This window comes from Solea senegalensis, linkage group LG13 (genome assembly GCF_019176455.1).
Source record: "Solea senegalensis isolate Sse05_10M linkage group LG13, IFAPA_SoseM_1, whole genome shotgun sequence".
Taxonomy (NCBI): Eukaryota; Metazoa; Chordata; class Actinopteri; order Pleuronectiformes; family Soleidae; genus Solea; species Solea senegalensis.
In genome coordinates, this window is record NC_058033.1 from 19400226 (window position 1) to 19523210 (window position 122985).

Below are 122985 nucleotides of genomic sequence, written 5' to 3' on the forward strand. Positions count from 1 at the left end.
GATTGTCAAAAATGAAGCTCAATATTATATAGTAATATATAGTATTATATATTACTCATTATATAGTAATATTTCTGCATCCACACTTTTTCCAGGACATAAAAATAAGATAATAGAACATAGCAAATGTCAATCGAGTACTGAAAACAACCTGTATATGCAATAATCTTGACTGAGAATCCACAAAAATTTTAATTTTTAATAAAATGCTATAGCATAAAGAGAACAACATAAACAGATACAAATAGAATTCATATTGCACGTGTCAGGGTTGCCTCTCCTATACTGTCTGACTGCACATCACGGTCTGTGCCATCACTTAACGTGACCTGGATAGGAGATTAGGGGAATATATAATCCCTGCCATAAATCATTCCCTCCCACTGGGGGTCTTCGGAAGCCAACCCGGCTTCCTTATGGCACAGCCGGTGTTGTGTTAGCGCTTCAGTGAGTATACGTTATTTCTACCAGGACAGCGTGGAAGGTATTCAAACACCGAACATGAGCAAGGATATAAACAGGAAGGAAGTTGTTGTATTGTTGTATTTTCCTTATTTTATCTGTTTTAATGTATGGAAATATTCAAAACTTGATGAGGAGACGTCTAATATCTGGCATTTTATTTTATTCAGTTTTTGCACTGTGGACTTAAAGTCAAGTTAAGTTAAAGATGAGCACCACACTGTACTGTTTAGGGGCAGTCTCTTACCCTGTTGGCTAAATATGCTGTGTTTCAGTGTCTGTAATCTTCTTACAGTCGGTCATGGCATACTTACCTCATGCAGTCATTAGCTATAGGACCTACAGGAGTTGTCATAGCAGGGGGCCCCACAGAGACATGCAGCAGTAAACAAGTACATTCTCTGCTCATCCATCCAGATATACAGTAGTAGGTCATTGTTTGATTGTGACATAGTGGTCGTGCATTGATAATTGAAAACATAATCCTCGTTTCGAACCTCAAAGAACTGACAACATTACTTTATCTGATGAGTTTCACAAGAGGAGTTTAAGGAGATTTACGCTGAGTGGATAATCAATAAAGAATAAAACATGCAACAGCTGTTATTTTTAAATTACTGCAAAAATAAGGTGCGTAATAAACATATGTAATGTCTTTTCTGTTATTTTTACACCAAAACGTCAGTCCTACACCGACATCAGAACATCAGCATCATTGCAGGAGAAGTAGTATCATTAATTTCGATTCATTGTTCAGCCCTAAATGATGTCCTGAATGTCTTAGTCGTTAAAGTTTGCTTATCTCTCTCTATCCACTTTCCCACGACTTGTTGAAACATGTACAGTAGTGTTGAAGACACAGTTGTCATGGTTATCATAGTGCACCTTCTCTGTCACTGTTATCAATCTGTTGGTTCTATGAAAAATAAACAAACACAACAACAACATCTTGCAGAAACAAACGAGCTGAGATGTGGCGAAGTCTTTGGTCGGCATCGTGTTTTCAGTCCGACGTTTATTGACGTAATTGTTGACATGACATCAGCAGTTAAGTGTGTAGAGTCCAACCCAACTGGAGTCATGAGTCAGTGCGGTGGCAGGACATGATGCAGCATCGAAACACTCATCATCATTATAATTATTATTATGTTACTCATTATGTTACTCTTCTGGCTAAAGAGAAGGAGTGCCATCGGTGGGTTTGCACAGTGGGAGGACACTGCCATCTGCTGGGCTTGGGTAGAAATTACACAATAAACCTGTTTGAATGGCTCTTCAACTTTTTTAAGAAAAATGTTAACAAAATATGCATCATACACATCATGTATTTGAATTTAACCTTAATTTTAACTGCAACGGTGAAAATCCAACACACGCGCATACACACTCACAGGCAGTTAGTCATTGTTGTGTATTTTTAAAAGTTCTAAAATGTTCTGAAATCCATGTTGAGGGATAAATTCTGCAAGTCTTTGCAGCAGTGAATAGTGAAAGTCAACGACACAAACTTAAAAGCAGGAGGATTTGTTGTTCCGAGGAATGTTTTTAACATTTTCTGATGCTTTCTGCAGCTGTTGTCTGCTCCTCCTCGCGTGCCCTGAGGAATAAACGTAGCTGGTTGGCGAAACTGTCATTAAGAGAGAAACGCCGGTGTCATGTGACTACTACAGACGCATCATGATAATCAAAGTAATTAACAAGAACAAATTTATGACCACTTATGAAGAAGTCTAATTAAATACAACGTGGGTGAAGACAGCTGGTACTTTTACACCGTTGTAAGTCCATTTTTACCCCAGTATTGTATTTTTGATTTTCAGTGTACACCTGAATCTCACTGTGTCAAAATACCTTTAACTGTGCTGCCAGTTCCAATAAAGAGGAAAAGAAAATGCATAAGGTCAACAGAGGTTTGGTAATTAACTCTGTTGCAATTTAACGCAGCGTTATACTGGTTTAAAAAAAACTGTTCATTCAGTTATGAAGTAAAAACTAGTGATGGATTTGCACAGATCCTTGTTTTTTGGACACAGTGCCAAATGTTCAGATGATGATAAGAAACCCAATTTTAGAACCTTGTGTTAAAACACTAATGTGGAGTTTGGCATAAAGAAATAATCTGCCTTCTTCTTATGTTTTCACTTCTCTCCTTTTATTTCCCTCTGTATACTTTGAATTAGATTAGAGCTTAATCATTCTAACATGAGTGACGCTGGCTGTCTAATGAATAGAAAGGGCCTTGTGTGTTTCCCCCTTCCCTTTTTAATCTTCCTGGACACTTTCCCCATTTTTTTCCTCTTGAAGCTAAAGTAATACACGCCCTGCTCCATGTAGTCCCTGGTTTATCATCCGTCCATCTGTCTGTCTCTCTCATGTTGATGATCTCAGCTGCTCTGATGAAGCAGTCAGTTGTTTTATAAGCAGCTGTGTTCCCCAGAGGGACAAAGTCAAACTAGTCTCCCCGTCAAATGGAAAAAATGTGAAAGCTCTCTCCACACACCCACGACGAAGGCCACATTGGGCTCTGCACTAAAAACATCTGCCACTAGACTGATGTGTTCCAATTAGTCCGTGACAATATATTTTAAGTTAACTGATGTTTGGGTTACTACAACTGCAGACAGAGAAAAAAAAAAGATTCCATTGTTTCCCACCCTAATAAAAGTTTTCTTCCTTGATTTATTTGTTACAGGAAGCCAAGAAAAAGTATGACAAAGAGACAGAGAAGTACTGCGCGGTGCTGGAGAAACATCTTAGCCTTTCAGCCAAGAAGAAAGAGTCCCATCTACATGAAGTAAGATCATTCTGTCTCAGATTAAGTCTGCACTTCTCTTTCTTGCACCCGATTACTTTACTCCATCAGTGTCCTCAAACTCCTCTCTCTCCCCGCTGCAGGCGGACAACCAGGTCGACAACGTACGGCAGCATTTCTACGAGGTTTCGCTGGAGTATGTCTTCAAGGTGCAGGAAGTCCAGGAGAGGAAGATGTTTGACTTTGTGGAGCCTGTGAGATGACACCTTTTTTTTTGATTGCCCCTATTTATTTATTTATTCTTGAATCTCCTTTCCTCAAAGTTGCTGCACACACACACACATGCTGTTTTTTTTTGTTTTTCTTTTTTATTATTCATCATTCACTCACTTTGAGACATGCATCACAGTCCACACCCTGCAGCTGCTCTCTGACATAATTCTTTTGTTGATGGCGAACTAAAACATCAGGGTTTAGTGCAGTGTGTTATGCGAGAGCATCTACAGTGGAATACACTCGTACATACACACACAACATTGTATTTCACACTTCTCTACATGCCTCTTGTCTTTTTTCCATGACCAACCCACCTCTGTTTTCTTCCCTGTGTTCTTATTTTGCACTTTCTCACTCACCTCCTCCAAATCCTCATCCCTTTCCTCGCTCTTCACGCTCTCATTCTCTCCTCCTCCGCTTGTCCTCATCCTTGGCTCACATCACCCAACTTCCCAATCAACCGTCTTGTCCTCCTCTTCCTCCTCCTCCTCCTCCTCACTGTACTTGTCGCCGTCTTCATACCCACCCTTCACGTCCTCTACTGTCCTGCTCTTTCCCCCTCAGCTGCTGGCGTTCCTCCAAGGCCTGTTCACTTACTATCACCATGGCTATGCGCTGGCAAAGGACTTCAATCACTTCAAGACTGATCTAACCATCAGCATACAGAATGTAAGACTAATGACTGCACTGGCTGCAAGGTCACACCATTTTTTACCAATAAAGTCAAAATAGTAAAGATTAGGACTATGTATTGGCAGGAATCTGGCGATACGGTACAGATATTATGAACAAGGCAATGTATTGCACATTTTTTCCCAATTTTAAGACATACTATTGTAATAAAACTAACTATTTTATATGCTTTAACAACACGCTTTGTCTTGTTAGACGAGTGGAAGAAGGGGGAGAAAGTCAACTGGTCACAAACCTCCTGCCAACTAGTGGTCAGAGGTTTAAATACAACACTAAACATCTGATACAGCAGTATAATGAGTCAAAAATCAATAAAGTATCATAAAGAAGCGACAATTTTTATTTATTTTTTTTAAAAAAGGCACTGTTTTTACAAGATTTTTTATTTCGGGGTCTGTTTTACATTTTTTTTGCTCCTCAACGCGTCCAAAGGAAGTCGGTTGCAATCTGAGAAGCTCCAGGAGGAACATGTAAGCCCACTAGCCCTCCTGCCCAGTCAGCCTGCCTGAGTGTGCTCTTTCCATCCGAACAGAAAAAGTCCTGAGGTGCCTGCGCAAAGTCTTATTACTTTGTTTAGTTTATTAGTTTAGTTGAAATGGACCATGTACAGAACCAGGTCTATACCAAACCCAAAGCAAAGTAAAACTGGATTAAACCACACTCAACTGGGACATCTTTGCTTTCAATTCAGCGATCAAGACAGGAAGCTTCTCCGCTCTCATTCACTCAGAAAAACTCATTCCCCTCGTTAAAAATCTCGTTAAAACAGACCCCAAATATCTTTTTAAAGGTAAATACGCTACAATCTGCACAACCAGAAAGGTTGCTTTATTGAAATTAAAGAGACATTTTGATGTAATAATACACGGTTTTGCATATCCTGGTGCATGCCATAAGTCGAATAAAGTCCCTGCTGTTAAGCCTTTGCTGGATCACGCATGTCCCTCCCTGTACTCATGTTTGGACAGACGAGGAACCGCTTCGAGAGCACGCGGTCGGAGGTCGAGATTCTGATGAGGAAGATGAAGGAGAATCCACATGATCACAAGAGCGTCAGCCAGCACACCATGGAGGGATACCTGTTTGTGCAGGAGAAGCGTATGTAGCCCCCTCCTCTCTCTCTATATAATACGTTAACACGTTACATCTTACAAAAGGGACACATTAAAGCATCATTTCATAGTGTTTGAGTACCAGGGTCTGTGCGCATGGTCTGATACAGTACATCCATGTTAGTCTCTCACACATGACAGTATTCACAGAGCAAAAGAACAAACAAAATGACATTTAACAGATTCCAGTGATCTGCTGGAGGTGTGACGGCAGCTCTGACTGGGTACCATGGTAACATATTTAGTACTGAAGCCGCTCTGACTAAGACTCACTCATATTTTTTCTGTCCGTCTCCTCCTACTTCCTCTATTTTAGTGTTTCCTTCATCTCTCTCTCTCTCCGTTATTTTCTCTCTTTCCACGCAGGCTCATTTGTCTCGACCTGGGTGAAGTACTACTGCAGATATCACCGTGAGCCCAAGAGGGTGACCATGGTTCTGTTTGACCCCAAATCAGGAGGCAAAACGGTGAGGTTTAAACGCACACGTTAAGCTTATGTAGTTTCTTGTATCTCACAAACATAGGATGCAACGGACTTGCAGAAGTAGGGATGTCCCGATCCTGATCTTAGTTGATTTGGGCATTTTTTTGGGGTCACAGTGGATGAACGTCCAGTTTACTACAATGACATTAGACATTAATGTTTGTGCAGATACAGTAAATTCAGAGGTGTGACCTGCAACCAGGCTCCTATTGGACAACATGAGGTGTCATTTCCACTGGTTTCCACTCACATTATGTTCTATTTTCCTCTTAAATGGGACCCAAATATGCAAAACTGAAGACCTGAAATTACTGATTGATGCCATACAATCTCACAAATCTTTCAATTCTTTGAACCCTAAAGACAAATTTCATTCACAGACACAAACACTCACACATATGTTGACCATAGCAACTCTTCCCATCCCACTGGGCTGCTTTCCCCTGAGCCCAAAAGGTCTCACCGGGTACTGGGGTGTTTTTGTTATTCCTCATATGTGACATCTGGTCTCACGAGATATTTTCCAGAGACGCTGCATTAGAAGTAAAGTTTCAGTATCAAAACAGAGCACTTATGGCACTTCTTAGCCTTTTTATGGCAGTGCATAATGTCAAACAATAATTTTGAGCAAGCGTCTCTAATCACTACACATTAATTGTGAATAATGCAAAAGTAATCTTATTTGATAGTTGTCACAGAGCTTTTTGAGTTGTTGCTGTAACTGGGGTCAGAGTAGAAGTAGAACAAACACTTCATGTCACAAAAAGCCTGTCCGTCTTAAGTCTTGAATGTCAAAGTAAAGTTCAGCTGTTTCCAAAGCACTTTCTGTCTTGTGCTGCCTGAGGTGGAATATGCACCTTTACGTAATATACTGCGACTACAGAGCCTTAGTTTTTTGTTTGTTTTTTTGCAATAAAACATGCAGTCAATTTAGCTTTAGTACCTGAATCTTAGCTCTTAGTTTTAAATCATTTTACACGCTAATGCTGAATTCGTAAAACATGTCACTGCCCATCTCATGCTTCCATGCACAATATCATCAGGGGAGCATTTTAAATGAGGAAGGGAGATGAATCCCCAGGTTTGTAGCTCTGTCTCTGTGTATGTTCTCCAGGTTTTTTCTGCTTTGATGATCATTTATAAAAATGAAATAGATTTGAGTTTGTTGTCTCTCTGACACTATCTCCTTTTCAGGGAGACGAGGAGAGTTTCACGCTCAAGTCCTGCACCAGGAGGAAGACGGAGTCGATCGAAAAGAGGTTCTGTTTCGATGTCGAGGCTGTGGACAGGTCAGTGAGTGTGAATGAAGGCACGTGACGGTCATTTTATGAACGTATGAAACTGTTAACAACAGTCATTTCAAAGACCTAATTCTCCAACTGTGTCACAAATATTGTTCTCCCAAAAAGAAGAAAATAAACAGCCCAAACATGTTTTTATTTACATTTTTTCACAGTCTGTGCATAGTGAAGCCTGCGATCTATTGGATTATAGGATATAGGACCAGTGTCGAAGCGATACCGATTCCCATCCCTAACTACAATAGGGTCTTGTGTGTGAATCAATTTATTTCACAGCTTATGTAACAATATTGTCATAGGTTTTCAGGAAATTAAAATTAAAAAAATTTTAAATCGCAAACTGAGAAAAGGCACAAGCATGTCAGGACTCTATTACACAAAAAAAAAAAATCACTCTAAATTGGCTATAGGTGTGAGTGAGAGTGGACAGTTGTCTGTGTCTAAGTGTCCCTGTGACCCCCCCCCTCGACCACCGCGACCCTCATGTGGAGGATAAAGCGGTAGAAGATGGATAGATGTGATGAGGTGTTTCTACTTGAGGTGTAATAGCTGGTAGAATACACAAGAGGGTGCCGCTCAGTTGGTACGGATGTGAACGGCAAACATCAGGCTCTGCTTGTGTTTGTTTTCTTCCCTCCTCATCGTCGGCCTCAGCCTTCCTCCTGTAAATCACCTTGTCACCATCTCATACTTTTCTCTCTTCTTACCACATTGCTAATTTAGTTCACATTGATCTGTCATTAACGGCATGCTAAAGACAACAAAAGAACAAAGAGGCTCCATGTATGCTGCGTGATTGTCTGTCCCGACAGACGAGCTGGCATGAATAAGTGTTTTTTTTGCTGTGTTGCTTTGCACATCATCGTCTGTTAATCTACCCCTGTACACACTGTGGCTGCACGCAACATGTGAGCGTGTTTTTAGACGAGTGAGATTTGCTGCTGCTGATATACTTTAATATACTCTGAACACTAAAACTGTGTGTGTGTGTGTGTGTGAGTGAGTGAGCAGATCCTCATTAGCTTATTCAAGCATTTATGAGCAAAGTCCTTCATCCACCTTTCTTCCTTTTATGGAGAAAGAAGTGTTGATGGTGGTGTTTTAGGTGGAAAAGCGATACTGTCGTCATTCCTCAGGCGCCCATACATGAATATACTTTCCTTTTCAGTGTGTGTGTGTGTGATTCTCCTACACAAGAAATAACAGAAAAGTGTTTTTTTTTTAAGTAAAACATTTTCAATTAAGTGTATTTTTTTTGCCCGTTAACATTGAACAGGTTTTCTTAATTAAGCGATACAAATGTTTGCACTGGAGAAGAATGCTCTCTGCTTTTTTGTTTGATATTATAACAGCTGTTGTTAGTTTTTTTTTTCCAAGGTGCCGCAGCACATGTGTGTTTGATAGACTGGGTTTTGCCTCTAATTTCTATGTCAAATAAGCGTCCGTGTGTTTTTGTGTGCGAAGGCCGGGAGTGATCACCATGCAGGCTCTGTCGGAGGAAGACCGCAGGTTGTGGATGGAAGCCATGGACGGGAGAGAACCGGTACGTTACCATGGTGACAGGTTTGTTCTTATGTGATAATAAGAAAGAGAGAGACGAGGACGGACAACGTGTCCGTTAAGTACAGCAAGAGCTCCGACGTGACGTTGTCTTTGATCATTTTCTCGTTTTTACTTCCTTTTTTCTTTTCTTTTTTGCAGAGAATAACTTTTTCAAGGACGGAGCTTTGACTCACTTCTTTTTTTTGTTGATAATATGACAGAGTTTAATTCTCCACAATAAAACAGTGTTTGTTTCTGAGCTCCTTTTCAATTTTTCATTAGAAATTATGTCACGGTCCTAATTTTATGACTTATTTGCTCCATTTTGTGTATTTCTGAGCTCAACTTTCCACTTGAGGTGTTTCTATTGCTATTATTAAAATCCTAAAGAGGTATTTATCAATCTTTTGAGAGAATGGCTGCGTTGTCTTACCAAGCAGTAATTTCTTTTGTGAAATACTGCACGCATTAATGCCGTAGGTGTCCAACAATCAGACACTCTTGGTGGTTAGGTTAGAAGGGAAACTAATTTGAGCTACTTGAGGGGCTTGAGTTAACCTAACCTTACCTATCCATGACCCCATGCGAAGATAAGGTAAATTTTACTTCTATATCACATTTTAAAAACAACTTCGGTTGAAATGGAAAGCTGAAATTGCACAATGAAATTATGAGGTCAAATCCGGGGTTGATCAGAGCTGCTGCGACCGACGCCGCCACAATGGACCAACCTGTCCGCATGTGTCGTTCATACATGTTTTGATAATGGGAGGAAACCGGAGAGCTTGGAGGAAACCCTCGCTGACACAGGAAACATTCAAATCCCACACAGAAAGGTCCCAGACCAGCAATCAAACCCGACACCCTCCTGCTGTGAGGCGTGCCGTGAGCAAAGCGCTGACCACGAAAAATAATAAAACAATTAAAACAGGGTATTAAAGTTACTTAGGGTATATTTTGCTCCCAAGTAAATTTAATATAAACTATGTCTGCCACAAAGGGTCACACGTCAAAAAAAGGTTTGGGACCCACTGGCATTCAACCGTTATCGTCCATAATAATAAGTAATTAGTTTGTAGAAGGACAGTTGAGTGACAGCCAGTCTCCCCAATTTTTAATACATACTGTAGTTCTTTCACTCTGTGTCACTCTGTGTGTGTTTGTGTGCTGCTTTTCCACACCGTCATCTTGTTATGTTCATGTCCTGACACTTATCCCATCACAGTGTCAACATATAAATGCACAAAGGTTATGGGCATCCGTAAATGCAGGCTTGAGCAAGCAGCAGAAGCAGCAGCTCCAATAATCTGTGATGTGATGTTGACGTCCGTTTTTCACGCTCACTGTCTTTGCTTTTGTTTTTTTGCGACGTCTTCTTCTTATATTAAAAATAGTGGGTGCATATGAGCGTAAACACACAGTCGTACATTAGTTCCATCTCTTGTATAATTCTGTTGTCTAACCAGCAGACGTGATGTTTGGTAACGTGTAAATGTCTCATATCCGTATCATACATGTGTTTGATGTAGTTGTAAATAAACAAATTTGTATTGTGTTTCCAGGTGTACAATCTAAACAGAGACAACCAGACTGAAGGCAGTAAGTGGCTTTTAGTAGGATTCATTAACTGTCATTATCGCCTGATTTTCCCCTATTGCCAAGGTTCTGTTTATAATGTGTTATATATGTGTTCATTTATATGGAATAGTTCAGTATTTATGCACATATTATTTCAATTTCTTAAGCATTTCTTATCCTGCAAAGGCAAACAAATACGTAAATTAAGAGAAAGATTTTTTTTCCATCTGAATCTGATGCGTTTCATGGCTCACACTGACTCTGCTCATCTCTCTTTCCATCAGTGGCTCAGCTGGATGTCACCGGGTTTAACGTAATGAAAAAATTCATCTACGCCGTGGAGACTCGAGGTAAAGCATTATCTCGGACTCTGTAGGGTTTTCTGCCCACAGCTACATCATGTACCACACACACAAAGAGTGGTGTGGAAATGACAGGAGTCAAAGTCCACCTGCAGGATTTAAACCCTCCTTCCCGTTGAGCGTGTGATCTCGTGATGCATCGGGAAGTCCCCCTCTCCTCTCCACAACACGTCATTCTTCTAAAATGTCACGGGAAAGGTCCACATGTGCTTGTATCATTACCTTCCCCCCCATTTATCTGCCATGCCGACAGAGCATCCTCTACGAAACACTGTTGGAAAGATACATTTTCATTTATAGAACAATGCAGTTGTGTCTTTTTTCTTTATTAAATATAAAGTTTCTAAGATTTCTATTGATTCCCTCTCTGCTGTAGGTATCAACGAGCAGGGATTGTACAGAATCGTTGGTGTCAACTCCAGAGTACAGAAACTACTGAGCTTGACTATGGGTAAACATGAAAACACACGTGTTTATTTGAAATTTAAAATAAAATGTATTTGTCCTAGTTTTTTTAAATTGCTGCTTGAATAATACGCAACTCCTTATATGGACATCCTGGGGTGTGTGTGTTTATAGGTCACATATTCAGGCTTTAAACACTTCTTAAGTGTTGTAGAGTCAAAGTTATGATTCATTTTATATTGCGTTTTTATTAGTGATGTTAAGTCACAAAATGAGAGCGTTTTTCTTTTGCTTTTTGTTCATAAAAACGAGCCGAGTGAACTTTGAACTGCAACGTATTTTTAACATCTTTATATAGTTGGTGAAAATGAAATAAATGTTTTCTCAGATTGCCTAAAGATTATGCTGAAAAATAAGGATATAAGACACCCTATATTGCACATTCTTATATACTGTACGTTACGTAATTCTCTGTGTTCTAAATGTTAATCTCCATGGTTTTGTTCATTAGATCCGAAGACATATGCTGATGTGGAGCTGGAAAACCCAGAGTGGGAGATCAAGACCATCACAAGTTCTATCAAACATTATCTCAGGTTTGTGTGAAAAGGCTTTTTAAGACTGAACATAAGAGGCAGAACCACCACCATTCCCGCATTACATTAGTATTTCCATATTCATAGATAAAGCTTTACCACTGCACCACAGTGGGTTGAGAAACCCATATGAAGTGAGTGAATAGATTTACACTGTACACAACTGGCACACAATTGTAACCGGACAAACGTGTGTGTGTGTGGACTGTGGACACATCAAAGCATCGGGACCTCAGGTCAGATGTCACCGAGAACCAACAGGAAACATTTTGACTCCTCGGGCTGCAGCAATAAACTGGTGTCCAGCTGTGGGGGGAGGAAGAATTACACGTGTGGAAGAACATCATTCAGATTTATTGATTTTTCTACAAAGCAACCAACATCTGAGCTCCTCTGACATTCTCCACCTGACAGCCGTGTCTTCTTCTGTTTTTTCTTCTTTACAGGATGCTGCCTGCACCTCTCATGACTTACCAGTACCAGAGGAGCTTCATCAAAGCTGCCAGTGAGTGTTCTCCGTGTCTTATTTGCCTCAAACGCTTCACATCACTGTGCAGTAACAACGTAGTAATGGTAGAGTAATGATTTGAGTTGAGAAGATAGTATTATTGTAACACCATCTTATTTCTGATGACATTTCCAGCTCGATAATAATGTAATATAGTGGTTATAAGGTGGTAGAGCTGAAACAATTACTCGATTGATTGATTACTAAATTAATCGACAACTATTTTGATAATCGTCTCATCGGTTTGAAGCTTTTTTTTAAGCACAATTTCATGATTGTTTCAGTTTCTTAAATGTGAATATTGTCTGGTTTCTTTGCTTCATATTACAAAGAAACGTGATGTTTCTTTGTAATATGAAGACGTTTTCTGACATTTTATGGACCAAACAATTACTCCAATAATCGATTACTCCAATAGTCGTTAGCTGCAGCGCTATAAGGTGGTAATATTTCAGTATTAACATGTTATTTCCAAAGTAATATCCAGGTAATAACATGACTATAGGCTAACATGAGAGTAATGCCTTCACATGGAATAGTTTGTCAATCAAAATTCATAATTACTACATTATGAAGTTGAAATGTGTCCTTGTTTATGTCCCGTTGTTATTACCAAGCTATAATTACAAGAGAAAACAATTTAAGGCTGAAACAATTACTCGATTGATCAGTTACTAAATTAATGGGTAACTATTTAGATTCATCGGTTTAAGTATTTAAACCAGTTTTCCTTTGATTTTTCAGCTTTGTTAATAATATTTTCTGGTTTCTTTGCTCCATAAAACAAAGAAATCGTTCAAACTGAGTCATTTTGGTTTGTGGACAAAAACAAGACATTTGAGAAACTGATCAATATTTTTCAGACCAAACGATTACACAAATAATCAAGAAAATATTTCTTAGCTGCAGCCGTACCATACTATTACCATGTGTTACCCTCTACAATGTTCATTCATGACAAACTCTCGGGCAGTTTAACATTTGTTACACGTACATTACAAAATCCTTGCAATCATTGCTACTTTAAAGGGTAAACTGGATTATATTGACTGCACTTAACGTGAGATCACATTGTTTACGTGGCGTGCACATGTGCCGATGACAAACTGGTCTTTGCTGCTAATTAAAGCTGAAATCCTCTCGCCTCATGTCACGCAGTCATTATGACACGAGTATGACTGGATTCAAATGTGGATTCGTTTAAACTGCGGTTTCCTCTCTGAGTGAATGTGTTAGAAGACCCAGTTTGATTCATCATAAGAATAAGGTCATGACTCGCTGTTAAACCAGTTCCGAGTTGCAAGTAGGCCTGCTGAGACACCTGCAAATGCCCACTGTGCCTCTGAGATGCTGCTGTGAGACGGAGTGTGTTACTGACCTCCTGTGTGTGTGTGTGTGTGTGTGTGTGTGTATGTGTGTGTAGTGTTTTTTTGCAATATTCATGAGATTCAAATTACACACAAATAATAGGGGGGAAAAACCCCCGGAGTGTGAATCTGAAAGTCACATAAAAAAAAAAGTGTGAGGTCAGAACAGCTGCAAACATTGGTGTCAACAGTCAACAGTCACCAAACTCGTTTCAGTTCATTAAGTCATTTTCTTGTGGCTCCTAGGCAACATAATACACTTGGAAGCAAGTTATATGTTTTATTTAGTCTTTTTTCCATACGAGACAGAGACTCTTCACTGTGTTTTCAGAGTTATGATGTAAATTTACTTTATTCAATGTCTCCGTAAATGTGAGACGGAAACAACTAAAGATTCCAATCAGAAACAAACTTGGATCAGTTCTACAAATGGATATTAATTAGTTCTCACCACAGAAGTTACCACAGATGTGTTGCACTTTCTAAACCAGTCAAAAAAAGTTAATTTATATCTAAAAGAAAGTTTCAAAACATTGTTTGCATCAACTTTAAGGCTTCATTTGCTTCCATTGCTGCAGGAAATCAGTTGTCAGTGGTCCATTTATTTGACCTGTGGTCATTTCGATTTCCCCTGATATACCTTATTTTTTATTGTATGTTAGAAAATGTTGGTTTATTCTGTTTACTGCAGCCCAGTGTAGTCTGTCAGTGACCTGCTTCCTTTGTTTTGACGGTAGCTAAGCCTCTAAAAAGCTGGACTGACACGGAGAGAGAAAGAAACGGGAAAGAGGAAATGACCGTGTCCCTCTGGCAACGTTAACGAGACATGGTTCCAAAAGTGAGCAAGTGCAGTTAAGAGCGGGGGAGAGTGTGAATGAATACCATCCATGCTGCACTGCATGCATTCATATGTGAGTGATTATCACGAAAGATAGAACTCTCACTTGGCAGATCCACAAATCCATATCTCTGATTGCGACTCCCTTCACTTTCTGTTCTGTGTGCATTTGTATGTCATTAATCAGAATGTGTGTCTTTGTTTTAGAGTGCACTTTTTTTTTTTTCTCAAGGCAGAATTTTGAGCAAGCAGCGAGGTGTTTTGAGGACAGCGTCCTCAGCTGAACCGCCCCCCCCGAGCTCCACCTCTCTGTTCACATATCATTTACAGCTCCTCCCATCGCCCCGCTCACAAACCTTCAAATCCTCCCGCTGCTCCTCCTCCCCCTCCTCTTGTTGTATCCCGTTCACGCTGCCTTTAGATATGTGGTTTAAACAGAGGGCAGCAGCAGAGATCGCAAAAAAGAAGGACATGGATGACGAGAGGGAGAAAAAACGAGAAGGGAAAATGGAGGCAGGAAAAAAACAGCACCTGGATTTCAGATGCCCGCCTTAATGCTTGTGCCAACAAGAAAACACATACAAGTAATTACTCTCGACAGTTGCGGGTATCTCCGTCACATTTATACATCAATATTTTCCCCTCCCGTTTCATCTTCGGGTCTTGTTTCACATTTTAACTCGTGTAATCCCAGTAGCCCCAAGAGCAAATAAACACTTATGTTATTATCACACCGACCACGAGTCAGAAATAAAAGGATGAGAAATATAATCTCCTCACTTAAAAGGTTTCGCGTTTGAGCCTTTTAGCGGCTTAATGAGGACATTCCTTCTGTGGTTATTTTTAGACGCTTCCTCTTTTGTCAGGTTGTGTTTGCGCGCAGGTTAGATGCAGGAGACGTCCTGTCGGATTAAACCCCCAACAACTTTATTTACCCCTTTGTTAAAGTTTTATATTACTATTTCCTGCTGTATTTTCCATTCACAAGCCATTTTACCTCAGCCTGAACCTGGCCTTACCTTTTTTTTTTAGTTTTACCAACTTTCCCAAACTGTCAATCCATCAAGTAATTCACCTTAAGAGACAATTAGCTGCACAAGTCTCTTAAACTTTCCCCTCATCACCTTTTGGTGTGCACAACCGAGTGAAATGCTGTACCTACTGTATGTTTGAGTGTGAATATTTGGAAGAGGCATGAGTGACATTGCTTTTTTTTCCCCCAGCATAGCGTTGACCTTGAGCTAAGAAGAGATGCCCTTCTCACTTAATACAAACTCCCAAAGCAGCATTAGCAGGCCAAAGTGAAGCGTGTTCTGGGTAACTATCTCCGACCGGATGAATGTGCCAAGAATATCTCTTCAGAAAGAACTTCCATGTGGCATCCTAACTGGGGCCCGAGGGGCCTAGAAAAGCTGACCTCTTGTTAATTTAAAGAAGCCTCGGTTTGACTCATCCTGCAGATGAGTGAATCACAAAACCACGTCTTACACAGGAAAGTCTTTTACTCTTTGGGTGCCCGTCCGAAGCTTATTACTCTGTGTTTACCACACTTCTTAAAAAAGAGCCAGAGAGGAGAATGGTCGGACACAAACTGTAAGTGGACATAGTCTTCTTATAGGTTTTAAATGGCGCATGCACTATTGCAATATTTCTACTTTAGGTAAAAATCTGCTGACATCACTCACAACAATGGAAACACTGTGTAGTCAATTATTCAGACTGCTTTGTGCACAAGAATGGATGCAGGCAGTGTTGTGTTGCTGCCAGACAGGTGGTGTCATTTCAGCCCGCATCCAAAACAGCGGTCAAAAAGATTATGCGTTCTCATTTTCCTCATAGTTTTAAGGATCTTTTTTTTTTTACATGCTTCTCAGTTTGACACGAAAGGCGAGTTATAAACGTTTCGTTTTTCAGCAATTTGAATTCTCTTTCAGGATGAAGCAGGATGAAGACAAAACACGTGTTGTTTACTGACCGCGGATTTTTCACACTCCACCCTGTTGACGCCCGTGATTAAGATGAAACACGAGGGGCGACAAAAATCACTCGGCGTGACCGAAAGTGAGCTCAGCGATTTGAAAATGCTCCTCAGAGCAGAGAGCGGCGCTTGTGGAAATTTCTCTGTGGTTTTCTCGTTGCTCATGATCTATTGTTAATGTAAAAATATTGATTAGTGCTACTTTCAAGACACAAGTTTTCTCAGAATAACTCAGAAGGAGTCTCTCAATAGACTGTCACGAAATGAAGATAATTTGGTTAGTTGCTTCAGATTTAAAACACATTTTGACTGCAGCTTGACAAAATGTGTTTTTTTAAAGGTCTTGTGCAGGTTTTTTTGAATTAGCTTCTACTGTCTTGTGTGTGCGTAGGCAGTGTGCTGAAAATAATATATAAATATAGCATATCCTATGCAATACTGCCGGATATGTGAATAATGAATGTTCTGCAGACGTGACAGACTTGCTTCATATACTGCGCTTGCGTCCACTTTGATTGTAAAAGTGTGTTCTTCATACATAATCCAAACCTCCTCGTGCTTAAGAGATGCACTAATTGAATTTTGATGAAATGTGGCCGAGATCGTTTTTAGGCTCTTTTATTCTGAGACAGAGCTTGTTAAGAAAGATGGTGGTTTTTCAACAACTCTGTGCCCATTTCTTTCCTATTTATCGAAACATGATGCATTTTTTAAAAACACCTGGTTGAAACTATTATGAAATTTCATAATATATAAAAAAAAACAAAAAACTGGGTAGTTGATTTCAAAATTGTGAGGATAGGCCTGCTCAGTTATTTGTTTGATCTTGAAAAGTCGATCAGTTCATGACTCCTGTCAATTCTTTGATCATTGGCATTTGGATAGGAAAACTGTATACTGTGTGTGTGTGTGTTTAAATGCTAGTGTAGGGTGTTAGAAAGGCAAGAAAAAAATGTGTGTATTGCCTGGCGCTGACAGTCAGAGCCTGAGGGTTGATCTAGTGAAAGTTTGCTGTTATCTCTCTGAGGATCGGCTCCATGGCCATGACATATTGCAGTCATTTGTCAACAACCGGTCTGTCCGCCTGCCTTTCTGGTATGCCCTGTCTGTCTGTCTGTCTGTCTGCTTCAGAGTTCACCGGTATTGTTGGTTTGTAAACAAATGTTGCACATGTTACTGCAATGTATACCAACTGTTTTAACAAACAATACCATTTACCAACTGTAGGGGGACCTTGAGAGCAAATCATGCTTTGTGTTATATTAAAAACCTCTCCCAGTGTGTTTGCACAGTGTGTAAACTTTATTTCAAACGTGCCGTTTTCATAATGTCAAGTTGCAAAGTTACAAATAAATAGAAGAAATAGAATTCAGAAGAAATACCAAATTTGACATTTGACACGTTGAATAACAACTGTTTTAATAAATGTGTACCGAAATGTCAAGTGTGACCGTTTTATGTGATGATAGTTTGTATGAGTAATAAAAAAACAAAAAATATGCTGACACTCTTTAAAATTGTCCGCTCTTCTCTCCGTCTCTGTCAAGAACTGGACAACCCGGAGGCCAGAGTGACAGAAATCCATGCTCTGGTTCACCGACTACCTGAGAAAAACAGGCAAATGCTGGAGCTGCTGATGCAACATCTCTCCAAGTAGGTTGAGAATTTCACACACAGAAGCTGGACACAGATTTACACTATTGTCTAATTTGCTGTGACTTCATTTAGCATAAGCTATTAGTGTAATATAGTGCGTCTCTTCTCTTCATCAGTGAATGCTCGAAACCTTGTGTAAAAACATAGGACCCACATTTTATGGTATGCTTGCAGATCTTAGTGCTGCAGCTAATGTCGTCTGACCTGCTGCAGTTTCACAGGAACATTTAATTATTAATATAATTAACATATTAGTAGCCACTGCCAGCGGTCTAATGTTTTAAATAGTATTTCGTGTTCCTGCAGGTGCCGATTCGCTCGGCTTCCCCTCCTTGCAGTCACCCATAGGTTTAAAAACAAACAAAGAAAATAACAAAACAGCCCTGAACATGACACTGTTGGCTTATGTGTAATCATTCCTCTAATGCAGCCAAGTGGTTCTTGCGCTTTCACTCTAAAACCACGTCTAAGCCCTGTGGCTTTATCGGGCTTTTCTTGAACGACAGCAGACAATGTTTGAAGAATGGAACCTCAGCCACGTCAGTACAACGTGTAGGTAAATACAAACTTCACCTGTTAATTGGATTACGCCTGCATCATCATCATCATCATCCTATCATGGGTAGTGGTTTCAAAATGTTTTAAAAACAATCTGTTTTTGTTCATGATATAATTACCCTGCCAATTCAGCCACTTTATTAGTATTTTCTGTTTTTCACTCCATGAAAGGGAAGAACAGACTGAATATTTGAAGTCAGTTTAGAGGAAATGTGTTTCGTATTTTCTCATATTGTGGTCATTAAGAAAATTAAATTTTATCTCTAACTTTTTAGTGGCACACTTGAGATTTTATTTTTCTCCCTGGCAGCAATAAAGAAGCTGTAAACACATCACTGACGTGTTATTAATATATTGAATATATGCTCATTAGCAACATACGCGTTCCTTTAGAGGCCTGTCGTGAGCACCGACACTAAAAATCACACTTGAGTTGCAGTAAGGTTTGGATTTAATGTGTCTAACCCCCCCCTCAACAGTGTGGCCAGTCACCACCAGCAGAACCTGATGACCGTCGCCAATCTGGGCGTGGTCTTTGGCCCGACTCTACTGCGCCCCCAGGAGGAGACGGTGGCGGCCATCATGGACATCAAGTTCCAGAATATTGTCGTGGAGATCCTGATCGAGCACCACGAAAGGGTACGAGGCTGCAGACGCACGTGTATACAAAATACTTAACACTAAAACCTCTTTTCCACCTACAGTACCGACTCAGCGTGGGGGCGGAGTCATCACAGCACGGCTGCATGAAACTGCCGTGACTTAGTTATACACAAACGAGTGACTAGTGACTTGTAATGCAGTTGTTTTCAGTGTAACTGAATCATTCCATGACCGGAGCACAGACATTTCCGTGCTAAATGTTGGAGATTAACGCATTGTTAACGGCATTGTTTGATTTGACTGTTGTGTCGGACGTTGTGCTCATGACTCTTCCTGTCGTCACGCATAGAATCGCCTCAGTTCGCTCGGAACCTCGCCAGAGCAGGTACTATAAAAAAGGCACCTGGTACCAGGTACTATGCTAGTGGAAACACAACTTAACCGCGCCGTGGCGAGTACATTCGAGCCGCTGGAAACACGCCATAAGAGCGATACCGTCTTGTGAAATAGTGCAGGCTCAAACTAAAACCCTTGGCTGTGTCAAATGGGATTAAAGGGGATTGTGTAAATGTGCATTAAATAAAGAATTAAGGTATATAATCCTTTACACCTGAACACCTGCTACAGACATGCATACAGGCATGCACTGTACTGTACCGCATAATATACTTCAAAGCCTCTTTCACCTTTAGATCCAAGCAGCTTATGGGCAGGTCAAGCTGCTTATAGGGTGTCACCATGGCAATGTATGCGGTGTTTCAACCAACATTGTGCACTTACAGTATATGCTCAGCCAGCCTTCAATCACAGTGAGAGACTGGGAGAGTGTATGATGAAAACTAGGAACACACATTTTCATTCCTTTCATTATTGTAGTGGAGCTATAGGGAGAGACACAAAGAAAGGAAAAATACCAGCAGAGCTGTGGAAAAACATCTATTTTATGAAATTAAATGACATCACATGAATTATATTTTTCACCACGTTGCCCTAATCGTGCTTCACCGGGAGAAAAATGCACTTTGTGTCATAGATTGTAGACTCTCAAGCCCGCATTCTGCTCGGTCTGTGATGATAGATTTTTTAATGAATAGAAGTGTAAGGCGTCACTTTGCCGCTCTGAGCTGCAGAGGTTGCAGAGTTCAGAAAGTCATATTTAATTTACTCGTACTATGAAAAGTGGTGGTTTAGCATCACGTTGGCACATGTCCGCTTGGATTATTGATGTGTTGTGCATGTGTGAACACAATACTGGGATCACTGGTCAGGGTTGTGATACAAAAACGACTTTACCCTCCAATTACATTGGAGTATTTGTTGTTAAACATTAACAAATACATACCAATTCATAATGTAACTGTTATGTGTAACATTTGGACGTTACGTCCCTGTAAAGTCCAGGGGATGAGGGGAGTAACAATGTAAAACAAGACCTCGGGATGTTTCAAAAGAAGAAAGGCAGAGGGATATCTTGCACGGCACCCGGGCGCGTAATCTTCTATAATTTAGATTTTGTTGTTTTGGTTCTACTCAAACTTAAATGTCTTGTTTTCACGCAGATATTCAGCGACGTGCCAAGTTCTCCGGCAGGTTCGGCCAACATGCAGCTGAACCTGTCGAGAAGAAAAAGCACCGAGAGCAAAGCCCCGTCCTGCAGTGAGAGGCCTCTCACGCTCTTCCACACACCGACACATTCCCAGAAAGGTGATGGCAAACAAGCAGACAAATAATAATGACCTGCTGTTTTCTGTGGGGTCTAAAGTTAAAAGCACCACTTTATTTTTAAAAGCTTTAAACAACAGGGTGTCACTGGTAAACAGACGTTTAGTCTTGTCTGTGTTCATAACGTTCTCTTTATTCTTAGGTGAAAAGAGAAACAGCGTCGTCGGTTCCGCGGTCAGCAATCCGCAGCAGCAGTCGGTTTCGTCGTCTTCTGCCAATTGTAACAGCAGCAGCAGCAGCAGCAGCAGCAGCAGTCAAGGCCGGACACCGAGACACAGCCTGACCAGCAACGACGGAGAACAGGACACCAGGCAGACTCGCCCCAGTTCACTGTGAGTGAAACAGAGCCGTGCAACTCGTGTCGGCCTGTAGTCGTCTCTCTATTTACAGTTCACTGACACTGATTATATAAGAGAAGAATAGGTCGTAAAAAATAAAAGAGCGGACAAAATTAAGTCATTGTCTACCTCAAGGTCGTAGGGCCTGGACATTGTCAACATCCGACAATCACGATTGTGAATAAAAACACGACTTATTCTAGCAGTAGAGTCGACTTCTGAAAGTTGTCATGGGTGCCGCTCGGTGTTTTTCGTCTAACTGCGCGCTGCTGCCTCGCATTATTAGCGCTTGTTTAGCTGTTGTGCTTCCGCCTTGCGTTCTTTCTCACTCCAGTTATCTTTGTTTACTTTAAGAGAAAAAGAAAAATGTTAAAGTAAAAGTTGTGCACAGATGCACAGTTTTATCATCATTTTACTTTCGTGGTCACAGTTATCCTTTTTAAATGGCAATGTTAACAATGTTTACCTTTCTGTCACATCTGGAGTCGGATAACATAATAATGGAGGATGACACCGTGCACAAACCTCATCAAGACAGAACTCACGGAAATGAAAGATGCTGAGAAAAAAACCCAGAAATACTGTAAATGAAGCGAGGGCCTGAAGGCTGAAGGCACATTCTGGCAAAACAACGACACGTGCCAATATTAACCTCTGTTGCACGTACAAACACACGTGGTTTAAAGAATGTACACACAGGCACAGGAATGCGTTACTGCATACACTCACCTATGTGTTTAGGGCACAAGTAGAGAGTTATTCCTGAAAGCATCTGGAAAGGAAGTGAATACTCGCCTGCAGTATCTGTCACCCTAAACCCGAACCCTCTTTCTGAATGAGAACGAAACACTCAAATCCTGTGTATTCACATGTATGCACAGTGCACAGCGGTTATGTAATGTGCCTGACCTGGATTTTGTCTCGCACACTTTCTCAGGCTGTCTCAGCCTTTGATCTTTTACATAACAAGCAAAGACCAGGAGGAATAGTTCCACAGGTCGAAGCATGCCCCCCCCCGCCTGTGAGAGAGGGACTATGTAATTTCATGTAAACACTGTACATGCTCAGCCTCACACACACACACACACACACACACACTGAAGATTGTGTCTTCAGTAATGTTTTTATTGCGCCATGTTGAGGTGACGTTTATTTCATTTTCTGGCCGAGTGACAGACCTATAAGAACAATTTGTCACCACTAATTACATTTACATTCTCCCCCCTCTGTGGTCCACCCAGATGTTTTCTTCCTTTCTTTCTTTCTTTCTTTCTTTCTTTCTTTCTTTCTTTCTTTCTTTCTTTCTTTCTTTCTTTCTTTATTTCTTTCTCCGTTTCCTTTATGATCATTATTTAATATTACACGCACGGCTCGTCTTTGTGGAGTCTTCACACATATTGGATTCTCTCATTTTCTTCTCGTCTGTGGCCCTGAAGAGAACACAGAGTTGGATATGGAAGTATTTAGAGAAGAAAAAGGTTAGAGAATGTTGGATTACATAACAACCTTTCAGTACAATGTAAATTATATAATCTGAGGGAGAGAGAGAGTGAGAGAGTGAGAGAGCTGGACCTCTGTACCTCCTCTAGACTCTGTTTCCAGTCTTGGAGAAATCCGGAGTATTTTGCCTTTTGAGACTTCAGTTCAGGGGGCCACACGGTGGATGTAGCGGTTAGCGAGAAGGCCACGGGTTGAAACAAGGGCCTTGTTGAGTGGAGTTTGCATGTTCTGCCCGTGTGTGGGTTTGCTCCGGGTTCTCCTGCTTCCTCCCACTGTCCAAAAACACGCAGTATGGTAAGTTGGACACTCTATCATCCTATGTCAGCTGACTATTGGCACAGGATAAAGCAGTAGATGGACAACAATGTTCTACTGGGCAACTGCCTTTGCGACAACGTTTTTAGAATATCTGAGCCATCGCTGCAGCTGCTGTGTAGACGCAGCCCCGGCGGAAAGTAGTGGGTGGAATTGTGAGAAGTGTGAATATAGTGGTTACAGTGTTGATGTCCGTGAAGCCAGCGTTTAATTTTAACGTTTCCTTAATCTCTGACACATCATGGTCATTTTATGTCTCCATATAATGCATTTCTTACATATAGCGCCATTGCTTTATACATTAAGGACATATTGTGTCCCACAATGGGGGAAAAAACGCCACGACACAAGCACATAAAGACAGAGCAGTAATGTGTGCAGACAGCGTCGGTGACATCCTAATGAAAGAAGCTGCCTTTAATGGTTATTTTCCGTTATATTGCAGCTACTGCTGTGTCATAAATCTAAAGAAAACCGTTCAAATAAACCTCTTCATTCTTGAGATGTTACAGAAATGCCACCCAGGTTTTAAAAGTTATCGTGCGCATTAAAACCAGGTGCGTGGCTGCAGCTGCTCCCACTTCTGATGGAGAAATAAAAGTAACATCAAAATCAAATCTTTACATAAATTTATTGGACATTTCTTGACTGAAAAGTATCGAAAAATAACAGAAAAAGATGTAATTTAAGAGCAGAGGGAGCAGAAATGAGACTCTGAAGCGTTTTATCCTCACAAGCTTATTTCATTTGTGAAGTAAATGACCTATTGCTCATCTCATTACTTGCTTCTATCCTGAAATGCTCCACTTTGTGAGCTGCAGAGTGTTTTTCACACATGAATGTGAGTATAATTGAGTAATGAATTAACCCATCAGCTGAAATCAAGCAGTTTCTAAAATGGAAAGCGTTTTGCTTCTTGCTCTCTAGAGTTTGGCGGCGACGACCAACCACAATTAAAAAAAAGTTAGAGTAGAGCAGAGGTGCAGATTCAAAGCCTCCTGATCGCAGGAGTAAATGTTGAATCTGAAAAAGAGCCTCTCTGCAGAAAGCTTTTCAAAGCCGTCTTCTTCAAGCTGCGAGGAAGAATTACAAATATTGATATTTTCCACTCCATAATGAATATTCCAAGAATATTCCACTGTTCCAGGTGAGATTTTACACAGTACACATGTAATATGGAGCAATATTATGGTTATACCTTTTTATTTTGAATGCAATTTGCATCTTCATTCATTTAATACCATGTTTTTTTCCAAAGTAATATCCTGGTCTTAGCTTGGTATTTTGATCCTTACTCACTTTGATTTATTCACAAATATTTCCATAATCGATGAATCTGTGGATTATTTTCAGTCATTGTTTGGTCCCTAAAATGTCAGAAAACGTTTAAAAAACGTTGATCAGTGTTTGTCAAATCAGTTTTAATGATTTCTTTGTTATGTGGAGCAAAGAAACAATGAAAATCACCTTTAAGAAGCTGAAACAATCAAATCTTGAGCTCTAATTTCCCATATTATTGAGTTGAAACTCACCCTCATTTACATGTTTTCCATTGTTATTTCCACACAATTAACTCAGCGATTGCTATGGAAACAAGATGGTATTACAAAAATATCATCAAAATGATTACTATATTATGACCTTATTATGGTTACGGCACTGTAATGTAAAATGTAGACCAAAAACAACGCCCACTTCACTCACGAATGCAGTGAAAATCCCATTTTCATGATGATGTTCATGATAAATTGAGCTTGATTCTGACTCGAGACTTGTGTGCATATGAAAAATGATTAAGGTATGAGTCAGGAAGGTTGATCTGCTGTTTTACATCTTTGTGGCTCAAAGTAGAAAGGAAACATAGCTCTGACGTAGTTTCCTGCAGAGAAGAGAGAGACGCACAGAGGTCAGAGGTTCACAACTGAGTCTTTGAAACCTTCACATTTAACTAAGGCTGATGTCATTTTGTGTGTGTGTAGTTTGTTTTCACTTGGAAAAATGCTTAAAGGTCTTGTCATATTCCCATGATTTATCAGTTAAGAATTTAAAAAAAAAAACTGAGAGAAATACACATTTACAGTCTGATCTCTGAGTCTATACAGCTGCCACGAGCATATGTGATTCCGATGTGGCCCCGAGACCTGATGTACTAAGGTGTACACAAGTGTAAATGGCAGAATGTCTCGTTCCATCTTCCTTTTCGTCTGCAGAAAGTATGTGCTTTTTTTATTTGCGCCTGCTGTTGGTTTGGCATTTGGTAGAAGAAGGAAAAAAATAGAAAAATGATATAAAACAGACGTGAAGAGCGATTCTTTGAAAAGAGAGAAATTAGACGAGGGGGAGTGAGGTGTAAAAATGTTATTACTGCCATGAAAAAGAGGGACGTTTACGGAAGAGTGTTAGGGCCACATGTACAAAAAATAAAACGGCATGTATTCTGAGATTATAGTCAGAATTCTCAGAAAGAATTCTGAGATTTTTCTCAGAATTCATGCTGTTTTATTTATTTTTCTTTCTTCCAATTTTATTTTCTACATGTGGCCCTTGTACTCTTCCATAGAAGTGGTAGAAAATGAATTTTTTTGTCACATTTCCTTCCACAGCAGCACAACCTTTGACACACAGCGTCATGACTGAATCCCCATGTGTTCTTTTCTTTATAAGTGGCATAAAAAGAAAGACTAAAGATCTTATCTTACCCTTCTGTGTCTGTGTTAGCCTCTTTAAGAGCAACTCCTTTACATCAACTTCACACGATAACAGAGAGGCAGTAAACATCAGCAAAATAAGAAAATTGCAAAATTGGGGAGGAGGAAAAAAAAGGCAAAAGAGGTCCAGATTCAACGTGGATGATTGTTTTTCAAGTGTTCAAGTGTGTGCACTTCACGATTCGCTCATTTGTTTAGCGAAGTGCACGCCGGGAGGGAGGAACCGGCCCAACCAGTCTCATCTTTGCCCCGCCCCATGTGTCGCTTTAATCAACAGCTGTCATTATCCAAATAACGCAGTTCACAACAGCGTGTGACACATACTGCACTCGTGACCCAAGCGTTGCAGCAGATCTTTGGCACCCTCGTGTTTTTTCTTGTGCCTAAACTTGATATTTGCAGGGTCGCGCAGATTTATTGTCTTTAGGCACTGGATGATACATTCCTCCCGCAGGAAACTTTCCAGGGGTTGTAAAAGTGCGCAATTTGTCACGGTAAAAACAGATGTGATCAAGTGTGCCGGGCAAACTGACCGTCAACAAATACAGTGTCACAAGCTATGACTTTTATTGAAGAATGAACTGTAAAAACTTCATTGTCTGGTGATTTTTAAATAAATCTTGTTGCTTTCCCGTCTAACAGCATGCATGTATGTATGTGCCTTTGAAATAGTGCTCGTGTTGAAGGAGTGTGTGTGGGAGTTTAATGAGGAAAGTTGATAAATGGCCTATGGGGAGGACAGGGCGGAGGCAGTAGATAAATCGAATTAAACCAGCTGTCAAATATGTTGTTCGTATAATGAGGAGGCCATGTTCACCTGAAACCTTCTAATCATTGTTTGTTGTGTGCTGTCAAACGGGGTCAAAATAAACTCTTCTTAAACACAGGAGAAGGTAAATATTGCTTTGTCAGGCGATGGTTTCGTCACTGTCCTCTTCTGCAGCACTACTGTGGAAAAAGGAAGGAGGGAAGTAGAGGAGATGAGCGAGTGAAAGGAGGTGGAGTGTTGAGACCGTTTCTTAAAATGACAGTTCATTCAATCACGCGCATGATGGTAACTTTGTTTTTGTTTAAAAGTGCCAAATTATTGCTCATGATGAAGGGTCTCATTCATTTTATGTCGCATTTTGAGCAGTGATATCTTTTCTTTTTGTTAATAAAAACAAGCCAGGTGAACTTCGAACTGTTCAATTTGACTGTACTTTTTTGCTCAGGTGTGTTTATATAGTGGGTGAAATTTCAGATTGCCTACAGGTCGTGCTGAAGAAAAGGATATAAGACACTCGATACTGCACATTCTTATAACCTCTGTACATACTGTATGTTTTAACATAGTGATGGAAAAGAGCTGCCAAAATGCTCTGTGTTCTAAGGGTTAAGGTTAATTGTTCTCGGCTTATTCTGTTCCCAACCGAAAAATAAATAAAAACAAAGGAGTTACTGCTGGTACAACTCTTTTTAAATTAAATGTATTTCCTCATAAATTCACTTGATTCTACAGTGAACAAATATTTGTCATTTTCTTATTTTCCGTCTGCAGTTGAATGAATACTTGTACTGTGTCTAACAGCAGGGCGTGGTTACTTCAGGTGTATTGTTTTACAACAACAGACAATGTCCACATACACCCGCTGATTATGCAGCTGCTGATTCAATCTTACGTCTGAGGGCCGAACGTTGGCACGAAACGTGAGCTAAATTTAGCTTTAATAGAAGCGTGACCTCAATTTTCCACACCTGCATCCTTTTATTTTTTTGTAGTGCAATTAGAAAAGCTGGAAAAATCAGCTCGTGTTGAGAATTGAAGAGACTTAATTACACTTTTACTGACCACCAGTATTCATTTTATTTATTTTTGGCTGTAGGCTCAACCCAAAGGGTCGTAGCAGCATACCAACCAGGTAAGAACCTTTTGATAATGTTCTGATTGTGTGTTTTTTTTTTTTGTTTAAGTAGAATTTGCATACATTTTTGTCATTCTGTGTGTGCGTGTGCGTCAGTGCGGCGTCTCCGAGCCCCATCTCACCGCGGTCGCCGTCCTGGCCGATGTTCTCAGCGCCGTCGAGTCCGCAGCCGACGTCCTCTGCCTCCAGTGATTCCTCACCCGTCAGGTCGGTCCACATTGTTTGTTTAATTATTGCATCTTTTGCAATAGTAATTTAAATTCCCGTCAGGGATATGACACGCCGAAGGTGAAAAGGTGTGGCACTGTAACTGTGATGTGTGAGAGAGGAGGAAATAAAAATGCTGCACTCTCAGAGGTGCTGGAGTGGCTGCGCACATTTGACTCGAGCACTATTCAGTCAATTATTTGAATACTATCAGCACTGTTTTAAATATGCTTTTGTGAACTGAAGTAGCTCTTTTAAAAAAAAAAAACCCTCTAACCAGATGTTGTCACTCACTGAACCGTGGCCTGGTCTCCCAGAAAACCATGTGGGAACTTATTTAACATATTTATAAAGTGAAAAATAAGGCAAATGCACAACGATATTTCTAAAGTGGTGCAGACATATTTGATGGAAGATTCTTACTCGTGCTGTCAGTTAAACGCCGTTAAATTTTGTTTTACAACATTAACGCTCTTATTGATAAAAGCATTAAAATGAGAAAAAATAATGGGACAAAAAGAAATCCAGGGACATTTTAGAAGAGATAAAAATGTGCGATTAATCGCGATTAAACATTTAAATTGTTTAACGGCACTAATTCTTACACATTTGAGACCAAACATTGTGGTGTTTTAATCCCGTGACATTGTGTTTTCATAGATTTGACAGAGTTATTAAAACACATGATCCTGAAGCTTTTGGTTATCGTTACACTTCAATGTAGCCCAAAGCGCCACAAGTATGATCGTGGCGAGTCGACTGCAAGTGTCTTTCAGAATGAAACCTCCTCCTTAAATCCTTCAAGACGCTCTCGTGTAGTAGCACTGTCAACCTCTCGCCGTCCCCTGCGAAGAGACGCAATTCCAAAGCGAAATCTCCTCCTTGTGCCGCCGGGGGTTGTTACATAAGCTTCACCGTTTAAATTTAAATGCAAAACGAGCTGTATTTGGACGCAGTTTTCTAACCGAGCGTTGGCAAGAGAATCGGTGTCACTGTGGTTTCTTTTTGGTGCGAAAGTTTCAAGCTTTCATGTTCCTCTTAACAGCTGTTCCCGCTCACTGCTGCCACTCTCTTCTCCAACCACAAAACCCACAAACTAGTAGTTGAAATGTAAAATGTGCAGCCATTATGTCACTGACATAATAAAAAGAAGAATAAAATGTGACAGTCCATGTGGTACACATCAGTGAAGTAAGTATAAAGTAATGACCTGTCTGTGGCCGGCGTTAAACTACAACTGTCTTCTAACCGTCTCGTCTCCAGTATCCCAGGCAGGAAGGCCCGAGCGCTGTACGCCTGCAAGGCAGAGCACGACTCTGAGCTGTCGTTCATCGCCGGGACTATCTTTGAGAATGGTGAGTCACTCTCTGGACGAGCCAGGAGAAAGGAAAAAGGAAATAATGTGGGTTGGAGGCTCTATAAAAACAAACAATCACTGTTAAAAACAGAAATCCACCTCTGGGGATTTTGCTTTCGCCTTGATGTCAGATTTCTTTGTCGAGGCTGAAAATATCCTTATCGAGTTACTGAAATGGTCATGAGTGTCGGCCAAAAGGAATACGACTGCAAGGATTTTAACATCGTTTGCTCCTTCTTAGTTGCCGTTTCGGTGCATGCATTTATTGGTTCTTTTCCCCTTTAGTAATGTGAGGAGTTGTGTGAAGATGCTTGGTGGTCTTGTATATTTTCATCAGTCTTGTATAAAGTACCTAAAAGGGGATACTTGAGTAAAAGTACAAGTATCTTATCTCAGAAAATGTCACTTTTTTATAATATTACTATATAATAAAAGTCTTAAAATATGACATTTGCTGTACTTTAAGTAAGTAAGTAAAAGTATTTGGCACATGTCACTAAAGCCACTACAATAATAACAATAGTTCAGGCACTTTACTTGAATTCCTAATTGAATGTTTCTAATCTTTTGTTCATAAACCTTTTTATTTGTGAAAAAATTGTGCCAGAGAATCGTGATCTCAATTCTGAGCCAAAAATAATCTTCATTTGCAGGATTTTCATGCTAAATTTTTAGCAACTATTACTGTTATTTGGCTTTGTTTCTATTCATTACTCCACTCCGTGTTGAGATGCTTAAACAGTTGACTTGTTGTTTTTTTTCCTCCGCTCCTTGCAGTTCATGCTTCCAGGGAGCCGGGTTGGCTCGAAGGGACCCTGGACGGTCGAACAGGCCTGATACCGGAGAACTATGTGGAGTTTCTGCAGTCCACTTAGTTTTTCCTGGTCGACACTAGACCAGCGAGACGACCAAACAGACCAAAAAAGGACTCTATTATATTTGGCTGCACAAGACTGGACCAGATTACGTTAGATCACTTCGGGAACCATTTATCGATGAGGCCACTCCTGGAAACTGGACCAAGCGGAACCATGTTGAATGGATATGATGCAGAAATTAAGCGGAAATGCCCCAAGGAGGGACCAATGAAGTGCACTGAAAAAAAAAAAAATCTCTGTGTGGTTTGGCTGTTATTGATTAGTGTGGATGATTTGCTGAAGCCCAATGATGATGTGTGTGTTTGTGTGTCTGGGCTTGATCTTTCTGAGCTGTGAGGACGTTTTCAGCCCGTGCTTGATTATTTCTTTGCACTGCACTGCTTCCCCCGCTCCCCTTTTTTTAAATCAACGACAAATGGAAAGGTGTGTTCATCTCCTGTGTGTGTGACTGATTATCCAACACTGGGAGTGGAGTTTTTTTTAATTAAAAGTATAAATTAATTGGGATTGGGGAAAGGTCTCCAAATGTGTTGTGTGTGCTATATTATTGCTCAGTTCAAGACGAGATCGGACGAGTTTCAGAGCCCCCACTTCAGCAGCAGGAAACCCCAGAGCAGATCAAGCACAGGATCAAGGAAACAAACAACCCCAAAGTTCAGGTTTGGGTTATCCCCATCTTCTTACTCTCTCAGGTCTCCTCCCCCCTGCAGAGCCCTCACCAGAATAAGAAATGTGAAAAATGTCAAACAAGCTCCTTGAGTTTATCAGCAGTGAAAACAGGCCTCGCCCTGCTCCTCCGACTCAGAGGTGGATATAATATTCACATCTGGGACATCATTTGCACTATTTTCCAAACAGGACGTCGTATTTTACGTTGTCTTTCTCTTTTTTTTTTTTGATATACATGTGATTGAGCATGTATATGTTACTGTATCTATACACGGTATATTTGAAATGTGACACATTTGGCGACTTGTGGTGCGTTTATTTAACGCAGAATCCCGAAAAAGACGACGTAAGAGGAGAGGACGTCGACATTTTAGACGTTCATTTGTCGGAAAATGAAACGCAGATGTGCGATTTTGTGATATTAATATTAATTTGGTAAAGCTGGTCTGCTCTGGGGCTTCACTCAATTCACCTTTTTAATGAATTCACAGTCATTTGCATCGACTGCGTCTTTTAAAAACATTTTCTTATAGGACAGAATATTAAAAAATAATATTACACAGTAGCGTTTAACAGGAAAATCACATGGGAGTAAAAAAAAAAATGTGAAATGAGACTACTTTGTTTATACCTGAACTTATTTATGAAAATATCTTAAACTGAATTGTACTCTTTTTTTTTCCTTTTTGTGACATTGTAAATAAATACACATTTGATAAGGTATAATTTTTATATTTTGTATGTTTAGCATACTAACTTAATTCCCTCTTTGTTGCCGAAAGGTTTGTATCATTTAAATCTATCTACAGCCTTAAATTTTCCTTTTTTTTTGTGAATTGATACGCATGTGCAGAAATAAAGAGAAATCTTCAACACCTGTGGTGTCGAATGTTTTTAAGATGTCACGACACCTTGTCTTGTAGTTTATTATGCGAGTGTATGAAATGATTCTTTTTTTTTCGGGGTATGTTTTTACGAGATTTCTTTGTTTGTCTGTTTTTACGACTTTTTTGGGGAGGATTTTTTGGCAATGGACCAGCCACATCACAGGCTTGGAGTCACTGTCCATCTGGAACTTATAATTGTAATAATCTAACATTTGTCAGATTATATATAGATACTTAGACATTAGACAGCGAGTCCAAGCCTATGCATTTACAAACAATAAAATACAATATTTTTGAATGATTTAATCAATATTTTATTTGCTTCTTAAAAAATGTTTGCTTTGTGAAAAGTGTTGTTACATTAAGATTTATCACAAAGCCAGAGTTGATTTATCTGACAAAATGTAGGACCCTGTACTGAGATACCTGAAGGGGCGGAAATGTTGACTGTTGTGGAACCCATAAGTCTGTATGCACTTATTATATTATCATTATTAGGGCCCAAGCACTCACACAGTGCTAAGTGGACCTATTGGAAATCCTGGAAAACATTGGTGAAAATGGATTAAGTGCCACTACAATCACATAAGTGGTGCAAAATTATAATTGTATGAATAGTATGAATTTTTTGACCAATTTTGACGACATAGTATACTAAGATTTTTTGACCGATTTTGGAGGACATACTATACTATACTATGACTTTTTAGACTGAGTTTGGACGACATACTATACTATGACTTTTTTGACCGATTTTGGACGACATACTATAGTATGACTTTTTTGACCGATTATGGACGACATACTATACTATGACTTTTTTGACTGATTCTGGACGACGTGCTATACTATGAGCTTTTGTCTGTCTGTCTGTTTGCGCTTCACACTGGTGACCAAACTTTAAAAAAAGATAGTGAAGAACCATGAGGAAGTGAGTCTGACACCTTGAGGACTTGAACAACACAACTTCATGGTCTGATGAAGTAGATCAGCTGATTAAAGTGATTCTAATGTTTGAAAGACTCTGAGAATTTTAAAAACTCAAGAACACCAAGAATTTCACCATCTGGTCGACAGCACATATCGCTCACTCCATCAGAAGATGACTTGTGTCTCTGAGGTTGAGAGTTTAACTCTTACTGTCAACTGAACTTCTGCACTGCTTTCAAACTTCAGACCAAAATAAGAAGTTAAAAATACTAGCAACGTATTGGTCTGCAGCTCAGGAAGAATAGCTCCTCCTTGAGGAGCAGGACTTGTAAGTCTGAGGTTGTGAGTTCAAGTCTTATGATAACCCTCAAGTGACTGTTTTCAAAATTCTGACCTGGACGAGAAAGTTAAGTACACCAAGTAAGTCAGAGGGTCACCATCAGAATGAATGGCTCACACCATCAGAACGAGACTTGGGTCGCTGTGGTTGTGTGTTCAACTCTTGCAATCAACTGAACTTCTTCCAACTTTAGAACTTCAGACCAACATAAGAATTTAAAAATACCAACAACGTTTCCTTCTGCAGGTCAGCAAGAGTAACTCGTGCTGTACGAATAAGACTTGCATGTCAAAGGTTATGAGTTCGAGTCTTATGGTCAACTTATTGAGTGCAATGTTCAAAGTAAACAGTCAAAAGCTCTAAGAGATCCTGTAGAAGAGAAGTTGCAGGTAGCTCAGTGTACAAGAATGCTGCTGTGAAATCCTGAGCTTGTAGGTTCAATTCTTGTGAGGACCAGTATATTTTAAAGGTCAACATCCAAAGTGGAGATTGAAATGAGACCGAAAGACCGGATTACAGTAGGAATTGGTGGTGCAGTGGTTTTGTTCACAACCATGGGAATGTGTGAGTTACAAGGTGACCGGTTCAATACCCCAGCCTTGCATGTTCCATTCCTCAACCTTGCAGGGGTGGGGCAGGCCAGGTAGCAAGAGGTGTGGTTGGAGCAAGGGCACCTAGTAAAAGGTGAGGAGAGGAGAGGAGGGGCAGGGCAGGGCAGGGCAGGGAGTGAGTGGAGTGGAGGGGCAGGGAAGGGAGTGAGAGGAGCAGGGCACGGAGTGGGAGGGAGAGGAGAGGAGGAGTGAGGGGAAGGGAGTGAGAGGAGGGGAGAGACTGGGTGGGGCAGGAAGGGGTCAAAGGTCAAATACTTTATATTACACTGTGCAGCAAAAGGTAACCGCATTAAGACACTTAGGTGGCCCGGCCACCACCACCCAACCGTCTTAATGCGGATGTTTAAGACAGTTGGTGGCGGGGCCGCCCCACCACCCTTCCAACTGTTTTAGCTTGCGCCGACTTTTCCAGGTGGCGGCCGGGCGCCGCACTACAGTCCAGTGAGCCTGACTGGGGTACCACTACCAAGCGCCTCCCCGCTGGCCACGACCCACCGCACTTCCGCTGGCCACCGGGGGGTACGACTCACTCGCGCCCTGCTGGCCACCGGGGGGGTACGACGCACTCGGGGTTGGTCACCCGGTGTGTTGTGTCGGTCAGCAAGAGGTTAGGTTTGGTTCTGTTCCAATGAACAACCGCCAGGTCAGGAACTGAACCTGCCACCTCACTGTTGAGACACAACCTTACGGTTTGGAACAATGCCACCACACCACCAAGGCCGCCTTCGTCTAGGATTGCTGTCTGCTTTTAATCTTGAGTTTGAATGTTGACCTTTAAAAGCTCCTGCTCCTCACAAGAACTGAACCTACGATCTGTAGACTACACAGCAGTGTCCTTGTCTACTGAACTATCTGCTCTTCACGGTTCTTCTCGTTCTCGTAGAGCTTTTGACTGTGTACTTTGAACACTGAACTCAAACAGTTGAGTTCATCATAAGACTTGAACTCACCACCTCAGACATACAAGTCTGATTCTCACAGCACGAGCTATTCTTACTGACCTGCAGAACAATACGTTGCTGGTATTTTTAAATTCTTGAGATTGGATGTAGAGCTTTAAAAGCTGCTGTTCCTCACTGGAAATGAACCTTTGATCACAAGACTTCACATAAGAAATTCAGCCACCTATTCAGTTGACAGTAAGAGTTGAACTCACAACCTCAGAGACACAAGTCATGTTCCAATGAGGTGAGCCACTTGTACTGATGATGAAGTGCTGATGATGAAGTGCTGATGATGAAGTGCATCTCTTGGTGTTTCTTAAGTTTCTCATCCATAATTATTTTACATTTTGTAGTTGTTTGAACCTGCAAGATGGCGAGGTAGGTTCTACAACAGCGGGGTTGTCCCAGTCGACATACAGCAGTCGACAGGTTTGGTCCACAACCACAGGACTGCTCAGGAGGTTTTGACTGGTAGTATTGAAAATATACACGTTCTATACTATGACTTCTTTTGACTGATTTCGGAAGACATACTATACGATGACTTTTTTGACTGATTTTGGAAGACATACTATACTATGACTTTTTTGACTGATTTTGGTCGACACTCTATACTAAGATCTTTCAAGACTTTTGACTGATTTTGGGTATATGACTTTTTGACTGATTTTGGCTCTAATTTATACTAAGACTTTTTGATGGATTTTGCATACTATGACTTTTGACCGATTTTGACTACTATACTATGACTTTTTTGATTTTGGACGACATACTATAATATGACTTTTGACCGATTTTGAAAACATACAATTATTTTGACCAATTTGCCTATAGTATGACTTTTTGACCTTTTATGACTATGACTTTTTAGACCCATACACTTTTGACTGGATTTTGGACGACTATGACTATGACTTTTTGACGGATTTTGGATCTACATACTACTATAATATGACTTTTTTGGACTGATTTTGGAATTTACATACTATACTATGACTTTTTGACGGATTTTGACCACATACTATACTAGACTTTTTGACGGATTTTGGACGACACACTATACTATGACTTTTTTTTGACCCCATTTTGACTATTACATGACTTTTTGACCGATTTGGACAACATACTATACCATTACTTTTTGAACGATTTTGACGATTTATTATAGTATCACTTTTGACCGATTTTGACCACAACTATACTATGACTTTTCACGGATTTTGACACATACTATACTATGACATTTTTGACCTATTTTACTATACTATAGTATGAATTTTTTTACTTTTTGACGACATACTATAGTATGATTTTTGACCTTTTGGACATTTTATAGTATCACTTGACCGATTTGACTATACTATGACTTTTTGATTTTGACTTTGGACTTAACTATAGTATCATGATACGTGACTTTTGACCAATTTTTTGGACTACTATGACTTTTTACAATGACTTTTGGAGACATATATACCGTGAATTTTTAACGACATACTATGTATGACTTTTTTGACCGATTTTACTACAAAATGCATTATACTATGACTTTGACCATTTTTTGGATTTACTACATACTTACTCGATTTTGGACATACTTTACTTTTTACTTTTTTGATCTACATACTATCTATACATTTGACCGATTTTGACATACTATATTTTGACCAATTTTTGACCTGACTTTTTTGGATCGATTTTGGGAGGATACTATACTATGATTTTTTCTTGGATTTTGGATCTACTATACTATAGTATCACTTTTGACCCCATTTTGACTTACACTATACTATGACTTTTGACTTGGATACTATACTATGACTTTTTGACCCATTTTGGACATACTATACTATACTGATTTTGACTATGATTTTGACGGATTTTGACCTACATACTATACTGCGATTTTTTGGACCGACGACCATTTTGGACAACATACTATACAATTACTTTTTGAACGATTTTGACTATACTATACATGACTTTTTGACTCATTTTGACCGATATACTATACTATGACTTTTTCACGATTTTGACACATACTATACTATGACATTTTTGACCGATTTTGGACTATTTTTATAGTATGAATTTTTACATTTTGGACGACATACTATAGTATGACTTTTTGACGGATTTTGGACGATATACTACACTATGACTTTTTTTAGACGACATACTATACTATGACTTTTGACCGATTTTGACAACATACTATACAATTACTTTTTGACGATTTTGGCTAATGACTATACTATGACTTTTTGACGATTTTGGACTCATACTATACTATACTATACTTTTTCGACATTACTATACTATGACATTTTGACCGATTTTTGACCTACATACTATAGTATGAATTTTTTACTTTTTGGATCTACATACTATAGTATGACTTTTTGACTGATTTTGAAGACATACTACACAATTACTTTTTGACCGATTTTGGACAACATACTATACTATGACTTTTTGACCTGATTTTGGAAGATATACTATAGTATGACTTTGATAGATTTTGAAGACATACTATAGTATGACTTTTTGACTTATTTTGGAAGACATACTAAACTATGACTTTTTGACTGATTTTTATATTATACTATGACTTTTTGTTTGATTTTGACTCATACTATATATAGTATGACTTTTTTGACCGATTTTGGACGAAATACTATACTACATGACTTTTGATTTTGGGACCTACATACTATAGTATGATTTTGATCTTTTTGGACAACATACTTTAGTATGACTTTTGACTGATTTTGGAAGACATACTATAGTATGACTTTTTTGACCGATTTTGGAAGACATACTAAACTATGACTTTTTTGACTGATTTTGGAAGACATATTATACTATGACTGATTTGGATCAATACTATATATAGTATGAGACTGAGAAATATTATACTATGACTTTTGACTGATTTTGAAGAAGACACACTTTAATATGACTTTTGACTGATTTTGGACTTACATACTATACTATGGCTTTTTTGACAGATTTTGGACGACATACTATACTATTACTTTTTTGACAGATTTTTGACATCATACTGTACTATGACTATTTTAAGTGATTTTGGATGACATACTATACAATGACTTTTTTGAGTGATTTTGGACAACATACTATACTATGATTTTCTGATTGATTTTTGACAACATACTATTATAATAATAATAAAAGTGTTTTTATTAAATGTTCATATTCAAACATCCCATTCAAAACAAAACAGTAAGAATCAAAGCATATCACAAATACAGGTCTAAACTACAAACAAAACAGTAACAAGACAGATCATACTAATACAGAAATCAGACATTCCCACCACCTATGTGGTCCAGACACTGACGCATACTATACTAGTACATTTTTGATATTTTATATTCATACATTTTTTGATAACATACTTTACTAAGAAATATTCGACAGTTTATATTTATACATATTTGACATTTTGGATATTTTATATTTTGACAATTTATATTTGGACAGTTGTTTACATACTATACTTTTACATTTTGCAGACATTTTTTACAGTTTATATTTATACAGTTGTCTACATACCATAATAGGACATTTTCTGACTAATACTAACAGTGAATTGTGACAGTTGCATTGACACACACACGCGACTAGACATTGATCGTTACACGTGTAGCAGTGACGTCACATTAGCTGCAGCAGCAGGTGTATTCTGAACACCTGTGATCGGATCACTCAGGTCGGATGTTAACAGCATGTGTGAATAGAGCGTCCAAAGAAAATATAAGAAATGTGTGGATCATTAAAGCGGCAGTTACCACATGTTTATCCGCTCTGTTCTCCGTCTTCTCTCTGTTTCTGTCACCGGAATCTCCGCCTGCCTTAGAAACAGAAAGTGGAACATTCCAAATAAATCGACACAGAGGGGAGGAGTGGAATGTACCAAGGTACAGAAACGCTACCATGGAAGTAAAATCATAGCTATTTTCTTTATTGTTGTGTTTGATTCCTTTTTTGGATTATGTTCTGTTACAGAATACTTACTTTTCTTTAATTAACTGTTTTAAGTCACTCACATGCAGTATATATTTTTAATAACAATACACATTTTTTTCCCTTTCATTTCCTCAAATGGGCAAATCGCCAATTTGGATGGAAAATTCAAAATGGCTGACAATAAACGTTTTTGTTTATCTTGGGCTGTGACCCAGACCTTCTGCTTTGTCCTAATGGGTTTAACCTTAGGGGGGCGCTCCTGGAGCCATTTTGCACCACTTTTACCTGACACCTTATTTTATAAAATTCCAATTTTTAGCAGTGTTTAGTGCATCACAAAAAAAAATCCAGGAATTCCAAAATAAATATTACACATGCAAATCTCATATTGGGTTTAATAAAAGAGGTTGCAGTTCATATGTCAGGTTTCATCACTCAAGAACATCACAACCTTTGCCAAGACCAGGTGGTGATAATGGTGGCCTCAGATGATTGACATTCTATAAGCAACTAAGTAGCTTTGTGAAAAGGGTAATGATGACTCCTGAAAGTGTATACAATCAGAAAAGCACTAAGCATCCTTCCATCTTGTTTTTATGACACTAACAGTACCAAAGGGATGGACTCATACCTGAAAGCGGTGGAAACCATCTCTGATATGAAACCGGTCAATGTCACCACTGGTCAGTTGCACACACAGTTTACAGTGTTTACAAATTATACTGTGATTTCTGCATGATGTGCTTTGATATCTATTGCTATATATGCTATAAACAGAGGTGGAAAGTAATTCATTACATTTACTCAAGTTACTGTAATTGTTGAGGACAGGTGAATGATGAGGACATGTGAATGATGAGGACAGGTGAGTGATGAGGACAGGTGAATGATAAGGACAGGTGAGTGATGAGGACAAGTGAGTGATGAGGACAGGTGAATGATGAGGACAAGTAGGGGATGAGGACAGGTGAATGACAAGGACAGGTGAATGAATGATGAGGACAGGTAGGTGATGATGACAGATGAATGATGAGGACAGGTGAATTGGCATTCCCTGGGTGAGTAAGAAAGTTAAAGCATTTGTGACCTTTGACCCATTTTGACTGACACATTGTGTTTACAAATTTTATTTTGTCAGCACTTATATGTAAAGGTTTGCCTTTACATAAGCAATTCATGAGATTTGAGTCCCCTCGTCCTTTTTGCACGAGACAAGAAAGAACCTTGTTAAAAAAGTAACTAAGTAACTTTGCTACTTTTTTACTTTAAATTGAGTACAATTTTAGACCAGTACTTTGACTTGTACTTGAGTAAAATCTTATCAAAATAGTGGTACGTTTACTTGAGTAGAATATTTCAGTACTCGTTCCATCTCTGCTGCAGACAATGCACCGGACGTGGTGAAGACAATTGAGTGTTTACTACACAACGAGTCCACCATCGGCTACCAGGCTCTGGTCACAGTTCTCAACAAGCTGGGGGATGTCATTGACGTCAGTGTGGTCACTCCGGACCTGGAGTCTGACGACAACACGATGCCATTAACTAACAGGTAAAACCTGCTCAGCTTTTCCTGTTTGACATCTATTTACTAATCCCTCCTCTGTCCTGTCAATTGCACAACAGTATTCTAAATATCATGGAGACTGTTGGAGACAGGGTGGTCGGATACAATGGTTCCTGCTCTGCGGTTGCACCGGCCATTGCCATCTCACTGGTGGACATTGTTCCGTCACAATTTGACAATTTGACATTTGGGGTGTCGTTTCATAGCGGAGACACAATGCCCGAGGTTTGGAGAATGAACATTGACTGACAAAAATAGTGAGTCTGTATTTAAAAGAGAGTTAAGAAAGGTTTTCTTCTTGTAGATCTTTATCAGCAGGAAACCCTTTAACAACACGGTGGTCTCCATATCCCTGCCGTCCATCATCCGTCACAGTTTCCCACAAGTCGGCCCAAACCAGAGTCCACCAAGAATCCAGTTTCAGTTCTATGGAATCCCGACGCTCTTCCAGGTACGGTGTGAATCGTTTTCTAAAGTATTCTGGTCCCTTTTGGGCTTATTTTTTGCAACAGTAAAGAACTAAATCTCTTAAAACTTACAGAGCAACCAAAAGGATCAGATCCTCAACACCTTTGTAGTGTCGGCCAGTGTGACCAATGCCATCTCACCAATAAAGGACCTTGACGAGGAGATCCAAATCATGTTCCATCATCTCACACCCAATACAGTAAAATCAGTGTCTATAATACTACTGGAGGAAAGTGCTTCTTTGGTATCATGACTGTTTGCCTTAAGGCAAGAAGGAAGTCATGACCAGAAATGGGGGCTCGTTCCCAGAAAGCAGAAGACGTGTGTGAATTAGAGCTGAAACAATTAATTGATTATTAATCGATTGCTAAATTAATCGACAACTATTTTGATAATCGATTCATCGGTTTGAAGCTTTTTTTCATGATTAAAACTTCCGATTGTTTAAGCTTCTTAAATGTGACTATTTTCTTCATTTCTTTGCTCTGGATAACAAATAAATCATTAATAGTTAATTATTTTGATTTGCGGACAAAACAAGACATTTGAGAGGTTTCCAGGTTTGACGAACACTGATCAACATTGTTTAAGGTTTTATGATATTTCATGGACCAACCGATTATTCGATTCATCGCGAAAATAATCGACAGATTAATCGATTATGAAAATAATCGTTAGTTGCAGCTCTAGGGTGAATGTGTCTGTGTGGTGTTTTGAGAAGCTGGTGCTTGTTTAGTGAAGAACGGTATGAAGTTTAGTGTCATCGATGGTAATATTCTACGCAGCCACTGAGGGACATAAATCTGTGGCAGACGCCAACGCTCCTGTAATACTAGTAATGCTTCATTTTAATCTCTGTTAAAGCTCCACAAGGACATACAGTGCGTGTTCTGGAACTTCAATAAAAGCAGTGGGTTTAAATCACCTTTTTCTCGCACTAGATTTATAAACCGCTCGATAGACTGAGCGGCGTGGGCTTAAGATTTTGTGTGTGTGTTGTCGTTCCAGACGGACGAGGAGGCTGGGACAACCACGGCTGCAGAAAAAACTACAGCAACTCCAACTACACCACGTGCCTGTGTGATCATCTCACGCACTTTGGAGTTCTCCTGGTAGGAACCACTGTGTGTTTTTATTATTCCAAACCTCTCGTCAGAGCAGTGATACTGGTAGTTCACCAGCAGATGGCACTCTGAACACAGTAAATAAAGTTCTCTGTGATGTCTCTGAAATGCCTTGAGGCCATTTTTCTTTAAATGTAGCTCCACTGGAACTGATTAGAGTTTTCAAAGATCACTGTGACAGGTTTTTGCCTTTAAATATTCATACTTTTTTTTGTGAGAAAATACATCTTTTATGGGCCAATTGTGTTACTAATATGCAACCTGGTGCTAGAAATACAAAGGGAATATGTATAATTACATCCAGATATAAATACAGAATATTCATAACAAATCAATCGTGTGTGTGTGTGTGTGTGTGTAGGACGTCTCCAGGAATCCGGTGGATCCATATAATGAGCAGATCCTCACCATTATCACCTACATTGGCTGTGGAGTCTCATCACTGTTCCTGGGAATCACTCTCATCACCTACACAGTTTTTAAGTAAGACTCCGCCTACCAGTCTACTCATTGGCGGCCTCTACCTCTGCACAGGTTATAGTTGAAAACACTGCATTTTAGCTGATAAACACCTTTTCTTATTTGCCATGTTATGCCAGGAAGCTCCATCAAGACTACCCCTCTCAGATCCTCATCAACCTCTGCCTGGCCTTGCTTGGCTTAAACCTGGTCTTCCTGGCAAACTCCTGGTTGTCCTCTTGGGAGGTGTATGGCCTTTGTGTCGCTACAGCGTTCACACTGCACTACTTCCTCCTCGCCGCATTCACCTGGATGGGAATAGAGGCCATTAACATGTACTTTGCTCTTGTCAAAGTCTTCAACATCTACGTGCCTTTGTATATCCTAAAGGTCTGTGCGGTGGGATGGGGTGAGTCGTGTGTTGGGGGGTTTGCTTTAGCTTGAAAGAGTGAGATAACTGTGGTGATTCTTATTTCTGAGGTCGTGACACTCTTCCTCCAGGGCTTCCTCTGTTGATCTGCATCACGGTGATCAGCGTGAACATGGACGCTTATGGCAGTCACCTCTACGCAGACGCTCAGCCCGGCTTAAACTTGATAGACAACTCTAGTGACTTGTGAGTTTCAGCTTTATCTCATGTTCACGTGCAAGAAGCTAGAATGACACATTTATGGTGAAATGACAAACTGAATTATGGAAAAAAACTAATTTTTAGGTCACAGGCCACATATAATACAAGGAAATTTGATCTCAAGTGAACCGGACCAGTAAAATAATCGCATAATAACCATAATCGGACAAATATCCTATATATCACGTGCTCCAGCATGCACAGACTGAACAAATGTAAATAAAAATCAGCAAAACCATTTCAGCTGAGTCATGTTTGGGCTGTTTATTTTCTTCTTTCGGGGAGAACAATATTTGTGACACAGACGGAGAAGGATGCCTGTGGATACTCGAGTCGGACAGAAAAAAAAGCAGTATCGGGACAACTCCAAATGTTTCCCTTGTTTGATATTTAATGAAGTATCTTTTTTTGCAAACCATATTACGAACAACTGGGCATTTCTTGAGAAAAATAATTAATTTAAAAAAAAAAATTCTGTGGGCCAGATTGGGCACTCTGGTGGTCCAGTTCTGGCCCACACAGCGTATGTTTGACACCCCGGTATTAAAGTTTGACTTGCAGGTTTCATAAAGTCAGCATGTTTGTTCTGCATCATGTGTGTAACATTCATCTGTTCTCATTAATATCTGAAAGAAAATAACTTGTCGTCAGATGTCGTTGTAAATAATGAAGTGTTTCATATTTACGTATTGCCTCACTTTCTTAATTCAACCCTCGTTTCTGCAGCTGCTGGCTCCAGGACAACGTGGCGTATTACACGTCAGTGGTTGCCTACGCTCTGCTGGTTTTGCTCTTCAACATTGTGGTAAAAACACCTGAATTCAAACAATTTAAACACGGGCTTATGTATTTCTACAAATCTCTAAAGGACCGTATTATTTTGCAATAAAATCCCTGATTGTTTCTCTATAATGTAGCTGTCATTTGAATTGTCTTGCAGATATTTGTGACGGTCCTTGTTGAGCTTCGTCGCGTGCGAGTCAACAGTCCGCCCGGAACCCACAGTAAACTGATGCAGGACCTGAAAGGAGTTGCCAGTCTGACCTTGTTGCTTGGACTAACATGGATTGTTGGCTTCTTTACCTGGGACCCAGCCAGAGTATTTGTACTGTACATATTCTCTGGACTCAACAGCCTGCAAGGTTATTTTATTTTGTACAGACTATTGAAAACAGGGCAATGATGATAGTGATGATGATGATAATAATAATAATAATACTAGAGAAACAGCTTCATATTTGTATTTGTATTATGTAAGGCTGATTTAAGCTCACCTTCATCTTCAACTCCATTATCTGTATATTTTGAAATTACCTTTTTAACTGTAATTGTAGTGCAGGTCATCTTTGTGCAGGTCTCCATCTGCGGGGAAACACATACTATTATTTCGTCATCAATTTCTAAGACTGTGGCAATCAACTTCCCTGACAAGTCATGATATAAAGTCTTAACTTCACGACAATCCATTCACTTCTAATCCGTGTTATGGTGCAGCCCCTTTATTTAAATCATTTGTTTCCAGGGCCCTGTTTCCATCTTGCATGGGCTCCATTGTGAGTGTTTATTTGTAGGTTGGCAAACCCACATAATGCAGTTTTTCCTTATTCTCCAACTTCACATTCCCCCTTTTCAAAAGGAGGAAATCAAACAGAGGTCAAATGATGCAATTATTTCACAACAGCTTTTTTTTCTTCACCTTGGCCGAGCTCTGTTATATTACTTTTATGTATTATCTGAGAGTGACGCAACAAAGGCCCTCCAATGCATGCCTCTTGAGGTGAAAAAGCCTCCTTCAAGGACAAATCGGCATTATCTGCGGAGGGAAGAATGGAGGCACCGACCAAAAAACCCAGCATGGCTCATGACCTCTCTTCTCTATTTATTCCAGGACTTTTCATCTTCCTTTTTCACTGTGTGATGAAGGAAAAAGTCAGGCAACAGTGGAGGATTCACCTTTGCTTCAGTCGCTTTCGACTCAAGGAAAGCTCTGGTACGAAACCCGCACAATATGATGCAACTAATGTAACTTTATCAATTAGATTTAAGATTTCAAGTGCAATATCTGTATGTATTCTTTTCTGATTGTTTGTTTGCTGTTGTTTGGTGTCGCCGTCCAGAGTGGAGCACCTCTGCCACAGGTGGTACTGTGGCTAATCCCAGATTAAATCCTCCAAGAGAGTCAGTACCATCAGGCCACACGGTGAAGTCGAGCTCCACAGAAAGCACGTTGGCCTGATCCGACTCCAGCCAGCGAGACTAAATCTAGGTGAGGAGAGCAGCGTGCCATCCTTCCATCACTCATAACCACCTTTGTGTCTGAAGAACAGATTATGACAAAGATGATTCAAGATTAAAGTTCACTAAAATATAAAAGGCAGTGATGGTTTCAGTTCTAATCTGTAGAGTTCTCCCATTCTTCTTTTGTCATTGTGCGCTTATTTAATTCCTTGATCCTCATCTATTGTAGAACAACGAGGACGGCAGTCTATAAGGTATAATTATATGGTTGAGGTTCAGCCTCCTCCTTGTGAAATAATCACAGATTAAGTCAGACATCACAGTGCCTCAGCTGCCAGAGTGAATGTCACTGCATACATTAATGGGACTGCACCACAATTGAATAATTACATGATTGCTTATAGGTTTTTTTTTAATCTACCATTTACTTCCTTCCCAATCTGAAAATTACATTTACAAAAAAAAAAAAGATGTGTGAGATTGAATGAAATATCAGTTTCTCACACCTCTAAACTGCTCACAGATATTCAATTACCTTGCAGGCCTTTTTGTGAAGTCCCTGGTTTCTCCCTCTTGCCCAGAACAGCCTCGCAGGTACTGGAGCTCTGCCTTCACAGAGGGAGAAGTCTCCCAACGACATAAGCGGAAGAATCAGAGAACAAAGATAAAACGAACACACGCGTTTACACGTTGACGCACAAATGACATTAAACTGCCACAGAAAACCTGAAAACTGCACAGATACAGTACATGTGATCCACGCAGTGTCGAGATTGAATTCGGCTTCCATTGCATTTCGCCTTCATTAGATAATTCTACAACACGGCTCTGTTTTTTTTTTTTTGTTTTAGCTAAATATTGTAAAAGAGCCTATAATTACAAAGACATGAGTGGTTGAATCAATTCCAAGGAGGAGTTGGTTGCCAAGCAACTGGTGAGTGGAGCCATGGTGACAATGAACTCTCACAGTCTGTATATAAAATAAAATGAAAAAAAATACACAATTTCAAATTCAAGATGATGCAAGTCTCCCTGTACTTCTTCCTCATCGCCTTCCCTTTGTCTACTTCAGACGAATTAAAACCATTAAAATTAGATTAATTGTGACCAAAACATCTTCACGAGACCGTGTGATAAACATTAATGGTCATTCAGGGCTCCATCTTTTCTGGATTCCACACTAAAAGTTCGAAAACTAGACTTGCATCACTGGCCTCATTGTGGAAATATTGTTTCATTATACAACCACAATTGCACAATGAAATTATGAGGTCAGATGGAGGGAGGGAGGGTTGATGTGAGCTGCTGTGACTAAACACGCTGCCACACAACAGACCAACCTGACCGACTGTGTGTGACATTCATACATGAAGTGGGAGGAAACCGGGGAGCTCGGAGTAAAACCCACGCAAACACGGTGGAGAACATGCAAACTCCCAGAAGTTCTCATTTTAAAATGCTGACACTAAGAGACGTAATAATTAGAGGTTACTTTAGTTTGGTCAATTATATTAAAAGGTTTTTCTAATATGTGGGAAGAAGCCGACGCTGGGCATACACATGGGAGAACTCACTGTACCTCCACTGTTGAAGTTGATCTATAGCACTGTGCAGATTAAACTAATATACTGACATAACATACGGCTGATAAATGAGGGGCATTTGCTTTTTTTTTTTTAATTAAAAAAAGCTCTCCCGATATTTCAGCGTCTTAAATTAAATATTATCGAGTTTCTTTGCTCCAGGTAACAAACTGAATCAAACAAAGCAAGACGTTAAAGAAGCAAACAACAAAGCAATTCATCGAGAAAATAATCGTCAAGATTAATCGTTATTTGCTCCTTTGGCAAAACAACAGGGTGATAAAACTGCTTTTTTTTTTTTTTTTTTTATAATTTAAGCAACGTGATTCCGCCCACAACTCAAACTGACGACTCAACTGTGTTGCATAACTGTAAGTGTTTATTTTTCTCCACTTACACAAACTGAAAACAACACCAATGTAATAATAAATACTAAAATCGGGAATATTGTTAAAACGGGAAATCAGTAAACAGAACATTAACCAAAAATCTCAACAGGAACTTGAACCCATCTTATCCCATACAAAAAGTGTTTAAGCACTAAAGCAATCCACAAGTTTCTTTGAATTCCAAGGCCCAGCGTGGATGTTCTGAAAATGTTGCTTGACCAGGTCTTTGGCAGCCTGGTAGGAAACGGCTTCCACCTATAAAAGCAACAAATCACGACCAAACATCATGTATAATGTCTGTCAAAAAACTGCACTGGAACCTACTTTATACACTCTCAAAATGTGTACAACTAAACTACACATTAATAACAATGCTCAATACAAATACACAAACCTTGACTCGGTGGTAGGTCGAGAGTTCCAGTAAATAGCTATGTCCACCCAACTGTGCAGTTTGGAGGAAATAACTGTAGAGGGCTCTCTTGCAAAGTCTGCTTGTGAAGCCAGGCCCACTCACAGAGGGAGAGCTGCAAAACAATCACAACAGATAAATACTGATTGGTATTTGCATGCCAAGTCAATTTCTTTAGGGATTATGGAATTAGATTTGTTTCAGTATTTTCAGACAACACTTTTCACAAAATGAACCACAAAATCAAATTACACACAAATCACGCAAATAAAATATTGATTTCAGCTTTCAAAAATATTGCATTTTATTTGTTTGAAAATACATTTTTTGTTTGCAATGATCGGAATTTGGTTTGCTCCCCGATTTGTTCTTTGCACGTGCTTTTTTGCTTGCGATTCTGAACATGGGCGGGGCTTAGGGAGCTGCCTGCTGATTGGCTGTGTGGCTGAGTGACAGCTCAATGGACCAGATTTTAAAGTAGTCATTCCTATCTGACGTTTGTCAGATTATAAACTTTATTTTGTCAGATATCGATTGGGAAAAACTTGAGTTTCTAGCTTCCAAGCCCCGCCCATGATCAGAATCACAAATAAAAAAACCACGGTGCAAAGAACAAATCAGGGAGCGCAAACACAAAAGAGTCGGAGCAAACTAAATTCAGATCATTACAAACAAAAAGGCCATTTTCCAACAAATGAAATACAATATTTGTGTATGATTAAATCAATATTTTGTTTGAAATTTGTGTGTATTTAGATATGGTGGTTCATTTTTATTTGGGCACAGTTTGCTGTGGTGCAGTCTGCGGAGCAACTCATTTAGCGACTTGTCTCCTACGAGTACATGACATTAATACATTTAAAATAATAAAAAAAAGCCCAGACAACCAACAGCCAGATCCAAAGCTGATTATAATTTCATAACAGGCTATTTGTTGAAATCAGTCGTTTTATCCGTGCCCCAGAGAGGCATAACAGGGAGACAAAACTTCACAGAATGCATCATGTTCATGAGCCCTCACAGTGACACGGTTAAATCACTACATCCTCCCGGTGCACAGTCCAAGCGTAGTACAGAGTTTGAATTATGTATAACAGACAGACAATGTTAATTTATTTTTTTGTAATCTGTTGAACTTGTTTCTGAACATGTGACCTTGTAAGTGGAATTTTTTTTTCCTCACTTGATGTGAGGGTCTAAGGACAGAGGGCGTCACTTGTTGTGCAGACTGATTTTGGGCTATGTAAATAAAACTGACTTTACTTGAAACGAAACGACTCGAGCAGGGTGACTGATAAATTATTCTGAGGTCTGTTTACATACCACTCCACTGTCAGCACACCACGAACTCCTGATTTATTTTTTTTTTTTCTAGTGTCACATTTTCCCAAAACCTATATAAACATAATTCAAGAAACATGGGTGCAAGGCTAAGCTTTAGCAAACTATTAATCACTTTAGAGCTAAAATAAGCTGGGACTAATTTTCCTGCTGCTTCTACATCCCTTAATTAAAGTCACCAAATAACCACAATGTGGCACGAGCAGCATCTTGTTTCATTTTAACTTTGCCTTTTTCCCAAATGGGTGCCATCCTTTCACTTCCTCTTCACCCACCCTATTTCTATTTTTACTTCATTGTTTGGAACACGGTGCAGACCTCAAACGGACACTTTAACCCACAGTGACGCCTAAAAAGAACAGTTCAAGCTGCAGGACAGTTGGCTGAAATATGCAAAAAAAAAACACTGTGGGAGTGCCAAAGCTGGATCTCAAATCTATTTTTAGCTGTAATCTCTGCTCAAGGACAACACAGCCTCCAGTGAGAGGCGCGTCTGTGTTGCACTCTAGTTACTTGACTTCAGCAGACTTCAGAGCGAAGAGATGACAGGAGCCCCAGAGCTCACAGAGGCTATAACGCAAAAAAAAAAAATCCCGCAACAAGCTTGGCCTGCAGCTCTACCCAATCCCTGGAAATGGCTAAAGGAGTGTGAATGAGGTGATCCCCACAGTCAGATTCTGCAGGAGGAGTACGAGTGTCTCACTCGTCCCACAGTTGTCAGTGTGCAGAAAACAGACTCATAGGTATCTTACCTGTCAACAAGGAAACCTGTGCTACTGTCCAGAACTTCAATATCCTTGTCACCCAGACACCAGTTGATGCTGAGGTCATCGTTCTGCAAGGAGGATGCGACAGGACCCACGTAGTCGCCACAGTGGAAGATGATGTCTTGTTTCTTGTAGGACGGCAGCAGCATGTCCTCCCATCCATTGCCCAGTCGCTTGTTGGTGAGATCAGACACTTCCTCATTAGAGAGCTTCTTGTCCCCTAAATCAACACAATGATCCGAGTATGTTTGCTTACATTAACATGTACAAAATCTGAATTACACCTAAAGCAAAACATCAACAGAAAAAACAACTTTATTTGACATGGAGCATATCGAAGACGACACGTTTGCACAAGTGCACGTTGCATTACCGTAATTATGCAACGGTTTGTGTTTTCGGAAAAATTCCACCCGTTTCTGAAAACTGAGAAGTTGCAAGTGAAAGTCAATATGTGGTTATTACGGTAATTTCACTTGTGCCGCGGCAGGAAGCTGGCAAATCAGTGTCTTTGTCACCAGAGAGGAGAGAGTTGGTAAAATGCCTGTACATTATTTCCATTTTTTGGCCTGTTTTTGGACATTGAGAAGGACTCAAATAAATGCTATTTTAAATTTTAAATGTTTTATACTATTCAAATTTAGAATTTAACATTTAACATGCAAAATCTGGTGTAGAACTACGGTATTGTTTCTAAATAAACCTTTTTTGTTTTTCTTCATTTTAAATTATTAATACACTATTTCAACATGCAAATAAATTGTAAATCACTGCCAGATACCAAAAGCTATTTTGAATAAATGGACATTTTCTGGCCCTTTTAAGATTAAAATAAGCAATAAAAAGTCCAAACAGACATTTTGAGGCTTAAGTGTTAAATGGGTAATTAACTAAATTGGGGGAAATGGACGAGTTTACTTTTTGTTGAGAGAGTCATTCAAAAAGATTAAATGCTATGTAAGGATACCGGATACACACACATTTAGTTTAGCTTAGCATAACAACTAGGAATGAACAAACAGCAAGTCTGGCTCTGTCAAAAGGTGGGAAAATCTACCCAATATAACTTCTAAAGCGATTACCATTAATGAGACAGTTATCTGCCAGACCTTTACTTGGCTGCGAGCAGGAAGCTGTTAGTGAGCAGATGTGAAGTCGTATAACTCTTGGCAAGAGAGCAAATAAGAGTGAGCTCCAAAAAATTCTGAGCAATTGTTTTGAGGCTCCATACCTAGCACCATGCTGGTGATGTAGAGTGGCTGGATGAAGTGGCTCAGTAACGCACCCTGAACACCGGTGACGATCCAGCGACACAGCTTGTCACTTCCAGAGACGCAGCAGACTTTGGCACCAAAGTGGCTCGGGTCGAGGTAAGCTACGGGGACAAGCAGGCCCTTGGTGTGATAGTGGAGCTTCATTGCCGTCCAAGTGTTGTTTGCAGTGCACCTAAAGCAGGACATTACAAAAGAAACCGCCATCAAACTGTTGAGTTACAAAATATAATAATGGGTGTTCTGTAAAAATTGGAAAATGAAAAATATAAATTCACTCACAATGAATTTCCAGTTATTGTCATTATAAGAAAATGTCCTTAAGGTTAATATAATATATAATGTCCCTTTTACGGATAATATTAATTATACTGCCCTTATAGCATTTGTGATTAATCAATTATTAATCCATTGCAATATCACTGTCAACTAATTTAACAGTTTTTTTCATAATTAAAACGCACTCCAGGTTTTCAGCTCAGTTTCTTTGCTCCATACAAACTATTTCAGTAATTTTGGTTTGTAGGCAAAACAACTGATTTTGAGGTTTGGGAAACACTTTTTTTTTATTATTATGACATTTTATGGACTAAACAATCTAACAATTAATCAAAAAAACAATTGACAGATAAATCGTTAGTTGCAGCCCCTACTTTAATTTCTATTATCCAAGGGCATTCGACAACAACACTGAAAAAGCGATTTTTAAAGGCGACATAGACCGGAAGCTCCAATTAATGCTGCGTTTGTGTGTGTATCTGCGTCATTACCTTGTTTATGAAACCCTAAAGTTTCCGAAAAACAGTTCAGTCACTGCTGAGACAATAGGGTTTTATTGTTTTCCTGGGCTCTGCGAAGCGGATTGGCACTTCCGTGTGTTGATGTTGTCATCAGTATACCTCACCACTCTTCTCACCACAGGACAGTGGGAAAGCTCTCGTTGGCTCGCCAATCACAACACAGCCCATGTTCTGGGGGTGTGATTTTGGTCTGAAACAGCATGGCTGACGAGAGCGTCAGTAAGGAGATATTTTGATTGGCTTGTTTGCAGCGACTAGGAGGTTTTTAATCATGAAAACAAGTTAATATATGTAAGTAGACCTCCATAACTAACATATATGTGCGATACAAGCATTTGATGTCACCTTTAAACAAAGCACACAAGGGAAATTATGAAGTTTATAATTCTGAATCTCTAAAGTGAGGCACTGTATTAATTCAACTATTAATTCATTTAACTACTAAAATTATATTGAAATGATGTATTTGATGATGCATTTCGACCTCAAGCCTGGGTCAGGGTGTCCAGACTAGGGTTACAGGCTGAACTTTGTCAGGAGTTTTTCCTCTGATTTGATTTTGACATGTTTGTTTTATCCAAATTGTACCTGTTATTAAACTGACGTGAGTCCAAGAAGTGCTCCTACCAAAAGAGTTTTCATATGTATTTATCATAGTTGATGCTACACACATGCAACATCATAGACATGGTGTTGTATGGGACTTTATACTTTGTGTATTTACATAATATATAAAGCAAACCATTACCAACTGTGACCAAAAAATATCTCAACTTCTTGCAAAGTTTAACAGAAATTGCACACATCATCTTGGTTTTATGGCAAACTACTGTAATTGGGCGCTGTACTTGAAATAGAAGTTCTTAGCGGCTCCTTCAGGACACTGATTGGTGTAGAGGTGCAGGCTGATGTCGAGCTTGAGCTGAAGCTGATGGCTGTCTGTGCTGCTCTCAAAGATGCACTTCTCCTTGGCCTTTGGATTGACATCAAAGAACAGCATCACCTGTTTGTACAGGAACCTGAGTAGAAAGCAAAAAATCTCAGCGAGAGCAACAGCCACACAGCAAAATCAGCCTACTCTTACAAGTAACAAAAAAAGGGTATGTTTTCCCAACAGAAATTCATCTTTAATACTGAGAAAAACAGAACATTTACTCATTTATTTATCACTAGGTATAATAAAAAACAATAATTTAAAAAAAACATACACATTGAACATTTGCAGGCCAGACTATTTAGACATTTTCTTTGCTGAGCATCAGCGCCTGTAGAGCAAACTAATTAAAGTAAACCTACAGCATAAATACACATGGACTGTGTAAATATTCTTGAGTTTTCAATTACATGCTCATTCATCCAGGAGTTTGTACCTCAGCAGAGCCCGCCTCGCGATGATGATGGCGTGGCAGTCGTGGACCATCGTCCCATTGAAGCAAAGCCACCTGCTGCAGCTTGAGCGTCCGGCTCCCAGTGCCACCACCTTGTAGTGATTGCACGCACGACTCGCCGTATCCAACACTTCTGTGGAGGAAATTAAACTAGTTTTCATTCAAATGTATCATCTTTCAAGTGCTAGAGACAAGACTTGGACAAGACACATGAGGGGGCATTGAACTGGGGTGAGAGAGGTGAGTGACAGTAACAAGAAATAATACATTTTAAAAGAAATAGTTAGAATGTCAAAGGACTATAATAACACACTGTGCTAATCAGTCTCAATTCAAACCAAAATGGGGACAAAGGACTCACAGGGTCTCCATCAATCATGCAGGTTTTCATGAATAAAAGAAAAAATAACTGCAGCTCAAGATTGAAAAAAATATTCTTGGATATTTTTTCATACTTAGAAACATTCATGTACTAAACTAGGATTGAAAATGAGCATGTCCAAATATTTGATAAGCTGTAATAATGACCTGTCATTAGTCAATCACAGGTCTTGTGTATGAATTTCTAGAAACTTCAAGTAGAAGATTCTTTGTTCTTCTTTGCAGACATAGTTAGACATGGGGAAAATGGTTCTCAGATGCATCACATTTCTCTCCAGCACTGCAGAAAAGAACTCTGTAATTAGAACTTAAAAAACAAACAAACCCAACCGTCTATATCTGTTTGCCTCATGCTCACTCACTCACGCCAATGTTGAATAGCAGTCTCAGAATTAAATACAATACACAATACTCATTCAAACATTTATAAAACGACACAGAACTAGCAGAGCAGTAAATATTAATATTATGATTATTTCTCCACCAAAATCAGCTGGTGGACTTACAGAGAGACACCTGATCTCTGCAGCAGGTCTCTCTCTCTCTCTCTCTCTCTCTCTCTCTCTCTCTCTCTCTCTCTCTCTCTCTCTCTCTCTCTCTCTCTCTCTCTCTGCTCTGAGATGAATAATGTTTAATATAAAGAATCATTTTCCATCAAAATGAGCTGAGAAGACACAGCTGATCAGCATTTCTCTACAGTGTTTCAGCAGAACAACGTGGCTCTTCTGTCATATGTATCCCAGCCAATCATGTTGTTGTTCTCAATATGCAGTATTTCTATAGATGCATGCAACTTGTTTTCAGTAAATAAAACTATTTTATAAAAAGGTATAAAGGGAGCTTACCTGTTACTAAGACGAATGCTGCCATGTGGCTCTTGCAGCCTTGGAATTCAGGAAACATCTTCAGAAGGCTGTCAAACTTCTCACTACTTATCGCTGCCATGTGTTTCTTGTGCCACTCACTTCGCCACTCTGCAAGAAAGACAGACAAACATGTCTGCTAGCAATGCAGAATTTATTCTGCCTCTGAGTAAGCAGAATAGAGAAGAACTTTGACAAAGACAATCCTGAAATGGGACTAGTCCGGATGCCAGTGTTTGACTAAGGCTGGGAGGGACAGCATAGTAGCATACAAGAAAAAATAAATAAAGCAATTGTCATTGATCAAGCTATGGTATATCTTAATCCCCAAGTGCAAGGTACTACTGCACCTTCAGGCCTTGCACTCTTGTCTTGATTGTTGACGGCCTCGTCCAGGAGGAGCTCTTCTTCCAAGATGATGCTTTCAGGGCAGGACATACCGGGGATTGAGAGGCCGTCTGCTCCCTCAATTGACTCTTCGTCCTTAAACACCAAACAAAACAAAACAAAACAACAACAAAAAGGGTTACAGGTGACTGCAGTTCCCCTCCACTTCCCCTTCCCCCTCAACTTGTCTGGATAATGATATCAAATACTGCTTCACTTGCCATTTAATTATCACAGATGTTGAGATTTCACTTTCATGTAGCATTTGTTGGATGACTAAATATCATTCATTGATTTATTTCATAGCTTTTCAGCTCGTCTATGAAGGACCGTTTCCATGTAAAGCATTGAAATATACACATGATAATGTACACATGACACTTTCGACAGTCTTCTGACAGTTACATTACATTTGATGTGAAATTCATTTTGTGATGAAACAACACCCTAAAGTGGTTGTGCAACAGCATCTAAATTCTGTGAAATTCTGACATAGTTCTTTGCAATTATTTACCTCATCTCCCGACAGGATGTCAGGTTCATCCTCATTGATATCCAGGTTGAAAACTCTCTGCCTTCTGGTTCCGTCAAGTTCCTCCAAAGGTGAAGCCTCTTTTCTTTTGACATCGTCTCTGGAGGCATGTATATCTTTCCTGGATAAACAGTGACCACTGGAAAATGAATGGCTACGAAAAGACTGGATTTACGTAAATGAAAATCTGCAAATAGCAAAGATGACAATTGAATGTCAATTGTCCAAATGACAAATGACCCAACACCAATTTAAATCAAACAATTCTGAACACATTTGTTGTAAAACAAAAATTTAGATGATGGGAAGTCTGGATATTGGGATGAGAAGCGAGTATTGGGTTTTACGGTGAGACTCAAGAGCAAGGCATCCTTTGGAAGCTCAACAGTGGCTAATTAATCATCAAGTACACGAAGCATGTCACAACCAAATGAGCCAGAGGGTTGTCCACTGTCCTGAAACCACTGGTGCACTCATTAATGAGTTTCAGTAACTGACAGTGTGTGGACATACTGCCCAGCAGGTTCCTCGTCTGCCCACTCTGAAACCTCAGTAACAAGCTTCTATGACACAATAAAAGACAAGTTGCTGTTGTTAAAAAGAACCAGTTATGGCCTGCTTATATTGACCTGAGCTTTATGATACACTCCTAATGTTTCTCTAAAGTGAAGCAGATGATATTTAAGTCTGTGCCAAATTATTATAAAAGGGAAGTGACAGTCCATTTGAAATGTTTGGTGAAAAAATAACAATGTCAACACTATAATATGCTCAACTCTTTACTACGTACCAGGAACACATAACGATGGCTGTACAATTAGGGACAATCTAGAGGTGTTTCTGTAAGTGCCATTCAACGCAGAAACCTTTTACATCACCTCTGGCCAGAAGCACCGTTGTAAAATGGTTCATCATCCGTCATGTAGAATTGAGGACGGCAAAGGTTCAAGCCTGATTCAAAGCCGGGCACAAGTTGAAACCGGTTAGCGCCTCTTCTCGGACTGTGTTCAAGTATGTCCTGATCCTCCATCGCTTTCAAGCAAACTGCAGAAAAAAAAAAATAATATTAACAATGCAATGCTACCATTAATAATAAAATGTCTCCATTTACAAAAGTCCAATATCTCTTTTAAATTAAGATTTACTTCAATTCCAGGGACATAATTCCCAATAGACTATGATTATAATTTAAAGGTGACACTAAATATCTTCAAGACAAAATGAAAGCTGTTTACGAATTGTGAAAATGCTGTAAAAGAAAACATATTCAGTACTTTTATACTTGCGTACACATAATAAAATAACATAGGTTCTTACTACTTTATTTGTAAACAGAATGAGCCATCAAATCTGTGATACAAGTCGGAAATGTATATTTTATGAATTTTGTTATAAAACTTACATTGTAATGAGAATGTTATTCACTCTGCAGGTTCCACAGCAATGGTGTCATCGTTTATACATATAATGCAAATTGACTATGTTAGTAATAAATTTGGTAGTAGACTAAAAGCCGAAATCTCAACAAACGGCTAAATAACACAAGTACTTTGTCCCACTGAGGTATTACATGACAAGTTGACATGTTGTGTTATTGATAACTGTTATAATGGCTCTGTTCATTTCATGTTAGTCAGGACAGTGTGACAGTGAGTTGACAGACTGAGGAAGCTAAATGGAACACAGCCATGAGCCATTATTAATTATTTAATTACTTAAGCCTGTGTCGAAATCTGCAAGAGACTACCATACAGTTTCAACAACACTATTCCTGATTGCTTATGTTCTGCCATTGTCTATATAATTGTAATAATGATACGATGTATATGTACTTTGAACGTGTCCGTTTTGTTTTTTTTTTTTTTGACAAATATCAGCAGTAATATTAAACATTAATTGTAGAGAACTGGGCCTAGCTGTTTCCTGCTAGCCCTTAATTATTCATTTTAAGCTACTGTAGGCTAATCAATTAACTGTAGTACTGCCTAAATATCATTCCGTGTCAAACATTATGCATATGTTACACTTAGCGGTTAACAATAAATTATTATGCGCTTTAATTTTTACCAAGAAACAAGCAAAGTTAAAAAAAAGCGAGTTTTCCTAATATTCCACTGTTTAGCAGGTGATTATTTTAGCTACCATGTTAGCTTGCTTTCTGCTTACACGTTAAAGCGTTTTTTGGGTTTTTTTCTGCAAGAACAACGGGACTGGACATGATGTGGTTACTTCTTTAACGCCGACTTTCAGGAGAAACGATTGTTGTATAACTGACACGTATTTTAAGAATTTTACCTGTAGGTGAACTGTTTGTTTTAGCTGTCCACACGACACGCGCGGTCAAGTTGTCGCGTCGTTCACCTTTGGTAAACATAATGAAGCGAGGTCGACAACATCCGGTTTTCAGAATAAAACCGGATAGTGCAAACATTAGGAATTATAATGAAAAAGTTTGTAATCACACACACAGATACTTGTTACTATTGTCTCTTCACTGAAAATCCATCAAATTATCAGTATCAATTTAAAAAAAAAGAATTATAGCAGTTGGAAAAACAAAATTCTGAAAATTAAGATATGGATTTGTTTAATTTAGGAGAACTGACTGTAAATGTTATGAGTAATTGTTACTGTATGGATTTAGAGAAAGATCATCAATCATCTGTAATTTCTAAGCCTCTGTAGCTAGTCATGTGAGTTATATATATTCCTCAATGTCATGTCACCCACTGACAAACCAATGGCAATTTGTATTAATACTTTTATGCCATTATGCATACTATTATTTTATTATTAGAATGAAAATCAAAGCACTGTCAGTTCCCATTAAGTAGCTACAGATAAGACTAGGTTGTTACCACCATTAGTATGGTCTAAGACAGGGGTCTCAAACTCAAATGACCTGTGGGCCACTGACTGTCTCGTCTGGTCAGTCGGTGCCCAGTCAAGTTAAAAAAAAAGCCCAACTTTTTTGGGAAAAGCAAACTGGTGGACGTTATGAGCTCAAAATTACATATCAATATGCTGTATTAATTCCTTTTTTTATATGTACTCTTGCCTCCTGTGGGATTTTCTGTCTTTTATCCATTATTCTGTACAGCACTTTGGTCCACTGTGTTTGTTTTGTGCTTTACAAATAAAGTTGGACTGGATTGGATAATTTCAAAATATAAGTGCTTGTTTTAATATGCAACAATAAAAAAAACATATTTATGATAAAAATGAATCTATTAATTTCAAAATAAAAACATATAGAAATGACTCATTACAACATGGTATTGTTTGGAGGGCCACATGAAGTCGATTGGAGGGCCACATGAAGTCGATTGGAGGGCCACATGTGGCCCCTGGGCCGCCAGTTTGAGACCCCTGGTCTAAGATATCATTATACGTTAAAATTAATAGATACATCCTTTTGACCATATAATACATCCAGCCATTTTGATGCGTTGTCATAGGACGGATGTAAAGGGGTAAATATAATAACGATAGAATCAGATCCCTGTGGACACTGTGGCGTCTTTCTTGACGTCACCATTTTTGTTGGAATTGAGATTGAATCTGGGAAATGAGAGGGGGAATGAAAAGAGCAGATCTGCCAGTCATATTTTATGTATCCGAGCAGTAAATAAGCAAATAGTTACAGAGTGGTTTATGAAGAATTCTATGAATTTAGAATTGTTTTTGCTTTGTGCACACACACACACACACACACACACACACAGAAAGAGCAGAGATCCCCTGATCATTGCAAAACTAACACTGAACTCCATTTCGCTTCGTTCACCTTCAAAAGAAAAAGGCCTCAGATCTGTTTCTCCTGAACCTAATTAAGCCGGCAGTCTCATGAGCGCCTGTGTGTGCACAAAGTGTCTGTGTCTCACATGTGAGAAAATGTTGTCTTGTGAAATATGAAGTCACTCACACCCTCAACAGAGGCTGCTGCGGCGCGATGGAAACTATCCCAAGTGTCGTCTTCGTTTTAAATATCACCTCTTCCCTCCCCCGGGCTCCCTCCTCTTTGTCTTTTCCTCCCCATAAAGCATCTGTGTTTCTCTCTCTCTCTCTCGCTTTCCTCCCGTTTGTTTGCTTTCACAACCACATACTCGCTTAAAGATGTCTCTGTTTATTTTGATTTCTTTTTTTTTATTTAAGGACAATAATGAAACAGTGATGGCATCAGAACACACCGACCCACAACTCAATCCAGTATGTTTTTGTCCCTCTCCTCAGGGAAACAGTTTGGTAAATACATTGTGACAGCCTTTGTTTTGGAATGTGGACAAGAAAAACTGTGAAGTATTGAGCTTGTTGTTTTTTAAACATATGTCACTGTGTGCATGTGCGTGTGTGAGAGTGTGACAGTGTTGGTGGGCTTGATGTGTGAAAAGAAAACATCTATGCACTGTCATGGATGACACTGGTGAATCAATTTATGTTAATTATTGCTGGGAATAGAGAACATTTCCCCTCACAATTCATCATCCCAGTCTTTTTTTTGGTATCCATCAGTAATGTGTGTTGCCTATTGTGCACATTGTGTGTGTGCCTGATGCTACTACACAACAATTAATATTGATCATTTAGCAACACGTGCTTTAGATGAGTCAAGAACTCTTTCCTCAGATAGGAGTTATAATAATGGACACGTAAAGTATCACCTATCTCTTGCCACTTTGCACATGAAGTTTCTTTTGCACGTCTACTTGAGTTTGCACAGTTTGCACAACATGCACACAGCAATACTCACAATTGTCATGTTTCGTAATTCACTGTTTTATACTATAACAGATGTCTCTTTCTATTGCATTTCCAGTTATACCTTATTCCTATACTTTATAGGAATAAAGTCATTCAATTCAATTCAATTCAATACCGCCCTTATTGTTTAACTATTGATCCGTTTTCACAATTTATCTAAGATAAGATAAGATAAGATAAGATGCTGGCATTGTCACAACAGCAAAGACAGCAAAGATAAAGATTATAAATAATAAACATGCATTTCCAAGCACGTACACTACAATAAGGCTACAGAAAAGTTAAAAAAAAGAATGTACATTATAGACAGTTTCCTGAATATATACAGTATGTCTATGTGCTTGATATTTCCAGTAAAAACTGAGAGATTGAACATGGGATATTATATATGTATATTGCACTTAAAATGTGTAAAATCTATCAGCAGTAGTTCAAACTGTTCTGATGGATCATTTATGAGTACACAAAACTGTGTTTAAAAGTTTCCAAACAAATCATGATAAAAAAGTTTTTTTTTTTTTATGACTTTTATTGTGTAGGACATTTCTAGATCTCTCTCTCTGCTGCGTCAGATTCGCTCTCCCTGTTTGATTCTGCTGAGCTTTTATGTTGCAAAAGTGACATCAGTGTGAGTGATTGTCCCCCCACCCAAAAAAAAATAAATAACAATAATAAGACTTTGACACACATGCACAGCATTTTCACATAAGTATTACCACTCATCAACTGTGAGTGTGTGTGTGTGTGTGAGAGTGAGAGCGACTCGCGCTGGTGAATAAAATATGAAATTTAGAATTCGGGGGAAACTCATTTCCAACTGGGTCACTAACTCCATGCACAACTGAACACATTTAATTGGCCATTCATATATTTTCTTTAACTAATTTGACAGGCCTTTCCCCAGGCTCACCACTAGAGGGTAAAAAAAATAAAAATCCTTTGTTCACTCAGTCTCTTGGTTTATTTCTGATACTCACTCACAACAGAGAGGAGGAGGAGGAGGAGGAGGAGGAGAGAGGGATGGAGAATGAAACTTCACTTCTTTTCCTTGACTATTGTATTTGAAAGATCAGTTTTGAGAGCAGTTATGGAACGTTGTTCTTTTATAAAATATGAGAAGACAACAGGATTCATCAAAAATACACAATACACAGTTGTCAAACTGACTCCACTATAGTTTGTATTTATTCCCGACCTAAATGTGTCAATAAGCATGGGTTTAATGTGTTTGTGTGAATATCATCAATAAAGGTGGACTGCAACACAAACAACACAACCTGTGTTGTCTTTAAAGGTCCAGTGTGTAACATTTCAACGGTCTGTTGGCAGAACATGAACACATGAACATGAACACATGAACATGAACACATGAACATGAACACACCCATATAAGTATATGTAACATGGTGTACGTGTGAATAAACGGTCTCGTCGCCATCAAAGATCAAATTTTTTCCGTCTCCTGTGGGTTCTTTTGCGAGACACACTCACTTCGGCAGGAATGCGTCCCGTTCCCCTGCGTCCAGAATTGTAACACCCCCCCGCTGGCTAAGTGTGGTACTACAGGGCCCTGACGCGCGAGTATACGAAGGTCTGCCATGTTTCCAAATAGATTGTGAAAACCCGATTGTGCTGTGACTTCAGGGTGTACATAACAGCGAGAGCATTGTATCATAGAAAGAGAGAGAGAGAGAGAGAGAGAGAGATCGCTAACACGAGCATGGCAGCTAAATCTAATCTCGGAGGAAGGACACAAGTGTCAGAGCAAACCTGATTACGCACTATTTCATTGTCCCACCCTTGCAGCCTTTTTTCCCTCAGCAGAGAGGTTGGGACTTTATAAGGAGCTTTACGCAGTGAAAGTCCAAACACAGTCCTCTGTTTCTCCTCTGCACAGCCTCTCCTTGACTCTCTTCTGTAGCTGCTGCCGCCTCATGCATCTTTAAAAGATGAGAGGGCAGCCTGGCAGCCTCACATCCTCACATCCTCCTCGAGACGGATGAAGGTGAAACACCATGCATCGGAAATCTGAACCCACATATGTTAATATAGAATATAATATAAATACACTGTATTAAAACTAATGGATCATCCATTCTCTCTCTATTCTCTCCCCCTGTGTGACATGGGAATCACAACATAGGATTTTTTTTTACGGCGCACTCGGTGAATCTCATCAGGATAATCATTGGCACCGAGGCATCTGAGGCACGAGCATCTGCCTCTCCTTCTGTTGACCTCCCCCTACCTCTCCTCTCCTCTCCTCTCCTCTCCTCTCCTCTCCCATCCTCCAGCTTCACCTCCTCTCCTTATATTCCTGAACAGTTTCTTTGTTATCTGCTCCATCTTGTTTAGCGTCACTTCCCAGTCTTTTTTTTTTTGCAAATTGCAGGGTAAACATCATTCTGCACACATTTCCAAAAAAAGGGGGGGCGGGAGAAGAATTGCAGCAAGTGAGGGAATGAAGCAGAGATTAAAGGAGACTGGAGGGCGGGAGGAAACAGCTGATGATGTGCAGACGGTCAAAGAAGGAGTAAACTATAGATAGATATCATCTGTGCATTAGCAGAACGTCCGGCTGTCGTCTCACGTTACATACAGAATATTCAGTGGCTGCTGAAACGTTGCGTCTCAAAAAAAGAGATTATTCTAAATCATAGGAAGCGAGCTTGTATGTAGGGCTTCATACGTCCTATGATATCATCATTGTTGTCGTCGAAGACTCCTATAACTGTCACACTTTCCCAGAGCACACGGCGAACAGATGCTGACCTTTTGTTATCACGTTTTAAGATGATAGATGTGTCCGTCTGTGTAAGTAGGAGCGACATATTAACAAGGCGACAGAGATGCTGTCAGGAGTCGGATTAACACTGGCGAGGAGGAGGAGGAGGAGGAGGTGCCTCCCCTTTATTAAACCACGCACGCTGCTTGTGTTTGCGTGAAATGAGGAAAAAAAAAACGTCACAAAGGTGGAGCTGTGTACACACACCTGAAGAAAACACATGAAACAACAAGTGCTCGGTCAATCGAGTGGATCACTTGAATCGTTTTTTCAAAACAGGAAATGAGAACATACACTTGATTCATGACATCAGTGAGCATTTCCTGAAGAGTTAAGTGTCTCAACTGCTGGTGTCAGGTCTTTCCTTCAATAGCACATGATGTCAATTCTGTAAATATTGTAAACAGACGATTGAGTGCAACACGAGTGAATGGAGACGTCACACGGTTGTCAAGAGTCAGAGGTTTAAAAGGCCAAATTGCAATTTTATTTTTACCTCTTCTAATACTATTCTAATTCTAATTACGTCGTATTTTTACGTATATTATATCGTGTGTCGATAAAAACAATCGTTTTACTCAATTAACGACCAATGAATTGCGTAAAACTTCACTAAAAGTCAAAATATATCGGTTTTTTTACTGGTATTTAAGCAAGTTAGGGTGGGGTTACAAATCACAAATATACATGAATTCATAGGTGCAAAATGTGTTGTTTTGTTGGTGGACAATCAGCTGTAATTTTGCCTCTCTTTTTGATGGCGATGTGCTCGGTGACTGACGGTCACACGGGCGATGAATGGTAGATTTAGCTCCTACAAGATGAATTAACTGAGAGGAAAGCTGCTTCGTTAGTAATATAAGTAAAAGGCCAAATGGCAAACATGAACTGAGGAGTTAAATTTGTCACGTGCGTCGCTACACACTCATACAACCCACAGAGGAATATAACCCTGAGTCGCTCTAAGATTGTAAACACACAAGAGAACAAACATTTGCTTATTCTTAATAAAAATCCATTAGGCATCGTTTGTCCACCTCAACAAGACATTTAACCCTTTAACACCGGGCGTGTCTTTGCATTACTATTGACAAAGAACAAACAAATGTTGTTTTAAATAAATGTTATACTGTTCACATTTAACGCGCAGCATGTGGTGTTCATGTACAACGACTGTTTAAAATTGTTAAAACACTACTTTCAACATACAGTACATTGTAAATAACTGCCAGATTCTGGAAAACTGGGCGTGACAGGACATTTTCTGGTCCTTTTAGGGTTAAAGGGACTTTTAAGGGACCTTTTAAGGCTTCAAAGAGTTAAAGATGCTATCATGAATGAGGGATGGGATCTGTGAGATACGGCCGACACAACCAAACATCTAATTATACGCCTATAGAATGACTTGAGTGCAATGAAACATTACAGAATAAGGGGAATATTTTTAACACGTGTGCACGGAACGGATTCAAATTACACAGTGGGTGGAACGTCGGGGATGGGGAGCTACGATGCATATGCAGAATGCAAGGATGCTTATTGTGTGGCACACTTACAGTATAGAGGGCTTTCAAGGGCACGCCCTGCAGTGCACGCTGTCCGGAACACGGCTTTAATCCAGGTGCCTGCGAGTCAGAGAGTGAAGCAAAACTGCAGCAGTGGCTGATGAAGGGAAGGTATTTGTATGATGCATGTGATGGAAGAGAGAGAGAGGGGGCATCTATAAGACATCGGCCCCGGCTCAGTCATATATTAATTAAACATCAATGGCCGGTGGGATGTCAATCACAAAGCACTGAAACCCACTGGCGGATGAATTCCAGGCAAACTGAGACTCGGCTTCCAAAAATAGGGCTGTATTGATTAAACATGAACGCATGTGTAATTCTTTGATGAGTTTGTGTGTGTGTGTGGGTGCGCGCGCACACTGGGTCTTTCCCCAGAGCGGTTCAGTTCTGTTCCTCACCAAGGTGACGCTGGTTACCATGGCAGCAACATCAGCTCTGATTCTCTCTTTCTCTCTTCTTCTTCTTCTTCTTCGTCTTCTTACCCCAATCTGGAAACAGGCCACCAGCAATCGCCGACATGGCACAGTTGTTCCTCTGCCAGGACTTTGTAATCTGTGGCAGAGAGATTGAAATTATGGAAATGTCACATCATCAGCAGCAAGCGTTATCCAACAACTAGTGCATTCCGTCATTGATTGTCATCGCCGTCAATCGTCCATTTGTCTTCTGTCCATTTAGTTTGAACAATGAATGGACGGAGGCCACAGTATACGTCAGAATGATGAAGACGAAAAGACGTGAGCAGATAAAGGAGAGCGGTGATTTCCATTCCCTGTAGAAATCAATGGACTGAGATCTAACGTTATGGGAATATGTGTGTGTGTGCGTGTCTTTATAAAGACAGAATGTGGACATGTCTCTTGTGTGTGCACACTTGCCTAAAACAGAGAGCTGGAGGGTAATCAATACCGACTCTAAATGATGGCTATAATGGGACAGTGCCTGTGTGGGACACTGCTGCACTAATGTGGATGGAGAGTGTGTGTGTGTGTGTAGAGTGGAGTGGATGCAGCGCTGGTATTTGATCCTGTGCGAGTGTGACCTCCACTGCAGCGAGAACAGAGAGGGTGTGGTTGGTTCGTGGGCAGACAGGGTCCCAGTCTGAGTCCTGGGTGTACGATAACAGTAATTCAATTGAGCTGGCGAGCCTGGACCACTGGGATTCACTGCCTGTGGGTAAGTGTGTGTGTGTGTGTTTTAGTCATTAGGCAACCTGATCCTCTCGGCTCTCTCCTCAGGTCTGAATGAATAAGTGATCAAGGTCTGCACTGTGTTGTGTGTATGTGAGTTTGTCTTTTTTTTTTTCCTATCAACCTACTTCCTTCCCTTTGTCCTTTCCCTTTCCCCTTCCTTTGTCCCCTACTCGATTTTGCCGTCTTTTTTTATTTAAGTTAAAGATGTTACGAACAGCCGCGAACATGTGATGAAACCTCACACAGTTCTACGTATATAAGGTCACAGGCATGAATTCTGAGATTAAAGTCAGAATTCTGAGATTAAAGAAAAAATCTGCATTCTGAGATTAAAGTCAGAATTCTGAGATTAAAGAAAAAGACAGCATTCTGAGATTAAAGTCAGAATTCTGAGATTAAAGAAAAAGACAGCATTCTGAGATTAAAGTCAGGATTCCGAGATTAGAAAAAGTCAGAATTCTGAGATCAAATAAAAAAAGTCAGATTTCTGAGATTAACCAAAAAAAATCTGAATTCTGAGATGACACAAAAAAGTCAAAATTCTGAGATTATACAAAAAGACTCTTCCACAGTACGATGTATATAAATGTATATAAATGTATAAAAATGTAAATAAATAAGCAGAGCAGGCACATGTCTTCATCACAGTTAAGATTTATTTCATTCAACATTTCACATTACAAATATTTAAAAATTATGCATACTGTTATAAATAGTTGGCTGCAAACAATTAAATAACATTAGATTTTTCTTTTTCCGTTTCACTAGCACTTCTACAGACCAACTCCTAGAAATATGGACATATCTGTATTACATAACTTAATTAGAAAGAAAAAAATACAAAAATAGGAACTTATAAAGTGAAATGACAATAAAAATTAAGGTGATATCTTAAGTAAAAAAATGCTATTAATAAATACAACAACCTTCCCATACACAGTTAAAAACTATTGAAATCTTGCCATTAAGTAACATTAACAGACAAATATTTAAATATTTATTTTCCTTCAGAAAATGTGAACCATATATTGTGGAGCACAATATAGCAATTAGTAAAAACTAGACACTTTAACATATTAAAAGCTTCACCTCAAAAATATAACAAAAATCTGATCAAAATTATAAAAATCAATTATACATTCCAATTAAAAATATACCAATAAACAGCTAAATACATTGTTGACCTAATAATTACAATGCAATCAATCACAGTAGCTCAAAAATAAAACAGGAGAAAAAAAAATAAGCAAATGAGCACAAAACCTTTTTTTTTATGTTTTAAAAATAACTTCAATTATTTATATTAGTACAAATAGTTTTGATTTCTTTTCTTTTTTACAAACACCAGCATGAAAAGGATTACAATAACAGTAGAAAATGACTGTGAAAAACATATTAACATCTTCCTTTTAATTAAATGTCTGCAATTAAAAATGGCATTAAAGAATTACATTGCAAAGAGTCTTTATCTGGAAAAAGGTTCAAAAGAAGTATTGCACATAACAAACTTGAAGTTAACTTGCAACATTTACCACATTCAAGTCTTTAAGCTCCGCCCCGCCCTCCGTCCCCTTCCTTCAGATCGGTCTACATAAGATCGCCTCGACAGAACAGCGCGCGCGCGGGGGGGGGAGATCGAGTTCTCAAGTCTTTTTTAATTAAAACAGTGTTGTTTTTAAGGATGCTCAAAGTCATGCACTCCTGAAATCAATTTGTAAAAATCAGATTCTCATCTCGTCTCTCTTGGTCATGTGCATCCTGCAGAGGTCTGCGAATGGGGAAGCGAAGAGATCATCACACGTGGAAGGGAGTGGGGGTTGGGTCGGAGGGCGGGGTTTGGGGGTGTTGAGAATGGGTCGGGGGGGGGGGTTGTCCTTAACAACTTAATAGTTGAGAAACATTTGGTGCACACCACACAACAATTAATTTTTTTAATAGCTAATTCATGTACTGTTTTTTTTATTTACTTTACTTCTCGTCATGCATGCTACAGATTACGATAGGTGCTAGTTGGCAAGTTCAAGAATATATATATATATATTTATATACTTTTTTTTTTTTCCTTTCAAATATTAAAATATCTAAACACCAAAACATCCATCCGCCCCCTCGCGGTGAAACGAGGGAGGTTTTTTTTCGGCGCGAGCGCTAACCCCACGCGACTTGAAATTTTGCATTCTCCGTATAATAAGTTATACTCCCACCTATGGAGAGGAAACCAAGACAGAAGTTTTACCGTTTCCAACTATATAGTATCGCCTCATTTTTAAGACATTAACATAAATTGTCCAAATTGTTTTTTTTAACTCTCGCCATGCTGTTATCGACTGGAAAACATCGTGTGTACGGAAACGAAAAAAAGCTAAGACCAAGACAGCGATACACTTTGGTCTCTCCTCCGCAGATGTGACGTCGCGTCAACAACACAAGTGTGTGCACCCGTCGTTGTAAAGATTCCTCAGCACTGAAATGTATAAAAAGCATAACTGAAAATAATATCATATATATTGAAATCGCTCAAATTTTTTTTTTTTTTAACGTCTTACTCTTAAAATGAACTTTTTTTTCCCCATATATGCGGATCTCTCAGTAACAAAAGTACAAAAGCTACCTTTCACAATGTGAAAAAATTGAGGTATTGCAAAAAGGAGTTTTCCCCATTTGTGAAAAATGTGCCTAAAATGACTGTTGGAAAAAGAAAAAATATTTAGAAAAAGTAGTGCATAATAAATGTTTATATGTGCATGACAAAATAATTTAGCTAGAAAACACTGTACCAAAAAATCAGCAGGCCATGTATAAAATAATCTTTTTTTTCTTCTTTTTTTTTTTTTCTTCGTCTCATTTTAACAGCAAATTCTTCACAAAGAGTTTTAACTTCTAAAATGCTCACCCACCGCCGCCAACACCCACAAAAACGAACGTCCCAGGGGGGGGAGGGGTGTACGAAAACTGGTGCAAGACACCCAACACAGACATGAGGATTCTCACTAGTGTGTGTGTGTGTTTAATAATCAAGTTTCTGTTCCAACTCCCTGATTTTAGTTAAATGCTTGGCCGGCAGGACACCACCAAGTGACCTTAGACGTCAAAAAAAAAAGGTGAGTTTCAATTTCACTGTGTGAATGTGCACTTTGTTTCATTTCCCAAACATGCAGACCTATTTGAAATTAAAAGAAAAAAGAAAAAGTAGTAGTGCCCTACCAGTGTGCACCTCCGAGAGTGTGAGGCCGTACGTGTACACGCGACTGCAAGCCCTGCTGTCCTTGTTTTTTTGTTGTCATTTTATTATACGTCTATAATTATTTTCAAGGCCAATCTTTGGTTTGCTGGAGTTTACCAGGGCTTGACAGTTTGAGTTTAAAGTTAAACTGGGCACAAGTGGACAGATTCGTAAATTAAATGCGTTTAAAAAAAAGAAAGAGAGGAAAATAAGGATAAAATGAGCTACAGTATGACCCCCCCCCCACTACTGCACAGCCATCTTTGGTTCCCAAATAAGCTACTGGGTTAAAAACCGACTGGACCTGCACAATCTAGTCATCGGGAGCAAAATTGCACGCGGGTCATGAGTGTGTAGTAGTAGTAGTAGTAGTAGTTGTTGTTGTAGCGCACACTGAAGAGACCTTCATCTTCATTTATGCTTCAAAAACACTGGATGCTGAGTTGGATTTAAAAGGAGAAAGGACGGAGGGGCCGATCCCTCCGTGACTCAAATGTGTGCTGTGACGATTTAAGAAATCGGACAATTTCTTTCCACTACAGATTTGACGGGGAGAATTGCACAAACGTGTTTTTTATTTTGAGGTGAAGAACAAAAAGACGACGAGCATGTTGGCTCTAGGTAGCCTCCCCCCCCCACGACAACTGCGTTGAGTTTAGCTCAACCTTGCTCGGTCCTGAAATATCTGCGTATCCAAGGCTCCACTGTGTGTGAGCACGTGAAGCTGGGGTTCTGATCCATGAATGAGGGCCGGGGCCCCTGTGTTTACTGCGAGCTTAGCAGCAGCAGGGGCCACAGGCCTGGGGCTGGATTTATCTCTCATGTAGCCTCCCTATAAACATACATTCCCCGTAATACAGTGGATAACTGTATGCACGACGCTCGACAACCCTGGGTTTGACTAGAAAAAAAAATGAGGTGATGAAGCAAGTGAGAACACGTCACATCGCAGCACACCGCGCCACGCGTCGTGTCACTTTCCCTTTGATTACAAGTTCTGCGGGGGGGAAAAAACAAACACGGGCAGGCGATAACGCTTTCTTTCTTCATTTCCGTTCCGTCTTAAACCTGTATTCGGCACATTAGCAGCTGAGTTTGAGGTATTAGTTTTTGCATGTCAAAATGGAGATCGAAAAACCCAAATATGTGTTGCTAAAACTTTGTTGTTGCGTTTTTTTTTCAAGTAACGTCAAAATATCAGTATGGACTTGGAAATCATAAAAAAGAGAGAGGTTCAAAGGGGACTTTGATATGGGAGGGGGAGGGGGAGGGGGGAAAATAATCAATTTTAATCTGCAGTGGGGCCCTCTCCGTTTTCTCAAAGTTAAAAAAGATTCAGCTTTGGTTGACAACACAGGGTCTCATAAAGTAAATCTGCACTCTTTAAATCAGAAATAAGTGCACTCTTCTTTAGCAACACCTTTTTTTTTTGCCCCCTGTGTCCAAAGAAAAAGAATCACACTGCTAAGAAACAATTAACAGCCAATGAGAGACGCTGTTTCAACAGCACTTGCTCCGGAGACTCGACACAACAACAAAAAAAGCGACAGCTCTGCTCCGAAAAGAACCAAAACCAAAATGTCACGTGACAAGTATTCGTTCCAGGACACCTCGTGTATCGAAAAATTAAAAAATACATTGTTGAGCAAAAACAGAAGCCAATTGAATAGCAGAGTACCATATCACACCTCAACGTTTCCTATATATATATGTTTTGTTTTTTTTTGTTTGAGAACTAATAAAAATATTTCAAAAATCAAACGCATAAATAAAACGATGTTACACATCTCTTTTTTTTCTCCTTGCTGGACACGTTTGGATATAATTCCAGTTCTTTCTTTTCTATCTTCAAAATATATAGATATATTTATATATATGTATATATTAACTTAAAAAGAGAATGAGGAACAAAAACAGAAAGAAAGAAAAAAAAAAAAAAAAAAGGTTTGGTGAAATTAGAGCAAAAAGGAACCAGCAACAGAAAAGTGCATTTATTTGTACAATGATTTGCGACTCCTGCACTACCTGCCCTCCTGCTCCCCTGTTGCCTCTCCCTCTCTTTGTCATCTGACCTTAGTTCCAGCGGAAGGAGATGTGACGGGGTCGGTCACCGCCCTCCTTCACCAGGGGCTTGTGGAACTCTCGGCCGGCGCGTGAGTGGATGGCCGCCCAGCAGTACTCGCAGTAGTACTGTAGACAGGTGACGTTGGCGCAGAAGAACGGTGCAAACTTGCCGCCACAGCGAGTTCCCTGGCACTCGTCACACAGCTGGTCGTCCAGCACGTATGGCTTCACTTCCACCTGTGATCAGACGTGGAAATGATTTGATCAGCGATTCAGTATTTCCTCTAGGGCCGCACAATAAATCGTTAGAAAAACTGCTTGTGATCTCATTTCTATCTTTATTTCATGAGCTGTATCGCAAATTAACAATCCTATTTTCCTCCCCGAGTTTCTCACTCCAAACGCAGCCTTGTCGCCGCATTCGCCTTGCCACTCGCGAGTGCCATGTCATTAAATACACCAGCCTCCTCTGTTAAATAATGAGATTTTAGACGCACGTTTTCAGGATTGTTAAGTCTTTTTTAACTTAATCTACAGTTCGGTATTCTTCAGTTTGTTTCTTCCTGTGACGGCACTCGCATTTTCCCTGGTTTTGACGTCACGAGTCGAGCCAGTGGAAACACGCCATACATCTAACCTACAATAATAATAATAATAACAACAATAAGGTCATGTTCAGGCACTTTACTTGATTGCCAAATTTAATGTTTCTAATCTTTTGTTCATGAGTGCAATTAACAATTTTGTGATCTCAATTCTAAGCAAAACAAATAATAATCGTGATTCACATTTTTCCAGAATCGTGCAGTGCTAATATCCTCTAATTCTTTTATGTCAAGGTGTTTTCACTTCACTGGTCTGGAAGCAGCAAATTGATCGGGAAAACGGGAAAATGTGTCATGGCTATGTTTTGCATATGTTGCTTATTGTTTTAATATTCATTTCCAATGCACATAGAGATTTCACTACACTTTTCTGACTTCATAAGAGTTCCAGAGAGAGGCCAAATGATGACATTCATGAATTCCAAACTCCCTCTCAAGATAGGACAGAATTTCACCTCTTGTAGAAGTGTTAAGTCAGCAGTCACAACACCCTGCGCACTTTTACCACAGAACAGTATCAGTAACTCCAATCAACAGCTCAACTTGTGCAACAGCTAGTGGAACAACCTGCCACGATTAATCTCTCCACAACTTAAGCGCTGATCTCCAAACCAACCGACCGACCGACCGACCGACCGACTGACTCCTGTGCGACTAACAACCGTCTGTTACTATTAAGTCTTCTCTATGCTCTCAGATAAACAAAAACACGAGGACACAGAGAGCTCTCCTTTTCCTTCCAACTCACCCGTTTATCAATTTCTCCGTGCTGCAGCTGCACAAAGCGAGCACTGATAGCAGCAATGTAGCTCTGCTGATTAGAGAAGGCGACCCGCCCCGCTCCCTTGGGGTACTTCAGCTCCGGGTCTGTGTCAATGCCAGCGTAGCACACTCCGCCGTACAGGCGGTCCATGATCATGGCCAGTTCCACTGCGGCGGAGAAGAGAAGAAGAAAAAAACAACAACACAGATTAGCAGTTCAATATTCAAACTGAGTGTGAGATAATCCTAAAATATAGGATTAGACAACATGAACACACACACACACACACACTTGTCAAGTGGAGGATAAGAAGGGAAATGTAATATTCTCCACAGCTCAGCGAGCCTTACAAGACTTCCTGTTCGCACCAGTCAAGGTCAGAGCCACTCTTTAAGCTCCAACCTCTGGCAGATCTGCTGTTTATTATGAACATAAGCTGATCAAATTACAATGTCTTGGGAGCACAAGGACTCCCACCCAGAGATTGCACTTAAGAGTCAACCATGAGATGTTTTTTTTTTATTATAAACAGAATATGCTGACCTGGGACAGGGATTACATATTAGATATGTTTTATGTAACATTTGTTATTGTGTTATTGTCCCTATTTATAAACTTTATAATATGCGAGAATATTTTAAAGTCATTTGATTAAAAAGCACACAGGCTTCGTCCCATATTCACGTCATGAATTATGCCAAACCCTCGTGTTGACATTATAAACACATTTGTTGTTGATTCATCCAGTGGAGAGAGAACAAAAACATAAAAAACAAAAACAAAAAAACAACTAATGGCTACCTGCACGTAGAGGACGCGGGACACCTCCTACAAAAATGGTTTTTCTTGGGTCCAGGGGCTGGGATCCATCCATCACAAAATCACTGTCATTCAAGTTCCATGGGCGGATCTGGACCTGTCGCATACAGAACTTAAAGTTAAAGACGTGACCTCAAGTTTCTCCGAGTGAAAAACAGCAATAGATGTAAGACGTGCGTGTGTGTGTGCGCGTTTCCACTGACTGGCTTGTCTTTGATGGTGGGGCTGGACACACAGAGGTACAGCTTGCCGTCCTCCTCGATGCAGGCGTCGATCAAAGCCTGCACAGAGCTCTCATCCTGGAACAGCAGGAAGGCGTAGCCTACAAACAAATACAAGCAAAGCTATTCATGCTGCCGGGGACAAGAGGAATCCTGTTGGATATTTGTGCACTGATTACCGAGACTGATCTTACATCACGACACTCTGTGCTCACAGAGTGAGGCGATAAGCTTTTTCACAAATAGACAAACAGTTTGGATACGGCGAACAAATGCCGCAGATAACGGCGCAAAGAACGAAACCAGACAAAGCAGATGAACACTGATTACGACGCGCCAGTGAACATGTCTGCCACAATTGCCACAGTAATGTTTTACAATCACAAGACAGTAACAGCACAGTACACGATAAAGAATGTTGAAATGTCGCATACCTTTAGGTGGAAAATAAGATTTACTCTCAGCTTTATGAGGCCAGTCCACAAACAGGTGTCCAAAACGCCGGAAACTGGCTGTTATCTCGTCTGAAATGAAGCAGGGCACAGTGTCACTGGCTATCCACAAGGTTTTTTTAAAAGAAAGCCCCGGAAAAACCCCTGAAAATAAATTTACCTTCATCTATATCCGGGGGCAGTCCTCCGACAAAGACCTTGCGTGAATAGCGTTCGACACGCTCTCCGTTCTGGTGCGGAAAGCAATGTGGCGAACCCAGGCCTGCGAGACCCTGATCGCCACGCTCGTCATCGGGGAAACCGTCCTCCATGGGGAAGAGAGAGGAATGGCCTGAGAGAGGGAGAGAGAGAGAGAGAGAGAGAGAGAGAAGGAAAGCAGGCAATGGTTTATTTCCTGAGAAGTACAGGAGGAAGCGGTGGGGTCACTGAAATCATGGTTACACTCCGGCAATAATTAGACCTGCATAATGGCACTTTAACTTCTTTAAGACTTTTTTCACTTGGCAATGGGAGGGGAATATATGAGAATATGTATATTTTCGTAGAATAAAAGCAATTTTCATATCTTTTCTCATCTGATGAGAAGAACAAGTGAAGAAAAAGAAACGTGGCGACGTCTGCGACAATGAACGCCGCAATCCTCGCTGCACTCTCAAGGCAACGTGCACTTTATATTATTGGCACATGTTTTATGTCCCTTTGTTGCCCTGCTTAATACGGGTGTCACCATATATTATTGTGTGTACATCACTGTTTTAAATTTATGTGTGTATTATGTTACATCAACCTGCCTTGGGAGTGCGGACAGAAAATTAACAAATGGCGACCATCTTGCATATTTACATGCAAGTGTTCATTAACGTTCATTTTTTTTGGACTCAATTTCCTGATTATTAATCATGTGACATGCAACTGTGCCGTCTATGGAAAACTGTATCACCACCGTAGTTCTCTTAGTGAGTCCACATATTTCCACAGTGGACCGAACGTGTGTGTGTGTGTGTGTGGCAGAGGTTAAGCCTTCGCTGGCCTGTTGCTGCTCCCGCACAGCCCACTCTGAGCTGAGCTGCTTTATGAAGATTTATGCAAAGGAGGGAGTTAGCCTCGGCTTACAGTATGTGCTGTGTGCGCGAGCGGCCGTGTCCAGCCGGGTGTGTAAATACTACACTTTTTGTGCCTCATTAGCTTTCAGCTAAATATGGCACTGGCAACTTGCTGCTGTCTGCTTAACAGTCTCACTAAATCCTCATGACAATGACAAAACGCAGGCGGACTCGAGCGCGATGAGAGAAACGGTGTAGAGGATGGAAGATTGTGACAACGGCCTTCGACAATCATGCAGACAAACAACACGTCACTGTACACGAGGCCATTTAAATTATATATTATTCATATGTAAATTAAATATATATGTATACACATATATATAAACAACAAACCACAGCCACATAAACAACAGCAAAATACCAAGACAGAGTTGAATTTACAGTGTAAAAGTCACATAACATATCCATAATGATCGTCCGTTACCTCGTCTCCTGCTATAATTCCTGGCTGCATGTGGAATAAGGACAAATCAAGGAGAGAAGGGTTATTAAAAATGTATAATACACTTGTTTTCATTTACACCAATGAAAGTGCCAGGTGGTTCACAACAATATGGAGATGTTCCGCTGTCCCGTTGCCTGCCCTCTATCTGATCACTTAGCCCTGAATCATAATCAGCCTGTAGAATTTTCAACATACGACTAAAAGTACGGTTTTAAATTGAAGGAGAGTCTGTGAGTCCAGCATTTTTGTTTATCACCTGCAGTTTGGACATATCAAGCGGTCACCACAATCATTTCATCTCTGTCGGTTTCAAAATAGGACGGAGATATCCGACACGCTTCAAAATGATCACATGGTGCCTCGCTATTTATATATATGTACGGCATCTATAAAAGCACTATACTAATCTTTATCAATTAAAACACAAGTCAGTCATGAAATGAAGAAAAATTCAACAAAGAAACCAATCTAATTAAAAATATTTAAAGAACATGCTGCTCTGAGTTCCGTGAACAGGCCGCGCTGAACCCTGGTAACCTTGACAGAAATAGCAGTAACCTTAGCTCTGCTCACAAAATAAAGAAACAGCCATGAGGCTCCATATACGCACACACGGCCCTTAACATCCAGCAAATGGGCTTTTCAAAGAATCACCAGTGTTAAAAGTAGAGGTGGGTAAGATATATATTCTAAGTATAAGATAATATTGTGATTGATGTTTTTAAAGATGTGCAAATGACGCAAAAAACAACAACGATGAAACCCGCTCTAAAACTCTTTCCCTGCATGTGTGCAGCAGAGCAGCAGACGTTCTCTTTGCTGCAGCAGTGAGCAGGATTTGTGGGCCTGTGTGATCACGTGACCTCTCGCTAGAGTCCCCCCTGTCTCACAGGTTAGCCGCATGTGGCTATGCTAATAAGGGGAAAACATGGGAGACACCAGCCCCGGCAACTAAAAGGCTTTGAAATAGTTTTTATTATTTGCTCTTTGCTGTTTGCTGCACAATTTACTTAACAGCAGAACAGCTGAATGTTTACCCAGAGTGCAATGTTTTAAGAAAGTCTAATAAATCTGCTTTCTAATGTTTGGAATATTACTTTACAAAATAAGGATGACAAGAGCAGCTTCATATATGCTCGTTACTTAGCACTGAGTTCAAGTTCCTCAAGACAGGCTTAAAATGCTGATATGTAAAAGCAAAGGACACATACTATATTGCAAGGCCTGCAGAGGGAAATGCAAAAAAATGAAAGCCTGCACAGAAACCAATCACAAGAACAACAGTGTGAACCAGCTGTACAACCTAACCTGAGCAGAATATCATCATGCAGAACAGTGGGAGACGCCCCTGCCTCCTGATTAAATTTGATCGTCATATTAATGGAAGGACGGAAAGCAAGAACAAACAAATGGAATGAACCACGAGGCGAACCACTGGAAATCTGTGTGATAGGACGAAAGTCGACCCCCTTTGCTTCAGTGAACTGAGACACTACTTGGCATTTGAGGCCAATTTTTCCACTCAAAGATGCGATTGGGCAGCTCAAGCTGACAAAAGGTTGGGGAAAAGGTATTGTACTTTAACCACTACAACTGCAGTGAAGAAGATTCAACAGTTTCCACGACCTTAAAACATGTCTATCACCCAAAAAACATGTCCAACTCTTCGGACGTAAAGCACTCACTGGGAAATCATTTTCCTTTGCATGGCGCTGATATGAAAATAATTAAAAACGTGGACACTGGAGAGAGTAAAGCATTGACCCAGCTAACACTGTAAGAACATGGGAGAGGGTGAAGCACTGGCCACTACACACACACATGCAATAATCCTGAGCTCCCTCGGTGGACTCTCCAACCCAGATGGACATTAACTCTGGGGGGAGGTCAAAAAGAGCTGAGGGAGGGAAAGAGGGAGGGGGAGAGAGTAGAGACAGGAAGAGAAAGGAAAGCAGATTGAAAGAGTGGGGAGTGCTATAAAAAGATGTGTGTGCGGGAGGGAGAGCGAGGAGAGAGAGAGAGAGAGAGAGAGAGAGAGAGAGAGAGAGAGAGGGGAGAAGGGAATAGATTGGGTAAGATGAGGAAAAGCTGTGTGGGGGTGAGAGAATGAGTGATAGATATCAAGAGAATGGGAAACACAATCTGTATATGCTTATAGAGAGAGAGAGAGAGAGAGAGAGAGAGAGAGAGAGAGAGAGAGAGAGTGAGGAGTGAGTGAGTGTGTGTGTGTGTGTGCGTAGTGTGGCTGGCACCATCTGTTTCAGAGCTTGATGACAGCTCTTGTCCATGTGATCTCACCATGTGACCCAGCTATCTCGTGAAGAAACTACTGGCCTCTCCCGTTCTTACATCCTGACCAAGACCACAAGGCACAGGCTGCTACAACAACACAATTACACAACGATAAAAGGGAGCGAGATCGTGCAAGAACACAACCAAGGTAACTGATTATTAAACTGCTACTGTGGAAACTGCATGTCACTGGGATTCGCGGGGATGTTTAAAAAGACATGACATAAACACGGCCATATGAGGAGACTAGGTTGGGTTCACAGAGTCAGCAATCAGACACATGCAGAATCACTGACATGAAGGATCATTTTAAAATGTACAGCAGACTCAGACCACAGTCAGATCACATGAATCCTTGGTTTGAATACAACAGACATTTGTTCCATAAACTCCACTATTGTCTCCTACAGATGAAAGATACAGTCAAAATAAAACCACTTCTATGAACATAAGCGTCACACCCTCAGGCCATCATTCGCTCACATACTGCTCAAACCCCATCCCGACCCAAAATCCTACAACTTATTTCCTTGCATTAAAACTCACTACATCCTCTCCCCATCTACTCTAATCCTTTCTCAGTCGACTCTTCATCCATGTATTTGTTTAAGGGGCAAAGCAAAACCAAGAGTCAAATGAAAGGGGAGGAGCCCAACAGAAGTTACACAACAGAGAGAAAGCGGCTATCACTGACGGTCCACGTTGCAGTTTGCAGTGGGTATGGGCCGATTATTTGAATAATCTTTGATTGTAAAAGGTGGAAGTATATTTAAAAGATACATTATTAAATCCTCCTGGTCACATGGTGGAGTCATTCACATTTACATTTTCACTCACTTTCAAATCTGTGCTGTAGAGGGGAAACTGTCCTCCGACCGCTGACGGGTCAAAGCAACCTTTGCACTAAAAAAACACCTGGATGTCGCCACAATAGCAGTGTTTCAGCTCCGTTACCAGGTTCATGATGAGTGGCAGGGTGTCGGATAAGACCCAGTGACCGTCGACAAGCACTTTTAATCGAAATGCACATCCCTCCCTTTAGCCTTGCTTAAAGCAGGAAAGGACAAATAATTCATGCATTCATTACAGCTCGAAATGAAACAAGGTTTAATTCAACATTTATATTTCGCACACAAACTCCTTATGTAAGATTTTCTATGTTAGTGGAGCCTTAGAAAAGTGGGTGACCATACGTACCATTGAGGGGCAGAGGGTTGTCCCCTCCTGGGTGGGGGAACCCAAGACGACCTGCACGGGGAGACACAGAGCACAGATATTTAACATGACAGCGATATACTGTATATACATATATATAAATATATATATATATATATATATGTATATGTATATATATATGTATATATATATATATATATATATATATATATATATATATATATATATATATGACTAAAAACAATATGTGGGAAAGCTTCTCTTTTTGTAGTTTTATACAAGGTTTGATTTGACAATAGAGTGAAGAGTACATGTTGGGCCAGTCCATTTTTTTATTTAATTAAAAACAAACAAAACACTAAGAAGCAAGGTAGAATCGATAACCCTAATTTGTTAAAAGGTGGCGACTTTGATGACTCTTCATTATTTCTACATGTGCAGCGATTGACTTTAATGAAAGGCAATTTTTTTGAACATGCATCTTAATTAAATGTCATTGGTTCATTCATTTCTTCCTTCATTGTCTAGGGTTACGGGCCACGGGTGTCAATTTCTGGCTGACATAGGCCAAAAACAGGGTCCATAACAGTCCACTGCAGGGCCACACACACAGACAAAGCACAATTCCCTCTCACATTCACACATCTAGTCAATTTAGAATGTTTAACCTCTTAAATAGCTTGTCGATTGAGCTTTGGTACATGGCGTCATATAACCAACATAACAAGAAAACGATGCTGTTCACCTCTATAGACGTATATACTAGTCAACACATAAATCAGGCAATATGTCAGACAACTCCTTTCTTCAATGGCTGTTTTCATCATAAAAGTAAAGATGGTGGATAGCTGTTGTGCCCCAGGATGTCAAAACAGTTTGAAACAGGCTAACGGGGCAGCACTTTACTGTATCCCTCCAGGCTCTCCACTCTCTGGAGTAAGATGATTGGAAGTTACTCAGGAAGTTTGAAGATGTCAGGACACAGCAGGTCTGGAATAATGTTAATCGGCTGTTTCCAAACTCGTAAAAAAGCATACATCAAATATACGGAGTCTGTCAAGTTATGCGATACATCAGTCGATGTCCGTGGATTTAAGGTGAGCAGCGAACTCGGTGCTGTTCATTTTTGCTGCATCTTAGGCTACCAACATGGCGGTTCATAGAAACCGAGTTACATACAGAGCTCTGTAATCAGATGCATGTACCAAAAATGAAAGTGTTCGTGCAGAGAAAGGCTTTTGATGAGTCTTCTTTATGCAGTACATGAGTCATATAGTGCTCTTTCCACATCATTTTCATCAGACCATACCATCAATCTCTCTCCCACTCATTGACCTCCATTTCCTTAAGTGCGCCCCTCTCTCCTTGACTAAGGGTCTGTCCACAGGGAAAGGGAGTGTAGGTGAATATGCATGTTTGTATATTTGGATTGTATCGTATTGTGTAGAAAATGATTGATATCATAGTCCCACCTCTCTCTTGCGCTGGCATTCATCGTCCCTATCTTTGTCGTCATCATACGCTTGTGTTTGGAGATTTGGCAACTACTGTCAATGAAAACTAACTAAAAGACGCCAGATATCGCTAGAACATGTCCGTGTCCTCAGCATGTTCAGACACGGGAGTGAAGGAAAGCACAAGTGTTGAAGATTAACAGTGAAACTGAATCGTGAAATAAGGGGGAGGAGAAAACAAACCATATTTTCCACAGACACTATTTTTACTCGAATGAGCAACACACATCAGCGATTGTTCCGCACACGGTCAGCTGCGCTGCACATCCACAGCTCGTTCTTGTCTGTGACTCTGTTATCTGTGTGGTCACAGTGTTTCGCTCTCTCTCTCTCTCTCTCTCTCTGGGCCAACAGTCACCTCTGCCTGCGGTAAATACTGTTAGATGAAGTTCACTAGTGCGGCAGAACTGGCGATATCCTTCTCGGAAAGTCGGGTTATGCCAGGAAGTCGCTAGATTGTTGCTAGTTGCTTTTTTGAAAAAAAGTTGCAGGGGACGGTAAAGTTGGCAACACTGTTGTTTGCTTTATGGTAACTTTTATTTTCTTTCTTTATTTTCTCTTCTTTCCGCTGGCTCCATGTCTATGATTATATACATTGTACTGTGCATATGTACTACGGCATTTTGAGTAATTTTGGGGTGTTTCGTGCAGATAGTGACAATTCCAAACAACATGCCGTGTTTAGCGACAAAGAAAAAGATCTTTACGCTTCGCTCCGTTTCAATGTGGACATGGCCTTAGCCTCAAGTCATAAATATACACAAACTATTTGCTAGCACATAGGCACACAGACATACACGCACCCACACAAATACATGTTTTGATGCCAAACAAGCCTCAAAGTTATGCAAGGCCCACTTGCTGCAGAGAAATAATGAGATGAAAGAGCTCAAATAGTGCAACCATTGTTGTATGCATATGCACCGCCCTGTGATTGGTGCATTCCAGTGCCTCAGTCACATGGAAATCTACTGGCCCCTCCCCCACACCTTGTCTATTGAGCCCCACAGTAGTCAGTAGTTGTGGTGCATATAAACAGAACTGAACTCCTAGGCCACAGCATCCAGGGCCAACGCAACAAAACTGTCAGACAGATTTTCAGTGTGGATGTTATCTCCCATCTAAACATCACTCCTTTAACTGACTGTCAGTAAAGCATTCGGGTAAATCCAACTAAAATCAGACACGCCCACAAAACCAACAAACCCTGATTAGCTTATGAATCCAAACTACACATAGAACACACATGTTTATCTCCCTCAGTCATTTAGCTTAGTCATAATGTGACACTCGGTGCACACACAAAAGCAAAGTCTGAGTGATCGGTACATAATACATAGGTTTTTCATTCTGTTGGCAGTACATGCAGGCACATCACATCCCTGTGTGTCTGCAGGCTCATGTGTGCCCACTCCGTGAACCCTCTTTGCATGCTGCCGGCCACATTCGTGTTCAGTGCGGCAGCGGTTGAAGCACATGCACAGACCGAGCTCTGTGTAGTGTGTGTGTGTGTGTGTGTGTGTGTGATGGCTGAACAGAGGGACTCGTTCTGTCAGTCAGAACAATGCTGGAAGCGATTCAAAGCCACTTCTACAGTAGACATTTTGTCTCGCCCATTCCCTTGCTTCATCACTTTCACTTTGTTTAATAACTTCTGCCGAATTGAACCGATTCGTGCTCTACTTGTGTGTGTCGCTGTGCTCGTGTGTTCATGCATATATACGGTTGTACATGTGACAGTGAGCAAGAGTCAGTCGGCCTGGAGAAGCATCAGCGCTAAAGGATAATGGGGTGTAATTATGTTTTTCTTTGTACTTTGCAGTGAGGGGCAAAAAGAGAAAAACTCACTTAAAGTGCCAAATCTGGACTACAATTATGAATACAAGTAATAATCAGAATAATATTCTGTAGCTGACGAAAGGTTGAAAGATAAAAATGAATCAATTCAAGGTAAATGTTAGAAAAATAATGATTCACACATAAAAATAAGCAGTCTGTTTTTTTTCTTTTAATGCCACGGTCTTAGATCTAACAGCCACTGCAATGTGCGCCAGCACAGTTAGAGCTAGGATACCAAAAATGTAGGTCATGACTTTGTTTGTCTCTTAACACTAAGGGTAGATTTACTTAGGCTTGACAGCAGAACATTAGATCACAGCTGGATGAGACAACCTGGTGGGTGTGAGGCTGAAATAAATATATAGGGTATAAAGCAAAGTGTCTGGTGCTCTGACTTCTCGCTCTGTGCGTTGTTATGGTAGTAAAACTGCTGCTGTGTGTTTTTTTTTTGTAGAACACACCAGAATGTATCCATGCACTCTGATTAAGAGTTTACCTCCCTTTTCCACTGGTCAAAAAATCTGCTAACACACCTGCTACACATCCGGCTTTTGACACCAGGTAGAATGCCCTAGTGTGTCCGTGCTCTGCTTTATTTTGGCAATCCAAACACTGACTCTGCACCTTTCCCTTTGCAGCATTAAGACACACACTGATGTAACTGCTCTGCCTCTGCTTGACTTGAGGGAGGGACTTGTGAGAGACAAAGAAAGAAAGAACGTGTCCACCTCGCACCTCCTGATAAAAACTAAGTGGCATGTTTGAATTTCTTGTCAGTTACATTTTAAATTCCATGTTTCCACTGAGCTCATACAAAAACAAAAATGAACAAACTAAACTAATACGACTTGTCATGTATCGTTTGGGATCTCGGGTTAGACGGGGAAATTACAAAGAAGTAGGGCTGACATCTGAAACTAGTCATGTTCCAGCGCTCCACCCAGCTCCACCCTTGAGAAGTGAAATGTATTTCCTTTCAAGAAATTATCATTAACAGAACTGCTCCTACAAGCTAGCCAAGTCAGTTAAGCACTTCAATAAACTATTTCTGGGACCTGTGCTGTCAGTCATTCATGGACTTTGGCTATTCACTCTAATCAGTGAGCAAAGTCAATATTAATTAAATATCAAATGGATGACTCCTGTAAACCTCTACTGTATAGTGTAAAGTACATATATGTGTTTAAAAAAGACATCCATAATAATAGAATCCATAGTGCATAAATACAAATACTATAGGCTGGTTGAGTTTATAACCATGGTGTGCAAACCAAGTGTTACTTCTTGTGACGATTGACTGTGTGGTGTGAAGTTCGAGTTGTCAGTTATTGGTAGAGCACCTCTTATCATTCAATCCAACGATGGCTGATGATTTTATCTTAGAAGAACGAGAGTTGTTCCATCTCGAGCATAAATCTCCACTTAAATAAAAGGCCTCAACACCAATCAGCCCTCTTAGCGTCTTTGTCAAAATACGAGTGAAAAGAGTCGCACTGTGCTCAGACAAATCCGAAATGCTTTGTTTTGAAATGTATACGGCGAGGGAAAGTAGAAGTAGGAGGGCAGTAGAGCTGCTACTAAAGATTATATTCATAATCGATTAATCTGTCGATTATTTTCTCGATTAATCGTTTGGTCCATAAAATATCAGAAAACCTTAAAAAATGTTGATCGGTGTTCGTCAAACCTGGAAATGATATTGTTCTTAAATGTCTTGTTTTGTCCACAAACCAAAATCATTCACTTTTAATGATGTCTTTGTTATCCAGAGCAAAGAAAGGAAGAAAATACTCACTTTTAAGAAGCTTAAACAATCGGGAATCTTGTTTTAAATCATGAAAAAGCTTCAAACTGATTAATCGATTATCAAAATAGTAAACTAGTAATAATTTAGTAATCAATTAATAATCGATGAATCGTTAAGCTCTAGAGGACAGAGGTGTGAGCTAAGAGCTACACAGACTGACCTTTTCTCATATTGTTGATCATAACACCAAAAGAAGACATGAAGGTGAGATGTCTGCTGCGTGGGGGAGGTGAAGTTTCACTGCTAAAAACTGGCATTGTTGTTAGATTGTGAGTAAGTGTGAACGTGCACGCAGTTACCAGCTGTAGTATAAGTGTAAAGCTCATACAAGATGCTCCTCATCTCCCTATTTATGTAGCATTCATGTCATTGGACTGTAATTTTAGACGACTTGGTGGGCTTTATGATCAACTTTGGTGCTTTAGTTACATTTTTAAATGATGTTGTTAATCATTATTCAATAATTGTGTATGAAAAGTGTTTTCCATACCAAAATAGATTGTGCATGGATCATGAGGGGGTGAAATCAACATTGATTTCACATTGATTGATTTATACACACATGCTCAATTAGTTGTTGTGCTACTTAGTGTTCCATCTTTAGGATTGCCGGCAAACAACATCACCTTTCAGAGTGTCCTGCTCGGCTCTCATGATGTCAATCAGGGAACTCTCCAGAGTGTTCATGTTAAAGCTGTCAAATGACCTTGTCCGTTCCTACAGAGAAGAGGAAAAAGAAGAGACACACCTTTTAATTCTATAATCCTGCCGACTCAAAGCATTCCTGCATTGTTTCTCTATGTGTGGCAGTGAACAGTTGACGCGTGGGACAATCCATATCTTTTTTCATATTTAAATACAACAAAGAAGGAATCAACACAAGAAGATGAGGCAGCATGCGCACAGGAAAATGTTTTTGTGTGTGTGTGTGTGTTTTTAATATCCTCACTGCACCAAGGTAAGCCATTCATAAAATTAATAAAGGTTTTCCGAGGCAGGAGCAGCCCGACACTCTCCCCATTATTTATGATGGGTTTTAACTTCACAATTCCAAAAGATACAATAATCTTTTATCGGCTTCTTTCTGCAGATAGTCTTTCGCTGTGATAAATGCAATGTCAAGGTGCTGCTAGGATTTAGATGCTGACATTTCAGTTCCTGACCTGAACAGAAAGACCGACAAACAAAACACAATTAGGAGTGAGTCCCAGTTTCACACGAACACGGAGCAAATTTGAATTTACATTTGGTACAGTTGGACACACTTTATAATGAGCTCGAACAACACGTCAAGTGTGTGAATAATTTGAAAATGGGATTTGATAATGCTAATCAGCAAAAATGTCACTTTTTAAAAAAAAAATTGCCTCCTTTTCACGTTTGTTTTTGTGTCTGTTTAAGTGAACATTCTACCCAACGCGCTCACTCATGCGGTGAGGCAGCGTGACACAAGAAAACACTAAACACCAACACAAACCAAGCCAGGCAAATTCTTGAGCGACAACATTTGTCACCCTGAACAAGGGCACCCGCGGCATACCAGTCATACTGAAAATGTTTTGCATACACACACAAATGTGTGTAAATGCACACACCCATCCATCCACAGTGTGTATAAATACAAAATATGTAAGCACGCCACAAACCCGTGCCCAAACCCAAACCCACTTGTACATTCGCTAAGTGTTGCGCTGATAAGGCTTCTGTCTGAACTCCGCCATAACCCAAAAAAAAAAAAACATGCCGGCTCTGTCAACAAACTGATAACCTCCTAATTTCCTTCTGTTCACAATTGCAAGCTGACTCGCTTAGAAAAAGCCCCAACTCCATTAATGATATTCTTGTAGAGATTATTATAGTGTTGAGGACCATGAAGCCTGTGCTAAATGTACCCATGACTTCACGTGCTTGACTGTCTCATCCTCTCCTCTACCTCTTCCCCTGGTTTACCAGTTATTCTCCGGTGTGTGTCACCTTAAAAGCAGAAATTCATTTAAAAAAAAAGTTCTCCATTCCACGTTCATGTGTCACACCACATGGAGTCAATGACTCCTCTGGTCACGACGTGTTGTGTACAAGTTAAAAGATGTTAAAAGACGTGACAAAAACATGGTGATCAAATAAATACTCCGAACCCATCAATAGCATTTTACTGAATACACAAAAACACTTACACTATACAATACACATTCACGTTTGATCAGCTCAGTTTTTGCTATGGGACTATTCTGGAAATTGAGATGAAATTTTACTGCAAAACTATTTATTCGCAAACTTAAAAATACATAAACCAATCATGTTTACGTGGAGATGTCAGGAAATATGTTTTCTGTCAATTGTGCCGCATACTTAAAATTCCATCCATCGTAAAGTAAGTAAAATGTGATTATTGTGACTAAAAACACCACATTATACCACACAATAGGAATAAACTATGATGGCAACAATTTAAGTGGGAGGCAAAGAGAACAGTGCGATCAGAACATACAGGAATGATGAAGAAACCCCATGTGATCAAGTTTGCTTTTCAGCTGATTGCTAATGAACAAGTCATGCGCAACAAAACTTTCCAAAGTGTCAACCTGTACGTAACCTGTTTATAATCTGTATCATCAGTCACTCCTATTATGCACTTCTTTGTCTTTCCAACAAATGTATCCAGGCCTACCCTCTAGTATTTATCCAGCAACCAGGTCAGGCCACACCCTCACAACAAACTCTAGGCCAGTGTCTGTGGAGATCAATCTAAAAGCAAAACCACTTGGGAAAAAAGCTCATATATGTTACTATTAATGGGGTCAAATGCGGCTGTGTCAGTTTGCAACACGAACTATGGTGTAGCAGGCAGGCAGGCAGCTCCCTTTTTTTTAATCTCCTATCTGTGGTGTCTACAGTGGCTCCCCAGAGTCAGTATAGATACCTCATGAGCCAAAAACTGTGGTTGGATGTCTGGCAACACTTGCAGCCAAACTCGCCAGCTGCAGCCAAAATCTTAACCAGCACTGAAGCAGATTTCTCACACTGACTAAAGGAACATACTGAAACAGTGATGGCATGGTCGAAGAACACACCCAGTAGACGCTCACCCTAAAAACAAATATCAGCACAGGGATAGGGGCCAGGCTGTGTCTAATATTTTCTCATATCCGCCTCAGTATCTCATGTGGACTTAGACCACTGCTTCAGGTCAAATAAACCAAATCACTCAGAGAAGAGGAACGCAGAAATAAGTGAGGGGCCAGTGATGCTGGCAAGTTGAGGATGTATCCTCGTACAGCCAGGCAAACAAAAACATAGTCCCAAGGCAAATATATCGCTAGTATCCATCTACTGCATTTCAACAGTATACAATGCCAGTTTATGTATCAACTAATACATTTTGGCTGATGTAGTAAATTGCAGGGTAATCCTATTACGGTGTTTCAGGAGAATGAGAATTCATTTTGTGGACTGAGCATGGCAGGCTCGGAGCTTAGCTGGTGCTCTGCAGTTGCTAAGCATTAGTCTGGAGACTATAGCACACACAGTGATTAATAATCTAAATCGTGCAGCCCTCACTTTCTTTCTCTGCCTCTCTCTCCCTCTCAACAACTGGCCAGCTGACCAGCAAAGCACACATCTGACAGATTGTAGGCCATGTACAAATACACATACGTGGTCATGGTCATTTGTCACAACCAGAGACGGAAACACAGAACCATAGATTAGCTGCAAGCACTACACACACACACACACACGCACACACACACAGTACAGGGTAGTCCATGTCAGTGTGCATCTATAAAGGCTTGCCCACACTCACAAGGTCATCGGTGTAAACACGGTGAGACATATTTCAGCATTTACAGGATGCAGCTAAATGAACCCCAGTGTGCCCACACAATAAAAAATAATCTGGTTCAAGCCGGTAAAATGATTGAAAATCAGGACAAATATGTTCCGACTGACTGTCAATAAAATTATGGATTGATTTGCAGCACCTCTACCACGGCCTGTCCTGTGTCCATTCCTGACCGCTTCACCCTGAATCCACAATTGTGCGCTGAACTAATATTAGTGTAACCGAATTGCACCAGTATAAACGCCTCATTAATTTTTGAAAACATCCCATTAATTAAAGAAAATTAAGCACATGCCCAATGACTAAAAGTCTGCCAATACACAAACATAAATGTAATGGTGTGTTCATGATTAATACGTCAACATTTTTCATTTGACGAACAAAACATCACAGCCGAAACAATATTGAAACCTTTCAGAACCACGTTTGTTTTACCGCAACGGTGAAAATGTAAAGAGAAAATGTTTGAAATAAAAAGCAACCTCCAACAGATTTTAATGACAAGTAGCGAAGCAAAGGATGATTAAATATAGAATGTTGTACGTGATTAACTCGACCATTAATCTTCAACGTGACCTGCCTATTCATGAAAAATGGAAATTGAGAGAGAGTGAAAGAGTGGAGAAAGTTACAGGTTTAATGACAAAAGAATTAGGTGGTGCAGTGTGATTTTTCTGATCTTTTTTTTCATCGATTACAAAAGCTGCAGTTTTCCACCTTATTTTTGTGCTTCTAATCACATCCCTGAGCACGACACAGGAGAGAGGAAGCCCAAAGCAGAGACGGGAAAAAGGAAAGTGGCAGATGAAAGAAAGGTGATGATGGAGAGCGGGAAAACAAGTCGCGAGGTAAGACCAAGTATAAAAGGAAAAAAAGAGAAGAAAAGTGGGCAGGAAAGGGAAGCAGGTTGAGCTTTTGATGCTTGTGATAATGCTCCTTGGTCAAAGTATTTCAAAGGCTTGCTTTGACATTAAATACCCCCCGAACTGTCAAAACAACCTACTACCCACTAGTGCGAGCTGAATGGCTGAATAGTATGTGTACATGTTTACATTGGGGTGTGACGGAGGTGGAGGTGGAGGTTATAGCATTGCCCAGGGATATACTGTACAATCAACTAGCTCTTTTACTGTATGCAATGAGCCAGGCTAAATACAGTGTGACACCTCGATTAAGACTCTGCTTTTTGCTGAAGACGTACGTGCAGAAGCCATAGACAAACAGGCTGCTTTTCCAGAGCACTGAGGGTGTGAGAAAAGCACAATAAGGCCGTATGAGCAGCAACTCATTGTTTGCCAGCCTTATCTTTTTGAGAAAGAAAGCAGCTTGACATGAGCAAAGCCACAGAGTAACTTTTTTAAATATTAAAGAATTGTGACAGCACTGAAAATCACTGGTTTTCAAACAGATATATGGGCCGGCGCTATATGAAAGCCTGTGTTATAGGTAAGCGACATAAACAACGGGGAAATACCTGTAACCATCAGTTATCCTGGTAACTTATTGAGACAATATCCTGTGCAGGCTTACTTGCCTTTGGCTTTAGCAGGTTATTAACATAGTCGCTGGCCAAATCTCCCAGTACAAATCAGCCCAGTACACCTGACACAGCAGCAGGAATTCATTTAACTGGCGAGGAGGTCGGAGAACGTGGAAAGAAAAATGGGTGAAATAACAAAAGGCGAGGAAATGGCTTCCTGGCATTTAAGAGAACAATTATCTGAGCTAAAGCTAATTACCAGCTGACCGATGCATTAACGGTTAGCGGCAGTGTGCCTGGTCAGGAGTCCATCACAAGGGCTAAAGCCGCTCGGTCTAATATTGCTGTTGCAGCAACAGCCCTGAACATCTCATGTGTCATGGTGCTGTACACCATTTTGAATAAACAAACCACCAAATGGAACTCTCAAACACTAAGAAAGCAGGCAGAGCGAGGTATCTCTGCCTTACAGTCTCTAAGACAGCAACAGCTTCAGGAGAAGAATACTGCTGTGATCATATCAACTGAATTAAAGGAAATGTTACACATAAGATTAATTAAATGGAGAGAGGTGCCAGTGTGTTCAGGGATTGACGTAACTTTGGTGGCCCTGTGACAACAGCAATTCTAGAGCAAAGGCCACTGTTCCTTCATTTGTTGTGCCCATGCTAAAATGAAAGCTATGTGAGGCAGTTCGATCAGGCCACTGAAAGTGTGTGACAACAGTTCCTCATGGGGTATGTTTAGTTCTGAGTTACAGGAGCTACGGCATTTCAATTACCAAACCTAAAGGGGGGGGGGGCTGCCTTATGTGAGGCAACATGCGTCACCAGTCATCTGAATAATGCATGATCTCTGATAAACACTGACAAGCAGCGCTGTGAATTAAAAGTGGTACAACAAAGCTATTGGTCAAATGGTGTCGGCAACAGCAATGGTGATAAAATGGAAGTAAATGAAAAGGAAATGGTCGGCATCAAGCGGCATCGAAAACAAAACCGACACAGACAAATGAACAGAGGTGGTATCTGGCGAATAAACCAGACACTTGGTTGCTTGTGTAATGATATAGCTGTAACAATTTGTCGATTACTGGTCGATTACTAAATTAATTGCCAACTATTTTGATGATCGATTTGAGTATTTTTCAGCTTCTTAAATGAGAATATTTAATAGTTTCTTTGCTCCATATAACAAAGAAATCACTAATATTGAATAATTTTGGTTTGTGGATGAGAACATCATCATTTTAAGGTTTAGAAGGTTTGGGACTTAACAACTAATTGTTTAATTGAGATAATAATTATTAATTAATTAATACAGTAGACGATAATTGCAGCCCTAGAAATGACAATAGTTTTGTAAAGTGACAGCCTCAATGCTGCCATCTGATCTGTACATCCCACCAAAATGACACATTTTTCAATTCAGTAACAACGGACAAGAACAACATCATGAAAAACGTATATTTGGTTCACAAATTGATTCACTTAACTATTATTTACAGACACGTCCTTCTATCGCAAGCCGAAAATATCACCTCAGCAACACCTAATTTCCAAAATCATGACGTGAATACTTCCCAGAAGCTGCACTGTATGATGCAAGTCAATATTTAAACACAGCGTAGGCAAACGATTGAGAAACACGAATGAGAGCAGAGAGTGAGGTGGGGTTATTTGCTTGTGTGGTCAAAATCCTTTAGTTACAACATGTTATAAATAGTTCTATGTTCTGACAGGGATCACCGATCTAGAATGATTGGCCAGTGGCATGGGTCTTTCAGTCTTTGACAGTAAATCTAGGAGGAATGTTGTGTATACCATACTTTTCAGCAGTAGTAGAGGTAGTCCTCTCTGCTTATGTGTTTTGGCTGTGTAGTGGTGATTAAATCAGGTTTGTAAGGTGACGTAGAGAGAATGGAGGAGGAATGCGACAACATTACTGACACGGTGTTTAAATTAAAAATCCCAATTCATGCTAACCTGTACTGCTCCCTGGTTCTGGAGGAAACTAATAATCCCAAATCTAATAGTTAAGAGGCCATATCACAGCATTCTTACCAGACATATTCTCATACACACGCACACAGCAAAAGGCCATTCTTCGCCCTTCCTCCATCTGCCCTTGCGGTATCAATGGGGGCAGAAGGACAACGCTACTTGAGCTGATCTGATTGAACTACAAAAAAAAAAAACATACTGCAGCAACAGTAATGCTTGCTTTAGACCTAAATCTGATATGGGGATGTAACACAAGGGACTGGCCGCTGCTCAAAATGGATGAACAATCACAGTTCTGCTCAGACAAGAGGTACTAATGAAGCCCTTTTTATTTAACACAATTATTTACCAGTGTCGACTGTGATTTCTCATTTATATATTTTTAAATATACTGCTCGTCGTGGCTGAATACACAACATTCTGCACTATTTATAATTTGAATGAGACTCAATAATGGGGAACACATCATATATAAAACTCACCCTATGACTAACTACACTAAAAATGCTGTTATCTACTATTAATTTCTGCTCTGGGGTAAACTTTGCTACTTACTAAGTCTAAAGTCCTTTACAGGTTAGCCTGTGGTGTAAAGATAAGCAAATACTTGAAAAATGTCGAACCAAGTATAACTTACTTAAATTTTAACTGATTTAATTTAGGTGTTTGGAGGATTTTCCATTGTTCCTGTAAAAAATATCTGAATAAAGACAAAAGACTTGCCCAAATGAGTGGGCAGGGTCAAGAAATGAAGTAGCCTCGACAGTCAATTAGTAATGTTGTTAAGATGGTAACAAAACACTGAAAGAAAAGTAAGCAATCACTCAGACAATTTAAAAGTATCTATTCCCTTTCAAGATGACATTGAGAATTGATTGTATCGTGATTATTCTGACAATAGATGAACAGGAACATTGTTTAAAGATAAGAAAACAAAGAATATGCTTAGTACTGAAAGAAATCTCTCACCACGTCAACAGGCTGAGCTGGGCAAATAGCAACCATCCTTTCTCCACCTCGGACCGCCTTGATTCGACAATTAATCATAAGCTGGATCAATAAAAACAATCCATCTCCATGCTCCTTTCATCTTCTTTCATTAGTTGTATCGGCAAATTCAACATGTGACAATACCGGAATTTAAACCGTCTTAATTGTGTGTGTGTGGCTCCAGTCATCAAAATTACAGAGGCAATTTGAAAAGGAGTTGCTAGGCTTCTAAAGCCATGACTGCTAAATAAAGCGTTAATCCTGAAAAAGTCATTAGGCTCCATTTCACAGAATAAAATAGATTGATACCTCGTCACAGGAAGGGAGTAAAAAATAGAGCCGGGTCCATCACTTCACAGTATTACCTCTGTTACCTCTTTTTGTTGTTTCTGAGTGGAAAAATAAATCCCCTGATGATGTCTCCTTGTTCACAGGTTCATCTATCTTCTCATCATCTGTCTTCGGGGCCAACCCATTCCCACGATTATTCTCCTAGCACATTCGCTCACTTTCCCAATTTCTAACCTCTATCTCCTATTTCCACATCCCTTCTCCCAATCTCCTTCTCTCCATCACTGATGCCCTCTCCACTCCCCACAGCCCCCCCTCATCCATCCAACCCCCCAGCAGCGAGTATACGTGGCACACACCACTGCAGTGACAGAGCCACATTAGTCATCATCAGGGACATACAGCTGTGGAAGTACCGAGCCCAGCGACTGCTTTCTGTTGCTAACACGGTAACAAATACATCATGTAAATCCATGCCCTCCCCCATCTCTAAAAATAGCTTGTGATACCACATACTGAAACAAAATTAACAGCCGACATGAATGAAATATAAATGTTTAATAATTTGGTCAGAAAGCGGTTATAACTCTAAAAATGTCCACATATAAGACATTAACACAAACTATAAGAACAGGAAGGAAAACGGTTATAAAAAGGAAATGAAGATAAGAATTATCACTAAATCATACAATGCAGCTATTCAGACACACACTGACCTGAAAGGGGAAGATGTTGTCACTGCGGCCAACTCCATCATCCACCCAGGACTTGGGGTTGAAGCCTGCGGGACTGTTTCGAGGGTACTTCTGGGATGCCACGTGGTTGTTAGGGAAGGTCTTCTTCAGTGGAGAGATAGAGTTGATGGGTGTCATCCCACCATTCAGGCCTCGGCGATAATCTCTGCCCTGAGAGCCTCCCCAGCCGCCACCACCACTACCATAGCCTCCTCCAGGACTCCAGGAGGTGGAGGAGCCAGGGGAGGGAGAGGGGCTCTGGTAGCTGGCTGGACCCCAGGGAGATGGGGGCTTGTTCAGACTGTTAGACAAATGTGGCAACTGGTTGAAGGCCGGATTCCTGTGTGGAAAGGGCGGTGGAGGGTGTGGAGAGGCCGGAGAGCGCCGATGCTGCTGGTGTTGGTTGTGGGGGTGTTGGAAGTGGGGGTGGGGTGGGGGAGCAGGGTGGTGCTGGGACAAGGCCGCCGCCGGTCCTATCTGGGGGGAGAAGTTCCCACCAAACCCTGGACTGACATGGTGTGAGAAGTTCTGGAACAGCAGGGGCCCATTATTGGCAGAAGCCGGATTGAAGAAGCTCACGTCCTCATTAATGATGGTCGATGGTGCCGGTGGAATGGCAGCAGACCAGTTGTTGAAGCCAGTAAGTGACGATGAAGTTGTACTAGACTGGACCGGGCCAGTTCCCCCAAGACCAGACGTCTCCTGGTAATCAAAACCTGTCAGGACTGGAGACTCAAGACGTAGCTGCTTCTCCTTTCCATTACTTCCTTCAGATGTCCCGTTGTCTGTCTTGGCTTCCTCTGACCGTGCCTTTTCTAGTTCTGAAATTATCCCACCTCCACTCCCACCATCTTGGTGACTCCCAGGAGACAACTGCTGCTGCTTTTCTTGCGTTTCCTGCATTTCCTGTTGCTGCTGTGCTTTGGGCTTCTCTGTTCCCCCCAGGATTTCATCTTGCACACTGTTGTGGGTGGCAGAGGCAGGGAAGAGCCAGGGAGAGCCTCCCGTGGTGCCATTCCCTGCAGCTGTGGTGCTGTTTATGAAAGCAGCTGGGCTCTGCGACACATTTTGATGGTGGTGTGGGGGCTGCAGATGCGGGTGGATTCGGACCGGGAACGCAGACTTGTTGCCAGTGTTGTTTTGAACTAGGACTCCGAACCCGTAATCCCCCATTTGTTTTCTCCCCCCACACACAAATGCTATCCTGTGATCGTTTGGTCCTATTGAGAGAAGAGCACACAGAATGGCATGCAGAGTTAGCAGTCAGCCCATCCACTCTCAATCAAGGAATTTACACACAACTATGTGATTGACACAGACATTTTCGAGTAGCATTAAAGATCCTGAACACTGACTACCTCAGAGAATAAGCAGACATTAAATAATCATTGAACATAGTCATGAATGAGTCCATTCTTGTGAACTGAAACACCTTAACTTATTAATTTAGGCAGTTGACAAAAGCAAACCAGTTAACATTTCATCTTTAGCTAATTATAACCCCGTGACGTTGCCAGCTCATCTACAGCTGAGTTGCTGGCAGCCACCACTAGAACACACACACACACACACACACAGGAGACGTTTTCCTCAAGCAAGCCAGTTGGCACACAAGTCATGAGCCCCACTATAACGTCAACGAGAACAGCGTAATGCGGCATATACGTGAATGTCGAATATATTACACTTAAACGCCTATTTACGACGAAAACCACTCGACCTTATTTGACAGCTGCCAGTCCAACCTCTGAATAGATCAGATATGGACTCCCTACACTCGGTTTAGCTGCCTGAAATGCGTCAAATGCGCAGTGTCACACTTTATAGTATATTAATACATCTTTAAGCCGTCGAAGTCGAGTGGTTTGGATAAAGCGAGTGTGTTAAATAGCCAGCTAACGAATTCTATCGTCGCTGATGTTAGCTAGCTAGCTATCAATCGTTAGCACGAATGCTAGCTAGCCGCACCGGCTGCTTACGGGGAGAGTAAAATGTATTTTCACCTTCTGATCACCACCTTCGACCTTGGCGATGTCTTTGTCGAGATCTTCCTCTTGATTTGAGAGCGAGGTGCTGTCCTGGAGAAGATGAGTGCGACAGACAGAGCTTTTCAGAGGCTGACTCGCACAGTGCAGTCGGTCAGCTTTTTTTTTCTCTCTCCCTTCTCCTGACGTGTCCTGCCTGCTCAATGACACAGCTCTCTCTCTCTCTGCTGCCTGTGATCTGTAACGTATCACCGAGCAGCTTTGTTAACGTGGCAATGTGTGAAATATATTCGGCCGCAGTTCTTTGAGCCAGCCTTATTCGATGGGGTTCATTGTTCGTTTAATTTCTGTTATTTTTTTCTTTCCGCGGAGAGTCCTCTCGAGCACCTCCAGTCGATTCCAATACGCTTCTTGGCTGCCCCTCTCTCCTGAAACCGACCGTGGCCGAATAACAGCGACAGTTCAGCCGAGACACACTTCCGCTTCTAGTACCGCCCCCTCGCCGCTCTGAACACGCCTCTGAGAGCCACACCTCGACGTGTGATTGGACGCAGTACCGGCAACCTCGCCCGATTTCTTCATCATTTAGCAGCCATGCGCCAATAATACACCCACGCTATCGGTGGGCTCTTCCCACTGAGGTCGGAATCAAAAGGAAAAAGGAAGAGGAAAAAAAAAAAAATCCCCCTCTGCACGGTCTTGTCCTTTCACGATTCAGCCGGTATCAGGTCGTGAGAAAGCTGAGACTCCCCCCGCCCCCAATCACGAAGGGATGGCAGTGCCTCAGGAGAACAGCATCCATGCACCATGCATCATGATCTAATGCTGTCTCTGTGCACAAGTGGGAAATATCTGTTAAATACATGAAGATATGTGCCACAGCAGCAATTATTTAAAAAAATAATATGTCCACTCAGTCTCAATATTGTCTTCCTGCTCCGTGCAGCAAACTAGAGCAAATGAAAAATCCACACCAAGTGGCTAATTTTCAAGATGTCAAGACAATCCCAGCGTGGAATGACCCACCGAGTGCTACGAGAACAGGGGGCGCGTCCCTGTCTATCTTCAAGAAGCTCTTGAAGACCCAGCTCTTCCAAGACCATCTTCTGTCCTTGGCACTTATCTTACCCCCCTCCCCCATGCACAACCTCCTTCTGCACTCTCAACCTCTGTCAATCCACTGTTCCTATCTGGTGGATTTCTTTCCAAGACTTCTTCTATGTAGCTTATTCCTCTTAATAATGTAAATCTGCTAAATGCAAATTTGACATCTGCATTTAACCCATCCTTATTACACACAAGTCAGGCACAGGAGCAGTGGGCAACAGGGAGCAGTGAAGGGATTGGTTGCCTTGCTCAGGGGACCATCCTAGGATTGAACCAGCAACCCTCCCATTATGAACCTAATGCTTACAAGCCCAGTGCTTACAATATTTTATTTTAATCAAGTCATATCTTCCTTGGGCCTATATCAATGGCAATTTAATCCAAATCTGACCTTTATTTTCCGAGTTAAACTGCTCACAGTCCGACAAACAGATTGTAGCTTAACCACAATACAATTTGTGTTCATTCTTGTAATTGCATCACATACACACACATTGGCAGTGGCACCAACAGACAGTCATGCTAAAAACCTTCTTGATGGTTATAATGTTTTGAAACTGTGTGGATTCAACTTTGTCATTTATTATTTAATCAAACTGTACGGTGCTGTAACCCTGGTCAGTTCAAGTCATGGTTCAGGATGTTCGCGTGCTATTGTGCGATTAACCAGCATCCGATTCACAGGAGATTAGAAATGCTCCTTGTCAAGCTGTGCTACAGAAACCGGAGATAAGCACTGGCCAGATGTTCTTTCATGGAATGTGATGGGTTAGAATGTGCAGATTACCAGTCTGAAGTGACTCAAATCTGACTTTTCCAGTTGACGTGACTCATGTCCGACGGTCTGGACACAGACCTCCGACGCTCGACTCCGATTTGCATCCTTTCAGTATGCCGTCCTCGTCTAATAACTGGCCGAGTAACACGAATGAAAATGGTCATTTCAGGATCCATGCAGCTTTTTCCCATGCAACATAAACACGCTTAATTTTGATGTCACTGACCTGCACTGCAGCAGCGCAGCAAGAAAATCAAATAACAATGGATAGGAGTGTCGTACTCTCCAGCTAACAAATTCTCTGTTATAGCTTCTGTTCCTGAATTTCCCATCAGGGGGAGATCAATAAGGGGACATCTTATCTTATTATATTTTTCCTATCTAACACTTTAATGGTGTGTTGTCTCACAAACGTGACATTTTCAGTTGCCGTTAATGAAGTCTTTGTGCACATACACGCCATTTGAGAGGGCAGTCACGTTCAGACGGAAGTCATGACTGTGAACTGTCACATCTGATCCGTTCTGAATCAGATTTGATTGAACAGTGTGGCTGGTAATCGGAGCATAGCCTAACAGGCTGACTACAGCCTTTTGCAGCATGACTTTGTGGAGAACTGGGGCCTGAGACATGGATGCTCTTTCTCTCTACACATGAAGGAAATGATAGGAAAATCAGATTTTTAGCTACTTTTTAGCCAGCCCACCAAATAAAATCCATGCCTGTTAAAGTCTAGGACGTCGTTAGAATGATCCAACTGGAATTTTTATACTTAGAGTTTTATGATATCTTGATATTTTGTACGTGTAGCTGAGTCTCAGTGAGGTCATTGCTGACAATGTGTCATACAACCACATTTGGAAACACCTCAAATATCCTTTTAAGTTACTTTCATGCAGTATTTTCCACATCTGTGCGCACACACGGATCCATTAGAACCATGCAGCCATAACATCTACAACATGGCTGCATTATTACAAGGGCACCAGCTGCACATGTATCCTCCCTCCACTTCAGCCGACTGTAAGATAAGAACAATTACAGGCCCGGTGACCACAGCTGTCCGTGTCTGTGTCCGTGCAGGAGTGTAACAGCGGCCTTAGTGAGCTTTAGAGGTGCTGGTGGGTGTCTTTGCTTTGACCTTTTTTTGGAACAGTCAGATTTCCATTAGCTTCACCTACAGCCGTCGCTGATACGTACAAGAGTTAAACTTGTGATTTATCTCGTGATGATTTGAATCTCTTCCAGATTCTCTGTAATGTATCGCAAACCCCAGCCAAGACATGTGTCTGTGTGCTCCTTACTCTGCCAGATGTCTGTCCATGAAACCTTTTTTACTTGCTCGCCCGCCCACACCATTCTGCTCGTCTCTTTATCTCTCGCGCCGTCCTCCTCTGTGTCCTTCACCGCTCTACGGTCATTATCACTTCGAGGTCATCAGACAGCTTTGACTCTTGTCAGTCTCGCCGACCCTCGCCCGGCAATGCAACACGCAGCTGCAAAATGGCTATCTAATAAATCTGTCACTTCGAGTCCAGCTGGGAAAGAGTGATAAATTAGGAAATCTCTCTCTAGTGCCTCGACTGTGTACGGAGAGGATGAGATGTGAGGTGGGTGGCAGATATTGGTGCAGTCACAGAGTGATTGGCTTAAAGTAATCTGATTGGATGAATATATTACAGGTATCTGGTAGCACTCAGTTTGCAAATGAGACACAGTCTTAGTAGGTAAATACCCTCAAAAGTGAACTTGAGTGCCAATAACTTATCAATAAGAAGTCAAATTGCAAATTTAAGGCCCTCTTTTTTTTTCAATGACTTCCAAAACAAGAATTGCAGCTCAAAGTGCTTCACAATTGAAAAAAAAGCATACGCGACAATAAAACACGACACAGGGAGGAATGAAAAGGAAAAGTCTAAAGTTAAAAAGTAAAAAAAACTCTGTTTTAACTTTGGAATAAAACAAAAAGATGCAAATAAAACAGTAACATACAACACAAGGGTGGAACAAAATAGGAAAAGACTAAAGATAGTGTGTTATTTATATAACTTTTAACGATACCAGGCTGCGGCATCCAATATGTTTTAAATGTCAATGGAACGTATCGGAGCAGCATTTCACTCTCTCAGAAATAATATAGTTTGCATTGTTGTTTTTATATATTTATCTAGATTATTTAGTATGGAGCAGCAGCAGCAGCAGCAGCAGCAGCAGCAGCTCTAGCCTAACATGATATCTCTGTTATTCCTAATTGTGACCTACATTCTCTTCCCCCCATTTTCTAATCTCCTCTTTTTGTCAGCATACACTGGAGGGTGAGAATCAGCAGGAGGAAGAGTTAACATTTGGAAGTCTAAAATGTGCTAAATACTTTACACTTTCTGTTGCATCTATATATATACACATATATATATACTGTATATATATATATGTAAGCAAGCTTTTCATTTTACTGTAAAGGTGGATGATGATGATGATGATGATGATAAAGCAGACTGGTTCTGTAACCTCACCCTCCTTCTGTCCACTGCTTGTCTTTCATTCTTTTTCTTTTATCAAATTACCTCGTGTCCAGACCAACGCAAACAAAGCACGGGGCAGAGCAGACATCACAGGCATATTAATGAAATCTAAAATTCCCGTATTCACAGTTACTTAAGTGTTATTGTGCAAATCTACTGAGATCATTTCTCGTACTGTTATCAAGCCGTTAATAGCCAGTTTTACCATGTGTCCTCTCTGTGGCAGTGTGTGTGTGTGTGTGTGTGTGTGCTCTGCCATATTCAAGACTGGATGCTATGAATAAAACATTGAATCCATTAAAAGATTAATCTACTCTACCTTAGGCATAATTATGGTGCAATTCCTCCCAGTATGTGTGGTGTGTGTACTCGTGACTCCAATGTTCGTGGCCTATATGTCAAAATCTCAGAAACAGTCGCCTGCTAATTCAACGGTAAAGAAAACTCTGCAGCCGATTGCCACATGTGGTTGAGTCAACCCTGTTGCTATTATTGCGAAAATGTGGTTGTTTTCCAATTTGCCTTTTGAGAAATACAGGACAACAAATATACATCACAGTGCAGGGACAGACATGCAGACAGGGAGTTTTGAAAGATGTTACAAAAAAAAGCCTAATTTGTGTGTTATGAAATATTCAGTTGTTACACGTTACATGTTGCTATAACACAACCGTGTGGACATGTGACTCAACAAAGACCTTTGAGGACGAGGTGGGGTCAAATATGGGAGGAGGAGGGGAGAGAGGGCAGCGACAAAACATCAAGGGGATCTGATTTGAGAATAATATTTGAAAGTGACGATAGGGCAAGATGGAGGCGGAGGACCTGGTGTGGCGACCTCTAAACAGAGAAGCTGACAGAACACGACTTATCGGTAAATGTGTCTGATTTCAGTGGTCCTGAAATGAACTTTTAACCCTTAGAACACAGAGCATTTCAGCTGCTTTCTCCCCATTACTATGTTAAAACGTACAGTATATAAAGAGGCTATAAGAATATGCAATATGGAGTGTCTTATGTGCTTTTTTTGCAGCATTTTCACCGACTACATAAACATACACTCAAAATGTTCAAAATCGGATTGAATTTGTGACATTTGTGAAATGTCACAGTTGAAACTTCACATGGTTCATTTTTATGAACAAAAACAAAATACAAACCGTCTAATTTTGTGACTTCTGCACAATCAACGCTACTTTATATCGCTATTCTAAAATGAATCAAAACTTTGACTCAACAACACATAAGAAGACGAAAACCCTCCGCATTTTTTTTAAAGCCTGAATATGTGACCTATGAACACACACACACACACACAGGATGTCCATATAAGGAGTTGTGTATTATTCCCACAGCAATTTACCAAGGGTTAACACTACGTATAGTCAGAACTCTGACGGATCACATCTGTAATATCTATTTCAGTGACATGACAATGAATATCGTAATATCTATTTCAGTGACATGACAATGAATATCGCTATAATGTCATATTGAAATGAAAAAAAGTCACAAATTCATTCATTCATATTTGGTGAGCTATACTGTGTGTTTTAATTCTTTTTTTCTGACAGTCTGAGATTGACCACATCCTTCATCTGTACAGTGTATTTTGCTCGCTTGGGCTCTCTGTGGGGACGCTGCTCTAATGAAGCCACAGAGGTCCGTGCCAGGTAGTGAGCCAAAAAGACACATGGAATCAATGTGTGTGTGCGTGTGTGCGTTTGTGTGTGTGTGTCTGTGTCATGAAGGCCAAGCTGATTTCACGACTCCACTGGGTGCAGAAGGGATAATAAATTACAACGGAGCAGCAGCTGGGGGTCTGTGATGTGACTGTCACTCTGTGTGTGTGTGTGTGTGTGTGTGTGTGTGGAGCAAATAAGAGATGAAAATGAGTTCATACACATTTCCAAATTTCACATTTTGCACTGGAGCAAAATCTGCTCCTCGGCTCACAGCGATAAAAGAAAAAAACAACAACGACACATTCTTAAATAATGTGTGTGAAATTGTACTCATCGATTTTACAAAGCCGGAACGTGCGAAAAGTGTAATTTAATTTAAAATGCATCTGAACGGACTCAAGAGAGGAGAATTTGCTAAATTAGCATTTCACTGCCAGTGGCGTAGAAAATATTACCACTACATATTCCATCATTGGATGATACATATATGCAAAAAGATTTTTAAATTCTCGTCAATCATTGATTACAGTGTCGTCGTCGTCGTTGTCGTCGTGGTTTTCCCAAAAAAAATACTATTGATCCCTCTCTGCGGGGGAAACTGGGTCACTCCATGCAGGGAGTCTTGATCTGTCTTTGTGTATCTTGAGTGATTCTTGTACTATATCTAGTGTGTAATGTGTGACTTTGCTGTTGCCATGGAAATGTCTAATTTGCACCACTTGCTTTTTTCCACTCCGCGTTCATGACATATACGTGTTCAGGCGAGTGTGCGTCTGCAGATCTGCAATCGATGCAATCAATGCAAGACAAGGTATTGGAAACAACTGATTTGCTGAAGGGTCACACATGTGTGTGTGTGTGTGTGTATGCACATGTAGTGTGATCAGTTGAGGAACTGTGTCCGCCTGTAAGGAGTGCTTTCATTTACCTCCTGGATCTTCTCCACGGCAGATGAGTCATATAACAGCTGCTGGGTGGATGTGGTGTTTTTTAATTTGTTCATAGATCAAGTTAAATCTATAGGAGTCATTTTAACATAAGTTAGTGTTAATGACATGTGGTAATCACTGTGTGAACGTCGCCGACTGTCGCCGACCTTTCTCAAATCAATGTCTTGCAGCTTTTACTCTCATTCAGAAGACATTGTGTAGAGTATCGGGGCTGCAGCGTGTGGTGGAATAATTGGCATTGTTGCCTCCACTGTTAGAGAAAACCTTCCGGAAATTGTCGTTCCTAATCGACAAAAAAAAAACAAAAAAACAAGTCTGTTTGCAGTGCGCTGACCTCCTGGTTTGGTTGTTTCTTGTAAGGTCAGTCTGTGTCGGGGTGCTTCATCCTCTGTGTTTGTCTTTCCCTTGTTTTTCTTTTCCTGTCTATATGTGCACACACACACACACACACACACACATTTGCAGTGCTGACAGAGGCTAAAAGAAGGAGCAGTGGACAGAGGAATGCTGAGTCAAGCAGACAGGAGCCACCCCCCTGCCCCAATAACGGTACAGAGCATGTGTCCTCATCAATAATGGAAAGTCCTCCCTAAAGCTCTGGGGGGTTACACACTGTGTGTGTGTGTGTGTGTGTGTACTGATATTTGTTACCTCTTTAGGACTCTTTTCTGCCATAAATACTGACCTTGTCAGGACCTGGGGACCAAAAACCTGGACCTAGTGAAGCAAAACCTCATGAGGAACTAAGTTCAGGATCTTGAAGACTTGAATTGTGAAGAAGAGGACACTAGGGGCAGGACAAGATGGAGGCAGATGATCCCCTGTGACGATCCCGGAAGGACAAAATGAAAAGAACATTTTGAAAATTTCTCAACCACTCTATTTTGCAAAAATGGTGATAAAACCCTGTGTGTAAACTGTTGTTTCTTCCATTTCCTCACTTTCTTTGTACTATATACTTTATTTTACTTTTTGTACACACATTTATATAGATTTTATTGAACTCTGACAGTAATTTCTTTTGCTTTGCATCACTCATTATCATTACTTGACTTAACTTGTGGACACTAATAGGCTTGTTCTTCAAACAATTTATAATATAATAATATAAAATGAACACTTTCTGTTTGTGTCCCTTGCTGCAGACTCTATATTATAATATAATGTAATATAATATAATATAATATAATATAATATAATACAATACAATACAATACAATACAATATAATATAATATAATATAATGTAGTACACTGGTTCATTATTTTATAGATTAATTTATTTAGTAATAAAAGAACCCAATAACATTTACTGGCTATTTTAATATCCAAAAGCAAACTGACACACAAATAATTGTTTCCTTGTGTTTCTCCAGATTAAGTACGATATATGTTGACTCGCCGCTGAAAGGGAAAGTGTTTTTTTCACATTAGCCACTTTACACCCCCAAATATGTACCGAGGAGTATTTTTTTCTAACGATAATTGTATGTTTAATTATCTCGGCGAGACAAAATACTAGAACTCAGCAGAGCAGTGCATGGGCAGACTCGTCCAGTGTGGAGATGATTGATGTGTTTTATCAGGTTGATTTGACACGAGAATCTATGGGAGTTTTGAGAACGAAAAAGTGAAACCCAGATGACTGCTCAGTGATAAGAACTCTGGCAGCGAGGGTTTCCTTTTCCTCACTGTGGTTCCTCTTAGATGCTGCTGCTGATACTGAATTCTCTTCTCAATCAACTTTTACCTCAAACACGATGCAGGAAGATTGAGACGTGGGAGATAAGTGAGTGTCTTCGCTCAGTGCTATGCTAAGCTATGCTGGCGTCCGCCACTGAGACACAATTTACATGCATATGGTTTCTTAAGCTGCAGGAATGCTGATCTCAGTCTCAAGTTTTCAAAGTGATCCGTGGAAGGGGCTACTATACACGTCGGGTCACGGATGCATGGGGGGGGGGTTTACAGAATTTCATTAATCCTATTTGGTGTCTTGGCTGGTGATGACTGCTGTATGAGCTGCGTTAGCATTATTATCAAGTGGACAGTCTTTGTGACCTTTGCAGTGGTATCGGCGGACGGCCTTTAGTAAAGAGATTGATCCCCGACCAACCCCACCCCCCCAGGATCTGTTGTCTTTATTGACCTCAGCATAAAGAGTTCACAATCTGGCCCATTGGTCGTTAGGGCCATTGATTGGAGTATAGCACGCGGATGATCAATCTGTAAAAATGGCACTGGTTGCGAGCTCAGCCTGTCACCGTGCCTCTGGGGTCATGTGGGAGCAAACACGACTGGTTTTCTTTGCTTATCACAAAACAGCCTCAGTGAGAACGAATGTTATTGCAGGATTGCAGTTTCCCTTCATTGTGAACCGAGATGGTGACGCATAAAGATTCAAATCACACCATCACGCGATGACGTTGGGTTTTTGTGCGCGATATCTTTGTTGTTTTAAAAGAATAACGCCGTCTCTGACTGAATACTGTAGCGCTGCAGGGTTAGAGTTGTTCTGTGACTAAATTACTGTAAAGTGAGAGGATGACTGGGGCATTTCCTGTGTTCCTGTAAAGTCAATCCATATTTTTCCATGCAGTACATTAAGATAACGGCGAAACATGATACTGTACAACGCAAACATATACAGGCCTACCAGTGTACGCCTTAAATCGATCGCGATGCTTTCTTTTCGTTGCTCCAACGACAGTAAAACACATGATAGCATTTTATTTTTGAAAACCCAGTCTCTCCCTCTCTCTCTGTGCTCTCTCTTAGCCGGCAGTGGTGGACAGATGGTAGGATCAAACTCCATCAAACATTTACAGCCTCACAGACACAGCCTCAACTCGCTCACCCCCTGACATCAGAGCGAGAGGTCCACTGATACCACCCCCACACACACACACACACACAAGGAAACACCTAGTTTATAGTGGCAAGCTCCGACAGAGTGTGATGAAGCACTGTCCGATGAAGCACTGACTGGCGCAGTTACTCTTCAGCAAGAATCGTCATGTATGTTCCAGTGCGCTTCATCCTGAAGGTGTTTCTGTTACACGGCTGAAATTCTGCTCAAGGACTTTTATCAGAACACACCGAAGGCATCAGACTTGCTTTACTGCAGCCTTGAGTCCCAGAGGTCTCATATCTTAAACAAAAGGAGAAGGCCGATGGAGAGAGAAGGGGAGGACAAGGATGATGAGTCAAGGGAGAGAGAGCAAGAGAATGACAGGAGGAGGAGGAGGAGGAGGAGGAGGAAAACACACGATTAGCAGGCAGAGGAGAAAGAGAAGCAGCAAGAGGAAGAAAAGGTGACAGTCTAGGAGGAGGCGGCATAAGGAACTAAAATTGATGTCATGCCACAGTGTCCTTCAGGCTTACAGTGCAACAACAACCAGGCCTTCTCACCCACTGACTGATGACGATAATAAACAGTCAGGGAAAAAAAAAACAACACAGCTTGCAGAATCATAGGTGAAAAAAACAACAAACTTTAGCAGCATCATTTCTTAACCATGTGGTCAAAGAGAGACACGTTCAAGAATGCAAATTGTGTGAGAGGAATGAGGTGGACAACCCGACGTTATCAGCTCGTTTCTATCCCAACGAACCCCGCGGAGATTTGGTTGCCAAGTCAACCGCAGCCACTTGGATGACAGTAGTCGTGCAGTAGTCAGCGTGTCTTCACCTCACGTCTCATGCATTTGTTTTTGGATTATTCTGCGTGCCTCTTTTTCTGAGAAAAAAAAGAATATGACACCTGCTGTTTGATTGTTGTGTGTGTGTGTGTGTGTCGCTGCAGGGTGGATCACGGGATTATATTATATCACGTGTTTGGTCATTAATATTGTTAGGTTTGTCCTTCGCACACAGAACCATTACATGGTCTATTTTACTTGCTAGCCTGGAAAGGGCTGTTCTGTCATGTAATATGATGGATGAATGAGATTGATTGATTTATTCATTTATGAATTCATTTTTGAGTGTACAGAATGAGTGAGCACATTTCAGTGTTGTTATTATTATTGGACACACACACACACATATTTGGAGGATTATGTGGGACAGGAAACATGTGACGAGCCTTAATAATAATTAGACATTATATGAATAGACCATGCACAGGGAAAACAAAAAAAAAAAACGAGGACGACAGTGTTGTGTCAGTGTTTCTGGAATACAGCAACATTTGAATATTTCATTACTTGAATTTGAAGTTCAGTAGTAGTTTTCACTGTGGCTGCATTAACATTAACAAATGTCTTGTCTCGTGCAGTTATAGTAGAACACTTTAATAAGAGCCACTCCTAAAGCTTACAATTTAAGTTGTAAAATATTATGTTCCACCGGAATAAACGCTGGCTTTAACACAATCTGCAGCCCCAAGCAGAGCTACAATATAATTCACTGTGCCTCATAGTTGGGAATGTATGAAATGTTACTTTTGGCGTGTTTCCACCGGCTCGACTTGACTCACATCACCTCGCCTCGGCACGGTACGGTTAAGTTCTGTTTCCACTAGCGATAGTCCCTGGTAGGTCTATATGCTGAGGCGATACTATGCGTGACGTCACCAGACTGCCAGCCACTGATTGGTCAGTCAGTGCCGTCACAGGAAGAGACGTCCGACACAAACCGAACGATGCCGAACTGTAGATCAGTTAAAAAAGACTTAACAATCCTAAAAACGTGGGTTAATCTCCAACAATTACCAGGGAAATGTCTAAAATCTCAATATTTAACAGAGGCGTCTGGTGTATTTAGCTACAGCACTGCTGGAGTCTGTGCTCCAGTCATGGAGGAAGTACTGAACACATCTTTTTAATGAACTGATTCTAATGATTCAGTTACATTACATTACATTATTACATTACATTACATTACATTACACTGCAATTCAGTTACACTGAAAACAACTGCTTTACAAGTCAGCAGTCACTCTATTTTAGGTACTATTTTGCAGTGGAAAACCAACCTAAACCGTGCCGTGTCGAGGCGAGTTGAAGAGTGCTGGGACCATCGGTGGAAAAGGGCCATAAACATTTAAGCAGCTTTAGCAGAACACAGTGAGGCAAGCATCAGTAAAATGCAAGTCATGCATTAACTACAGAAACTGCTCACACATGCATGGGCTCACTCACTCACTCACTCACCAGTTTAACCCTTTCAGGGAGATAATTACCCATAATCCCCAAACACACACACACACATTCTCACTCACACCTTAACCTACACACACAAAGTCAAAGCCAGAGCCAGCGACGACTCGCGGTTCTCTGCCAGTGCTGACAGTGCCTGTCTCATTCTGCAGTGTGCCTGCAGTCATTGAGATGCATAGCGAGATCTAAACGGAGGCTCTGCCAAGTTGCTGGCAGCCACTTAACCATCACCAGCACACACACACACACACACACACGCACACACACTCATGTACACAGACGCATAGGCGAAGAGAGAGAGACTGAGACCAGGATCAAGCACAAATGCATTGAACAAGAACCTGTATAAATAACTTCAATTCGGGATGTTATTTTTCCCATGATCCACTTGCAGATGTGGTGAACTACGTGGCACCGATGTTCAAACGTGATGCGGTCACGTCCTCAGCTCTGCAGTCCAGCTAAATGCTAATGTGTGTGCAAACATGCTCCAAGTGGAAGTACTAACAAGCGCACGTCGCGATGTTAATATTTGCCGAGTCATAGCACGTAAAACTGCAAAGGCTAATGGGAATCCCATTCGTTTTTTTCATGTATTTGTTGGACAAATTTGGACAAGTTTGCCCTGTGTGGAAGGAAAAGTCAGGGGATTCACCCACAAATACTTCCATATCATGCTTGAGGTGACCTCGGACGGCCCTCATATTCTCTTCAGTAGACAGTTTTTGCTTCATCTGTTGGAACAGAGACAGGATCTGTTGGCTTCTCCGCCACGGTAAATAAATAAATAAGCAAATATTTGCACTATAAAGCCGTGTTTGTAACAATCCTCCTTTCACTCATCCTTTGAAACTCGACGTTCCTGACGAAACGATGCGGAAACGCTTGCAGGGTCACAGGACGATGTGTCTTTTTTCTGGTGTTAACATCTCTGCGACGCACAGGCGGATGTTTCAAAGCAACCTCAACATTAAAGCGAGCATTCAATTCTAACAAAAATCCCCTTTTCAGATCAGCAATTTCAATCTGAGCAGTGCAACAACGTCTTGTTCTTATCAGCCTCGGCTGTATGTATTGATTACCTGCTAAATTGCATGGGATGGCATGTGTTTGACCTGAAAACATAAGCATGTCACACTGTCTCTGCGTTGTTAGAGACGCTCTGCTGGCTGTGGACCCTCATGGTCTCCCCACACGGTCGAGCAGATGTGGAAAACATCAAATTGTGCAATGACATTTATTTTAGCTTGCAAGCAGGTGCATACTACGCCAGAAAGAAAAAGCACAATGCAGAACCCTAATCTGTAATCTGTGAGGAGTGTTTAGTGGAGCAAAGGTCATAAAGGCAGCGGTTTATCTGCACACATGCAGGGGGGAAGGGTTAGCCACCATGTATTTATATGACATAGCTGACCATAGCTAATTTGGCATAATATTTTCATGCAATTCGCTGTGTGTGGACATAGTGGACATATTATACCCTATTTCCCCCATTAAAATAGTTCCCTGGTGTCCTAATGAACATGTCAGTGACATGCTTTGGTCAAAATACCATAAGGATGAAGAATCATAGTAGTTCAATAACCCTGCTAAACCCGCCCCTTTCAGAACGCTCGGTTTTCGTGCATGGTCCCTTTATATGCAAATGAGACACAGGCTGTGATTAGTGATTAGTGATAGCGATTAATAGCACTAAATATAAATGCTCCACCACATGTGTGTGGCCTTTACTGCGATCCTGTAAGCCTGAGAATTATACTATAATACCTGATATTTAGAGCTGGGGTGGTGTAGTGGTTAGCACTCTTGCCTTTGCGGCAAGAGCCGGGTTCAAGCCCCCGCTTGGAACGAGAGCCTTTCTGCATGGAGTCAGCGTGTTCTCGCCGTGCGTGTCATGGGTTTTCTCCGGGTTCTATGGCTTCCTCCCACAGTCCAAAAACATGCAAAACATACCAGATTAGGTAAAGTGGACACTCTAAATTGGCCGTAGGTGAGAGTGAACGGTTGTCTTGTCTCTGCCCCTGCGATGGACTGGCGATGTGACCCTTGTGTGGAGGATAAAGCGGTAGAAAATGGACGGACGGATGGATTTACAGCGAGGTTTTTCACACCACGTCGTTATTATTTACTCACTTAATATTCCTCATGTGGCTGCAGCCGTCACTACAGAACAGAAACCCTCTCTTTTGCTTCCTTTTTTTTTCATTTTTAGAGGGAAATGGTAATCACCCGATCCCATTGTTATAATTGGGGTCAAGGAGAACTCATCATTTATGAAGAAATATCCCACCTCTCATCTCTCTCTCTCTCTCTCTCTTGTTCCCCCCTTCCTCCGCATTTTATCATCTTCTCGGAAGGGTGTCATGACACCCAGATAAAATGGTGACCTTGCTGTTCCACATCAGTTCACATCCATTTCTGTGTGTGTGTGTGTGTGTGTGTGTGTGGTCGTCTGAAAACGCCCCATAGGACGATGTTGACCCACATATGTACCTGACAGTGTACAGAAAGGGGAGAGAAGAGCGGGGAGACGTTACAGCGAGAGCTGCACTCTCCGCCTTGGTTTCTTTCGAGCCGTGACGGAGTGAAACAGAAAACTGCAAAGTCACTCTCTCAACAAAGATGCCATTTTGCTTTTTTTGCAGCACACGAGGGAAGTCAAGGTTATGACTGTGTTGCCAGTGCAGGCACAAGTCGCCGCGTGGCTCAAAACATCTGCCGCTGTTTTTCGGGACTTATTTTTCTTGCCGTGTCGCGATGAGGCTCTCATCTTGTCCCAAACGTCTCTCTCTTTCTCCTTTTCCCTTCGTCTTCTTTTTGGTGCACTGATGCATGTGATTGCCACAAGTATCAAAAAATAAGTTGATGAGATTGCCATGACAACGTGAAGGGAGTGACGTGTGGGTTATTTCTGAGGCCGACCAGTCCACAGAGACAGACTTGATGACTCTGGTGACTCATCACAGTGACACTCTTCCTCCCAGTCCTCTTCAATCCTCCTTTATATATACATATATGCATTATCATCAGATTTAACAGAACAGATTGTTGTGAGACCACTCAGGACTGAAGCAGGAGATAAGGTAAGATCCTTCCTTAGATAAGATCCTTCTCTCTGACGTCACTTGGCCCCATATTGGATATATATCTGATCTAGAACCACATAATGAAGAGACACATATCTGATTTCTGTGTAAAAATGGATATGAGACACTTTAGCTTTGTAATCTGAATGCATTTTATGATCTTGGTGGTGATGTTTGATAGCGAGAGATTATTCTTCCTAATTCCCTGCACAACCCTCTTCCCAAATCTGGGGACATAATGTATGTTGTTGATGTTTTATTGTAGGTATTTTTGAAGGTACAACCATCTATCTACTCTTGGTCCTCTGATATTTTTCCATGAGAGGGCTTTTATTCTTTTTGCCAGTAATACGCCTAAACGTACAAACATTTGTGGATTCTTTCTAATCTTCAAATGAAAACAGCTGTGGGATTAAAGGTACTTGAATCTGTTAAATGTTCTGGATGCAATGTTTGTCCTCTACATTTAAAGTTGCACTGCTCATTGATAAAGAACCTTAATGATGCCTTAATTATGCCTCTACGGGCTCTCGCTCTCTGTCTCTCTCTCTTCGTGCCTCTCGATCCTTCTGTCTGCAGGTATCTGTGACTCCAGAACTCTGTGATGTAGATCCAGCTCCGACACGATGCCCCCGCCTCGATCAGATTTTAAAGGGGAGTTGTTGGGCTTTTGTCAGGTCCGCCCTGAAGTATAAAGTGCCTTAACATAAGATGTATGTTGTGATTTGGTTGCTGCTGGATTTGATTAATCCATTATGTGTTTAAACTGAGTTTGGATTCTTACAACAATACTCGAAGAGGACTGTGTTTCTTACGTGAGCTCAGCCGAGGAGAGAAATCAATGTCACCCTCATTTACACCGACCGACACGCCATCACACTCTGTGTGGTTGAGTGCTTTGCTCAAGGGCACCTTGTCAGTGGTTGTCAAGGGAAAGGAGGGATTACTCACTCTTTAACCTTCTCAATTGCACCACACACACACACACAAACTAGCTTTTTTCACCTTTCTCTCTCATCCTGTTATGTTCTTCACCTCCCGCAGTCTGACTTCCTGTTCATCATGAGCGTCGCTGTGATCCCAGCCCTTTTCCCGTTCCCTTTCTCGGTTCGTGCCGTCCTCCATTTTCGCACCCACAGCCTCACCATAGCAACAGAACTGACTGTGTGCGAGAGAGCCCGCATTGCATTGGGGAAACAGGGAGGAGAGGAGAGGAGAGGAGAGGAGAGGAGAGGAGATGGAGGGAGGAGTTGCGGTCGTCTGCTTGTGGAAGAGATAGGGAAGGGAAATGCCAAGCTTTGGTATCCGAAAAGATAAGTAGGTCAGTAATCTAGGCTTGAGTTTACCACATAAATAAATAATAAACGTCTGCCTCGCGGTTGAAACAATTTCGGGGCAGAAAAAAAACAACAAAAAACGGCTAAATATACGGGCCCTGCTCTGCTGCAGCACATTATCCACGTCCGTGACGGCCTAATCTAATCTTCAAGTACAACTGTGATGGGTCACTATCACTGTAAGACATCGCAGTGATACATGGACATGGAGTCATGGAGCAGCATGTGTGTTTGTGGCCAAGCTGATGGAGAGAGAGCTGATATATGGAGAGAGAGAGAGAGAGAGAGGAAAAAACCATGGACTTTGTTGTGGAGATGATACTAGCTGGAGATACGAGGTGCATTAGGCAGATGGGGCATGTAGGTCATGTCTGGTAATGGAAGGACAGGAGAGGAGAGGGATACGTAGGTAAGTGTACGAATACAAAGTATATGTTACACATTTTTGGCATGAGAGGCATGAGCAAGACGTACGACACAAGAATCAAGTCAAACACTGGCAAACTGTAGATCACTTAAAAAACGTGGGTTAATTTCCAACAATTACCAGGGAAATGTCTAAAATCTCAGTATTTAACAGAGGAGTCTGGTGTATTTGGCGACAGCACTGCTGATCACAAACCCTCGCTGCTGTATTTAAGTCCAGTGACTGCGTCAGACGGAGTCTGTGCTGCGGTCATGGAGGAAGTGCTGAACAAATACACTGCCTGGCCAAAAAACAAGTCGCCACCTAAAAAAAAGGCTCACATCGTTGGACCGCCTTTAGCTTTGATCACGGCACTCATTCACTGTGGCATTGTTTCCATAAGCTACCGCACAAGATTGATTTCCGTCAAGATCTTGTATTGATGATGGGATACAAGATGGGAGAGTCGGGCCACTGAGCAAATCCTTCTCCAGCACATCCCAAAGATTCTCAATGGGGTTAAGGTCTGGACTCTGGTGGCCAATCCATGTGTGAAAATGACGTCTCCCTGAACCACTCTCTCACAATTTGAGCCTGATCAATCCTGGCATTGTCATCTTGGAATATGCCCATGTCATCAGGGAAGAAAATGCATTGATGGAATAATCTGGTCATTCATTATATTCAGGTAGTCAGCTGATCTCATTGTTTGGGCACATAATGTTGCTGAACCTAGACCTGACCAACTGCAGCAACCCCTCACCTATTTGCTTAGTTAAATCCAGGTGGCGACTTTTTTTTTTTGGCCAGGCAGTGTAGTTTTAATGAACTGACTTTTTCATGGTTTCATAGTTTCATGGTCCCGGCAGTTTCACGATGACTCCGCCCACGTTGACTAGGTGCTATATTGCAATGGAAACACAACCTAAGCGGTGTAAAGTCGAGACGAGGCGAGGTGAGCGAGGACCATAGATGGAAAAGTGTTCACATGTGATGAAACAATCAGCTGGACCTTGGCTTGTCGATAAAATGAAATGATTAAATAACAATATACTGTACATGAGCCTACTGTGCGTTCCCCGGTGCCGGCAAATACTGCGCTTTCAGTCTCTTCACCTGCCAGTTTCAAACCAAAACAGCTGTATGTGTTTCGACGTCGCAGCATACCCATAAAGACTCGTGGTTTTCCTGACAGCTGATGTTGACTGGGCTAGGGTTAAGGTAAAGGTTTAACTCGTAAAATACAGTTGATGTCAAAACCCTTTGATGAAATCTTTCATATCCCCAGTCGCGTCTGACCCCGGCGTCCACACACATATGTCTTTATTAACCTGATTCCATAAGACACACTTCCTGCATCCTGTACTTAACCCTGCACTGATATCTGGGACAACACTCTGTGCTGCTGCCTGACACTCTCTTTTGTCACCGTCAGCCTCTAATGGTCTTTTTTTTGTCCTTCTTCTTTCCCTTTGCCCTAATAAAGTGTAATAAAGACACCTCTCATTTCCCTGCGAGCTAAGAGACACGTACAGAACCCAGCTCACACCTTCCCTGCTGTCGCTACGCTTCATGCTCTCCTACTCTGACCTTGCAGTCGCTCGGTCGCGCTGTTAACCTAAATCACAGCAGCGCTGCCGCTTTAAAGAAGGTGCGGTCACGTTACACGTGTATATGTAAGGTAGTGTAACTCAATAATGTATATCGATTATCTCCGCTGTGCTCTTGTAAGCCGCTATCATGACCTGGTGGGGTCTTCAGTTGTGTCTGTGCTTTAACTTCATCTGATGAAAGAGTGTTTATGGAAAAGCCAGAAGAAGAAAACAAGTAAAGTGAAATTGTTTCCATTTGGCAAACGATTGCCTGAATGTATGGATTCTTGTTGTTCTTTCTTCTTTGACCTAAATATCTTAGGTTGTTTGTTTCCCCAAATATGAAGGTGGTAATAATCATAAAAACACTTCATGTTCGGTAAAACCTGGCTTGATTTAGGAGAAGACATGAGTGAGGTCGATCAATTTTCCAAAAAAATGCAGATTTGGGGATTAGGGGATTTGGGGAGGGATTGGACACTCTAAATTGACCGTAGGTGTGAGAGTGTGAGTGTGTCCCTGTGATGAACTGTCTGACGATCTGTCCAGTGTTTATATGGACAACTAAGATGTAAATATTATATAGAAAGAGTCATTTGCATGTGTGTTTTCTTAGAAGGTCCAGTCAACAAATTTTGCAATGTTAAATCAACCATTTCTACGCAATCTGTTGTTGTAATAACTCTGAAAGAGTCATTGAACTTTGGACACTGCAAAATTGACTGTGTAGCATTCAGGTGCTCGATACCGTGGAACAATCAAGTACAGACATTCTCCAAACATTTACCAGAGAGGCGATACAGTATGTATGTATGAACACAAATGACAGCAAAAGTTGCTTTAGCTATTTTTCAAAGATGTCCGATCTCCTGAAAACGTCCAGATTGTGTCTTATTATTAGTCATAATGAGGCGCTCGCAGGAAGAGATGATGATATGCATCACAGGCTGCTGTTTTTCCACAAAATGTTCTTAAAATGGAATCAAATGTGTAACTGTGACGGTGTAGAACTGTGGCCAGCTCTCGGTGGCAGAGTTCGATGTATAATTTCACACAGGGCTGCCTGTAACAAGTGATCTGATTCCCCAGGACAATGGGCGACCTCATGTGATTGAACACCGATGTCGGTATCTCTGGTAACTGTTGTCGTAGCAACGAATGCTAATGCCGCATGTCCAGAACTGTGTGGATGATGACAGCCTGGTTTGGACAGTTAATCCCATGCTATCAGCAGAATCATCCCTCTCTCCGTCTCTCCCTCTCTCTCTCTCTCTCACCCTCGTCCTCCTTTCTTAATCGCTCTCTGACCGCTGTCACAGTTTTTCCTTTTTCTGTTACACCTCTTCGGTGACTTGTCTTTTCCAGCCCAGGCTTATTAAAAAAACATGTTTCAATGTTAAACTAATTAAATACGGAACATATTTGTGCTGCTCTCGTGTGCCAGCGAGCATTTTAATGCCAGAACCACACTGTGATGCTGTTTGTGCTGATGAGCTGAGGCTTTTTTCTTCCCCAGATTTTTGCCATTGAAAAAAAAACATTTGGCAGTTTTAAAATGCAGATTAAGGCGTGACAAAAATTATAATAAAATAACGCAATTCCTCTGAAATTCCTGAAGAAGTCAAGTAACACAATCTTCAGGTAAATTAGTCGAGTTTCTAATCAACAAGCTCCAATGACGTATTGGACACAGTGGGATTATATTGAAGTTAGGGGTATAATTTTGTCTTTGTGCGTTCAATGGATTGGAGAACGTGTCGAGTATTGTCTGGTTTGACAAAGCTAATCTCAGGATCTCCTTTATTTTAACTCTTGACTTGATGGACTTGATACACAAACGCCGTTGGTATTGGTGTCGGTCAAGGCTGGAACTTTACCGGCAACACTTAACTTCAACAAACTGAACTCCAAAGTTCTGCTATTGTTATTTCACATGTGTGGGACCAGGCCTTTAGATCCAGGTTCATACAAAAGTCTGCTATAGGGAACCATGTGATGTAAATTTCATCCTCATCATGCACGAACACGAGCACACACCTCTGGCTTTGAGTGCACGCTCCCTGTAGCTCAACACTTCCAACAGTTCAACTGGAAGTTTTGGTTTAAAAAAGACAACTAAGAAGAAGAAGAAGACGGTAGCCATGGAAACATGCTTGAGTTTATCAAATAACTAAACCCCAGAGAACTGCGATGTCCTTCAAGAGAGAGCCGTGACGTTCACCACACAGAGGTCTGTAACAATCTGGTGGCGATCGACGGGAGAACCAGGAAATAAGTAGAGGTGCTTGATGAGGGGATTGGGAGCAGGTGTGCTCCCGCCGCAGGTGAACTGATTGCATGCAGAGATGAGTGCAGGAGGAAAAAGGAGGCGGAGAAGAAGGCGGAGCATGACAACTGGAAAGGAATGCAAGATTTTTTCAGATCACAGGAGGTGCAATATTTGTTGAAGCCAAAATGTGTGTCCAAAACATCATTTTATACACGTATACTATACATGTCTTACTCTACAGACGGAAGAGAACATCCTTGTTTCTCGCAGATCTGCACACACGTCACACAGTGTAATCGTGTAATTATGACGGAAAAGTAATCGCAATTAGATATTTATTCAAAATCGTTCTCATACTGTGATACTGAGAACAACAATTCATACATTGAGGTGATTTGTACATCCAAAAAAGATAAATAAAAAGAATCGTACACACTCAACCTTTAAGATAAAACTTAAACCTTTAACCGATACACATATTGCTGTTGCAGTACAGTTAGTAACCATTCACTCTCACACTCACACCTTCAATTAAACTCGGCATGTTTTTTGGACACGTGGGAGGAAACCGGAGAACCCGGAGAAAAGCCCACGCACGCACACACACTGAGAACATGCAAACTCCACACAGAAAAGCCCACAGTACACTTATATATAGACCTATTTTCTAGCCAACAAGGTTAAAACCAGCAGCTGCTCTGACACTTTCCCAGCAATAATAATGATATAATAGCACTGGTGCGACCAAAGGTATCAGAATTAGTCCAGATGGGAACACTAAGTTATCACATTTAATGGAAATGACTTGTTTTTACTGGCACTAGTTTCAAGATTCATCCTTCCACAGACCTCCAAAGTCATTCAGATCAATCCTGAGTGGACCTCGACTGTCTGAACCGAAATTTAAGGCGATTCATCAAAAAGTTCTAAAACTATTTCAGTCAAATATTTCACCGACCAGCAGACACGGAGCTCGGCTATAAATTTGACCGGGGTGGGTGTGGCGGGGGGGTGTTTGGTATCTGTGAAACACAAACATAAAACACGCTCCTGCGGCTTTCATCACTGTTGCCACCGTCATCATAAGAGAGAACGAGCAGGGGGAAGATCACCTTGATGGTAGAAGGCACTGTGTGGTCTGACCAGGCACAGCTGCTCTTTCTGATCTCCTGTTGTTATCGCTGGACCATTAGGACACCACAGAGCAGCAGAGGGAAACAACAAAGACACACACACACACACACACAGCACCTGTGAAACCTGTGTAGGAGAAAAGTCTCCAAATATGAAATGCTAAGTAATTACATATTATTTATTCATCTCTGGGATTCTATTCATGCCAGGTGAGCAGAACAGAAAACACATCATTTCATCCGAATTTCAGCAACTTTCACTTCAACTGTAATGATGGTTTATTCTCAAACCCAGCATAAGCATATTTAAGCCACTCCCCTTTGCTAAATGTTGGAGATTAACAAACCTTTTCAGGATCGTTAACTGACCTACAATTCGGCATTGTTCGGTTTGATTCTTGCGACTCTTCCTGTGACCAATCACACGTGGTATCGGCTCAGCTCGCTTGGAACCTCGTCAGACCAGGTACTAAAAAAAAGTACCAGGTTCTATCGCTAATGGAAAAGTAATCTAACTGTGCCATCCCGTGCCGAGGTGAGTCGAGTCGCGCTAGTGGGAACGCGCCATTTCATTCATTGTGTCTCCTTTGCCTTTTCAGACTGATTAATACATGTATATGAAATTAACCCAGACTATAAGGATTATATGTGGTTACTTAAAATACAATAATTTACATCTATTTTTACATGTTTCCGATCAACACACAAGGGCCTGATTGAGGAGTTCTATTCTGAGGTTTCATTTCAGATAAAATGACATACTTGAGCCCCTTTGGCACAATCTTCATTGTCGGGGGAGAAAAAAAAATAAGTAAAAGAAAACAGTCAGTGAATCACACTTTGTTTTTCTCAACATAATCACACACACACACACAGAGGATTGTTGTGTGAAGCCGGTTCATCAGGCCTCAAGCAGCAGCACATGTTGAGACCATGTGACCTTATCCATGTGACACACACCCTCTCTCTCTCTCTCTCTCTCTCTCTCTCTCTCTTTCAATTCAATTCAAGAAGCTTTGTTGGATTAACAAAAATGACGTTCCTGTCAAAGTGTTTTACAGTTCCACTTTACACGTCGCCAACGATAAATCACATTTTACACATTTAATTTACGACATGTATCATATTATTTAAAGGCAAACATGTCACAAATTTATATATATATATACAGTTAGAGTGGATCCTGAGTGAGGAGAATCTCTTCATCTCTCCTTCCAACGGCCGTGATGATATAAAACATGTTACACATACATAACACAAACATGCCGTACAACACAGACTCCTCAACACTCAACATGCATGAGATGACTCACATGCACGCACACACACACACACACACTCTTTCCTGGTCTGAACCACTCATATGACACCGATCACAAGACCATGTTTCCCTTCTCTGTGAATCTCCTGACTCCCGAGTCTCGATGCATTAGAGACATACTGTAGTGTGCTGTGCTGTGCTGTGCTGTGCTGAGCCCGCTCCACTCTCTCTCCCACAGTGTTAAAACGCGAGGCTGATAAAGTTAACGCAGGGATTAAAGGCGAGCCAAATGATGGTCTGCAAAACTTGATTATCATCCTTCAAAACAGGCCAAAAAAAAGGATAAAAGAGTCATCCATACAGATACTTTGGAAGAACCCTGAGTCGTGTGTTTGTTTGGGTCTATTTGTGAATATTGTCTGCAGCTCTCTCTCCTCCCCTGTGAGTGGGTGTGTCTCTGCTTGGCTGTCAGTTATGGCGTGTTTCCACCACCTCGACTCGCCTCGGCACAATACGGTAAAGTTGTGTTTCCACTAGCATAGTACCTGGTATCTGTTTTTTTTTTTCTTTTAGTACCTGCTCTGGAGAGGTTCCAAGCGAGCTGAGGCGATACTATGCGTGACGTCACCAGACTGCCGGCCACTGATTGGTCAGAGTGCCGTCACAGGAATCAAGCCGAACGATGCCGAACTGTAGATCAGTTAAAAAAGACTTAACAAGAAGGAGTCTTTTTATTAATACTTTCTACAGTATTGTATTGTTTTATTGCATGTTGCCTAGGCCTATGATGTCATTGTCATTGTACAGCACTTACTTATTGGATAAGTTGTTTCGTTAGTAAGTTAAGACAGTATGAGTACTGTTGATGGCAGTGTTTAATTGTAGATTTTGTTGCACATGATGTGACCCAGAGCATAATTGTCATTGATTGTGGGTTCTCAGGTAAGATGTTCATTTATTTCTTGTATAATTTGTCTTTGCTGAAGGTTGGTATGCTCTTCTTTGAAGTCACACTGCTTTTCTTTGTCAGTTTGAGTCTAATCCTGGTTTTCTTTGGAGGGTGAGGAGCGGGAAGACGAAGACTAAGGCCGGCAACATAACTGGAACAAAAAGAAGAGAGAGGTGCTTAAATAACGTCAAGGCTAATCTGCACCGTTTCTAATAACAATATGTGTTTTGTAGTGTGTGTGTGTGTGTGTGTGTGGGGTGCCAAGTCAGGAGGCAGCAAACACAGTTTGTCTATGTAGCTGCTGTAGGATCAGGCCGAGCACATGACAGGATGTATAGCTGCGGGGTTGTGTGTGTGTGTGTGTGTGAGACGCTGCCCTTGTGAGCACCCTTTTTTTCCCTTGTTTTTAAATGTTGTGAATAATGAAAGACAGGGGATCATTGCTTATCTCAGGACCTGAGGGTGTCTTCGTCCCCCGCTACCCTTTTCCTCACTTCCTCCCTTTCTCCTGTTACGTTTCCTAAGCCAGTGTAGGGACATGTACAGATTATGAGGGTTAGTGTGTGTGTCTGAATGGAAGGACGACAAGATGGCAGCATAGAAAACAGAGAGGCGTCCTCGCCGGCGACACCTAATTGACCGACTAACGTCCGGTGATTCAGCTGATGAAGCTGTTCGCGCTCAGGACTGCTGGCTGGACACAAACAAACTCAAACTGCAGAGGAGTGGAGACCAAGACAGGGCAGAGGGAGGGGGGTGGGATTCACTCTGTTTTGTTAACATGGCGGCCCGCAGTCAACCTCTCCTCCACACACCACCACGTCAGCTGTGTGGAGACAAAGTGCTGATAGTGCTGTTCCCATTAGGAGTGCGGCTGAAGCTGCACATGCATGGCTGGCTGCCGGAGCTGTGAAGATAATGTGGCATGCTAGGCTGAAGACCGTCCTGCCGCTGGTGCAGAGGAATGTTGTCTGACCCTGTGCGGACCCTGCCTCGCTGTGAGAGTCGCCGCGGCCTGAGCTCTTTCAGCTTGAATCATGCCGTCTAATCTGGTGCGCAGACGACACAAATCCATCCTCACGTCTGCAGCACTCGCCTCAAATCAATCCAACGCAACTCTTGACCAAAGTCAAGCAGTGACAGCACAGTACGGGGGCAGATTATACGTCTGTGCTCTCTCTGTCTCGCTCTCAGTGAGGCAAACCCTGCACTAGTCAACCCTCCCCTTCTCCTGTCAAGACTCTCCCAATCCCTGCCTCACATTCACATCCACGCTATGCTGCTGCATGTTCATGTGTGCCATAAATAGCTCAGCAGAGGGTGCAGAGGGAGATCTGCAGATGAGAGATGCACAACCCTAGATTACATATGCCTCTGCAGCCACGCAGCTGCAATCTGCCCCGATCTTCTGGATTATTAATCAGGAAAGGAAAGGAAAGGAAGCAGGAGAGAAGGGTGGTGGAGAGGACATAATAGAATTAGAAATGCTCCATCATAACTGTCTTTCTCTTCGAGGTTTCATAAGATATTACGCTGGTATTTCATCACTGCACACTACACTAGATTAGATTTCTGTCCTTAAATCCCTTTTCATACTTGAGCATGAAATGTCTATGGTATTAGTTGGAAAGCAATAATCTGCCTCCCCGTGAAAGCCGTCGCTGGCAGATTTATGAGACGAGTGAAACAAAGTGAAAGGGAGAGGGGAGTGAGAGAGAGAGAGAGGGACCACAATTAAGGGGCAGCTGGAACTGCCGGTGAAAGGTCGGCGTGGCTTCTCAATCTTGAGCAATACTTTTGTGTCATATTTCTTAAACACGCCGTTAACGGCTAACGCCGCGGGAGTTCACCCGAGGCCCGACTCTGTGCCACAGATGTGATATCATTAAAGTATGATATTGTTTAACGCCGTCGTTACAAACAACAACACAAACTGACAAAGACGTCTCGGGGCCAAATGTGTCGCTCAAGCGCCATTGATCTCGAGTAATGAAGCGCTGGGAGAGATCAACACGAGTCCAAGCAATTACGAAGAAGAATAGCTCAATTAAACAGCAGGTGAGAGGGCGCAGGAAATACACGCTTAATCAGGGATGTTTGGTTTTACTGATACAAATATTTCAGAATTATAATAATGTAATGAAATGATGAGTTTGTTTATGGAAGGAGAATTCACTTAGTTGAGTTCACCATTGGAGTTCACACAGTTTATTTGCAATTGTCTGTCTTATTATAAATTCATTTTCCTTCATTTCTTGTTAAATTTGAACCCCAGAAACAAGACAAAGAAGTGATACATCTTTGAAAATGCATTGAAAATCATCGCGGCGAAAGAACATCGGGAACTAAATACAAGGGCAGCGGGCCAAGCCACCTGAAATATGAACTCCATCGACTGAAAAAGCTCTTTCGTCGTCTCATCACAGCCTGGATATATTGGCAGTAACAAAATTGGAAAAAGTGCTCACGCCGGGAGTAAACTAAACCCCCAGAACACAAATATGTAGCGTACACCACGGGTGTCGAGCGCTCGACAAAGGAAAACAAGCGCTTTCGTTGTCATATATGTGTCAGAGATGGCGGACCTGTGACAGCGCGCCAGTCATCAGCTCCAGTGTTTGTCGAGTGAATGTAAGGCTGCGGTGCACGAGCACCGTATGCAATTATCATGCAAATTCCACTTCCTTCCTTCCTCGCTTCCATTTTGCATATTGAAAGTGCCCCGTGTGCACACGTGCACAACTCACTTCCCTTGATTTCTTTGTGCCAAAAGAAATGAACTCAGTGTGGACGAGCGTAGACTTTAACAAAAGAGAGCTCATGCTATGTGAATTAGTCTTAATATAGAGGTGTTCTCGGGGGTTGAGTTGTTACCTAAATGCTCACATGGAGCTAATGGATTAGGGGATTATGATTTCATTTAGAGGCAGAACCAGGAGAAATGTTTGTATCACTCTGGGAAACACGTGACTGGCTTAGCTTTAAGTTTACTTTTCTTTTTTCTTTTTTTTTGATAATACTAGGACATTATGTTGATTATTTTCTCGATTCATCGAGTAATCGTTTGGTCCACAAACCAAAATGATTCACTTTTAATGATTTCTTTGTTATATTGGAGACAAATATTCACATTTAAGAAGCTGGAACAATCTGAAATCTCATTTTAGTGATGAAAAAAGCTTCCAAACCCAGAAAAATGAAATAAATTGAACGGAAGCAGATTTGAAATTGAGGTCACATGATGTGACCGTGAAGAGGAGAGAAGTCCAGTGCTTGAATATAAACTAAAATGATGAATACTATAATATAATGGTATGGAGAAATGTTTGAAAGAGACTGAATGAAGTGACTATAAGTTGATTTAATTCCTGCTTTGAAAGCAAAAGCAGTGTCATGCACACAGTAATTAACCCCAGAGTTGAGACACGTGTGGGATTTTCTTCATTCAAACTCTGATCTTGTGAAACCAAAAGACGTCCGTCAAAAAAAAAGACTAGTCCTGGTTTCTCTCTCTCTCTGACAGACAATCATAGTGGGGGGGAGAGTGAGACACATAAGTGGTCACAGTGGGAGTTTGTCGGACGCTCCGAGGCTCGAGACAAAAGGGGGGAACGGGATCCCGACACTCGAGGAGGCAGAGACAGAAACACAGAGAGGCAGAGAGGCAGGGAACATATTGGTCTCCACTCATTACATTATCACCATGAGCATCCAATCTGGAGCTAGTTGGCATGAATACAGCATCATCCCACCATGAATGATTGTGTGTGTGTGTGTGGTGGCTAAATGACTTTGTCCTCGTAAACCAGGCCATGGCAGT

The 122985-nt window shown here is 40.8% G+C and overlaps 4 protein-coding genes across 5 annotated transcripts; 2 read left to right on the forward strand and 2 right to left on the reverse strand.

The window, feature by feature from the left end:
- The first annotated feature begins 2139 nt into the window (after nucleotides 1-2139).
- On the forward strand, nucleotides 2140-31574 carry LOC122779736 (rho GTPase-activating protein 26-like). Its single transcript, XM_044042324.1, has 21 exons — nucleotides 2140-2151; nucleotides 3155-3256; nucleotides 3358-3468; nucleotides 4055-4159; nucleotides 5152-5281; nucleotides 5662-5762; nucleotides 6974-7068; nucleotides 8545-8623; nucleotides 10185-10221; nucleotides 10485-10550; nucleotides 10939-11013; nucleotides 11479-11563; nucleotides 12010-12068; nucleotides 17802-17907; nucleotides 18948-19107; nucleotides 20631-20775; nucleotides 20936-21125; nucleotides 27520-27555; nucleotides 27655-27765; nucleotides 29029-29120; nucleotides 29900-31574. Exons 1-21 carry the CDS (start codon nucleotides 2140-2142, stop codon nucleotides 29995-29997), a joined length of 1995 nt encoding a protein of 664 aa, XP_043898259.1. The 3' UTR covers nucleotides 29998-31574.
- A 7416-nt stretch (nucleotides 31575-38990) lies between these two features.
- LOC122779737 (adhesion G-protein coupled receptor G2-like) lies at nucleotides 38991-45507 on the forward strand. The gene is made up of 15 exons (XM_044042326.1): nucleotides 38991-39054; nucleotides 39755-39923; nucleotides 39998-40163; nucleotides 40243-40389; nucleotides 40480-40605; nucleotides 41271-41316; nucleotides 41415-41518; nucleotides 41892-42013; nucleotides 42130-42398; nucleotides 42491-42605; nucleotides 43347-43425; nucleotides 43561-43762; nucleotides 44509-44610; nucleotides 44738-44886; nucleotides 45401-45507. Exons 1-14 carry the CDS (start codon nucleotides 38991-38993, stop codon nucleotides 44854-44856), a joined length of 1830 nt encoding a protein of 609 aa, XP_043898261.1. The 3' UTR covers nucleotides 44857-44886; nucleotides 45401-45507.
- Nucleotides 45508-46552: 1045 nt separating this feature from the next.
- Nucleotides 46553-57337, reverse strand: adad2 (adenosine deaminase domain containing 2). Its single transcript, XM_044041435.1, has 11 exons — nucleotides 57268-57337; nucleotides 55851-56016; nucleotides 54955-55093; nucleotides 54404-54536; nucleotides 54036-54164; nucleotides 52792-52942; nucleotides 52270-52440; nucleotides 50582-50796; nucleotides 49336-49570; nucleotides 47225-47357; nucleotides 46553-47085 (listed from the first exon to the last, which is right to left on the reverse strand). Exons 2-11 carry the CDS (start codon nucleotides 56000-56002, stop codon nucleotides 46975-46977), a joined length of 1569 nt encoding a protein of 522 aa, XP_043897370.1. The 5' UTR covers nucleotides 56003-56016; nucleotides 57268-57337; the 3' UTR covers nucleotides 46553-46974.
- Nucleotides 57338-70478: 13141 nt separating this feature from the next.
- cpeb4b (cytoplasmic polyadenylation element binding protein 4b) lies at nucleotides 70479-95397 on the reverse strand. 2 transcript variants are annotated; one of them, XM_044041807.1, is made up of 11 exons: nucleotides 94948-95397; nucleotides 92927-94164; nucleotides 84232-84322; nucleotides 78467-78517; nucleotides 74957-74980; nucleotides 73587-73757; nucleotides 73409-73498; nucleotides 72957-73075; nucleotides 72736-72850; nucleotides 71920-72101; nucleotides 70479-70803 (listed from the first exon to the last, which is right to left on the reverse strand). In XM_044041807.1, exons 2-11 carry the CDS (start codon nucleotides 94115-94117, stop codon nucleotides 70576-70578), a joined length of 2262 nt encoding a protein of 753 aa, XP_043897742.1. In that variant the 5' UTR covers nucleotides 94118-94164; nucleotides 94948-95397; the 3' UTR covers nucleotides 70479-70575. The 2 variants fall into 2 exon arrangements, with proteins under 2 accessions (XP_043897742.1, XP_043897743.1); XM_044041808.1 differs by lacking the exon at nucleotides 74957-74980 and having other exon boundaries at nucleotides 94948-95396.
- Between the last annotated feature and the right edge of the window lie 27588 nt (nucleotides 95398-122985).

What these genes read in the sequence shown, in the direction of transcription:
- adad2 (XM_044041435.1), bottom strand. Translation starts at nt 56,002, where the DNA reads ATGGAGGATCAGGACATACTTGAACACAGTCCGAGAAGAGGCGCTAAC. An exon ending in ACATCCTGTCGGGAGATGAG is followed by an intron (nt 54,537 to 54,954) that starts GTAAATAATTGC and finishes TTGGTGTTTAAG; the next exon opens with GACGAAGAGTCAATTGAGGG. An exon ending in CATCACCAGCATGGTGCTAG is followed by an intron (nt 49,571 to 50,581) that starts GTATGGAGCCTC and finishes GTGTTGATTTAG; the next exon opens with GGGACAAGAAGCTCTCTAAT.
- LOC122779737 (XM_044042326.1), top strand. Translation starts at nt 38,991, where the DNA reads ATGGACTCATACCTGAAAGCGGTGGAAACCATCTCTGATATGAAACCG. An exon ending in TTTTGCTCTTCAACATTGTG is followed by an intron (nt 43,426 to 43,560) that starts GTAAAAACACCT and finishes ATTGTCTTGCAG; the next exon opens with ATATTTGTGACGGTCCTTGT. An exon ending in TGGACTCAACAGCCTGCAAG is followed by an intron (nt 43,763 to 44,508) that starts GTTATTTTATTT and finishes TATTTATTCCAG; the next exon opens with GACTTTTCATCTTCCTTTTT.
- LOC122779736 (XM_044042324.1), top strand. An exon ending in TAACCATCAGCATACAGAAT is followed by an intron (nt 4,160 to 5,151) that starts GTAAGACTAATG and finishes ATGTTTGGACAG; the next exon opens with ACGAGGAACCGCTTCGAGAG. An exon ending in ACTACTGAGCTTGACTATGG is followed by an intron (nt 11,014 to 11,478) that starts GTAAACATGAAA and finishes TTTGTTCATTAG; the next exon opens with ATCCGAAGACATATGCTGAT.
- cpeb4b (XM_044041807.1), bottom strand. Translation starts at nt 94,117, where the DNA reads ATGGGGGATTACGGGTTCGGAGTCCTAGTTCAAAACAACACTGGCAAC. An exon ending in CAACCCTCTGCCCCTCAATG is followed by an intron (nt 74,981 to 78,466) that starts GTACGTATGGTC and finishes TTCCACATGCAG; the next exon opens with CCAGGAATTATAGCAGGAGA. An exon ending in GCCCCCGGATATAGATGAAG is followed by an intron (nt 73,499 to 73,586) that starts GTAAATTTATTT and finishes GCTTCATTTCAG; the next exon opens with ACGAGATAACAGCCAGTTTC.